General features: G+C 39.5%; 12 protein-coding genes across 20 annotated transcripts in view; 7 read left to right on the top strand and 5 right to left on the bottom strand.

Moving 5' to 3' along the window:
- The window catches only part of rps6 (ribosomal protein S6), a 2,575-nt gene extending 1,374 nt beyond the window's left edge, over nt 1-1,201 (top strand). Inside the window, exons 4-6 of the mRNA XM_079463411.1 lie at nt 198-344; nt 717-874; nt 1,061-1,201. Of these exons, the coding sequence (XP_079319537.1) occupies nt 198-344; nt 717-874; nt 1,061-1,156 (401 nt within the window). The 3' untranslated portion in view covers nt 1,157-1,201. The remainder of the gene's footprint in view (nt 1-197; nt 345-716; nt 875-1,060) is intronic.
- Nucleotides 1,202-2,012: 811 nt separating this feature from the next.
- On the top strand, nt 2,013-12,057 carry smu1b (SMU1 DNA replication regulator and spliceosomal factor b). 2 transcript variants are annotated; one of them, XM_079462218.1, is made up of 13 exons: nt 2,013-2,264; nt 2,944-3,154; nt 3,227-3,379; nt 4,280-4,390; nt 4,528-4,605; nt 4,718-4,846; nt 5,182-5,301; nt 5,967-6,083; nt 7,011-7,138; nt 8,798-8,924; nt 9,324-9,491; nt 9,900-10,052; nt 10,865-12,057. In XM_079462218.1, the coding sequence occupies exons 1-13, from the start codon at nt 2,239-2,241 to the stop codon at nt 10,961-10,963; spliced, it is 1,620 nt and encodes a 539-aa protein (XP_079318344.1). In that variant the 5' UTR covers nt 2,013-2,238; the 3' UTR covers nt 10,964-12,057. The 2 variants fall into 2 exon arrangements, 1 of the variants encoding a protein (XP_079318344.1); XR_013787010.1 differs by having other exon boundaries at nt 2,090-2,264; nt 9,844-10,052; nt 10,865-11,986.
- Nucleotides 12,043-17,921, bottom strand: dnaja1 (DnaJ heat shock protein family (Hsp40) member A1). Its single transcript, XM_079462219.1, has 9 exons — nt 17,770-17,921; nt 17,337-17,490; nt 16,941-17,121; nt 16,734-16,838; nt 16,419-16,646; nt 16,228-16,342; nt 15,444-15,559; nt 14,428-14,528; nt 12,043-14,229 (listed from the first exon to the last, which is right to left on the bottom strand). Exons 2-9 carry the CDS (start codon nt 17,466-17,468, stop codon nt 14,005-14,007), a joined length of 1,203 nt encoding a protein of 400 aa, XP_079318345.1. The 5' UTR covers nt 17,469-17,490; nt 17,770-17,921; the 3' UTR covers nt 12,043-14,004.
- Nucleotides 17,922-20,648: 2,727 nt separating this feature from the next.
- Nucleotides 20,649-23,760, bottom strand: LOC306898115 (uncharacterized protein). Of its 2 annotated transcripts, XM_079463369.1 has the most exons (8): nt 23,710-23,760; nt 22,960-23,149; nt 22,676-22,841; nt 22,368-22,584; nt 21,960-22,272; nt 21,725-21,785; nt 21,597-21,647; nt 20,649-21,511 (listed from the first exon to the last, which is right to left on the bottom strand). In XM_079463369.1, exons 2-8 carry the CDS (start codon nt 23,129-23,131, stop codon nt 21,424-21,426), a joined length of 1,068 nt encoding a protein of 355 aa, XP_079319495.1. In that variant the 5' UTR covers nt 23,132-23,149; nt 23,710-23,760; the 3' UTR covers nt 20,649-21,423. The 2 variants fall into 2 exon arrangements, with proteins under 2 accessions (XP_079319495.1, XP_079319494.1); XM_079463368.1 differs by having other exon boundaries at nt 21,960-22,841.
- Nucleotides 23,761-24,202: 442 nt separating this feature from the next.
- LOC306898198 (uncharacterized protein) lies at nt 24,203-27,121 on the bottom strand. Its single transcript, XM_079463486.1, has 6 exons — nt 27,078-27,121; nt 26,502-26,776; nt 25,899-26,417; nt 25,506-25,575; nt 25,161-25,199; nt 24,203-24,947 (listed from the first exon to the last, which is right to left on the bottom strand). The coding sequence occupies exons 2-6, from the start codon at nt 26,761-26,763 to the stop codon at nt 24,878-24,880; spliced, it is 960 nt and encodes a 319-aa protein (XP_079319612.1). The 5' UTR covers nt 26,764-26,776; nt 27,078-27,121; the 3' UTR covers nt 24,203-24,877.
- Nucleotides 27,122-33,263: 6,142 nt separating this feature from the next.
- akt3b (v-akt murine thymoma viral oncogene homolog 3b) lies at nt 33,264-44,439 on the top strand. Of its 2 annotated transcripts, none has more exons than XM_079462993.1 (15): nt 33,264-33,654; nt 36,545-36,788; nt 36,986-37,111; nt 38,471-38,582; nt 38,771-38,915; nt 38,991-39,122; nt 39,212-39,277; nt 39,392-39,460; nt 39,554-39,676; nt 39,773-39,901; nt 40,840-40,938; nt 41,046-41,161; nt 41,351-41,438; nt 41,672-41,774; nt 42,000-44,439. In XM_079462993.1, exons 2-15 carry the CDS (start codon nt 36,743-36,745, stop codon nt 42,077-42,079), a joined length of 1,434 nt encoding a protein of 477 aa, XP_079319119.1. In that variant the 5' UTR covers nt 33,264-33,654; nt 36,545-36,742; the 3' UTR covers nt 42,080-44,439. The 2 variants fall into 2 exon arrangements, with proteins under 2 accessions (XP_079319119.1, XP_079319118.1); XM_079462992.1 differs by lacking the exon at nt 33,264-33,654 and adding an exon at nt 33,817-34,168.
- A 23-nt stretch (nt 44,440-44,462) lies between these two features.
- On the bottom strand, nt 44,463-49,487 carry pus10 (pseudouridine synthase 10). Of its 2 annotated transcripts, none has more exons than XM_079462458.1 (18): nt 48,960-49,487; nt 48,549-48,675; nt 48,233-48,448; nt 48,052-48,138; nt 47,929-47,963; nt 47,719-47,830; nt 47,531-47,592; nt 46,639-46,684; nt 46,472-46,536; nt 46,311-46,396; nt 46,109-46,234; nt 45,961-46,017; nt 45,803-45,879; nt 45,670-45,725; nt 45,466-45,583; nt 45,250-45,392; nt 45,047-45,146; nt 44,463-44,960 (listed from the first exon to the last, which is right to left on the bottom strand). In XM_079462458.1, the coding sequence occupies exons 2-18, from the start codon at nt 48,672-48,674 to the stop codon at nt 44,922-44,924; spliced, it is 1,551 nt and encodes a 516-aa protein (XP_079318584.1). In that variant the 5' UTR covers nt 48,675; nt 48,960-49,487; the 3' UTR covers nt 44,463-44,921. The 2 variants fall into 2 exon arrangements, with proteins under 2 accessions (XP_079318584.1, XP_079318585.1); XM_079462459.1 differs by having other exon boundaries at nt 44,700-44,960; nt 47,929-47,960; nt 48,960-49,163.
- cct4 (chaperonin containing TCP1, subunit 4 (delta)) lies at nt 49,148-53,352 on the top strand. The gene is made up of 13 exons (XM_079462457.1): nt 49,148-49,495; nt 50,057-50,109; nt 50,216-50,305; nt 50,398-50,506; nt 50,648-50,912; nt 51,343-51,475; nt 51,584-51,723; nt 51,837-51,933; nt 52,139-52,249; nt 52,364-52,494; nt 52,639-52,873; nt 52,970-53,083; nt 53,222-53,352. The coding sequence occupies exons 1-13, from the start codon at nt 49,393-49,395 to the stop codon at nt 53,234-53,236; spliced, it is 1,596 nt and encodes a 531-aa protein (XP_079318583.1). The 5' UTR covers nt 49,148-49,392; the 3' UTR covers nt 53,237-53,352.
- A 1,989-nt stretch (nt 53,353-55,341) lies between these two features.
- On the top strand, nt 55,342-60,662 carry fam161a (FAM161 centrosomal protein A). Its single transcript, XM_079462411.1, has 7 exons — nt 55,342-55,595; nt 56,649-56,890; nt 56,983-58,239; nt 58,814-58,981; nt 59,251-59,350; nt 59,521-59,681; nt 59,916-60,662. Exons 1-7 carry the CDS (start codon nt 55,440-55,442, stop codon nt 60,262-60,264), a joined length of 2,433 nt encoding a protein of 810 aa, XP_079318537.1. The 5' UTR covers nt 55,342-55,439; the 3' UTR covers nt 60,265-60,662.
- Nucleotides 60,663-61,012: 350 nt separating this feature from the next.
- Nucleotides 61,013-70,096, top strand: xpo1a (exportin 1 a). The gene is made up of 24 exons (XM_079463390.1): nt 61,013-61,628; nt 62,144-62,273; nt 62,350-62,451; nt 62,572-62,644; nt 62,776-62,837; nt 63,290-63,334; nt 63,425-63,606; nt 63,721-63,769; nt 63,849-63,968; nt 64,307-64,435; nt 64,624-64,782; nt 64,872-65,069; nt 65,158-65,296; nt 65,377-65,558; nt 65,794-65,950; nt 66,203-66,501; nt 66,692-66,875; nt 66,961-67,067; nt 67,160-67,354; nt 67,482-67,650; nt 67,845-67,979; nt 68,265-68,424; nt 68,509-68,605; nt 68,820-70,096. Exons 2-24 carry the CDS (start codon nt 62,148-62,150, stop codon nt 68,964-68,966), a joined length of 3,216 nt encoding a protein of 1,071 aa, XP_079319516.1. The 5' UTR covers nt 61,013-61,628; nt 62,144-62,147; the 3' UTR covers nt 68,967-70,096.
- Nucleotides 70,097-70,398: 302 nt separating this feature from the next.
- usp34 (ubiquitin specific peptidase 34) lies at nt 70,399-117,190 on the top strand. Of its 2 annotated transcripts, XM_079463236.1 has the most exons (76): nt 70,399-70,751; nt 79,703-79,790; nt 80,987-81,452; nt 82,780-82,830; nt 83,316-83,465; nt 83,582-83,649; nt 84,634-84,826; nt 84,911-84,972; nt 85,075-85,156; nt 85,350-85,442; nt 86,564-86,689; nt 86,852-86,981; nt 88,554-88,684; nt 88,776-89,536; nt 89,618-89,832; nt 90,984-91,099; nt 91,204-91,331; nt 91,447-91,536; nt 91,794-91,889; nt 91,972-92,054; nt 92,162-92,316; nt 92,399-92,512; nt 92,643-92,742; nt 93,234-93,393; nt 93,519-93,645; nt 93,778-93,925; nt 94,007-94,107; nt 94,221-94,430; nt 94,545-94,670; nt 95,560-95,682; nt 95,769-95,852; nt 95,936-96,022; nt 96,203-96,403; nt 96,485-96,608; nt 96,714-96,838; nt 96,969-97,121; nt 97,431-97,591; nt 97,684-97,988; nt 98,075-98,238; nt 98,335-98,400; nt 98,542-98,688; nt 98,775-98,831; nt 99,016-99,093; nt 99,988-100,082; nt 101,758-101,930; nt 102,014-102,164; nt 102,286-102,364; nt 102,770-102,823; nt 102,902-102,997; nt 103,098-103,162; nt 103,778-103,853; nt 103,988-104,035; nt 104,206-104,271; nt 104,386-104,466; nt 104,579-104,664; nt 105,256-105,424; nt 105,547-105,621; nt 105,717-105,868; nt 105,985-106,138; nt 106,544-106,588; nt 106,667-106,771; nt 107,083-107,230; nt 107,703-108,007; nt 108,135-108,464; nt 108,575-108,732; nt 108,846-108,924; nt 109,004-109,130; nt 109,335-109,442; nt 111,331-111,435; nt 111,664-111,788; nt 111,878-112,001; nt 112,132-112,211; nt 114,434-114,574; nt 114,676-114,822; nt 114,908-115,064; nt 115,146-117,190. In XM_079463236.1, exons 1-76 carry the CDS (start codon nt 70,709-70,711, stop codon nt 115,847-115,849), a joined length of 10,896 nt encoding a protein of 3,631 aa, XP_079319362.1. In that variant the 5' UTR covers nt 70,399-70,708; the 3' UTR covers nt 115,850-117,190. The 2 variants fall into 2 exon arrangements, with proteins under 2 accessions (XP_079319362.1, XP_079319361.1); XM_079463235.1 differs by having other exon boundaries at nt 114,908-117,190.
- A 136-nt stretch (nt 117,191-117,326) lies between these two features.
- LOC306898027 (protocadherin Fat 4) lies at nt 117,327-132,588 on the bottom strand. Of its 4 annotated transcripts, none has more exons than XM_079463237.1 (30): nt 132,429-132,588; nt 131,702-131,770; nt 130,508-130,671; nt 130,265-130,315; nt 130,077-130,166; nt 129,917-130,006; nt 129,691-129,798; nt 129,486-129,599; nt 129,309-129,402; nt 128,632-128,744; nt 128,355-128,528; nt 128,033-128,161; nt 127,142-127,297; nt 126,846-127,026; nt 126,444-126,574; nt 125,415-126,362; nt 125,209-125,334; nt 124,883-125,134; nt 124,634-124,732; nt 123,926-124,098; nt 123,401-123,549; nt 122,799-123,103; nt 122,036-122,146; nt 121,501-121,692; nt 120,664-120,758; nt 120,387-120,542; nt 119,478-119,669; nt 117,920-118,030; nt 117,795-117,831; nt 117,327-117,670 (listed from the first exon to the last, which is right to left on the bottom strand). In XM_079463237.1, exons 1-30 carry the CDS (start codon nt 132,496-132,498, stop codon nt 117,596-117,598), a joined length of 4,755 nt encoding a protein of 1,584 aa, XP_079319363.1. In that variant the 5' UTR covers nt 132,499-132,588; the 3' UTR covers nt 117,327-117,595. The 4 variants fall into 4 exon arrangements, with proteins under 4 accessions (XP_079319363.1, XP_079319364.1, XP_079319365.1 ...); XM_079463238.1 differs by having other exon boundaries at nt 117,804-117,831; XM_079463239.1 differs by lacking the exon at nt 117,920-118,030 and having other exon boundaries at nt 132,429-132,574.
- Between the last annotated feature and the right edge of the window lie 7,894 nt (nt 132,589-140,482).

Below are 140,482 nucleotides of genomic sequence, written 5' to 3'. Positions count from 1 at the left end.
CAAAAGGGGGGACAGTGTCGTGCCATAGCAACAGTGGAGCTGCGATCGGATAACAACCTGATTATGATTACATTTGCTGGTTGTACTGCAATGCTCTGTCAAACTGTATTTTTGTAGTTAGTCTGTGTTTTAGTAGTTTTTCGGCTGTTATCCTAACATTTGACAGAGAAATGTAATCTCATCTTCGCTTCATTCAGGTGAGAAGGACATCCCTGGACTGACTGATACCACTGTCCCTCGCCGACTGGGACCCAAGAGGGCTAGCAAGATCCGCAAGCTTTTCAACCTGTCCAAGGAGGATGATGTCAGACAGTATGTGGTCAGAAGACCCCTCACTAAAGAAGGTTTGTCTGCTTTTTCTGCGACTTGCATGATTTGCTCTTGCAGGTGCTTTTATGGTTGCCAAAAGGCTTTTTTAAATCACAAAGCCTTGTTTTGAAAAGACGTCACTTTATGCGGCACTCCAGCAGACCCTTTTTTGCTGGTCAGTAGCTTCAAAGGGGGGACAGTGTAGTGCCAAAGCAACAGTGGAGCGGCTAACGGATAACAATCAGATCGTATTCCTGGTGGCTGGTTGTACTGCATTGCTCTGTCAAACTTTTTGGCAATATATTAGTAAATGTTAAATGTCGCTGAATTTAAGTGGAACTTTGTTTTGGTCAACTTTTGTCTGTTACATGTGAACTTAATGCCTTCCTAATGCTTTTTTCTGATAGGCAAGAAGCCTAGAACCAAGGCCCCTAAGATTCAGCGTCTGGTTACACCACGTGTTCTGCAGCACAAGCGCAGACGCATTGCTATGAAGAAGCAGCGTACATTGAAAAACAAGGAGGAAGCATCAGAATACGCCAAGCTTCTGGCCAAGAGGATGAAGGTATACAGCCATGTTTTTTCTTTTGTGGAAAATCTGATTACCACAGTGTTGTTAAATGCAGTATGGCAGCGAGTCCAAAGCTGTGCATTTGGAGAGAATGCCTGTGGATGGAAGTCAGTAGAAGTAATAAAGCCACATGAGCTCTGTAATTCAGAGAGCTGATGGTTGTTTTTTTCTGTATTGCAGGAGGCCAAAGAGAAACGTCAAGAACAGATTGCTAAGAGACGCCGTCTCTCCTCTCTGAGAGCCTCCACATCCAAGTCAGAGTCTAGCCAGAAGTGAGACGTGTACCTCAAGAATAAAATGCAATGTTTTTGATGAACATTCTATGTGTTGTCTTCGTATTTTCATGCATTGCTGTTAAAAATTCTAATGCGGAACAGTCGAGGTGGTAGCATCTTACTTGTACTTGAATGGAAGAGATTTAAACAATTTCTGTGTTAATGCAGGTACATAACCACGGCTTTGTTTGAACATGGCAGTTCTTAAATGCGGTTTGCAATATTAAATGTAGGATTGACAATGATATATGAATTGAGCACGAAGCTACAGTTAAAAAATCTCGAATAAAAGTTGGAAAAATATACCTTTATCATTTGATATTTATGGTCTCAAGCGTAACGCTTGTTTGACCATTTAAAGTAGCTTATTTATTGGTTACTGTGGCTTGGGTAGAGGCACAAGGGAGGATACTTTGTGAGTCAACAACTCGTATCCAAATATTTTGTAAAGCCAGTCACGTTCCTGAAATGTATTTTTTCTGCGACACTATCAAAAACTATTGATGCAAATAAACTACATTTATAATCTAAACATTAGAAGGAGAATGTATTAGAACGGTTACGTTTTACTCATGCATGCTTACAAAAAGATGACGGGACGTACTAGAGCATACCAATATAACCCAATGAAAAATGCTACGTGTTTAAAAAAGAACCAGCTTGAATCCTCAATGCAACACCTCCTACAATTGTTGCTTTAAGATCGTATGTAGTGCTTCTTGGTGTCGACTGATGTATAACTTGTTATAATGAGTATCAACGCAAATGCACATTGTATTGCCTCCACACACAAACTAAATCATTTTTATTCATTTTGTGCTGCTGTTCATAAGCACCGGGCACCCATCACTGTCTCTGATGCCGTCGTTGCGGGATTTTCTAACAGTTACACCATTTATCCGAAAATCCGCAACAATTTGCCAGACGTGCCTTCACACGTCTGCGCAATAAATACAACAGCACGTGTTTTGGGCGGTTACGGCCGCACGGCGTTCACGTGGCTTCGGATGCCCACCACAACAGAACCCTGGTGAATGTGGCACATCGCATCCAGACGGTGATTTCATCGACAACCGCGCAGTCATGGACCTAGAAGTAGAATCTGCAGAGTAAGTCATTCACTGTTCAAATAACGTAAATCTTTTATACGCTTTTGTGTTTGAGACGCAACAAAAACAGGCAAGATATACATGATTTTCTGTTGCACGCGACGCAAATGGAATTATAATGGTTGTCACGAGGAGAACATTATAGTCTATGTCGGCAATTTAATGTCGTTAACTTCCTATTTTACTTCATAGCGATCAGCTGATATTGCTACAATGTATCTTTTCAATGAAAAGTCTATGGTGATTTGTTGACACCTCCATCATGGCTTCCTTTAAAACCCTACAACTCTTAAAACGTACATCCACGAACCCCCCAAATTACTGATTTATTATAGATACTATTATTGAACAAAAACACAACTACCACAATTTTCCATTGAACATCACTGGTTTTATTATAGCAAAAGCGTCGTATGCCTTTTTGCGGATTCATTTGCATTACCAGTCTACCGTAGTTTAAAACTTTAGTTACGACAAAAGTTTCAGTACAGCAGAACTGTGATGATACAAAAATCCTGAAAATATTAAAGCGTTTTTAAAACATCCCAACGGTGCGCATGCGTTGCGAATACGCGTGAAAAACACGCAACACGTTCCGGTTAATTGTGACACTTTTGACATTCACTTCAATGAGATTGATTTCGCCCTTAGTTCTCATTTGCGTCCGTCACGTTTGCAGCATCATTCGCCTGATCATGCAGTATCTGAAGGAGAATAACCTGCACCGCACGCTGGCGATGCTTCAAGAGGAGACGACCGTGTCCCTGCACACGGTGGACAGCATCGACAGCTTCATAGCGGACATCACCAACGGGCACTGGGACATGGTGCTGCTCGCGATCCAGTACCTGAAACTTCCGGACAAACTGCTCATTGATCTGTACGAACAGGTAAAACAGATCAGCGTAGTTGACTCGAAATCCATCCGTGCACCTGTTGTGACGAAGTTGCTGTGTTTGTAGATCGTACTAGAATTGATCGAGTTGGGAGAACAAGGGGCAGCCCAATGTTTACTGAAGCAAACAGATCCCATGATCATGCTGAAGCACACACAACCTGAGCGCCACTCACACATGGAGACTCTACTGAGCAAGCCTGACTTTGACTCGGAGAAGGTAACTGTCTAGACCGATAGTGTCATACAAACGATGTCAGTTATGTCATCTAATAAAACATTTTTTAAGATTTTTGTGGAAGCACGTGGAGGGCTTTAATTTAAACTTGATTACATTAAACTTGACATACAGTTTTCTCCATAATTAATAAATTTTGTTCTATTACATTCATATTTTATTTTGTATTCATGTTCATTATAATTTTACTTACATTTTAAGGCATTTTTAGTTTTGTGGTTTTGACATTTTATTATTTGTTATCATTTTTGAAATAATCCTATTTGTTTTATTTCATATTTATAATTTTAGTGTCTTAACGTCAATATCGATAAATGCTAAGAGAATATTTCAAAAAGTTTTGAAATAACATTTAGGCCTTTATTTGATTTGATTTAAATAACATGATTGTTTTTATAAACTTTGTTTAACGCCGTGTCTACACTGACGCGACGCGCGGCTTGGTCTAACGGGATTGTCGCATTGCGCCGTGACGCATCCAGTGTGTACACAATTTAACATTATAATATGGTTCTAAAGCAATCTATTGTCTTTTGTTATGTGGCATCGCACCCTCCTGTGTAGACCCGGTGTTATAGTTTGAGATATTTATAATAATCCTTGCTAGTTGAATTTTTGGTTGGACAAATAAAGACTAAATATGTAATATGTTTGTGAAATAGTCACAGAGTAACACGGAACATTCTTTAGATGTTATCCAAAACGTGGAGTAACATTTATCAACATAAGCTATATATCATTGCTAAATATTTTCTTACTTTGTAATGTTGAAAAACGCTCCGAAATAATGTGTTTATAACGTAACGGAAATGTTTGCAAAGCATATTTTTGTTAGCTGGGTATTCACATAATAAAGTCTATTCTCTCATCACTGGACGTCAGGTGTATCCAGCGGGCAGTAGCAAAGAGAAACGCAGACAGGCTATTGCTCAAGCTTTTGCAGGAGAGGTCTGTTTGGTGCCTCCCTCACGTCTCATGGCTCTGCTGGGCCAGGTTTGTTCCTTCTGATCATCTCAAATGAATCATGTTTTACCTTTGTATATGTTTAACCTGTTGCTTACAGTTTATACTTCACAAGTATTTGTATTTAAGATTGTGATTAAATATGACTTTTTGTTTACTCTGAATAGGGTCGTATATGTGAAGGGGCTATTTACAGATTACAGGAAACCAAAGTGCTAAGGCAGTTTGGCTCTTTAGCAATGCTGGTAAGAATATTCTATAGGATTTGCATAATTATACACTTCACGAATGATATTATAGTCTTAATAATTTAAGCTACCGAAAACCAACTGTCTTTAATCTGTCTCTTTCATTTAGTCTTTAAAATGGCAACAGCATCAGGGACTTTTACCTCCAGGCATGTCATTGGACCTGTTCCGTGGCAAAGGTGCTTTGAAGGAAATGGAGGAAGAACGCTTCCCGACGCAGCTGAGTCGCCTTATAAAGGTTCAGTAAACACTACATTGTGATCTTGTGAGATTTCTGTCCTAAGTAGGGGTTACTATAGTATGTCTATTTGCATTTGGATCAATAGCCATCAATGTCCTACATGAACACCTCAGCAGATGCTCATTTAATTGCTTTTGTGACCTGAGGCTTGTCTCTGTGTCTTATTCTACCTTGCACACTGTGACATTTGGAATAGTGTCAATAAACGTTTGGGGTCTAGTAGTGACTCAAAGCTAAGCTGACTTTACAAAGGTGACCCTGAGCATACTGAGGCATGTAGCGATATCGTGGGACCTGTTATCTGTTCTCACATGTGTACGTGTGTGATACAGTTTGGGCCGAAATCACACGTCGAGTGTGCACGCTTCTCCCCTGATGGACAGTACCTGATCACTGGATCTGTTGATGGTTTCATTGAGGTCTGGAACTTCACCACGGGCAAAATTCGGAAGGTGAGTCAATGATTAAAGAAATCCATAAGTATAAAGATGGACCAGAATCAGGCCGGCGCGAGAGTCTAAGCGACATGAGAATCGAATGAGAAATATAGTTTAGAGTAAATGTATCAAAATTGCATGATTATTATGGCTCATATAATAATATTATTTAATGAGGTTTTCCTTTTTATCTTTTGGAGTCAGATAAGATTACGCAATGTTAAAATAACATTAACAATAACAACCCAGAGCGCTGAAAAGACCAGTGGGTGGTTAGTGGTTCTTCTTCTCTCCCATTTTTCACCACCTTACAGTGTCGCTTCATTTCATACACTGGACCTTGAATGTTTTATGTAAAACTTCTTGAACAACTTGTCTCATAAATGTAAGGCACCTTTAAGAAGATTTTAAAATCTTTTATAACTTGTTTTGTGGAGCTATAAATAAAATGTATAAGACTGTCAATGCAAACTCACTGAGCCTATTGTGAAATCTGGTCTTTTATCTTTTTTTTGGAAAACAAATATCATTTATTTGCAGTTGACACAAAGTCTTAGACAAGTCTTAAATGAACTTTTAGAATTTTAATAATTTCAAAATGATTTTCATGATATGTATCTAACCCATAGTGTATGCTTGGTTAAAGGTGATGGTTTGCCTTTGTGTCTTTGTGCGAGTAGGATCTGAAATACCAAGCCCAAGACAATTTCATGATGATGGATGAGGCCGTTCTGTGTCTGGCAGTTAGTCACGAATCAGACATGGTTGCCTCTGGAGCTCAGGATGGAAAGATACAGGTATCCTTCGCAATCCATAGCAAATAAATCAATCTTTGTGGAAGTGCTTATAAGATAGTAGACAGCTTCAGTGAATGATAACTGTAACTATAAAGATAAAGTTAAAAAATGGTTTTCAATTAAAGAGAATAACAAAGTCCTTTAAACTTCATGATATAAACGAACGGTACAGATACTACATTTCTCTACCGATAGCCGATTATTCAGAGTGATATCTGCAGATACGGATTCTGAAGATTAGGTTCATATTTCTTAACTTTCATAATGTTATTCGTTCATATGATGACTATTGATATTGAACATCAAACTGGTAATGTTTCTTAACATTTTCTATATATACAAAATTCTTTGCATTTTCCTGTCCTCTTTTGATTGACAGGATATATCTGTTTTTAAACTATCAGTCGATAGTGTGAAAAATTGCTTTTACCGACCGATACTGATTATTGGCCGATATGTCTGCGTATCTCTATTAGACAACCAATTAAAATCTAATTCATTTGAAATATTTTATTTAAAAAATAACGTTATCAATGCTACTACAGTTATAATAATATAGTTATCTTTAAAGTAATAGTTCATTGTTTTTATTTTAGTTTATAGGTCTTGTATGTTTCCGATCATTTCGAGTATTTGTTTGTTTATTATTGTAATGATTCTCTTTAAATCGTCTCTTTTAAACAGTGAAGCTTGTCAAAAACACTATAAGAGACCTTATTCTCAAGGGGATTGAACTTAAAGCCCTCAAATCACTTAAATATTAAATCACAAAGTTGACCACAGTTCTTCATTAACATGAAGTAGGAAAATATTATAGACGGTTTCATCTGATGCACAGTCTATAGTATTAGCATCCAGGCCTTTACAGAATCACCACGGATAAAAAGAGTCTATCTCATGTGTGATATGAGCGCTTTGTTATTCCAGGTTTGGAGGATTTTGAACGGACAGTGTCTGCGAAAGTTCGAGCGTGCTCACAGGAAGGCAGTCACCTGCGTCTGCTTCAACACAAACAGCAGTCAACTGCTCAGTGCCTCCATTGACCAGATCATCAGGTTAAACACATTACATTTGTGACATATCCTTAAGCCTCAATTAGTTTGCAAATCTGACACCATTCCACTGCTTTTAAAGACAATTTATATCTATGTGCCTGCCTTTCATATTGAATTTTATCATGGCTTGTGCAGCTTGAGCATTCAAAGTTTTATTTTGTATGTCGCTCAGTCTCATGTCACTTCAAACCTGCATGACTTTCTTTTTTCTTCAGAACACAAAAGAACATTGGTAAACAAACAACATCGACTTCCATTGTATGGACACAAAACCACTGCGATGTTTCTCAAAATATCTTCTTTTTTTGTTTGCAAACGGCTATAAAACGTGTCTCGTACACACGACAGGCCCTCTAGGACAATGGTTCTCAAATGTTTTCGTTGTAAGGCCCCCTTTGTGTAAAGAGCATTGTTTTGCGACCCCTCAAATAAAGATTTATAATGTTAAACGTAGATTTTTGATTAAAGCAAAAACACAATGCTGGAACATCAATTGGTTGGTGGTCTTCTTTTTCTAATATTCGATTGCATAAAATCTATTATACATGTCTTTATTTAATAAAATGCCTGGATCCATCTTGGGGGTCCTCCAGGGCTCCGTTTCCCCTAGTTTGAGAACCACTGCTCTGGATCATAAGCGCCTCGCTGAACCGTTTTGTCGTGACTTTACTGTCGACAGCAACATCGGAGGAGGAGATTTCAATCGTGCTCTTGGTGCAAAGCATCATTAGAAATATTCCACCGCGTGCCCAGACTCTCGCTCTCTTTCTCTCACTGTCAGGCCTGACTGCAGCTCTTCTCCGGCTGGATGTCAATTTTAGGCTCTCGTGTGGGCAGAAAGAAGCATTGGCCACGTGCATGAGAGAGAAAGAACGATAACGCTTCTGTTTTGTGCTCAGCTACCCAAGCAGAAAGGAGAGGGGAAGACTGAGGCAGATGTTTTATCATTCCAGCCCCGTAGTTTAAAAGAGAAGGGAAGGGCTGAAACGGCAAGCTGCTATGCCAGTGGCTCCGTACTTATAAACATTAGCCCCTCCCCTTTTGCAATAGAATGGTAGTGTGAGGCAGACACGTGCGTGGCTTTAAAGATGATTTTTTGCATTTGCTTTATACTGCGTATTTCGGGAAAAGATGGCATAGCAAAGACTAGTATTTTGTGGAAAAAGAGAAAATTGCTTAAATTAAGCACGTCCATCACATGCCCAGACCCAAAGTCTCTCTCTCTCTCTCTCTCTCAGTCCTGACTGCAGTAGTTCTGCAGCTAGGCATCACTGCTAGGCGCATGTGCGTAGTCAGTGCGTGGTTTTACTTACCTGGGTAAAACCCAAATCGGCTTCGTGACACAGGCCAATGAAGTCATGTTTGGTCTGGTTTTTGTTTAGCCTTTAGTTTTCAGTTAACATCCATGAAATCATGTCCGGTTTTGTGTGGTTTTCAGTTATTAGTTGTCCTTATGAAATCATGTTTGGTTTGTTTTGTCTAGTTTTTAGTCGTTGTTGCTTCATGAAATCAAGGCTGGTTTAGTTCGGTTCGTGCTGTTTAGCATTTAGATGTCATTCCCTCATAAAATCATGTCAAGAAAGTCAGTTCAGGCTACATGAGGATGAGTAGATAAGATTCTCATTGAACTCCTTTCTTATTCTGAATTTGTTTGATCAGACTACATGGCTTGAAATCAGGACAAATGCTGAAGGAGTTTAGAGGCCACAAGGCTCACGTAAATGATGTCATCTTCTCAGACGACGGCCAGCATGTCATCAGTGCATCAGCAGACGGGACGGTGAAGGTAAGCGTTTTTATTCCTTTTCGCACATGCCTTTCATATCTATGAATTATCTCTAAGGTTATTTTAGTTAGCTAAAATGATAACTTCCAAAATGTTCCTGTTCATTGAAATCAAATCAAGTATTCACCCAAAAATTATTGGAAAAAATGTAAATGTTGCCTCAAAAATAAACTGAAGTAAGTTTGAAGCAGTAAAATTATAGTGATAATCTAGAACTAAAATAAAAATGAATTCATCTCATATAGCAACATTAAAAATAAACCAATAAATTCTAAAATGACAAAAGCATATACCAAAATTGCTAAAACGAAATATCTAAATATAAAAGCTAATTTAAAATATGAATACAACTAAAATCAAAACTATAATAACTCTGATCTCTACTTGCTCTTTTATCAGATCTGGAGCATGAAGTCAATGGATTGCACCCATACGATTAAAACCCCAGACACTCCCGAGGGTAAGGACATCACGGTTAACAATGTCGTCCTTATCCCGAAAACTCCGGATCACTTTGTGGTGTGTAATAGAACCAACACGGTGGTTGTTACGAACATTCATGGCCAGGTAAGGACAACACGTGACCAAAAGAAAGAAAATGTAATTAAATACGTTCAACGATTATTATACCCAATTGAAAGGCTCTTTCTATTTTAAAACCCCTAAGGGTTGTAATTCACGTCATCCATGAATCATGATTTGCTTGCTATTGATAGTAAGACATATTAATCATAATTACCACCGTGCTATTATTGGCTTTGTTAAATCCTCTAACATGCCTTGCGAGGTTCACTTAACATATAATCCAAGCACTGCAAGCATATTAAAGCTGTCTGATGATGTATTACGTCTGCCTCACCCACTCGATTCCTTACTCGCCCGATGACTCAGTCGCATGTGTTTTTTGCTCTCTCCGAAGCGTGTCTTTAACCTCTGCCGCGCGTGCTCTCGCCGCCCCCTCCCCGTCTCTCGCAGGTGATGAGGAGTTTCTCTTCGGGAGTGAGAGAGGGGGCAGAGTTTATCTGCTGCACATTGTCTCCGCGTGGCGAGTGGATCTATTGCGTGGGAGAGGACCATGTGCTGTACTGCTTTAGCACCATCACTGGAAAACTGGAGAGGACCCTCACGGTACGGTCCGCCCGCACAGCACGTGCTGCATCGACGTGAGATATACAGATAGATCCACAATATTGCAGGCTACATTTCCTTGCTTAGGATAAAGTTTTTAAACGACTCACAATTGTGAAATATATTCAAAATTATAGCTTGACTAGAACTGACTATATAGTTTATGCAGTGCTCCAATTGAAGGGGGTATCCGGGATCCCCCATAAGGCATTAGGGACCCCCATAAGAATTAAAAAAAGACTTATGGGGTCCCTCAGATATTTTTATTTGAGTAAATATGATAACGACAAATGTGATTAAATTCATGCAATAGTTATGGTTCACCTATGTCTGCATTGATTTTCTAGTTCTGTAAAAATGTACTTTTAAGTTTAATTTAGGTGTACTTAATAACACAACAAGATTTCGGAGGACACATCCCAAAAGTCTTTTCACATTTTATTTTAAGATAAAAGTATGTTTAGGGGTAAATGCAATATATAAATAAGTCTATACATACACACATTATATTAAGGACAAATCCCCCTAGACAATATAAGGTGTATATAAAGATTTTATTGGGCAAAAACTCAATTTGAGATTTTTAGTATGTTATCATGTTTTTATTTTGTTAGCTATATTTTCTGTTACTATTACTTATTCAAACCAACTGCAGTTTGACTGATATTAATTTGAATTCATAATAAAAATATGTTTTCTGAACAGAGTTTTTGCCAATGAATTCTTCATATATACCTTATTTAAGTAAATAAAATTTACATTTAATAATAAATGCCATGAATAATAAGTACATTTGTGTTCATCCCACATAGGTCCATGAAAAAGATGTGATCGGCATTACCCATCACCCTCATCAAAATCTTATCGCCACATACAGTGATGACGGTCTGCTCAAACTCTGGAAGCCCTGATTTTCTTCCTCTGAACACGTGTCTTGTGGTTCTTAATTCTGGATTTGTGGTACCTCGGCATATATTTTTGTCTCTTCCATGAAATTTGTCTTCTCTTTAAAGCTTTAATAACATGACCTGTGTTTTAGGAAAAGAAATGATACATTCACAATTTCATTGAAACTGCCCAATGTACCAAAAGGTCATCAGATTCAGATGTTAGTTTTGGAAGTGGACATCATTAAAACTGCATGAATTAACTGATCAATTATTATCATTAAGGGCTTTGTAGCATTGTCATATTGCGAGTAAGATTTAGCCCTTTTAAAGCTAACAACTGTTTTCTTTGCCGACCATTATTGGAGAGGAACATCTTCATATATGTGATTTCTTTGAGATTTTGACCAAAGGCAAATATTCAGTGTGTTCTTGTTCAGAATGTGAAAGTCATGGACACGTACACATTGTATTGAGACACATATTTGTACTTGTGTACATTTAGAATTCTGATATGTATAGAATTCACGTGGAACAACATTGTTTTTGGTTTGGTGTGTTTTAACACTTGGCCGAGTACATCTTGTACTACTTGTAGTGCATGCAAGTGATACATATGCAGTTATTGCCATATACTGTATGGAAGTAATCCGTGTGGTTTATAAATTATAAAAAGTATAGATTATTTTTATCAAGGGTTCTTTTAAAAAGATTGCTTTACAGTGTAAATCTCAGTGTCCTACAGTATTGATAAATGATGTGCAGATAGTCCTGTTGTTTAGTTACATTTCAAGCATGAATAATCCACATCAATCCTTGTGTGGTTGTGTGTCAATTGCTTGATTTCTGCAATAAATCTTCAGCTTCTTGAAGTTGTGACTCAGATCAAACACACAAGTTATTATCCTTAAGTAGAATTAAAGATATAGTTCACCCAACTGTAAAATATAAATAAAACTCCTCTTTTCTGTGGATCACAAAAGAAGATATTTTGAGAAACTTCGCTGTGTTTTTTCTGTCCATACAATGGAAGCGAAATGTTTGGTTATCGATAAACTGGCTTCTTTTGTGTTCTGCAGAAGGAAATAAATCAAGACAAGATTGAAATGACACGAGGGTAAAAAAATGACTTAATCTTTATTTTGTGATCACTGCTCAGTATATTAATCCCTCATCCAATCGCTCACCCACAAAATTGACTCAATAGTATTGTTACATTTATTTTATAAATAGAACTACAAATAATATATATCAAAGCTATATAACTGTTCTTCAACACAGATGATAAAAAGCTTTTCTGATGACAAAAGAAAACCATACAATATCATAAAAGTTCATTTGCAATCTCCAAAGAGGTCCCTGAAATGTAGACCAGGACAGAGATGAAAAAGCCGCAGACGGTTTAAAGTACCCAAAACTGGAAATTGTGACAATAGTGTAACATTTAAAAGTAAAACTTTTACTTTGAATACATTTAGTTTGAACTAAGAAAAATACGAGTTTTGTTTAGAAATTGAGCTCTGGTGGAGGGCAGGGGTTAAAATGGGCTAATAATTGTTAAAGATATATTATAATTCTTGGCAATTATGTCTCAGTCATGATTACAATTATTTTTATTCTAAAGTGAAATGTTTATGTTTGGCCAACAAAACAAAATACGTGTTGGTTAGCTAAAGTGGTTCACGTAACCAATAGCACTTTCTACAAGCAAGGCTTTTTAAACAGAAGACTTCACAATCTGCCATCTTTTGTAACTGAAGAGATTTTTCTTTTACCTTAGAAACGCTGATAGAAGCTTCCTTTACATTAAATCAGTTGAAAACATTTAGCAACTTTCTACAATTTGCAAAACAACAAGATCAATACATGTCACATACCACACAATTACTTGACAAAATACAACAAAGACCAAAATGTTTTGGTCAAACCAATGATGAGAATTTGATCTTCTAATGACATAAATCCATGATTTCTGGCATTATGGTCCAACATTCTAACATCAGAATTTCTTCATTTTATTTGCTACATACATTTCCTTGAACACGATGGCACCAGTCTGACAACTTGCATTTGCTCACCCTCTAAATCTCTTTGAAGTGCTTCACAGCCAGTTTGTATTTGTTAACATCCTTTAACAATGAGAAATAGTTTTTTTAGCATTTATTCATCATTGTACCTTCAAAATGAGCATTCTGTCAACATTTACTCAACCTGTTGTCATTATAAACCTAGGTAATTTTCTTTCTTCTGCAATACACAAAAGAGGATATTTTGAAAAACGTTGGTGACCAAAAACCGTCGGTCCCCATTGACTTTTTTCTTGTATGGACAACCAATGCAAGTGAATGTGGACCAACCATCTTCTGTTACCACCATTTTTCAATATGAATGAATGCCGTAGTGTACATCAGCTAATGGATTAACTCTTATTGTAAAATGTTACCAAAATATTTCTTTGCTCTGCAGAGAAAAATATTATACAGCTTTGAAACAATGTGAGAGAATTAATGAAATATACATTTTTGGGTCAAACTATCCATTTTATGTCCGTTTACAGAACCCCTTTGTTTGTTTAAAAGTCGCTTTGAATAAAAGCGTATGCTAAATGACTAAATGTAATGGATATGCTTTAAGTTCTTGCTCAAGGTTTGGATGAGATGATATTTCCAAACAATAACTGTGTTTACATGGACGCTAGCGGTTCATTTTCAATCAGACCAATAGCTCATTACAAATATATATGAAAAAACGATCAATCTGATCCGGCTAAAAGGGAAGGTGTAACCCTTGCAATAAACACAGAAAATTAAAATGGCATAGGTAAACAGTTGCCTATAACATCCTTCCTTGTATGTAGCATTCACGCAGCTTATTTCTAAAAGATGTCACCCGGAATTAAAAAAGGGTCCATGTAAACGTAGCTAAGAGATCGGCACTATTAGCACTTATTCTAGGCACAGAAGTAGTTGAGAGGCAATGACATTTTGATTCCTTTTGGTCCAGTTTGTCATCTTGTTGCAGAAGAGGTGGCATCTGTTGTATGTGAGAGTTAAGAAAAGTGATCTTTATGAGGTTTGACACTGTACACCTCCAGTGGGGTAAAAGTCTTCATCCTCTTTCAAGTGGTAATGGCGGCGCTGGTGGGTTAGGTCACAGTCTTCAAGGTCAGCGTAGATATAGAGGTCGTCATCCATGCTGTCAGGTTCAGCATTCACATCTTTTCCAGGCAGATACCTCTCTAACTCCTTCAGTTTGTTCATTGGGAGGAAGTTCTCTACAGGGAAGACAACCTAGAGAAGACAGTCAGTGTACGCTTAACTATTATAAATCAATATGCGTGAGAATGTGAGATTATGATTGGAAAGTTAGACACAAAGCCATATCGTGGAAGCCTAAACGTGTTTGACTATTTGAAAAACAATACGATAACTCATACGACTATTTCAGTGTAGAAAAGAAAATCATTTGAAACGAGAATAAATACTTACATTAAACAGGATGATGAGTCGGCCTTTCTCAAATGGACGGCGGTAGGTAGGCATCCCCTCGTTCAGAACGCATTTCTTGTCTCCGGGTCTGATAAGATCCCCTATTAACACGGTGAAAAGAACAATTACAATTTTGTACACGTCTGCGTTGTACGCAAACTCTGTGTGTTGTTTTCAAGAGCTTTCATTTAAAAGGTGCTAAACAAAAGCTATCAAACCACAAGCTTCAAGGTTATTTTAGTTAACTAAAATTAAAAAAAGAATTCTTTCTATTAAAAATTAAATCAAAAATACAATATTGCCCTAATAATTATTGGAAAAACTTACAATAAAGGACATTTTTTAATGTTGCTTCAGAAGTAAACTTTAATTTAAGTTTATACTAATAAACAAAAACTAAAAAAAATTCTTCAATAGCAACAAAACAATAAACAAATAAATAATAAAATGACATAAGCAAGTAACAAAATTGCAACAAATGTAACTTAACAGAAAATCTAAAAATGTAAGATAATTTTAAATATTAATAACACTAAAAAACTTAAGACTAATTCTGCAAGCTACTGGTTAAAAAACAATCATATACAGCTTGGGCTTGATACAAATCAAAGATCAATTCCTGAATATACGCCGCTATAAAGAATCATCGTGCCCCTATGAATGCTTATCAGGATCCCAGCAGGCTGAAGAAGCCAACACACCACATTTACATTTACGCTTTTATCCAAAGCGACTTACATGGCATTATACTATACATTCTTTTGTTTCTAAGTATGTGCAAATCCCCTGGGATCTAACCAGCGATCTTGGCATTGCTAGTGCCATGCTCTAACCACTGAGCTACAGGAAAACTACATGTGTGCCATCTGTCAGGGTGATGTGCTATTGTTGCCTTTCAGCCCACCAGGTGAAATAATAAAGAGTGGATCAAGACAGTGATAACACTTTCTCATGATTCACCATCCATCAATAACGTAACAGAAACCTGCTTTCACACCAGTATGTAGGAGCGTTACCTGCATGGGACGTGATAAGTAAAGTCCTGTTGTCCAGTGTCTTGAGTGGTTTTTGAAAACCGCATAATGACTCGACCAACTGTAGCTCCATGCTCATGATGAGGTCTTTTCCTTGTCTGTGTTGAAGGAATGTTAAACATTATGTTTCTTAATACCTTGTGTACGTGGTTTTGAAGTATTGAAGGGAACAGGGAAATAAATGAGAATGTGCTGCCCTCACCAGGACGCTGAGGAAGGTACAATGATGTCCCTTGAAATACTTAAAATGTTGTCAATATTCACACGCCCTCTTGTCATTTCAAACCTGTATGAGTTTCTTTCTTTTGCAGAACACAAAAAAAAATGTTTGCAACAGAAAACCGTCGGACCCCATTGACCTTGGTTTTGTGTCCATAGAATAGATGTCGATGAAAAAAAATTTCTAAATATCTTCTTTTGTGTTTTGCAGAAGAAAGAAAATGACACGGTTTTAAAATCACAAGAGGCTGAGTAAATGATGACATACTTGTCATTGTGTTCATTGTGTTAACTATTCCTTAAAACTGATGTGTTTTACTGTACAAATAATACATACAATTTCCCAAACCTCACACCACATATTCGTCATAAAGTTTTTCAAAATCTGAAATATCATACACTTCTGTTCTAAAAATGTATTTGACTTCTCTGCTTTACAAATATGATTATAATAATGCATGGCAGGTGTGCTGAAAATCATCATAACACCAAAGACCAGAAAATGAAATAACATATAGCTACATTTACCAATCTAAACTGATCTCACCTGGTGAACACGGGGTGTTCTTTCTGATCTAAGACAATGATGATGTCACCAGGATCAAGGCCAGGCTCTTGATCTCCCTCCCCATTAAAGACTATCTTCTGTCCATCTTTCATACCTGCGATGAAACATCACGTGCAAATCACAAACGGCTACAGACACAAAAAATATTTTGATTTTATTCTCTTTTTTACCTTTATCAATGTGCACCTCCAGAATCTTCTTCTGTCGCAGTATCTTGCGACCGGCGCACGCTTTACAGCGATCGCGGTGACTGAGACGCTGGCCTTGCCCCTGACAGCCTGCGCAGACGGTCGATATCTGCTGTACCATCCCAGGTGCCAATTGACGTAATCTGACCTGTACGCCCACCCCCTGACATAAGGGGCACACTTCAATCACTCCTTTACGCCCACCACGACCTACAAAAACATACCCGGTAAAAACAGTAAACGAAAGAAAACATTTAAGATATGCATGTTAATGTTTCATTTATTCTGACTCGATACCTTCACATTTGTCACAGATTACATTCTTCTGGACGGCAAGTTTCCTGCTGGCTCCGTTATAAAGGTCCTCCAAAGATACAGTCAACTGATGCACCACATCTTTGCCTGTAAAACATCAAGACACGTAGATTCACTAATGTGTGCGTGTGTGATTCATTCTTAATGCAAAGCTTTCCACCTGAAGCTTGCAAACAGACGTTGACATACCTCTCCGCTCCCTGTGGATACGTCCTCCTCCTCCAAAGAAAATGTCAAAAATGTCCAAGGGCGAGCCGAAACTCGGCCCTCCGTTTCCTCCCTCCTTAATGCCTTTCTCGCCCCCTCGGTCGTACACTTCCCTCTTCTTGGCATCGGACAAAACCTCGTACGCCTGGGAGATCTGCTTGAACTGGGAATAGAGAATAAGACGGGTTAAATACAGCCGTGATGAACGTTATGCATTTGGCAAACGCTTGAATCCAAAGTGACTTACAGCGCATTCATTTTGTGTGGGTGCGCGTGTTCCCTGAGGTTCAAACCCATGACCTTTGTGTTGCTGACACAATGACCAGGTGAGGAATGAAGATAGACTTAAGAAGATTGGAATGGAAATGAGAGTCTTACCCGCTCTCCCTCTGTTGGATTTTTATCTGGGTGATATTTCAATGCCAGTTTGCGATAAGCCTTCTTCAACTCTTCAGGGCTGGCATTGGGCTTTACACCCAGCATGTCGTAAAAGCCTGTCTCCTTCACCATAGTTGCCCCGAAGCAGGTCAATCTAGGCAGATAATCGATACACTGCGATTTAATAAATCGTTTCAATCAACAACGTTAGATACATAAACCAGCACACGTCATCTCATAACGACGTGATATAACTACCATCACTGCTGGATTTAATTCGACCGACCGTCTTTTCTGAATCAATTTGGCTAGAAGAAAAACTCTTGGTCGTATGCTAAATCAAATTTAGAGCTGTGTTGTATTTTTCTAATGAATAAAAGGCAAAAGGAGGAAGAACATCACGTCATATTATTTTTACGAAGTGCTCAATTACCGTGAGATATTGTGAATTAGGTCCGCGCTCGTCTAACAGGAATCTTCCAGAATCTTCCACCTCCACTAGCCCCGTTGCATCTTCTTCTGGCACTGCCAGACTTTGATGGCAGCGCGGCTTACTTCTGCCACCTACTGTACGTAGTAAAGTATGACAGGCGGTGACGGACAGCTGTTTTATAAACAAGTTGCGCTTGTCAATCACAAATAAAAAAGGTGCAGAGATGAAATAATTTGTTCACCCATCATCACTTATTTACTACATTTGCTCGTTTATTATTTATTATGTTTAACGGTTTAACCGCGAGACACACCGACTCACCGTGGCTCGGGCGTCAATCGTTTCCATGTTCCCTTGCGTTATACGCATTTAAATGGCAGTTAGTGGCGTGTTTTTCCCTCACCGAGCTAACTCTTCTTGAATAGTGTGCTGGTGGTGCTTGATTTATGGAAAAAAATTCAACCGCCCGAACAGGGACTTGAACCCTGGACCCTCAGATTAAAAGTCTGATGCTCTACCGACTGAGCTATCCGGGCTTCGAACATGACACTCGGACATGTATTCCAAGTCTGTGCAGATAATTCATTAAATATTCTGTGTATTGTGGTGTATTGTTTTGTTTCTGTTAAAGATTTGACTTGGTTATACCACTGTAAACTTGTGCTTCTACGGGGTTACTTCAAGAATGTGCAGGATTACTGATTCACAAAAAAAGGCTTTTCAATTGTCATTCAATTAGATTTTTCCCCTACGCTTTCCAACAGATAGAGTATAACTTTTACATCTTTGCTGTTATCTTTCGCCCATACATTGGACTTTGGCGAATCAGCGATTCTCTTGGAGATTCACCCGGTTCACCAGTCCATTATCTTTAATGTGATTGACATGTCATTTACGTGACCTGTCATACGCAAGCTCAGAGCCATTAGGCTTGTTTGAGATGAGCAAAATCTGCGCAGAACCGATCACCGGTGATCACCGCGAGATGCATGACGGTTAGAAAAGTGTCCGAGTTACGTCCGCCTTGCTCTGATGTCATACTGACGTGTGCCAAAAAACTCTCGCGACGGCGAGGCGGCTGTGTCGGATTGAGCAGTCGAGCGCAGTTGCTCTCCTCCGACTGCGCTGTTCAAAAGCATGATGGGAAACGACTGACTGACGACACAGCTTCAAGCTCATTGGCTGAGAATGTCAACTGAAACATTTTCGCTTTATTCTAAGAATTAGATTACCCATCTGTTTATTTATATTTACATGCAAACTAAACAAAAACAAAACACGCCTGGTGAAGTTAAGAATTAGGACATGCGTTTATTTTATATTTCTCTTCATTAGAATTCTTCCTTGTTGTAATTTTCACTTTATTCTATTGTATGTTTGTGTGAATTAATAAATCAATCAATAAAAAATATACATGCACACATACATATCTAAATTCGATTCGATTAACATAGCGCTTTTACACTTTGCATCCAAAGCAGCTTTACAGGGGGAAAACGATGTGGTTTCATCTGAGAAGTGTCAGGGTCTTAAAACAAGGGAAGAAATTCTGAAGAATGTTTGCTACAATACAGCTTTGACTTGCATGGTATGGAAAAATACTATGGACTTGAAATGGTAGCAGAAACCTCCTTGTTTTAAAATAACATTTGTTATGGCCTCTGTCTCTCAAAAGCAACTTGCTATTTACTTCATTTGCCATTTGTTTATACAATCCTTGAAAATGTCTTACATGTTGTTGTGAAAGCTTTTTATTTGGACATTATTTGACACATTCTGTGATTATTATTGTAACCATCTTCATGTAAAAACAGTGGTATTTCGATTGCACCCACTTCGTCTGCGATAAAAAACGCTAACGCGATCTCCTCCATTGTTCACGTTTGCAGGCGAGAAAACAGCGAGATTCAGAAAGTGTCCGACTTCAAAGGTCTTTTTTGACTCCTCCCCTGACTGCAGCCGCCTACTCTCACCTACATCTCAGGCGAGGCGAGGCGCATCTCAAACAAGCCTATTGAGAGAGAGTCGCGTCAACTTTAATGTAACAGTTTTATCACAGTCTCGCGGAACTTATAACCTTTCTCACAGCGTGACGTGTACAAACCGGAAGTAGGGTAAACGCTTGTCCGGTCAATGGTTTAGCTCCGTTCTCTTCACAGAAGAGTTGGGGAAGAAGTTAGGCATGTAAGTGCTCCCTTTATGCTGATTTGTCTGACATGTATCAGACCTTGATCAATCGCTAAATCGCTCAAAAAACAATGGCTTTGTAATGTTTGTTTTCCCTAGTGTTACATCTCACAGTAAACCATGTCAAATCGGACAACACTTGCTTTATTCACTTTATAGAAATCAAGCTGAATGAATGGCTGTGGCAGGAAAACGTTTTTCCCTCTTCCAATCTCTGCCGCCATTTTGTGAAATAGGCGAATCCTCTTGCAGCCCAAGACATGAAAATGTGCACATTAACACAAAGTAAAATTTGTTTAAAGTGTACAGAAGTACACTTTTACGAATTGTATGTGCAAGTGTGTTCATATACGCTTGTGAATGTGTAGTGTATATAGTGTAAGCAAATAATATATACAGAGTATAGGCTGTGTAATGAAAATGTATAGTATGTACATGCATATAAATGAGTATCCTTTTTAACTAAAAAAAACAATTATTTGTTCCTCCGTTGATGACCATATAAAAACATTTTTAGTTATACACATTACTATTTAGTGTTTTTTTTTTACATTAGGGATAAATTTGTGTCCAATAGTGACGTCATGCTTTCCACCCACATGACGTTAAACACGTTTAGAGAACTTCCGGCATCTTCGGGGCACAAATGAAGATATTTAGGTGACATCTAAGAAAGTTAAACTCGTGAAACTGAAGTTGCAATAGTTTTTACTTCTGTATTCTGAAACATTTCCGAGGGAAAAGGTATTTCAAAAAAGAACATTTGTGGGCGTGGCTTGAATTTTTCACTGCAAATTGATTGGATGTGTAAACACAGCTGTTGCATTGATTTTTAAATAAAGGTGGCAGCAGACTGATAGTTGAAGGGGAGGAGTTAATGGATGCTCCGGCCAAGCGGTCTAGTTTATTTGATATTGATAGTCATTTCAGGGCGGAAGAACATTTTCTGATTTTAACTGAAGATTATGAGGGTAAATGAAGTTGAAAATAACCCACATTGATTACCTATTTGCTATAAATGATGCAAAACATTACATGAAAAGATAAGCATCTTCATTATTAATGTCACTGGGACTTTAAAGATTCAGAAGGTTGTAATAAAAAGCACTCGACAAATGTATGTTGTGTAACCAAAGAAACTGTTTCTTATATAGTTATTATTTATTAAAAAAGTGTAGAAGTAGGCCGATGTTTCCCACAGTTTTACACCAATGAATTCAATAGCTTAATGCGAACAGCCCATTTAGTTTATTATGAGTCTGTTTAAAAGCATCCACGTCCCACCACCATCATAATGACACTAACCATTTTAATAAAATGCAACTTGCCATCGAAATCATGAGACTGTTGGGCTTTTAAAGTGACAGTGTGAGATAGTGCTAGACAGCCTGTGTATACATCTCTGTAGTTCACAAATCAGAAAAGTAAAATTAGGACGTTAAGGACGTAACTAATCTTGTCCACCTGCTAAGACGCTGAAGGTTTTTTAGCACACTCATCAAGGTACTGAGAGGCAACAACATGTTGACACTCCTCCTCCAACAGCGTATCCAGCCTGTAACACACGTTAGTTAGTTTGTTATAAAAATTAATCTGTTCCTTATTTTATTACACGAATACCAATTAAGTTTTACACTTACTTCTGAGGCACAGGAGGACTGTCAGACAGTTGCCCTCTGGTTCCAGCAATCCTGTTAAAGGAGAAAATACAGAAATCAATGTGCCTGTGTGTGTTTGTGTACCAGTGTTTGCGTTAGTGTGTACTTACATAGTGCTGATCAAGGTCTTGAGGCAGGTGATGTCATCCCTGATGTCCTCATCAATCAAAGCTTTAAGAAAAAACAACAAACAATATTTGATTGGCTGAAGAGTTAATTCACGTTTCTAAATTTGAGAATGCAGAGATTCACAGTTAAAGAAAGAAAACATAAATGTAGTAAAACCTAAGATATCTGTAAATGAATGGAAATATCGTGTCCATCATGTATAACTTTTGAACTCACCAGAGCAGTTCATTTGGCAAAGGTTGAGGGTTGGCACAACTTCGGAATCACAGGCCAACTTGTCATTGAGCTGAAACAACCCATATTGGTGCCAGACGGTAGTAGGCTTTCGGTCCTTTTCCTGGGGGGCAAATCTCTTGGATTTTCCAATGGGACCTTTAGGTGGCCCCTGGGGTGGAGCTTGAGGCATACCCTGAGTTTGAACTGGACGCTGACCCTGGGGTGGAGCTTGAGGCATACCCTGAGTTTGAACTGGACGCTGACCCTGGGGTGGAGCTTTAGGCTGATTCTGGGATTGAACTGGACGCTGACCCTGGGGTGGAGCTTTAGGCTGATTCTGGGATTGAACTGGACGCTGACCCTGGGGTGGGGCTTGAGGCATACCCTGAGTTTGAACTGGACGCTGACCCTGGGGTGGAGCTTGAGGCATACCCTGAGTTTGAACTGGACGCTGACCCTGGAGTGGGGCTTGAGGCTGATTCTGGGATTGAACTGGACGCTGACCCTGGGGTGGGGCTTGAGGCATACCCTGAGTTTGATCTGGACGCTGACCCTGGAGTGGGGCTTGAGGCTGATTCTGGGATTGAACTGGACGCTGACCCTGGGGTGGAGCTTGAGGCATACCCTGAGTTTGAGCGGGACGCTGACCCTGGAGTGGGGCTTGAGGCTGATTCTGGGATTGAACTGGACGCTGACCCTGGGGTGGAGCTTGAGGCTGATTCTGGAGTGAACCCTGTGTACCCTGTTGTGGGGGTGGAGATAGAGCTGGAAACGGAAACGAAACTTGGGGAGAATCCTGTTTGGATGCGTGATCCTCATGTTTTTTTGTGATAAATTTAACTAAGTGGGTGTTGAAGCCTGATCTGCTGGCCCTGCAGACAACTGAAAGAAAAGCGATTGGTCTTTCATCTGCACACCGTGTGACATGAAACATGGCAATATGACAAGAGAAATAGAAAATAAGACACAGAGCTGAAGGAGTGGACGAACTGTGACTCACGTTTGGCGATGAGATCTTCCACAGTCGTATTGTCTGGCACCACCTGAAACTCAGCAGCTTCCAGCTGAGCCTTCACATCACATTTACTCAGAATCTTTCCCTCATTCATACTGGACACCAGCAGAACCAGAGCAAACACTCCCAACATCTTAAGTGGGAGAACACTCTCCATCTTTCTCAGATCTGATTTCTGGAGATGAAACAAAAAATTGATAGCACCCATATCGACATCTTACTACTGTGGTCCTGAATGGTTACCAAGCAAAGAAAGATGGAGTTTAGTTCAAAAGTGACAAATTGTTGTGTTCAAAGAAAGCAGGATTGAAAGGGTAACGAGAATCATTTTCTAGTTTAAATCACTTTGAATGTGACACGAAAATGTTTAAACAACAATAAAGTAAATCACTATTTGCTCATATTATGGAAAAAGATGCCATTAAAGTGAATGTGACTAAAGCACTATATACCTAACATGCATTAAAAATGTAAAAATAAAATGTGGTTAACCCTTTTCACAATAAAAAAGGAACTAATAACTAGATTTGTTTGAATTATGATCATTAAAAAAGACATGCAATTCTATAATTTAAAATGCAATTCTAAATAATACAAACAAATATGAGTAAGTATTAACATAAACAGTAAAAACACACAATTTATTAATAGCAGATGCATTGCTTTATGACCGTGCAGCACAGTTAAATGAAAAATATATATATGCGTAAAAAAGCAAATAATACGACGTCATACCAAAGTTTCTGTTGAGAAGATGCTTGTTTGTCAGTCTTCTAACGCGCCTCTGTCTTTCTGTTCTCTGACGTGTCTTATATATGTTGGAGTCACCTCCACCTTTGGTCCAACCCATCATCATCATTGGGAAGATGAATTACATCATAGGAATAGATTAGAAATTACTATTCACCTTCAGGGTTTTTGCACTTTTCTGAAAAGTTCTCCAGCTGTAAATGGAACGATGTATTTTCATTTGGAACGTTAATAAATTTGATGCATGAGCTTTGAAAGACGATCCAGAATCACAAACGGCACATTGACAACATTTCCAATTCAAATAGATAAATAAATACTGAAATCAGGTTGAACTCATCTTGTACTGGACAGGGTGGAATAAATCTGATCAAAACATTACGTAAGTGCTTTCTGCACAACACAAAGTCATTTGAATAGCAACAGGATTTGGTTTTAGTATATCATTACATTTCAAACAAAAATTTAAGATGTGTTTAGATGTTCAATGTAAACAGCATTTTTTATTAAACAGTTTCTCAAAGCATGCAGAATGACAATTTCACAATTTTGGTGCAGAGAATCGCTGTGTCACTGTACATTTGAGTTTATTCAAAGAACACACAAATCTATGTAAAACAATTGGCCTGACCTGCTTCTGGCATTTTTTTACATTTACACGTGACGGGACGGGACAAACAAACACATAATAACAGGGAAAAGAGAAAGGTTTTCCTGCATAGCTGACGTTAAATCAGATGTTAGTGCTAAGTATTTCACATTAAATCCGCTCTTCACAATTCTTTACATATTTCACTGAAAATGAACATGTTTCGTATTTGTCCATATCCAGCAGTGTCTATTTGTGCATCACATCTGAGATTTTTCCGAATGTTTAAAATATTGTAAATACCCTCACATTTCAGATGTTTTATTTTGCTATAGCCTGTAGCAAACATTGTCTAAATTTCATACAGTTAACCTTTAACAGAACAAGGTAAATCTGAAAGGATGCATAAGTCAAGTAACTCAGACTCCTCAATCTTTTATTGATGTTCTTTCAGGTTGAGGTTTGTCATTGTATATGAGAAGTGTAATTGTGTATTAAAAGTAAAATCAACTACTGATGAACGGATCACAGAATGGAATCATTGGAGGCAACGCTGTGAATATTTTAGACGCACACAGCAAAGTACTGCGAGGGAACCACGGAGCGACACTCCTCCACAAACGTCCCGTCCATTCTGTAAGACACAAAACACAGTCAGCGTCTCATGACGTTTAGCATGTTTTACAGCTTTGAATGAAAAAACTGTTAAAAACAACCTAGATGTTCACATTTACTTTGTCATAAAGCCTCGTACGCTTTTTTTTGTCTCATAGGCTGAAAACTATGTAGCCTAAATGTATAATTGTAATTTGTTGCATCTTGATTTGTTTTTTATTTTCTCACTTACTTCCAGACACCAGGAGTTGAGGGAGGAGGAGTGATTGTGCTGTAAGAAAAATCATAGTACATTACAGAACAGTCCAGACATCATTATGCCTAAACAATTCCTGAGTCATTCTGCCATTTGTCTGTCAAACAAGCCTTGAAGCAAACCCAACCGATGACGTGACACAACCAAACTATGTGTACATGTTGTCATTTTGCAGCTGCTTTTATCTTAAACAACTTCAAATTGAGATACATTGCTCGAAATTTACCAAAACTAGTTATACTTTCAAGATATAATCAACGAAACTAAGTTGCACGATTATCGACAGACTTGCTGATTACAATAGAAGCTTTGGAAACTTACACATTACTCATGAATCCCATCAAGGTCTTCAGACAGGCAATGTCGTCCCTGATGTCATCATCAATGAGAGCTTTTGACAAAAAGAGAAGTTGTTTTTATTTGGTGGCATTTCGCCTTGTTGCTCTACATTAGCCCTAAATGAACCACCTGCTCTACAGAGAGTGATTCGTAAATACATTATATCCTTCGGCAAAGAAGCAAAAACATGACGTCATCTTAGTCCTGTGTCAGCCACCATAGTGCCTCAGTAGGGAGGGGTGGAGTGAGCCATTGGTTGCAATTCGCGACCTCACCACTAGATGTCGCTACATTTCCCAAACTGGACCTTTATTAAGAACCTGTCCATCTCTACATATTCATGCAATTGTCTTTACTTTAATTCGAGTTACTTACCGCTGCAGTTCATGCGGCAGATGTTCACCGCCTGGTTCGATCCAGAATCGCACGCCACACGATCACACAGCTGAAAGATGCCGTACAGGTTCATGGTGGTACCAGGTGAAACCCCTGAACTACTAGCAGGGGGCCTGTCTCGACCAGCTCCTGGTGCCCGAGGAGGGGATCGTTTTCCTCTCGGCTTACTACCTGGACGACTCCCATGTGAGTCACCTGGTTTTCCACCCGGACGTCTCTCATGTGAGTCCCCTGGTTTTCCACCCGGACGTCCCTCATGTGAGTCCCCTGGTTTTCCACCCGGACGTCCCTCATGTGAGTCCCCTGGTTTTCCACCCGGACGTCCCTCATGTGAGTCCCCTGGTTTTCCACCTGTATTTTGATGTGGGCGATCTGGTTTTTCTTCTGGTTTTTGATGTGGGCCATTTGGTTTTTGTGGGTTTTGGGTAGGGGGTGGTAACTGGATGGTGGTGACAAGGCTGGTTTTAAACCTTGATGTGCGTTCTACCGCACAGACAACTGAAATACAGAAAAAATTTAGACTGTGAGACTTCACTTACATTTGTACAATGTTCAGTACGCAATTAGCAACATGACACTCACGTCTGGCGATGAGCTCTCCAGTCATGTTTACAGTCATATTTCTAGGCATTCTTTGTGTCAGGTTTCCGGTCATATTTGCAGGTGTGTTATGGGTCATGTTTCCGGTCATATTTGCAGCAGTGTCTTGAGTCATGTTTCCTGTCATTTCTGCTCCAAAAGCCGCATCCAGCTGAGCTTTCAGCTCACATTTACTCACAATCCGTCCCTCGTTCATACTGGACACCAGCAGAACCAGAGCCAACACGCCCAACATCTTCAGCATCTTTCTCTCTGATCTGTAAATTAAATACAGTAAGTAAATCCACAATTAATAAATCTAGAGAAACAAACCAGATGAATAATTTAACCCACGTTTCATAAAAAGATTTCTTTGCGAGAAACCTGATGTTCACTACATTAACCTCTATTGGTAATGCTTTTCTAGATAGACGCTCTATTGGTAATACTTCTCTAGATCAGGAACCTTGAATTTACTTGCAAAGTACTAAATCACACATACCAAACGAGCAGTTCATTGAAACAAAGCATAATTGGCACGTAAAGTCATAGTTCACACAAATTACAAATGTTGTATACCGGTAACTTTTGGTGTTATCTGCAGATATCGTCTTCCACACCCGTTGTGTGTTGAATGGGTGACCGAGGGGTTTATATAGTTATGAACAACATCATGATGTCATCAAAAACTCACTAAACCTGTTCATTAATTGCTGCATGACTGAAACGCGGCACAGAGAGAACATGCATTTCCTCACTCTTTCCATACAATGCAATAAATGGTGTGTTATGTGTGATGTAATATCGTTCAGACACTAGCTCATGAATAAGGCTTTTGTTGTAAGGTCTTTGCTCTGTTTATGCCTCATTTAAGTAGCTTACAGTATATGTTTAACCCAAGTACACTACAAGATGACAAAAATCTACATACTAAAAAGCTTACAATGTTCTATGAACAAACATTAAGCAATATTGAGCATTGTTGCTCATTTGCAGTCAGGTTTCCAGCATGCACTGCAGCTTTAACACACATATGTGGTTAGTTTTGTAAGTACATTTTCTCGTCTTGTAACTTCATGCAATTATGTTGTCATTGTTATTTCTTCATTTTTATCTTTGTTGTTGCCCATATGAAAAGAAAATCATAAATTACATCTCCTTAGTCAGTTATTTATCCAAGACATCAGTGATATTAAATGGAGAGCTCAAGGAAATGTAATATTTGCCTTAACATTTTCATCTCCTTAATGTCAGATGTGTCTCCTGAGACCAAGACATCTCATACGCTGTATATCTCCATGAGCGTTTCAGAAGACATCTCAACAATGAGCTTCGATTTGTCAAGTATGCAATTCAAAAAAGTTCATATTATTAAAGTCCTCAATATGAACTCAAACATTTCTAAATCAAATGTAACCAAATGCGGATTATTTTGCATCTACGTTATACATCTACATTAGTTTTACACCTCCATACGGTTCACGTATTTAAAATGTTTTGCTATTTTTATTATTCCTTAGCAATTTTAGGAGAAACATTTGAGAGTAAAAATAACAAATGCACTAAGAATGTATGACTTTAGTAAAGATAAATAAACAACAAACTTCTTAATGGGGTAACAGAACAACAAGGTAGCATTTGCTTAGACAATGCATGATTTTGTAACCTTCAAATGACTTCAGATTTGAATTAAAAACCTATGAGAAAACTAATTTAATTGAAATATATAAATATATTCTATAGTGTATTTCCAAAATGAGAGAACTCCGATTTTTTCAAAAATAATTTTTTAATTCTGCATTCCAACTAATATCAATCAAACTGCAATTGGTTTGTTTTTATTTAAGCCATAACAAAATACAACTGTTATTGTTTTCTAGAAACTAATCCTTTGATTCACATTGCAGAATGAATTCACATCTCTGTGGAAACTCCAGACTCTCTGATGCATACAGACAAACATGATGATTTTGTTCACCTGTGATCCGATTCGTCAAGGATGACATTTTAGCCGGACACACCTTCAACAGTAATTGAACACTAATGTGTTTGTGCTGTTAACAGAGTTATTCAGGAAAGAGGCTCGACTGAAACTGTCTGTGCGAGACAGCCAGAAACTGTTCAGAACAATAGAAAAACATTTGTCACTCTTTACAATAAGATGACATTAGTTAACATTAGTAAATACATAAGCTAACATTAGCTAACAATGAATAATTTAGTTTTAATCCTCATTAATGTTAGTTCATGACGATACAGTTATCAATGTAAATTAACGGTGCATTAACTAATGTTGACAGTGAAAACATTTGATTTGAATAATGTATTAGGAAATACTGAAATTAACATGTATTATAAATGCTGTATTAGTATTGCTAATTAAAGTTGAGCTAATGCATCAACTCATTTGTTATCAAATAGCACCTTATCGTAAAGTGTTACAAAAAATGATTTACATTTCATTGATGCTTATTGTTAAATTACGTTTATTTCCGTTTTTGAACTGCTTATTAATAAATATAATTCAATTAATAAATAAACATGTCATAGTCAATGCAACAGAGTTTCAATTATAACATTTCTCAACCGAACCACTGTTCCAGGATTAAAGGTGCCAAACTGAATTCTTCAAATCTAATCTCAGCCAAATAATTCACATGGTTTGTGTTTTATCTGTGGATTGTTGCTTAAAGATGACAGATGATAACACGGCTGCTGGTAGATGTTCAGTTTTTATTCATTAAAGGTGGACTCAAGCTGACTTTAAGATATCTATTTTTAGAGATACTGTATATTAAGTCCATGAAATATCAGTCTGGAGCCTTATCTAATAGGGTTATTGTAACACTTTTACTTTTGGTTTAAATTTGGGGCCCTATATTTTTATATTCGCCCAATATACAGTATCTGGTCAAATGGCAAACATTGTGCACATGTGTCTAGGTTAAGAGACCACACACACAAACACACACACACACAATGGTAAATCATGGCAGACGACACAAATGAAGTCCAGAAGCATGACACAATGGCTTCTTATGACAGAGACATTGTTATCAGAACATTGGAGCCCTCTGGCAACATGGCTTGGAAAAAAACTTCTGTTCAGACGTGTCAAATAACAGGATGTAAAAAGAGGTCAAAAGAGTCAGAGATATTTTTAACAGTTTTGACAAATCATCATGACTCAGGCATTTAGACATCACATGTATCCCTTTTTTAACTTTCGTTAATGTTCTTTCTTTAACAGACGGTCACCACAACAATGTCTGTTTAGTTCACTACCAAGAACTTCAATTGCATTTCAATGCATTTTCACCTTATGACTTCTGTTTTTTATTGAATTATGATTAAAAAAAGTTCATCCAAATACAATGGACCATGTAATAGTACTCACATCTGATTTAAATTTATTATAGGAATCTTATATGTCTGATTGGCCTATTTCTTAAATAATGACTAAGAAAATAATTGGATGAATTTATATTAGGGCTGTCAAATCGATTAATCGTGTCCAGAATAAAAGTTTACCTAATATATGTCTGTGTACTGTTCATATGAATGTTTTATTTATAAACACATACACATACATGCATATATTTAAGAAAATATATATTTTAAAATTAATAAACATTATCTATATAATTGAAATTACCGGTAAATTTTCATAAATACATGTAAATGTTTCCTAAATATGTATACATATGCGTGTGTGTTTATAAAAACAAAATGAATATGCACAGTACACAGACTTATACAGTAATACTAACATAAAATTCTTATTCTGGATTAATCATTTGACAGCCCTGATTTATTTAAAATTTTTAATAATATATTTTAAACTGCAAAAAAAAGATTGTCTTTATTTGGTCTACAGTTCCTGCTTGTGTAAAAGTGGAAAGTTACCTGGCTTGATAGCCAGATGATCTCATGTTTTACAAATCAGCTGTGATTGATCTGCTGTCACCGTGATCTTGCATTTGTTCACATTTTGGCTGAACAAAGACGTATTTGGAATGTGATTGCACACCTTTACTAGTCATCGTTTACATAAAAGATTCACAAAAAATTAATTTAAAAACTAATTTTGTGCGTTAAGGTTGTATTCTGGAAATGACTGTAGCTAGACCGATTCATTTTTGTTTGTTTGATGTAATCGGTTCTCGTGTGTTTCATACTTCAGTGTTTCTTTTCTTATATGCTTTGCCACCTGTTGTCTTCAGAATGTGCACACCAACAGGTAAAGTGATCCTGTGGCATGTAAAACGTAATCTGTCAGATATGAGCACACGATTCTACGAGAACACCACCAGATTATGGAAAAAACATGCCTAAACCATTAGACCGTAGACCTTTTTTTGCGCATTTCTTTCAGCTCCACGCGTGTCTAACAAACATTCATCAGAGAATGTTTGTGATGGTGTGAAATTCCATCTGCTGAACTCCACCTGATAAGAGCTCAGTGGCGTCTGGGTTTTGTTGAGCGTCATTTGTGCTGATCTGTGGTCAGAAGTAAAGACTGCAGGGTGAGCAGATCAAAACTCCTCTTGTAACTCTCTTCTGCACTCGATTCCTTCAGCCATGTGTGAGACTCCAAATGTCTCTCCGTTGATCTGAGAAATGGATAACTTTGATAAATATTTGGATACCTTTGGTACCTTGTGCATTGAACTATAGCCATGCAAAATGAAATTGATCCCTTCCTCTGGGTCCTAAATATGTATCTCACAGTTAAAGGTGCAGATACTTGTATTAATCTCATTATGTGAATGTGTGTGTCTTTCATTCTTCCACCTGCACATCCGAGAGCTGAAGGTGTGAACTCTTGCAATCTGACCTGGATACAGTCCTTGTGCGTCTCTACCCTGACGCCGAACACTAGACACAGAGCAAAAAACACATTGACCAATTGACCAACACACGATCTGACGGGACAAAATGCACATTAGGATCTTGAGGTTTTAAAAAGTGCAAAAGTCACACATACATATGGTTGGGTAGATACAATTTGGTGTTCTGCGTTTCTTTAAATTCATGCAACCTCAAGGCAACGCCCAAACCAGCCATTTTTCACCGAACTTCTGCAACAGAACATGGTTCACATGTGTTGGAAAATACACAAATGCAAGGTTGCTTAAAAATGTTACTACAAATAGCAACACAATGTTGGTTGCAGGTTCCTGGTAGCATATGTTTCTCCTTGGTGTGTCACACTGAGGTCACTTACAACCAAATCAAATGCAAAGCCTTTATCGGAACGTATTTGAAAGACAAAACACGCTGTCCTACCTGTTTGCTTTCGTTCAGCACGTATTCATTTGCTTTATGAGTGGCTAAAACTCATACAGACATTAGTCTGAGTGTGTTACCTGAGCAGGTAATGTGAAACAGGACGGAGGACAGGAAGTACCACATGCAGTGACACTGATACTTCCTGCAATCTATGCTGCAAACTATTTAAACTAATGCAACACAAACACAACTTTCAAACGAAACTTGAAATGTTATATATTGTTGTCTAATGACAAGGAATACATTTTGTTTGTTTGTGTCATATCCAAAAACAAGGGGGAAATGTGTTTTTTTAAGAAACGCCCTATTACTTCCCTGCTATCTCAAAAAGATCTGTTCCACACACACCTGCCCTCTGTCTGGGCTTGGGTCTAATTTCTCAATGTCTTGACTCTTTGGCTTATGGTATCAGACTGAACCGCAGTCTACTTCAAGTACAAAGATGATATAATTACTTCAACCACCAGTCTGTTTCTTATCATGAGCCGACCCTGTCTGATATTTGACCCGTGTTTTGACTTGCATAACCTTATATGTTTTGCTTATAGTCAATATGTTTTCTTGTACAGCATATAAAGTAAAAGCGCTATATAAATAAAGTAAAATATATAAAGTCATATAAAGTAAAAGCGCTATATAAATAAAGTAAAATATATAAAGTCATATAAAGTAAAAGCGCTATATAAATAAAGTAAAATATATAAAGTCATATAAAGTAAAAGCGCTATATAAATAAAGTAAAATATCCATCCATCCATTTTCTACCGCTTATCCGGGGCCGGGTCGCGGGGGCAGCAGTCTAAGCAGAGATGCCCAGACATCCCTCACCCTAGACACTTCCTCCAGCTCTTCCGGGGGGGACACCGAGGCGTTCCCAGGCCAGCCGGGAGACATAGTCCCACCAGCGTGTCCTAGGTCTTCCCCGGGGTCTCCTCCCGGTCGGACAGGCCCGGAACACCTTCCGGGGAAGGCGTCCAGTAGGCATCCGTAACAGATGCCCAAGCCACCTCAGCTGACCCCTCTCGATGTGGAGGAGCAGCGGCTCTACTCCAAGCTCCTCCCGGGTGACCGAGCTTCTCACCCTATCTCTAAGGGATCTCTCTCGACTCATTGACCTCACTTGTCTATTCCTGGGGCCATATTACAGAAACATTCATCTTATTTAGTTTATGTCCAACATTTCCTTTTCTTTTCTGTGCATGCATTTCTTATATTTGAATAAAATCCATATTCCCAGATAACTATTTTATAAATAAATAGTTTGAGCAACTGAGAAAAGTTTAATGTTCAGCTAAACAGATAAAAAGGAATATGAATTCTGCAATACAGCACCTATAGTCCATGTTTACTGTTCTTGACTCTTATATTTGGTCGCGTGACCGTCCGTATTAAGTGTCGGACACAAGAGGGAGACAACTGGCAACTTTCTCAGAGAAATCCCTATAAACTGCACACCACGTGCACATGATGAGGATGAGGATGATGATGCTGCTCAAGTGTATGTGTTTATGAAAAACAGCGACTGATCATTTGAGTCTATCACAGTGGTTTAACAATGGCGTATTTGATTCATTTCTTTCGTGTCTTTTGTCCAGCTTCTATTGTCTGGGTCGGGACGCATTCTGCGGTCATTTTAAGACAGCCGTGTGTTAACTAACCCTTTCGTTTTTGCTCGTGAAGAAGATTATACATCGTTTTCTTCACACATGCTTGTGTTGCGAGTCCGACTTGAACAAAAGCGACAAAGCCAGGAAGAGCCGAAGAAGGGGGAGCGTCCGGTTAAAACGGGCTCCGGTGTGACGTCGAGAGGTTTCCTCCTCTGAATGGCCGGAGACGAATTTACACCCATCCTACTATAGCGAAGGTACATTTATTTAAAATCGATGAACCAAACTAACGCTGCGTGCCAATCGTCCAATAGACGCAACGACTGCGTCATGAATATTAATAAGCTCCCTCGACGTCCTGGAAAGTTTGAATGGAAAAGCGGTCTCGTTTTATAAATATTAATCAGCTCCCGGCCGACGTCGTGCCGCAACCGTCCATTGGAGAAGTTCGCCTCATGAATATTAACAAGCGAGCCTTGGCGGTAGTGGGATTCGGCTAAATTCATGTGTTGGAGACGGGGTGCGCCGTCACCGCGCTTTCTGCATCGGGTTACACCATTCATTCAGGGTCATTCGGTTCACCGGGGTAACGCAGCAGTAACGGCGAGCGGACGAACACGATGGCCACATCGCGGGCGCGCGTGCCTCCGTTTTCCTCATGAACCGACCGGCGGCGGCGGAAGCAACGGCAGCATCTGCGTGCGGGTTTGAGTTGGTCCCAAACCGGGCTGGCGTGGAACCGAGCCCACCGTCTGGCGGATCGTCTGCCAGGTTCGTGTTGTTTATTTATGCTCCGTCGCGGTGTCGTTTCTGCTCGGCAGCATCACGGGCAAGGCCGAGCATCCGCGCTGGAGCATCACTGGCGGGCGGGGATGCTGCCACTCGGCCTTGCTACTGATGCTGCTGGATATTTGAGGCTTCGACCGCGAGCTTGTTACATTATTTACAGCATAATACACGCATTCGCAGCGCACGTTATTGATGCGCGTCCACCATTTTACGCATTCCGTGCGCGAATGGAAAGCGCACGCAACTCGCATCCTCCAGCCATAATGCATGTGTTTGTATTGTCACAGTACAGCCGTGTTTTGCATGCACGCCCTCCGTGTATGCACGTTTGTTGTTTTTGCACGAGCCTCTGGTGAGCTTTCAGTCTGCTGTGGTGTATGATCGCGATTAATTATATAACAGCGGCTGGATGTGACACCGCGCGCACTTGGACACAAAAGCCGCCGTTTCATTGTGTGTTTATTGTGAACTGACTGGTCCTGTTAATTGCGGACAGATCCTTGTGTGTGTGTGTGCGTGCGTGCGCGTGTGATCGTGGAGATGTCGGGGCCCAGGGATGCCCAACCGTGTCCGCCATTGTTTTTGTTGACATTAGCTAAGATGGCTTGTATTTTTGTAGACATCTCGTCATTTGAACCTCGGTGGTTCTTGTAATCCAATGCATAAAACAAGCATGTAACTGATGCGTCTCGCAGGATATCCCAAGCGTGCGCGCGTGTTACTTGTGTATTGAGGTTGTTTACACAGACACGCACTTCATTTTGGGGGTGCAACAATGACAATAGCAACATCTGACAGTGACCGTTTCTCACCCCCAAAACAATTTCACAATATGTAAAGACTACACGGTTTTATTTTCCTGATAAGCTAATCGTGTGTTCGGATGGTGTGCAGTGTGTGATGATGCTGAGAATGATTTTATCCCTCGTATTTATTTCTTTTTTATGATTTTGTGAATCTGACTTTAAAATTATACACTTTAAATGGTAAATTCGTTATTTTAAATTGTAAATGAACAAGGAAAATTATTTTTTAGGCTGGTATTCTTCCAAGGCTGATTCAGATATTATTCAAAAGATGTTTATATGATTCTTTTGTTTGTACTATTAGTTCTGAAATGACTCGTGATATTGAACTCTTGGCTGGTGGATTCTAAGGTGATTTGAAACCTGTTTATCTTCATATATAATTTATTACATAATGATTAAGAAATTGAAAAGACTCAAAAGTTGATTGTATGATTCTTTTGTTAATTCTACATTGATTCCAGAGTTTAACTATAAAATGATTTAAAAGTTGATTCTGTTGTTTACACGCCGGTGATTCCTGAACGTAATTCAAACCTTTTCAAGATTTGCCTCTCGGGTGTTTTTTTGTAATATGATTAAAAATGTGAAAATATGATTCGCTTGTTAAGTTTACAATCAATGAATCTGTAGCTTGATACTGAGATGATTCAAAAGTAGTCTACTGTATATGATGCTGAATGAAGCAATTTGTGATTTTAAGATGAATTGTAAATTGTTTATATGATAAATTGATTCCTGAACTTGATTCTAAGATTATTCGGTATTTGACTCTTGGGTGGTTGGTTGTGATTTGAAATTTCATTACATGATTATTTTGTTGATTCTTCGATGATCTTATCAACCACCAGACTCATTCTAAAGGGAATTGTATGACCCTGTTGTGGATTCTGCAAGGATTCCTGAGCTTGATTCTAAGATGAATCCCAACTTGATTCTTCAACGGTTGATTCAAATATGATTTCAAAGCATGATTTTATGGTTCTATTGTTTCTTCAAAAATGAGTTTTTAAAAAGCTGATTCATTTGAAGGTGATTCAAATGATGCCTCTGAGGTTCCAGTGCTAATTTCTAAAATGCTAAAATTGTCGAGTTCTAATATTGGGATATATATTTATTCTCGTTCTAGTATTTCTCATGGTGTTCTGTGATTGAGTCTAAAATGTCAAGGCTGATTCTTTTAAGCTTCTAGGATTGCTTCTGGGATAATACGATTGATGTTGAAACGTTGAGATCGATTCTAGCATTCAAGGGTTGACTCTGAGATGCGTCTCTATTTGATTATACGGTTCTGAGCTCAATTCCAAAGATGGAATGCCTTAGATTCCGGAGAAGAGGCCCAGCGAAACGGCTTGCGCGTCTTTGTTGTCTCCGGGCCGTGCTGTCACATGCAGCATCCAGTGTGAGGGAGGAAGAGAAGGGCCACCGGAAGGGGTGGGAAATGTTTTCCCACTCCAAACAATGACTTTATTTCTCATGGAAGTGTGTGTGTGTGGCAGAGGGGGGAAGCGGAAGGGAATGATCCATGTGTGTGTTTGTTGTTTTCTTCCAGGCTGACTCACCACTGGAGTGTTTGAAAGGTCCCGAGAGAGTGAAAGTAAAGAGAGGGCTGAGACATTACATCACAACGTAGCAGAGAAAGTGAGAGGCAAAGAGAACGGAGCGAGACGAGCTAAAGACGAGGACAGAACAACAAGCAGGAAGTAGGACTCTTTCACCCCGACCTTTGAACTCTGACCTTCGAGCCAACATGAATGACCAGAACGTAGTGAAAGAGGGTTGGGTTCAGAAAAGAGGTGAGAAACAACAATCGAATTAAATAAGAATTCAATAAAAAAATCAACCTTTTACTATTATTCTGTTGCGGAAGAAAAAACTGCTGACTTTCTTTGAACGAGGGACCTGAGCCATATCTCAAATTTGATCATCATATTGAATAAACGTTCATGCTTTCCTATGCATGTTCTGATTTCTGCATGTCTGATCACTTCAGGTGAATACATTAAGAACTGGAGGCCGCGGTACTTCCTGTTAAAGACGGATGGATCGTTTATCGGATATAAAGAAAAGCCCCAGGATGCTGATTTGGCGTATCCTCTCAACAACTTCTCTGTGGCCAGTAAGTTTTTTTTTTACATTATCCCACACCTTTGATACATTTGTAATTTCTTGACTGTTTATGTGGGTGTCACATTCTCAGTAAGTAAGTGCATCTTCTGTTATCCAGTTTAGACTAAGTTCAGAAGAAACAGATTTTAGAATAACATCACTGTGCTGCTGATGTCATCAACATGAGTCAGACTAAATCATTTACAATGACATCATGAAGACAACAGACATGCATCTCTATGGAAATGTTCAAAATATAGAAAATCATATATTGCATACCGGACCACACATATTATATATATTTTTAAACAATCTCAAACTACCTATTTTGTTCAATGATAAATGCCGCCAAGTCAAGCTGAAAGTGAACGAGTAACAAAGTAATTGGCATGGGAAAAAGGAGTCGACTCTGAAATATGCGAACAAGTTGTCCGTCGTTCTTATATCAGTTCCGGTTCAGATTTGCATAATTCGATGTAATGCATGCCTACGTTCCATTTGTGACACTGCAAGGCTGTATGTGGTAGACCAATCACAGCAGACTAGGCCATCGGACCAATCAGAGCAGAGTAGGCTGACAGAAAGGAGGGGATTAGACAGATGAATCGCAGAACGATTGCCTGTTATTAGAAAATTAAAGTGTTTTGACACCTTGTATGTACGTAAACTTGCTGTTTGACACTCCAAAAACCAAATTAGGACCAAAAAAATCACCGAATATTTCCTCTTTAAAGCTGAAATTTGAAATTTAGTCTCTCTATCGCCATCTCTGTTTGAACTTCAAAGTTGCAGGTTATAACATAATTTCTGGTCAAATCGGATCAAATGGTTGAACTTTTAAATCATTATCTTATAAATATATGTTTTATATTGTTGATACTATGGTGGGCTTTTTTTATGTACTTGCTCGATAGCTTTATTTTTGTTCATTTTAAAGTAAAAAAAGTTACAAGTTGCAGCCTAAACAAGAGCAGTGAATATTACGTCTATTATATTATCTCATTGTGTGATTGAGTGTTCCATTAACTGTGCTGTGTATGGCACATTTAAAGAGACAGTTCACCCAAAAGTGAATATTCTGTCATTTATTAACCTTCAAGCTGTTCCAAAACGAAGTACAGTTTGTTTTTCTTCTGAACACAAAGACAGACATTTGGAAGAATGCAACCAAACAGTTCTGGGGCACTATTGACTACCATAGTAGAAAAAATGGTAGTCCACAGAGGCCCAAAACGGATTGGTTTCACACATTCTTGAAAATATCCTCTTTTACTTACATTTATTGAGCCAAACATTTTGATTCCGTCATATTTTACTTACTGTCTAATTTTTCTCACTGTTTTCCTTCCATTGTCTTCATCTCTCTCAGAGTGTCAGCTGATGAAGACCGAGAGACCGAAGCCCAACACCTTTATCATCAGGTGCCTGCAGTGGACCACTGTGATCGAGCGCACGTTCCATGTAGACACACCTGACGAGAGGTGGGGGGATCTTAAATGCAAAATTAGTTCGTAACGGTTTGAGCATGCAACCCATACAGAGGACATTTTTGTGGTGTTGTTTTTCAGGTGTTGTTTTTTCAGTATTGATTATATATAGAAAAATCGAAAATATTTTGATATAGATTTAACAGTGGTTCTGACTGTGCTTTTGTTGTCTCTGTATCAAGGGACGAGTGGGTCGAGGCCATTCAGATGGTGGCGGACAAGCTCGCCAAACAGGAAGAGGAGGGAATCTTGTGTAGCCCCATCTCACAGATTGAAAACGTCAACGAGGAAGAGATGGACACGTCAACAAGTCATCACAAACGAAAGGTAGCTGTGTCGTAACATAGAGAAGTAGATGCTGTTTCATAAACCTTCTGCTCATTGCGATATTGCCATCAACAGACAATGAGTGACTTTGACTATCTGAAGTTACTGGGTAAAGGAACGTTCGGGAAGGTCATTCTGGTGCGGGAGAAAGCGAGCGGAACGTATTATGCGATGAAGATTCTGAAAAAGGAGGTCATTATTGCTAAGGTGCGATACCTGCCGCTTAATATAACAGACTTCACTGAGATGTCAAAGCTTTTTTTATACCTTAAACCGTCTTTTTTCTTCTCTTTCAGGACGAAGTGGCTCACACGCTCACAGAGAGTCGAGTTCTGAAAAACACTAGACATCCATTTTTAACTGTGAGTGATATCTTTGATCACACGCTTTAGATTTCAAGTCGTACATAATCTTTGGATTTGTTTTAGTAGTAAAACAGAGAAAGTAATATTCATTATTTATTCTGTTTTTCACAGTCACTGAAGTATTCGTTTCAGACGAAGGATCGATTATGTTTTGTTATGGAATATGTGAATGGAGGAGAGGTAAAAATATGCTTATAATGAACTTTTGTAGTTTTGCCTTTACAGCTTGCAGAACAAACTTTTTCTTCATTTCCTTTGAACTTGTTCTTGCAGCTATTTTTTCATCTGTCAAGAGAGCGTGTGTTTTCGGAGGATAGAACTCGGTTCTACGGCGCTGAGATCGTTTCTGCGTTAGATTACTTGCACTCCGCAAAAATAGTTTACCGTGACCTGAAGGTAAACAAAACACACATGCTAATATTGAACATTTTCAGTCTGAAAACTCATTAGCCATATAATGTGTTCATAACACACAAAAACTGTGTTTTTCAGCTGGAGAACCTCATGCTGGATAAGGACGGCCATATAAAGATCACAGATTTTGGTTTGTGTAAGGAAGGCATCACGGACGCCGCCACTATGAAAACTTTCTGTGGGACCCCGGAGTATCTGGCACCCGAGGTACAGAAGAACACAGCGCTCCTACAGTCTGGTGTCTGGGATAGTGATGTGTTGTAAATATATATGGATAACATTGAATTTCGGTCTGATATCGGATTATAATATGACTGATGAATTATTGAATAGATATGGAGAATTGAGAAATATGAAACATTTGATCAGATTTTAATTAAGATTGTGCATGTTTGTTAAAGTATTAGGTATTAAAAGAACAATATGGCTACTTATTGATCAGCTTTAAAGGAATAGTGTTACCGACTGAATATTTATCAGGTATTAAAAAATTGTATGACTGCTTATTGATTTGATATTGGTAAATAATATGTATAATAATATAAGTTATTGATCAGGTTTTGAAGGTTGATTGTTGATCAGGTTTTTAGAGAGGAACTGCTTATTGATTTGATATTAGAAAAATAATTTTAATATTATTATTCATATTAAGGATTTGAAAAATAATTTGATTTATTGATGAGGTATTGAAAAATAATACATTTTGAAAATATAATACAAACACTTAGTCACATTATTTTCTAATATCAAATGAATAAGTGATCATTATTTTTCTAATCATAATTAATAGTCTATTATTGATCCGGTAATAAAAGTTATTATTGATCAGATGTCGAAGAATAGTGTGACTGATCTGGTACTGAAAAAATAAAATGACTTAATTATTTTTAATTATCAGGATTAGAAAAATCTGATTATTGATCAGGTTTTGAGAGCGTAATATGACTGATTGTTTATCATATTTTGAAGAGTAATGTGACTTTTTGAATATTGATAGGTATTGAAAAAGTAATATGACTGATTATTGATCAGATTTTGAGGAGTAATGTGACATTTGTTATTGTTCAGGTGTTGAAGAATAACGTGACTTCTGGTAGATTTGCTATTGGAAAAGAATGTGACTTATGTGATTGCTCATTGATCAGGTGTTGGAGGACAATGATTATGGGAGAGCAGTGGACTGGTGGGGTCTGGGTGTTGTTATGTATGAGATGATGTGTGGACGCCTTCCCTTTTATAATCAGGTATGACACAGTAGTATTGTATCTGTGTGTGTTGCATCTGTGTGTGTTGCATAGAGAAGATTTGTTTTGTTTTGATGAGCTGTTTATGCTCGTATCTCTTTCATCAGGACCATGAAAAGCTCTTCGAGTTGATTTTAATGGAGGAGATCAAATTTCCCAGAACCCTCTCTGCGGATGCCAAGTCATTACTCTCCGGATTACTCATCAAAGACCCCAATAAGAGGTCAGTGCACGTGTGTTTGTGTCATCCACTATGAGAGGTTTTGTGTTTTTTGGGGGGGTGTTAGTAATAACTTCAGAGTAATTATTACAATGTGGATGAGTAAACTTCAGAATTAAAACGAACTACATGAAATCCTTTTGTTTGTATTGTGAGACCTGATGAATAGTAAACTGTCTTTGTTCTCGGAAGACTCGGAGGCGGCCCCGATGATGCTAAAGAAATCATGAGACACAGTTTCTTCACCTCGCTGGACTGGCAGGATGTCTATGACAAAAAGGTAAAAACCAAAGAAAGCAGCTAATCTTTAAAGTGCCCATGAAATCATTTTATTTCTAATATAACATACCTATACAGGTATGAAATTACATGAGGGTGAGTAAATGATGACAGAGTTTTCATCCTTTAATAACAATGTTTCTATAATTGTAACATTTATTTGTATATTCATGTTCATGTGCTAAAAATGGAATGTGATTATGTAATGTTCTCTGTTTTTCTCTCTCTGTTCAGCTGGTTCCTCCCTTTATGCCCCAGGTGTCATCCGAAACGGACACCAGATATTTTGACGAGGAGTTCACGGCACAGACCATCACCATCACTCCACCAGAGAAGTGTGAGTACGCCGTTTCCTCTTCCTCTCTCTTTTCCTGGAGACCATTTCCCTGTGGCACAGGAAGAGGAAGTTCCATTCAGCTCCCAACCAAACACAATGCAATAGACGCTCGTTTCCTCACTGTATGGTTGCGAAACTCTGTCTGCCGCAAAAAGTACTTTTTATCTGTGCCAATGGAAAAATCAGTCAGCGGATAATATAACGTGTTTACCTCTTCTTCTGCAGATGATGAGGACGGAATGGACTCGGAGGAACGGAGACCACATTTCCCGCAGTTCTCTTATTCAGCCAGCGGACGGGAGTGATGTCATGAAATCTGTTTGAGGAAACCCGCGTAGCCATTCTAGAAAGAGCCTCCCCCTTCATTCCCCCTCCGATCAATTACTGATAGACATAGGGAATCAATTTTTGTTGCTTTCTGTTTGTTTCTTTGTTGATGTGGGACTTTAGGGGTTTTGCACAGTTGGGCGAGACTTACACTAGTCAACCCGCGAGTCTTGTACACTTTCTGCTTGTTGTTTACAGACCATGGACAGTGTTTTGGGGGGAACATGATCAGTATTGTCGATGACCTTTTACTTTAAATTTCTTGCACTTGTTTAAAAAGAGCCGTTATGGGGAACAAACCAAAAATGTTGCCTTATGTGTGTGGATCTCATCTGTCTGACGGATGGACATGTTGTTAGAAGCAGGGCTAGTTCTGCTCCGGCGAGGCTCACAAATGTTGTTTTCTATTTAACACGCACACACTCGTTCCTTTTCCGTGCTTTCGGTAAAAGCGTGAAAAAGTGTTTCGCAGGATGCCAGTGTTAATATTTGCGTTTGTTTTATCCTCGCGCTCTGATTTGAAGGTTTACGTTGGAGATACACAATATTACAAACAGCTGCCGTTACTGTATAATCTCTCAGGCAATTCACAACATGAGGGAATCTCAAAAAAATGTGGTGAACATGCCCGACTCATATTTCACCCCAGAATTACAAGTATATTTAGCACAAACTATACAATTGTGTATGGCAATGATGTATTTTTCTTAACAAACTAAGCGTATTTCTTCAAATGTCGCGAAAATAAATAGATGAATTAAAATGGCAAGGTAGCCTATTTACGCATCATGTAATGACTTATACAGAGTTAAATAACTCCTATATCAATATTTATTGTGATACAGTAGAAACTATATAAATACAATAAGTATTGTAATACAAAAATATAACTAAATGTTTCAAAGGCGTACTATAATTGAATAAAAAAAGTCATAAAATGTTTAAAAAAATGATTGATGCTAGAATATTATTTTCATTCTTTTTAATATCGGGGTGAAATGTGATACGGAAACATTTTGGTGAGATTCACTCAAATCAACTCACCGCTGGGTGACGTCCACCCAAAAATTAGCTTGAAAATATTGTCCTTAAAGGGACAGTTCACCCCAAAATGAAAAGTCATTCATTTGCTCACCCTCATGTGACGAGAAGCCTGTAAGACTTTGTTTCACGAAGAGAAGACTGTTGTTAACCCAACAACATTGACTTCCATTGTATAGATAGAAAATTCTTAAAATAGTCACACGTGAGGGTGAATAAATTGATTTTTTTATTTATTTTTGCGTTTACTGTCTCTTTAACTGATTACCTCTGATAAGCTTAAACAGCTAGAGAACTCTCCAAACCCGAGAATCGCCTCTAGGGACAATGTGTCAGTCATTTTTTGGGTGACGTTTCACCTTTACTGTACAGAGCAACAGGTATGTTATCTCTCTCACCAGCACAGAGAGAGATGAATCAACCACTGACCCTCACTTCTCACCACAAAGAGTTAAGATTCACGTTGGACTATTCCAGAAGATGTAAATACAAACCTCTCGATCTCCTTTACCATTATTCTTAAGTTTATGTTTGCTTTGACGCCGTCTCCATAGCTGTGGAAATCGTATGCGTGACGTGTGCGTTTGAAATCAGATCACAAACTCATGATATGTGAAACTGAGCCATGCAATATCCGTGTGAAAGACCCCGGGCCCCCCGTGTGATGTACATATGCAGCGTCTGTTGGTTAGGCGCCACAGCCCGAGACAAAAGCCGCGTGACCGTTATTGTGTGTGACTGTGCAGATGTGAATTATCGGATGGCTAAAATAAAATAAAAAACAGCGAATTGAAACACAAATTACTTGGAGGACGTTTATTCTACGGATGTTTGTTTCCATGGCGATGAGTTGCTATAGATCCCATCCTGCGTGTTCCTGGTCCAGTGAGCGTTTCGGAAACTGGCGGTATTTGTTGCGGTTGGTCATTGCGAGTGCGCGTGTGTGATTGTACGTTAACGTTTCAATTGTTATTTTTACGCTGTGACGTATTTGGTCTGGCTAACAGCAACTCCTCAGTTTTTTAGTGTTGTTCGAATGGCCGAGTTTTCTTTTTCTTTCAGCGTATTTTTGTACTATAGATGTAATTGAGTTGTATTTATTTTCGTATGTTGAGATGAAGGACGGTGTTGGCCGTGTTTATCTCATTCTCTCTCTCCCCTCATTATTTTTTATAACTTTCTTTAGTCGTTGGCGGTTTTGTTTTCATACCAAAACATTAGAGCAAGTGGCCCGTAGAGGACTTGCATTGCCATTTGGTAGTATTTATTTTAAGTTAAATTAAAATGTTGAAATTTCCTGACGTCTCTGTGTTTTTTTTTACATTCGCACTTTATGTACTTTTGATATCAAGTCACCAAGCGTAACAAATAACCAACCTTTAGTTACTGGTTTAATTTACATTGTTAAATGTTTCATACAAATAGCATAATAGCGATACCACTTTTATATTGCATTTTGTGAAATATAATATTTTGGGGTGTCAGAATTCCTTCATCTGAATAATTATGTGAAACACAAGTCCGCTTATTTATAAAAGAGAAGAACGAACAATAACAAACTACAAAAACATTTTTGTTTTATTATCAAAGCATATTAGGCAAAAGTCTAATATGATGTGCTATAGTTAATGCAACAAAATTAATTTATAAACTGAACTATGACAAATAATATAATCCTGACATACAATAACAAATTAAACCTAACTACAACTTCTACAAATAGGTTTTAAGGTCAATGATCATTTTCTTCATCAACCTCGGTTAAAGATGTCCCAGATGTCAATCTGGAATTGCAGGAGGCCAGTCAATATCTACAGACTGCAACAAAAGAGAGAGGATTTTAAAAAGATATTGTAGAAAGTATAGATAACATGCCACAACTTCTTCAAAAACCATGAACACACCTCCACATCCAGCTCGAGAATATCAGCATCAGTCTTCATGAGGTCACAGAGATTAGGTTTAGTGCGACCAAAGTCTCCGTGCACGAACTCTTTTATGTAACTGCATTTGGTTAAGGTAAATAACGTATTTTTGTAATAATTCATAATGACCGTTTGAACCATTGTAAAAACCAAACCGATCAAAGCATCATATTTAAGGATACGTCCCGGCCTGTGTACACAGCTTTAAGGTGAAGTGGTGTGTGTCCAGGTAAGTGGTGCTGATGGAATGTATCACTCTTTGTCGGACCGCCAGCGGCCGGCGATGAAGAACTCTCAATGGTGTCTTTTGAGCGATCTTCAGATTCTACACAAAAAGCAGATGATCATAACCTGGAGTCTCTCACTTAACAAACATCCAAGGGTGTAGAAAGTGAGACCTTTATGTTTTCAAGAAATTCCAGGTCGGTGTTGGAAACAGCTTTCTCTGTCCAGATGAGGGCGCTGTAGGACTTTGTCTTTTCTTCCTCGCCCTCTTTCATGCGACTGGTTGCTTCCCTACCAAACACCCACCCACAGAAAGTCCAGTTTGTTGCATATCTTTGACCCTCAACTTTATGTGTATAAACCGAAAACACACTCACCTCGTGACGATCTGCAGGTCTCTTATTTTGATTTTATCAGATGATTGATTGATCGTCTGCAAAACAGGGAATAAAAATTATTAAGTGATGAAATGTATTGGAAATGTAAGTCTGTTAACACAAATGTTTTTACCTCCTGAAGTTGCTTGATCTCAGTTCTGTTAAACTTCACTCGATGAGGGTTCAGCAACTCCACGGCGAAGGGCCGACCTGAAAATCAATTAAAAACCTCAGTAAAATCGATTTTTAAGAAATAACGTAGATATGCATGTGACCATGAGAACGTTTTACCGGTTCCCAGAGTTCTCACATCCACATCCTCTCGTCCTGATGATGAGAAGTTAAAACCTGAATAGAAGAGAGATGTACAAGAATAACATTTAAATCAAATCAAATGATGAGATCAGACCGGATACGACAACAGAATCTTCCGACACACCATCGGCTCTGAATGAGGACAACAGAGGAGCAGCAATGAGTTCCTCCACAGATCCATCCATTCGTCTCTCTCCGTCGATCACCCACGGCGTCTGAGGAAGCTCCCGAGAGTACTTATTGTACCGACCTGCAGACCAAACAAAAGATCTGCTGTCATCTTTGTTGGTGTTGCAAATCTAAAAGAAGTGTAAAACTGTTGTTACCTGCTGTAAAGACGGATGTGTGTAGACATGTGGTGTCCAGGGCTGTACATTTAGAGCTTGGTTTCTTCGGTGGACATGGGTAATGCCTGCAGATGAAGAACAACTTATTTAGAGGCAAGACTCAAAACAGAGCATCTGGCTCGTGTGTGTTCAATACTCGCCTTTTGAAGTTCTCATCAGAAATCTTCTCCAAAGCCTTGACCACCGCCATCCTGGTGAAGATGGACTGAGGGAATAGGAGAAAGAGGAAAGTTCTTTTACCTCCAAAATTCCCAAAAAGCCAAAATGAAACATGGAAATAACTGTTCGTCCATTGAACAGTTCATACCGCTTTGTTTTTAGTGGGTTTAAAACAGTCCGGACAAGTGGTCCCCCTGCAAAATAGAGAGAAATACAACTTTTACAAGTTTAGTTTAGCAAGAAACTACAGCATAACAATGCACGTGTAACCAAAAAGATCTGTTTTGGGATTCTTGTTTGTTTATTTATTTAAAATAAATGAAAATTATTTTATCATTTGGTGTCATTCTAAAACTAAATTACTTTCTTTCTTGTGCATTCATTCAGAACCAGGAACACTCCCCATAACAACTGATGTACTTGCTGCATCAAAGAGTGTAGAACAGTACTCTACTCTCAGCTGTCTATTCTCATTGTTCTGAGGCTACCGCAGCGAGCAGGATGCAGTCCATGCCCAGACTTGGTGGTAGAGCTGAGAAAAGGAAGCGGCGACCTGACAAGGACGGAGATGGAAGTGCCGAAAGAGGGAAATTCTTATTTATTTTAAAATGTAACATTCGGTTTTATTTATTTACTATTACATATAGGAATTTATAGTCTGTATAATATTTTATCTTAAATGTGTGCTTCTCTGAGATAACCACGCTGTGTGTTAGCGTGTGTATATTCTGCTCTGTGCGTGTGGAGTTGTGTTTTAAGCAATGTGGGAGTGTATGAACCTGTGTGCGTGTCTGTATTCTGTGTGTGTTTGTTTTAACAAAAATAACTTCTAGTCAATATGTTTCATGTACAGCTGCTTTGTAACAATGAAAGATATAAATAAAGCGGACTTGACAAAACCCACAAAGACATTTCTCAAAATATCTTCTTTTGTGTTCACAGAAGAAAGACTCTTTTTAAATAAATGATGACAGATATTTTTAAGTCGAACAATTCCTTCGGCAAGATCTATCTTTTGATCTGGTTTCTAAAATACTTACAAGAAATGACAGTCCTTTTCACTTTGTGGGTGTGCAAACCCAACACTCACTTCAAACGGACTCTATAGATCAGAAGATGAGACAATTCATGAAACAACAAACAAAAATGTGTCTGTAAACAAGGGATAGAATTGTGGAAAAGAAAGTGAATTTTTCTTAGCTTGACCTTCAGAAAGGCGGAAACTTACATTGGCAAGCACAGCAACTCCCAGTTCCTGACCAATCTTTCCCTGTATGGCCCACTTGAATGCATCTTTCACCTGAATGACATCATCTTTCCCCAAACACATGCTCTTATCCCTGAGAACACAACATATCAGAATATTGCTAGACCTCACACTCAAGTTTCCAGATTTCCGCTGATATGGGAATTGCACAATGTTCTTAAACTCACATACCTGACTTCCTGCTTGACATGCAACCAGCAAGACTGCTGCAGAAAGACAGCGAGAGTTCTTCCTTAAGATGTTTCTTTATTTAAATCATTTTATTCACCGGGTAGATGTGGACGTTGTGCTCACCTCTCTGACAGACAGCTGCGCAGGCAGAGAAACGGTCAGCACGAGACTTTCAAACACGTACTGTTCTTTTTTCACAGCGTCTGATACCTGCGAACAAAATGTGAACACATCGAAGCAGACGAGATGTTGTACAGCGTTCGCCTTCAAAGTGGAGATTAATACATAAAGCATCAACACGTACCTGCTTGACAAAAGTTTGATCGCAGAAGTCCTGCAGTACCCCAAGACAGACCGGGCAAATATCCAAGTCTGTTTTAGGGTCTTCTGATGTGACCGAATCGTCCGTGCTGATAGCGTCTTCCATCTTCATGCGCTTGTTTGGAGGGTCATCTGAGGCATCATGGGATTGCTGGCTGTTTTCTTCACCGATGAACACGAGAAGTTCTTTGTGTATATCCTAGAATGAAAAATGCACAATAACGCGAAACATTCACAATATTTAACATTTATAACAGGCGAATGATCTGTCAGTATCTGAATTTGAGGTGGACACTGACCTCATGGGATTGTTTGTACGAGGAGCTGGTTCCCATACAGCAGAACCGCAACACGCATCTCGCACAGCAGCCGGCAGCCAACAGCTTTCTTATGATGGGCCGATCTTTCTCTTTAAGGGGAAGCATACTGCAAAATAAGAGAGAATGATTATATTTTATAGAGGATTCATCACATTGTTGCTATGGGGTTTAGGGAGGCTGTTCGGACGTTGATAGTTAGGTGGCTGCTAGGGGGTTCTGGGTGTAGAGATCCAGGTCCATGTTTAAAGAACCACTGCAGAACTTTAAAAGAAAACCATGAAACATGTATGTCCATACAGAAAATGCTACATGTTTCCTTAGCGTGCTAATGTTTAAGAAAGTAATTTACACACATTTCGCTAGTCTATTAAATTCCATAACGCATCCTACCTTTACTGGATCACATGAAATCCTCAATAGAAACGCAGTCTTTCGCCAATGCACTGGCACGTGTTTATAAACAGAGCTCACAATTCCTCTTTAAAAAAAGATTTACATGTATCAGTGATTCTAAGGCACGCGAGCAAATATATTGTAAGCAACGTAACACTGCACACAACTCAACTCAAGCAGAATTTGTCGCATCTGTCAAGCAGGCATATTTTGAGACGCCGCCTGACGTCATCAGGACGCGCCATCGCAGCCCTCGTGGTCCTGTTTCTCTACCGTCGCGACCGGTGGATTCTAGAAGGTTCTGTCCGACATCGCAGAGCCGAACTTCATCTGAGCCCATCCGAACCCCAGAGGCGGTTCAGAGAGTCCGGGGAACGTTCGTCCCCTTTCTTGATTTCCCGATAATACAACATTAGAAGTATTTTGAAACATGCCTGAGGTGACTAGAAATGTATCTAAAAACAAAGGAGGCGCGTATGTGGACCGGGACAAACCCGCCCAGATTCGCTTCAGCAACATCAGTGCGGGGAAAGGTGAGCCACGGATTTATTTCAGTCATGAGATTTGAGAAAAACTGACGTTCGTGTGGCTGCATTGTTCTGTCATGTAGTGGAGGCTTTCTATATGAATGCTAATATAGAGGCAATATCCACCAATAAGTGTTGACAAATCCTGCATATTTTGCTTGAAATTATGCACTAGCCGTATTTTAAATAAATAGTATTATTGTGCTATGTCATGCTCACTTCATAATGTTAGACTGATTTGTCGCCTTATAAGGTGTCATGTCATTTATCCTTTTTCCCCTAGTGCACACTGAATTACATCATATAAAAACAGTAAAATAATACACAGGAAATTAAGCAAAAATGTACTTAAAATATGAGTCGTATCGATAGGAAATTACTTAATCGTGTGTTTAATTAAAAGAATGCACCTATATTCAATTTCTGGCTAGTATTGTCTATTGTCAAAAATCCATACTTTATAAAAGATGACGTCTAGTATTGACCAATGCAAATAAATAGTGTGCATCATAATGTTATGGGCGTGGCACCCGATGTGATTTCTTAACCTTGTCTTTTGATTGACAGCTGTCGCTGATGCCATCAGAACGAGTCTGGGCCCTAAAGGCATGGATAAAATGGTAGCGTTTTCTTCACACACCCAGATTTAAAGCTCAGCTTCTGACATTGAAGTTGTGAGTCAGTGATGTGTGCGGATCTTTGAATGGACGTTTGTTGTCTTTGCAGATTCAGGATGGGAAGGGAGATGTTACGATCACTAATGATGGAGCCACGATCCTTAAACAGATGCAGGTGCTGCATCCTGCGGCCAAGATGGTGAGTCGTGGACAAGAGAACAATATACAGGCTGGTGGAGATGACGGTTGAAGGCGTTCGTTTGACATTGGTTATGTTTCTCTGTTTTGTAGATGGTGGAGCTGTCTAAAGCTCAGGACATAGAGGCTGGTGATGGCACCACATCGGTGGTCGTCATTGCTGGAGCTCTTCTCGATGCCTGTGCTAAACTGCTGCAGAAAGGTAACGTTTACTTAAAATCTGTTGTTAATAAACACGGGTGTGATTGAATAGCATGGGAAATGTTTTTCCCCACATGTGTCTTTAAGTAAAAGTACCATAAGTCTCTTGTGTTGAAATGAGCGGGTGTGTCTTTGTCGACAGGAATCCATCCCACCATTATTTCCGAGTCGTTCCAGAAGGCAGTTGATAAAGGGGTGGAGATCCTGACGTCCATCAGTCAGCCGGTGCAGCTGAGTGACAGGGAGACTCTTCTGAACAGTGCCACCACTTCTCTGTGCTCTAAGGTTGTGTCGCAGAACTCCGGCCTGCTCGCTCCCATGAGCGTGGACGCGGTCATGAGGGTCATTGACCCCACCACCGCCACCGGCGTTGACCTTCACGACATCAGAGTTGTGAAGAAGCTTGGGTGAGATACACTGCCTCTGCATTGATAATATAAGCACAGCGAAACTATAGTCAACCTTGTTCAATTTAAAATGCACATAAATGACTTGACAGAACCATCAACAGTGGAGTTCTCCATCTTTCATGTTGTTAAAAACCTGTTGGGACACAAAAGATGATATTTTGAGATGTGTCTGTGATTTTGTGTCCATGCAATGGAAGTCAGTGTTGTTTGGTTACCAACGTTCTACAAAATTTCTTATTTGGTGTTCTGCAAAAGAAAATAAAGTCATATAGGTTTGAAATGACACAAGGGTGACTAAATGATGAAAGATTAAAAAAAATTTTACTACATGCATCTGATATTGTTAATTATTTAACCGGAGTCAAAACAAGTAAAACAATTCTTATCGCTGAATCTTTAAATTGAACACGTGTGTATGTATTTGCAGAGGGACCATTGATGACTGTGAGCTGGTGGATGGTCTGGTGTTGACTCAGAGAGTTGTGAACACCGGAGTGTCCCGTGTGGAGAAAGCCAAGATCGGCCTCATTCAGTTCTGTCTCTCCCCTCCCAAAACTGATGTATGTATTTTTTGTCATCAAAATTTCTAAAGAGAAAGATTTGTGTTTGCTCGAATGGTTTCTGGTCTGTTCTGATGTTATGCTCATAATCATTGTTATATTGGACAGATGGACAACCAGATTGTGGTGTCCGACTACGCTCAGATGGACCGTGTGCTGCGTGAGGAGAGAGCTTACATCCTCAACCTGGTCAAACAGATTAAGAAAGCCGGCTGCAATGTGCTTCTCATCCAAAAATCCATCCTGAGGTATGATATCAACAGACCTCCATCGGTCACAGATTGGAAACACAACATACAGTGATCTCAAAGAGATGTGATGTTTGAGATGTTCTCATGATGGTTGTGAATGTGTTTGACAGAGATGCTCTGAGTGATCTGGCCATTCACTTCCTCAATAAAATGAAGATCATGGTGGTGAAAGACATCGAGAGGGAGGACATTGAATTCATCTGCAAGGTTCACAAAAGACAATTACAAGATTTATACGTTACATCACCAGTCCTAAATCCAGTCAATAATGCTTTTTGTCTGCATGTGTGTAGTAAAATATAAAGCAACTTCATATGGCTATTAGAGCTTGGTGATATTGCCATAAAAAGAAAGCTAGCTACATATATCTACATTTTAAATAAATTAATGAATTTTTGTTTTCTGCTGTCAGACTATTGGCACCAAACCGATCGCTCATATTGACCACTTCCTCCCAGAGATGCTGGGTACAGCTGAGCTGGCGGAAGAGGTCAGCCTCGATGGCTCGGGCAAACTGGTGAAGGTATGAGCAAAGATCCGAGAACATCTTTAATCTTTTAATTGTTTTTAGTAGACCTTTTTTAATCCTAATTCAATCATGAAACGGATTTATGATGTTGTCTTTTTTTGCCTGCAGATCACAGGTTGTTCTAATCCCGGAAAGACCGTCAGCATTGTGGTCCGCGGATCCAACAAGCTGGTGATCGAAGAGGCTGAGCGATCCATCCACGATGCGCTCTGTGTCATCCGCTGTCTTGTCAAGAAGAGGTATAAATTAAGCTTTTCAGCATGGATGTTAGTAGCTCTTGTGAGAACACTGACACTTTTAACAGTGGTTCTGTTGCCGTAAATTTTTTTTGATTTTTGCTTGAGTAGATTGATATGCTAACTGATCCCCTTGTCCACCTGCAGAGCTCTGATCGCTGGCGGTGGAGCACCAGAGATCGAGATGGCGCTGAGGTTGGCAGAATACTCCCGTTCTCTGGCTGGCATGGAGGCGTACTGCGTACGTGCATACGCCGATGCCCTCGAGGTCATCCCCTCTACGCTGGCAGAGAACGCTGGTCTTAATCCCATCTCCACAGTAACAGAACTGCGTAACAGGCACGCACAAGGAGAGAAAACAGCCGGGATTAACGTCCGCAAGGTGATGCATTAAGCCAGCTCAGTAGTGCCAATCACTAAAAGAAGTCCCATTGCAGGCACGTATTTTCAGTGAGTGTCTAACATGTATTTCATACAGGGTGGGATCTCTAACATCCTTGAAGAGCTGGTCGTTCAGCCTCTGCTGGTCTCCATCAGTGCCCTCACCCTCGCCACAGAAACGGTCCGCAGCATCCTCAAGATTGATGATCTTGTAAGTGATCCGAAATCTCTGAAAAGAATCAGAAAACTCAATTTGAGTTTTATCGATTTTAGTTCACGTTTTTTGCTTAATATAATAATGCATTTATACTTCTTGTCGTCATTAATGACCTTTTTTGTTTGTTTACAGGTGAATACCCGATAAAGTATGCATGAATGTTATTACTGAAGGACGTCCTGATAGCACCCCACTAAGAAAAACTTGATCTGTCGCTTTCTTTAGCTGTTACCTTGAGTAATTTAATAAAACATGGTTTTGACACGATAACCTTTGCTTTTTTGTAGTTTGATTTGTAAAGATACTGTACAAGGTTTATTAAAAGATTAAACCGAGGTTAGTCATGGCTTGACAATAATGTGGGTCAGTAGCTGTAATCTTACTTGTTGATCACCTTTATCCAATCAGAAACTGCAGTACTTACCGGGAAATGAACATCAGGGCTGGTATTCTTAAAGCGAAGAATCCTCTAGGAAAGCTCTTAATTTAGCTTAAGAACTTCTATGTAGGAGTTTTAGCTTTAAAACAATTCTGGACCAATCTGAGAGCCACTCTGAGCAAGGAAAAGACGACAACTTTTATCTTAGTGCCATGACTGTGATTGGTTGTTTGGCCAAGAAGGGGAAAAAAAAGAGCGCTTTTAAGTATAGGGTCATTAGTTTGTTAGTATGTATTTTTTTTCCTGTTTTGCTGTACTGATGCGCACGCACTATATAATTTTATTTTTTATTTACTATGCTGTTAATGTCAACTTATTGACCCAATAAGTTTCTGTAAGTGCTGTGATTGTTTGTGTGATCACTGTATAGAAGGCTGTGACCGAACCAAATCATCTCTGATGCATAGCTGCATTTCTCCAGTTGCTAAATATGTTACTGTATTGATTTCTTCTATTTCTGGCGCTATAGCATATCTGCGCTATCTTGGAGGTGTTATCCTGTCTCTAATAGGATCGGTCACAAACATAAACCGTTCACGATCTAATGTGTTGTGTCTTATTCACTCACTGTCATTCAATGTAATTTTATTTTATAGCGCTTTTACAATTTGCATTGCATCAAAGCAGCTATACAAGAAAACAAACACAAAAAAACAAGAAAACCTGAAAAGTAAAGTGGAAATTGTCATGCATTTATGCCCTTCATTTTCAGTTAAATTCTTAGATGACGTATGTTAGACGGCTTGGGCGTGGCATGTTAAGTCAATGCAAAAACGCGCTTGCGGCGCGAATTGAGCGTTCGTGTATTCGCGCGAGTTGAAAAATCTGAATTTCGGCGAAAATTCGCGTCGCGTTAACCAATCAGGAGCCTGCTCTAGTAGTGACGTAGCGAGCGGAGACCGAAATACCAGATGGAGGACAAACCCATAATCTCTGTTTGTGGACACCCGGAGCTTTACGATACTTGTTCCTACTTTTATAAAAACAGGAATAAAAAGGATCTTGCTTGGAAGAAAGTGAGTGAGGAGGTCGGGGAATCTGGTAAGTTGTAAAAACACTCAACTCAATTTGAGTTATATATACATATTGAAACTACAAGAGAGCTAAAGGCGGTAGATTGAGTTTATTTGCCTTATTTTACAACTACGTTCCCGCTAAAGCCCAAAAACACAAACACAAAATGTTCAAGCGTCCAACTACTCGCGAATAGCGCGTTTTTTACGCCTCATTCGCCCTCGTTCTGAACACACAGTTAGTCTTTTGCTAGTTTCATTTCAAAATGCTTTTTTAATACATCAAAACGGAGAGAAAGAGACACGCCCACTCTTTTTCATTCATACTGAAACGTCTGTTTTACACATCCAATCAAATTCGCAGATAAAGAGCCACGCCCACTATTGTTCTAATTAGAAATTCAATTTCACTCGGAAATGTGTCAAAATACGGATGTAAAAACGATAGCAACATCCGGTTTACGGTGACTTTATAGCTGTGTCTTAATTCGCCCATATTTCCTATATAGTTCACTATATCGTGTTTTCGCCATTTTCTCCGAATTCTGAGTAAACCACTCATTCCCTACATTTGTTCACTTCTTTTTACCCACAATGCAATTCTGATTTTGCGTGTACATCCAACTAACTACAAATTTGTTCATTTTATGAAGGTGCCATTTCCCAAAAGCGGAGGGACCAATTTATGTTGTGAAATTAAGAGATTTTTTACACATTCCCCATTCTTGCCAATATTTTCACCTTACTGTGGTGGTGATTTTTATAGATAGGCGCGCGCCCATATTTGCAACGTCACTTCAGCGTTTGGACGCCACGCGGTCGTCAAGGAGACTCGCACCTGGCGGGCGTTTTTATTCATTGCTCCGAGAGAGAGAGAAAGAAAGAAAGAAAAGCAGATATGGAAAAGTGCCACCGCGCTAATGTGCTGGTAACGTCCTGTCTGAAGACGCCGGTAGACCCGCACACTAAAGTCCCGTTAGCTCTTTATGAAAGAGAGAGATCACTGCCGTGCGCCGCCGCCGGATTCACAGACAACCGCGACAATGATAAAGAGGTAACGTTATGTCAATGCGGATAAAAGTTTATAAACTCCATTTGTACTTGATTTTTAAGATTATTTTAAATTTTGCACTATAACAACTTCAGAAAGCGTGCAAATGAACATTTACTAAATGAACTGTGTTGTAGCTTTGCATAAAATTTTCTGCCAAATGCATGTGAAACATAATGTGAAAAGATTCAAACGTATATGGAGAGTCAGGTTCCTTTAAATGTATGCATTTGTTGTTTTGTCTGGTTTACAAGAAAATGAAAATAACACAGACGTGGAGCCTTAGCATTGTTCATACAATTTTACACAAGTGAATTATTTTATTTTGAAGTATTAACCACAAGCATAATAATCACATTTTGGAATATAGCTTCTACATTGAAAGCTTTGTAAAATTGGTTGTCTGGGGCTACAGTTATTAGAACCATACAATTCATAATTTAATATATAATAGTTATATATAATAATTGTTCGATGTAGCCCTTATGGGTATAGTTGTGTAACTTGTGTTTAGCTGTACTTAGGCCAACAAAATTGAAGTTAGTTTTTCCCAAAGTCAGTATAACCTTTTTTCAGGGAAATAAAAATGTAAAAAATAAATAGTTTGTCATTATGGTGTGTCCTCCTTAGATAAGGAAATATATGTGTAAAGTGGTGTCGCTTTGAAAACGGTAAGAATCTAAGTCTGATTGAAAACACAATCTGCCATCTGCTCCTAAAGCTCTCAAACCTGCAGATTAACGCGCACGCACGCAGACACACACCTCATATTACACAGCTACTGTGTGTAAGCAGAATTATACAAGAGAATAATATAGATGTCAAACAATATCCTAGTGCCTACAGTCATGTGGCGTTAGACAAATATTTAGTATAAAATATTTGGGTCCTTAGGTTAAATAGGACTCTAAAAAGACATTTCTGTGCATCCCAAAAATAAAGGACCCAAGATATTTGCATTGTTGTTTATATCATATCAATATTTTAGACACATGTCCTTGAAAAATATCAAACTACTTAATCCTGTTTACATTTCCTATTGTTTATTTTTAATAGATGGAATATGACTCAGGATCTGATCTGGTGGATCATGACTCTCCCACCAAACACAGCAACCGTCTGACGGGCGATAGCATTGACATCAGGCAGTTTTACTTCTCTAACCAAGAGTACTATTATAAACTAGAGAAGCTGAAGAGAGCTCATCTTCACACGATGGCTGAACTCGAACAAATATATCGCAAGAAACTGGAGCTCAACGAGGTGAACCCCTTAAAGAACAATGATCAAACCAACTGGTGAGTTTATGTACAGTGATTTTGTTTCCATCATACTATGTTTATTATAAACGTTTAACTGTAGATTGCTTGATTTTGGTGCTTTTATACAGTTCACAACGAGGAATGGTAGCAGGTAGTCTGAAAAAAGCCCAGTCTGCTCTGGAGCTGCGGCGCAATTCAGACCTATCTGATGCATATGTTGAGGAGCACATAGCTGACGATGGCCAAGCAGACCGAAGCAACTACAACACGGAGAAAGGGCTACTCTTTTCCCCCAGAGAGCACATCAAGAACATGTGGCAGGACTTCAGAGTGAAAAAACGTTCTCCACCCCAGCAGCACCTGTTTTCATCCTCACTGCAGAGCCTGCCTGATGACGCCCAGGCTAACACCAAGGTCAGGGCTCCACATAAAAAGCGCCCGCAAGCCAGAGATGTCGGCTGGCAACCGAGAGTCACGGTTCCCAAACCTTTCCAGGTGACCCTTCGTGAGGTAGAACGGCGAAAAAAAGGCATAAAGTCACGCTCTGAGATCGAACGTGAGAATGCAGACCTCAGGCGCCAGCTGGAAGAGCTTACAGAATGCCAGCGCAAGTTCCGTGCCAGCCCAGTGCCCGCACACGTGCGCCTTCCGCTTTACGAGGAGCTGCATGAACGGGACGAGGAGCGCAGACGACTTTATCATGCGACGGAGCAGCAACGTCTCCATGCCTCTCGAAGACCTTTCAGCTTCTTGGAGCGTGAGCGGCTGAAAAAGGAGCAGAAAGAGGCCAAGCTTCGTGAACAAATGCTCATGCAGGATAAGGAGGAAGAGGATAGGAGGAAATGCCCCTTTAAGGCCAAACCTGTCCCACGAGCGGTGAAGGAGGCAGCGTTGGGTGATCAGCAAAAAGAAGAGGAGCTCTATCGAGCTATAAAGATGCAGATGCGGGCGAGGGAGCTACTTCACAGTGCATCCATGCCCCCTGGCATGCTTGCTCAGCGCATTAGTGAGAGACAAGCACAGAAATCTGCCCAGAACGACAAGCCAGTTCACCGACCAAAGATCAACACAAATGTTCCAGACTTTGATGCCAGTTACAGAAAATTTCAGAAGCAGCTGGAGAACCGGAGAGACGTACGACCCTTGACTGCTTGCCAACCCTTTAAATTGCGTACATCGACTATCGCCTCACACAAGGAACGCATTATGGCTGATATCGAGGCAGAGAAGCAAAGCCAGAGACAGACACGTTGGCCGTTTGTGAGCACAACCGCCTTGTCCCCCATGACTCCCTCGTCATCGCTTTGCTCTTCGGTATCTGGAAGTCAGGAATATCTGCCAGCTAAGATCACTGATGCAGCCAAGAAACGGCAAGAAGCTGTGAGGTAACCGTGAGGCATAAAGCCCTGATTCATATTGTCCCCCAATCTTGCTTTACAGCTTTACCCTGCCAGACATTTCCAAGTGAAGTCCTGTGTCTGCACATTATTTTGGATTGCAAAGTTTGTGCAACTAGAACTTAACTCTCCAGTCACCACCTCGTGAATGCAACATAAAAAATCCTACTGTGTGGGAACCCTGATGTCTTGTAGTAGTTGTGCTTGTGTTAGATTGCAGATGATCTTTGTGCTGCCTTCATGTCCATGCAAAGTTCATATCAGCAACTTTTTCAACAAATTTTCCGAACAGAGAAGTTTTAAAGCATACTGTAAGTAAACCACAAACAATGGTCATGTGGTCAATACCAAGTTGAACCTTCCAGTTTCCGACTGGTGGCATTGAAGTAGTGTTTATGCCCTTTAGCTTTGTTTAAAACACTAATTTAAGAAAGATTTGAAGGCAGTACACTGTGCAATCCCAGAAGCCCAAACCCTGTCCCTGCTTGGCTTACCATAATGTCACCCTACTGTCATCGCTTTTTGAAACATTCAGACAACAGCTCTTTACCCCTATGGGTAGAAAAGTTATAGAAAAGAGAAATAAGGCGGAGGAAGAGGAAGAAAAATGGAAGGAGAGGCAAAAACAGAGGGAGAAGAAACTACAAAAAGTGATCTCAAAGCGGGCCCAGGCAAATGACCCACATGTCGCCCTGGCCCAGACATGCCAGTCTAAACTCAATGAGTTCAGGTAACCTTTGCAGCACTCAAAATTATAAAATGCATCCATGTGTGTGTGTGTTGATGATAACAATATACTTAGTTAGCCTTTGATGGACTAATATAGAGTCTATATGAAGAATGAAACACAAATTATTTGGAATTTCAGTTCCAATTACAACTTAGGACAACTAACCAAATGTTCAAGAATAGAGTAGACCCAATGAAAAAGGAGTTAAATACATAAAAATAATAAACCATGTCAGATGTAATACGATGTATATCTTAACATGGAAACAGAAAACATGAAATCCAGAGACTTCGAGAGTACCAGGAAGAGATGAGAGGTATTCAAGAGCGAGTTAAAGGAAGACCTTTGCTGCTGGAGCAGGTGGCCCAGGTGACCTGTCTCTTTCATTCAGCCTTTATCATTTATTCTGTTTGCTCTGTAATGTTACCATTATGAAACTTTTTGTGAATACCGAGCAGCTATCTACAGAAAGGGCTTACATCATAAAGAACTCCACTACGTGATGATGAAGATGCTAGCTTTCTCTTTCTGTATCCCAGATGAATGCTAAGAGGGCAGCAGAAAAGCTTTATTCTGACACTTTGCATGGGTGTGGTCTGAATGAGTCGTTTGTCAGCAGAAAAGTTCCCAAAGGGTTGAAAAACGGACAGGAAACTCCAAGCACCACTTTTTCAGACGGCCAGGCTCCGCCCACAATCAGGTATTTAATCAAATTAAAACTTCTCACCAAGTTATTGATTCATTGCGGAGGTCTACCGGAAGTTAAGTTTGGGCCACATAACGTTTGTTTATGTTGTTGCCGCCGAAACCCTTTATGCATTATATTAGCATGATATCAATATAAAAAATAAACGTGTTCCATAAATTGTGTATGAGACTATATCTGCGAGTCTCCGTACTGGTTTTAAACTGCTTTCATCCATAATGAAAACAGAAACGGCGAATACGGGGAATATGAAAGCCTACAGCATTGTCTCCTCGACGATTACCCTGATGATTACGAGGAATATGACCATAAAATGGAGGAAGACCCTATGGACCAACATGCAGATTATAAACCAAATGAATATCAGGACAGTGATAAGGAAAAGGACGATGAACGACATTCCTTTGATGATGAGTTGGATTTTGAGGAAGATGACATCATCAGGAAGCGCAGCCTGAGCAGCAGGGGCAGTGGGAGTGACAACAGTCACCATAGCAACAGAAGCAGAGCCGGACGTATTAGCCTGTTAGTTGATGAAGAGAAACGTGAGGATCAGAAAATTGAGTGTGAGAAATGAATTAATGAATGTTGTTAGTCCTGTTAGTGCCCCCTGTGGAGAGGGATGGTATTTTTTCTGAAATGTGTAATTTGTTTAAACCAAATATGTTTAATGTATTTTAAATTGAACAAACTGTCACTAAATCTGTCAAAATCCGATCAAGGTCACATGTCAACAGACTAAATGTATTTATTTAGCACAAAAAAGTGATATTCTTGTAGAATTATTTTCGTGACAAATAAGATAATGTTTTATTATTTGGTGTTACACTGCATTACAGTAATTATTATTCTTTTATTGTTAACAATATCATTAATAATAATAAGTTGTATATCATTATTATTATTATTATTTCAATGTCTGCGTTGTATAAAAGTAACAAAATAACGTAATGAATAAACTTAATATTAAATTTCCCATGCCTTAAGTATTTAGTCATTAATGGAAACATATTATAAAACGTTTTAAACGTGCCAGAACCTAAAAATACACACCACGGTCAGTTACTGTTCGTACATCACAGGCAACATCTCAGTAATTTTCCATGCTCCACGCGGTCCAGCCCACATCATGCTGTGAAGAAAAAACCCGCCTCGTACATGAAACCGAGGGCGAACGACGCGCTGGGAGGGGTCAACCCTGACTGACGGCACCTCCATCCAATCGCGTACGAGAGAAACGCACGCGTCGCGCTCTCCAGCCAACCAGCTGACACAAAGGGCGTTTCCGCAGTCCGAATTTTACGCGGCGCTACGGCCTGAAAACTAAACCGAGATGGAATATGCCAGTCTGAACCGGTTTCAACCGGTCCTGCGTGTGATGCATGAGACTGGAGAAGAGCTGGGTCACAGAGCTCTCGCAGATATCTGCTTTATAAACAACGTTTTTCTGCACGAGACGAACGATTAACTGATAATAAACTAAAGATTGGCTTAGAAGGTGCTCTTATGAAACGGACGGAGCAGTAAAAAGCGAGTTGTGGACGGTTATATAGACATATGAGCAGCACGGGGCCATTGACCGAAAAAGGACTCGGATTGAATGACTGCAGGGAATAATTAAAATAACGACACAAATCCTGAATGCGAGGGTGTTTTCATACATTGCGTGCTCTCCTGTTTAGTGTGCGTTAGGTAGTGAGCTAACACGCTAGTTAGCTGGTAAAGTGAACTTGCTAGATACGTATTTGGCTTTGAATAGTTTTGCACACGTGTGCTGTGTGAAATGAATTAAATCCGATCTGTTTAGTCATCTTTGTCTACCTTATCGTGTTTGATGCGGCGAGCGTTTCCAGGACATTACACCATTAACGCTACACCAATTCCCAAACCCGCTTAGTTTCGCTTTTGTTTCGGCGAAATAAGGAGAATTGCTTAAAACAGGTAAGTCGAAGGGGTGGGCATTCAGAATGAGCGTAACGCTTATCTCGTATAATTATTATTCAGTGAGATAAGTGAGTTGAATGAAGTGCTAGTTTGCTGACACACTGCTGCTGGCGACCAGAAACGAAAACGCGTTTGGTCCCGCACGGTTCGCCGTAACTGTAACTGCCACACTCATCTTCATGTGAATCGATTGCTAAACAAGTTTGATATGAGTGTAGTTCATATTTATTGATTAAAATATTTTTACTTTGATTTAAAAAAAAAATACGTGTTAAATGTGTTATGTTTAATATCATATCACAGGAAAAGCTATTTAATAATGTACAGTGAGCTCAGCAAGTAAGTACTCGTTGTGAGTCACTTTGTGTAGCCCATTAGTGAAGTATGCATACAGTGTTTAACTTTCTTACTAGTGGTCACGTGGTTAAAAAATGATGTGAAAAATGAAGTGTCATTGTTAATATTGGAGTTTGTGTTATTAATGGTTTTCTCCCATCAACCCCCTTCTACAGCTCTATGCCGGCAGACATGACCATGTTGGCAGATCACACAGCACGACAGCTGCTAGATTTTAGTCAGAAGTTGGACATCAACCTACTGGACAATGTCGTTAACTCCATGTACTATGATGTCGGATCTCAGGTAAGGGTTTGCTTGTGTTCAAACAAATAAAAAATCTCATTCATAAACGGGTGCATCAAAACTTTTTTGTTTTCAGCAACGACTGGCACAAGAAGTCCTCACCAATCTGAAGGATCACCCAGATGCCTGGACCAGAGTTGACACCATATTGGAGTTCTCCCAGAACATGAAAACAAAGGTATGTCAACGTTGGTGTGTTATTTTCTAAACAGACTAAATGTGAATGGTAAATGTATTTTGCCACATTAAGCTGGTGTTTAATCTTGTGATTTCAATGTAATTGCTGCTTGCGTTGCAGTATTACGCTCTTCAGATTCTGGAAACCGTGATCAAAACACGCTGGAAAGTTCTTCCACGGAATCAGTGTGATGGTGAGGGACAAGTTGCATGATTTTAAGAATTATTCAAGGGAAACTAATCCAACAAATGTGCAACTTTTACAACTATTAGAAACTAAGTTTTAAAGTAATTGTGCAAAAATATCACATTTCTCTATCCACAGGTATTAAGAAGTATGTTGTGGGACTGATTATTAAAACATCCTCCGATCCTAACAGTGTAGAGGTAAGTTAAAATCATAAACCAGACAATTTTCTGTCTTGTGAACACTTAGGGGCGGTTTCCCGGACAGTGATTAGCCAAAGCCAGGACTAGGCCTTGGTTAAATTGATTACATTTTAGTCGTTTTAAAAACATACTTTGCAAAAAACATTACTGATGTGCATCTTGAGACAAAACAATCACACTGATATATGTTAAGATATGTTAGTGCAAGTTGTTTTCGATCAAAACACCACAAACATTTAGGTTAGTCTGGGGTTAGGCTTAAACCCTGTCCAGGAAACCACCCCTTAATGTTTAAAATTCATAAATATGTTTTGCATTATTCTGTCAAAATAAACTATGCATCAAACAACATTCTGGAATCTGATTGCGGCTCCCTGATGATATCATACATAGTTGACATGTTGTTTTAACATAAATGGATCAATACTGAATTGCATGTTCACTTGCAGAAGGAAGGCGTTTACATAGCAAAGCTGAACATGATCCTGGTACAGGTGAGCATCAGATTACTTTTGCCACTTCCTTTTACTTGTAGATAAGAGGTTGTTGGCCTGAATAGTCAACAAATACGTACGCTTGTCCAGATCCTGAAGCAGGAATGGCCGAAGCACTGGCCCACGTTCATCAGTGACATTGTGGGAGCGAGTCGCACCAGTGAGAGTCTGTGTCAGAACAATATGATCATCCTTAAACTCCTCAGCGAGGAGGTGTTCGACTTTTCCAGCGGACAGATGACTCAGGTCAAAGCCAAACACCTGAAGGACAGGTACACATGACCCCTTAAAAGACATCTGTTTGGAATGGAAGGACTACCTTTTAACATTAAAACATTTGTGTTGGCCTCAGATTTTATATTAAATTCTCTCTCTTTCTCTCTCAGTATGTGCAGTGAATTTTCCCAAATATTTCAGCTCTGCCAGTTTGTCATGGTATGTTACAAACAGACACCCTTATCAGCCCAAATCTGCCGCCCTTTGTACAGTTGTAACTTAATGTTGTGTTCACCAGGAAAATTCCCAGAATGCCCCTCTTGTCCATGCCACGTTGGAGACTCTTCTTCGTTTCCTAAACTGGATTCCGTTAGGCTACATATTTGAGACCAAACTCATCAGCACCCTAGTGTACAAGGTAATAAAAATAACAAAGTTGACAAGTAGAAGTGTCCTGTCATGCTGGAGCCTTCCCACACATAGAGCCAAGTATTAAGAATAATATCTATCATTAGTCTAGTGCCATAGCGACCTGACCTTAAGGCCTTTTTGTTTCTCAAATTGTTGTGTACTTAAACTCATGCTTCATGTTTAAAGACCAGATTTTACTTGCATTGGTTCAGCTTTCTTTTGCATGAAAGAAAAATGTTATTGATTATTTGGACTGCCGGATGTTTTTTTGTACTGCGCAAAGCTTTGCATTCAAGCTGGTGCTCCTACAAATGTAATTAATTGAAACTTTTCTCTCTCCTGCAGTTTTTGAATGTCCCGATGTTCAGGAATGTGACTTTGAAATGTCTGACAGAGATTGCAGGGGTTAGCGTCAGTCAGTACGAGGAGCAGTTTGTCAACCTGTTTACTCTCACCATGACGCAACTCAAACAGGTGCGTGCATGAACACTGTGATTGGAGGACTTTTTGAATCATTTGTTTTAAAAATAGAATCATTAGTTTCTCTCTTTATCTCTGTATCTTAGGAAGACATTGATACTGAAAAACCTTAGCGTGTATTTAAAAGAATAATTGATTGGTCTTGGGAAAGCTGTTTATTTAGCCTTAATTGTAACCAACAGATGCTGCCACTAAACACAAATATCCGTCTGGCGTACGCCAATGGGAAAGACGATGAGCAAAACTTCATCCAAAACCTCAGTCTGTTCCTCTGCACCTTCCTCAAAGAGCACGGACAACTGATAGAGAAGAGGCTGAACCTCAGAGAGTCGCTCATGGAGGTACAAACAATTTCAAAAACATTTATTTAGCACGCAGTGAGTTGTAGAAAGATGTTGACACGCTTGATAATGTATGTCTGTATGTACAGTCTCTACATTACATGTTGCTGGTGTCAGAGGTCGAAGAGACTGAGATCTTCAAGATCTGTCTGGAGTATTGGAACCACCTGGCCGCTGAGCTCTACAGAGAGAGCCCCTTCTCCACATCAACCTCTCCACTCCTCTCCACCAGTCAACACTTCGACGTGCCGCCCCGCAGACACCTGTACCTGCCTGTGCTCTCCAAGGTCATTTGTGTTGAGATATCTGTGGGCACAGATTTTACGTGTGTCCATCTATCTGATTGTGGGTGGGTGTGTGTTTGATGTGTCTCAGGTACGTCTGCTTATGGTGAGTCGCATGGCCAAACCCGAGGAGGTTTTGGTGGTGGAGAACGACCAGGGCGAGGTGGTGAGAGAGTTCATGAAAGACACAGACTCTATCAACCTCTACAAGAACATGAGAGAGACTCTGGGTAATTACCATGGGCTTCAATTCAACACATTTGTTGTCCTGAGATATTTTAGAAGTTTAATATTTCTGTTTTTTTTTCAGTCTATTTGACTCATCTGGACTATGCTGATACGGAGAGGATCATGACAGAGAAACTTCATAATCAGGTGAACGGAACCGAGTGGTCCTGGAGGAACCTGAACATGCTGTGCTGGGCCATTGGCTCCATCAGTGGTGCCATGCATGAGGAAGATGAGAAGAGATTCCTCGTCACAGTCATTAAGGTCTTTACTCACTGTTTACAGATGAACTATGATAAATACAAGTATATTTAGATCGTTTCAAGAGTCTATTGGTCAAATGTTTGTGCTCGATGTGAATCTATTGTTTCTCTTGTAAAAAATGTGTAAAAATGCCTTAACTTGTCTTTTGTTTTTCTGGTGGTTGACCTTAACTACAATTTTCCTTCCTCCGTTTCAACTCTTGAGCATCTAATCATCATGTTTGTCTCTGCCTCAGGATCTGCTGGGTCTGTGCGAACAGAAAAGAGGAAAAGACAACAAGGCCATCATTGCCTCCAACATCATGTACATTGTTGGCCAGTACCCACGATTCCTCAGGGCTCACTGGAAATTCCTCAAAACTGTTGTTAACAAGCTCTTTGAATTCATGCACGGTGAGGAAATATTGGGATTTTGTCCTGTCACGTGTGCGTTTAAGGGACGTGCACAGGATGGGCGTTCACTCCCGTGGCCTGATATTTAAAATTCATTAAATAAGCGGTTAAATAAAAAAAATTACAGATTCGTGTTATGTGGGTGATGATTTTTAGTGCTTGTTGGCCATAATGAATGTGTGTTCATGTTTAAGGGACCAAATTTAGTTTTTGGTGCATGCTATTCTAAATGGAAAGTGTCTCCTGTCTCAGAGACCCATGATGGTGTGCAAGACATGGCATGTGACACGTTCATCAAGATCGCCCAGAAGTGCAGAAGGCATTTTGTGCAGGTCCAGGTGGGCGAGGTGATGCCCTTCATCGATGAGATCCTCAACAACATCAACACCATCATCTGCGACCTGCAGCCGCAGCAGGTACACACGTTCTACGAGGCCGTGGGTTACATGATCGGAGCGCAGACAGACCAGACCGTGCAGGAGCAACTGATCGAGAAATACATGCTCCTCCCCAACCAGGTGTGGGACAGCATCATTCAGCAGGCCACCAAGGTAAGCACTAGAAGTTTTTTTTGTGATCCTTAATGTACTTTGTAGGCCGAGAGGGATAGGGTCACCAAAAACAGTTGATAGGTATGATGTCATCAACCAAAACAGTTGGACTGTTGTTCTTAGTATTAAATAAGACTGTTAAGATTGATAACATCTGAACCCAAAGCACATGATGGCATTTTTCTCTCAGAACGTGGACATTCTGAAGGACGCAGAGACTGTGCGCCAGCTGGGCAGCATCCTGAAGACCAACGTGCGAGCATGTAAGGCTGTGGGTCACCCTTTTGTCCTGCAGCTGGGCCGCATTTATCTGGACATGCTCAACGTCTACAAGTGCCTGAGCGAGAACATATCATCTGCTGTCCAGACCAATGGTGATATACACATAACATGACACATGTTACTCTACGTCCGGCAAAATAATGCTTCAACCATTTCTATTTGGCTTTTCGTCCACAGGTGAAATGGTGACCAAGCAGCCCCTCATCAGAAGTATGCGAACTGTGAAGAGAGAAACTCTGAAACTTATCTCAGGATGGGTCAGCCGTTCCAATGATCCACAGATGGTTAGTTGTGCTGATCCTAGAACAGGTTCTGCCAAGTGCTAAAGATTTGACAGCAGTGTATTGGAATACTAAGCTTTACCTTGTGTTCTCAGGTGGGAGAGAACTTTGTTCCACCTTTGCTGGAGGCAGTTCTCATTGACTACCAAAGGAACGTTCCAGCTGCCAGGGAACCAGAGGTGCTGAGCACCATGGCAACCATCGTCAACAAGCTCGGAAGTCATATAACAGCAGAGATTCCAAAGATCTTCGATGCTGTGTTTGAGTGCACCCTTGACATGATCAACAAGGTTAGACATTAGGCCTGTTTCACTGATTAAAGTTGCAAAAGAAAGGTGTCAATCATCTGATATGGGTCACTGTGACTGGTTTGTGGTATTCATGGTGTATTTGAATGTGTTTTTTTCACTCTCTCAGAACTTTGAGGAGTACCCTGAACACAGGACACATTTCTTCTACCTGCTCCAGGCCGTCACTTCCCAGTGCTTCCCTGCGTACCTGTCTATCCCACCTGCACAGTTCAAACTGGTGCTGGATTCCATTATCTGGGCCTTCAAACACACGATGAGAAATGTGGCCGACACAGGTGGGCCGAGAGATCAGAGTTTGGTTCTAAACAGTGCCTATACCAATACACCATGGTTAAAATGGGACTGCATTGGCTAAGAGTTTTTGTTTGCATTTGCTTTGCGTAGACTGTGTTTCTGGCCTTACATTTTAACCTTGATTCATGTACAGCATGAATGAAAATGCTCATTGTGTTTATGTTTGTGTGTCTAGGGCTTCAGATTCTGTTCACTCTGCTGCAGAACATTACACAGGAAGAAACGGCCGCTCAAAGCTTCTATCAGACGTACTTCTGCGACATCCTGCAGCACATCCTGTCTGTTGTCACGGATACATCTCACACGGCTGGTCAGTTGCTATGCAGAGTGACACATTCACAGAGCAATTTGGACAATTTGAAAACGTAAAATAAAAGGCGCCCATCCGTTAGATAGGGGCCTGGATAAATCTCACAAGTGTTTTGACGTATGTCAATAAATGTCTGTGTCTCGCCCTGAAATTAGCCAGGGGTAAAATTTGTATTATGATGATTAAGATGTGTGCGTAACCAGCTCGTGTTCTGGAGAAATTCACACATAAGCATCCATTAGTTTGTTGAATGTGGAAGTAATGTGTATGGTTTGTGATGGACAGGTTTGACGATGCATGCCTCCATCCTCGCCTACATGTTCAACCTGGTGGAGGAGGGTAAAATCAGTGTAGCGCTGAACGCCAGCACCAACGTCAACAACCAAATTTATGTGCAGGAGTATGTGGCCAACCTTCTCAAGACGGCCTTCCCACATCTACAAGAGTAAGCTCCTGTAGAACAGCACATTAATATTTTGCTGGTACAACACCGGTGTGGCTGTCGTGTTGATGTGTGGTTTATTTTCAGCGCTCAGGTGAAGGTGTTTGTCACGGGTCTCTTCAGCTTAAATCAGGACATTCCTGCGTTTAAAGAACATCTCCGGGACTTCCTAGTGCAGATCAAGGTATGTGACTTCCTTCCACCTAGATTTTCACTTCCTCCTGTAACGAAAGACTAACACATAACCAGCTACAGATATAATAAGCTCATTGAAATTATTTATCTAGACTACATTTCATGTCTGATCTATTCAGACTGACACTACAGACAACAGTAAACGTAATTTTTCATGGTGTGAAAAAGCCACCGTCGCTCACCTCCACTTTGTTTGATTTCAGGAGTTTGCGGGTGAGGACTCCGCAGATCTCTTTCTGGAGGAGAGGGAGACGGCTCTGCGTCAAGCCCAGGAGGAGAAGCACAAACTCCAGATGTCTGTTCCTGGAATCCTCAATCCCCACGAGCTTCCGGAGGAGATGTGCGAATGAGCACTTGTACAGTTTTACACTCTTGAAAGAAATGCTTGTGTATCGAGGTTCAATGAGGAAAACAAAGATGAAGAACCCAAATGGATGGATGTTTGTCGAACAAATCAATGCCAATGTTGTCGCTAATTAGCCCTTCCCCTCGCCATGACTCCTCCCACTCAGTCTCCACCCCTTGGTTTTACATAACCGTGTTTTATATAGAAGGAACCCTTACTGTGTATCTCTTGTATATCAATTATTCCTTTTTCTGTTTGGTGTTTGGTTCAGGCAAATCAAATGTTTTAATGTTTTCGCCATTGCTCTTGACTTTTTCCATCTATCTGTGAATATGTAATATACATGAAGACAGACAATTGTTGCACAGGTAGAGAGAGATGTTTTCAGACAGGGCCTTGCTAAGCTGTGCGGCCACATGGTATGTATGTACTACCACAGCAAATGAATGTGATGCTTTAGGACGAGTGGTGATACTGCTCTTCTGTTCTGTTCTGTTCGGGGGAGTTTGTAGTGTGTATGTATATTTTCTTTTTTCTTCGGTTTGCAGTATTTGTGAGAGTTTGTGCTATAAAGTATTTTTTGCCTAACAACAGAAGGGTCTGTTCAAATCCTATTTGTAAAGCTGTGTACTAGTACTACGGAAACAAAGTTGGTTATTTTTACAAAGCGTTGTTGTTTTTTTAATCTGTCATATAGGACTCGTTTAACTTAAGAACCTTGTCAATTGTGCACATTCTAAGGACTGTATATTTCTGTAAATATACAATTGAACCTTTTTGCATTAATTTTGTGGTTTTCGTTATTCAATTAGAATTTGCAGCTATGACTTAATGTTTAATTCGGGTTCTCACAGTCATGGAAAACATGAATTTGTCAGGGAATTTAAGCAAAATGTCTGGATAATGAAAGGAATTAAGTCTGATGAATAAGCAGATGTTATATTTGTTCTGTTAAGGGTCTAATTTAAGAACCTTTAAATTTACAACATTTTTTTCATATACCTGTCCATAAATGCACTGGTATAAAGATGTGTTAATAATATCAAAGGGAAGGCTATATAAGGATATTGCTTCTTGCCTCAACTCTGCCTACATATTTTGGGAATAAAGTGAAATGTTTTTTCTGTGTATTACATGTCTTGGATCATAATCTTTGTCCAAGCGCTTAGGTACAACAGTTGAACTGATTTAAATCCGTGCAAATGTAAAAAGTTAAACGCATCAAGCCTCCACGTGCTTGCCTTCGAAAGACCGCGATATTTCCGACAGAAAGCCGAATGGGCTTGAAGAAGCGCTGACGGAAACAGCCGATGCTTAGCAAACGACAGCTCCTCCCACTCTCCCCCAGAGGTGTCCGGAAAAAGCCGAACGTGTCAACGAAAAGACAGCGGTAAGCGAGAATATCCGAAAATGTACGAATGTTTCCGAAACCCCCCGACGGAAATGACCGAAGTGTAACTCCCGTCCTAGTTCATCATGGCTGCCGTATGTGCTAGTCTGCACAGTAACGCTCTGCTCGGAGATTGAGTCTCCGTTTCTTTCAGTGCCTCACATTTACTGTCTTCACCCTCGACATTTCGGCAAACAGTCCCGCTCGCACGAGCCTAAACCACCCTGGTTGTGTTGTCTCATCAAAACGAGCCGTCATCAAGCATTTCGTCGGGCCTTAAACCCCCCTAAAAAGGGAAAACAGGCAACATTTTTATTTCTCCCATGATCTGATCCCACTTTCCGCCTTTATGAGCCATGTGTGAGAACTGCGCCGAGCTGCTGGAGGTGCTCAATGAGAGTAAGTCGTCTGCATTTAGTTGTTTGTTTGCTTGCTTTTTGTGTGTGTTTTGTTGTGTTGTTAGAGTTGTTTGCAGCTCAAGTTGTTAGCATGACTGTCCGAGCATGCGGCTCTCTGCCTCGCATCAGCGCTGATGGTTACGTGTAACGTTAATATTATTCATCATTTCGCACTTACAGTCAACATAACGTTACGTGTTTGAAAGAGACGTTTAACTCCCTACGAGTGTCATCGAATCCGTGTTTATCGTGTTAAAATGAATTCAAAGCTAACGTTAGTTAAACGTGTTAGCCGCGTCCCTGCATCACATCGTTCAATATGATACACGATCTGCTTTTTGTTTTGCACGAGACACCCAAAACACCTACGATTGTGTGTCGAACAGCAGTTTGGTTCGGTCTCTGTGGAGGCTGGTGGGAAGTTCACCTGACATTAGCATTAGCATTAGCCTGAGGAGAAGTGTTGTGACATTGTCATCCTTCAAAATACAGTCGGATCGACATTCGAGCACACAACACGAGCCATACGTGGGATTTATTTCTCTTTTCTGAGCTCTACGGTGATCCGAGTGTGATATCTTGAGTGTTTTTTATGTTTTTGGCCTGGTGATGTCTGGCTGCAGCCTGTATTTGTGTACGTGTGTGTTTGTGCTTTGTTGGTTGGAGTGTGTGTCGTGTTGTCTCATGCGGATTGATGATATTGCTTTGAATACAGTCAGTTGTGTTGTTGTAAACTGTTGGATCAGTGCATTGATGGTTACTGCTTGCAAAACTGAGGTTCTTTATATGTCGGTTTGGAAAAAACACAATTATCAATGTTAATTTCCCCAAAAACATTTGTATTGTAATACTCCATGATACACAGTTCTTGTCATGGCAAATCGTGTTAAAAATGTCTCTTTCCTTACCATGACTCTCAACACTAAGCTTATAATAATGGTTTTACAATTGAGCTTTGTGGTCAGATTTAGCAGGAAATGGTGGTTTAAAGCAACGATAAGTAAAGTAACCTGCAATTTTTGGTTTTGAGCTTAGATGGCAATAGAGAGTCAAAAGCTACGAATTACATCTTTTGATGAATATTTCGTTGTATATTAATAGCATTTTATTAAATTACAACTACTCAACGGTTACGGATTCTTTGAGGTGGTCTACCGAAAGTTAAGTTTGGCCCTCATAGCATTTGTTTGTTGTTTCTGCTGAAACCGTTGTTAAAGTCACCATGAAACAGAAGTTCGTGGCATTTATTCGTGTGAAACGGCTTCTAAAATTAGATAAAAATGTAAGGCGAGGCTTTATTTTGTCTTTGCGTTTTTTATTGGTTTGTTGCAAGTTGGGCCTGGAGGGGAAGGCAAAGAACGCCTGGCCATTGGACAGTCGGTATAGTCCTTCATCTTTTCTGTTGCTGACGTCATGTGGTGAAGAGTTGTTGTTGAGAGGAGCTTAACGTTTTTGATTAAAGATTACAAGTGCACATTAATTTAGAAAGTATAATGGCGTGCACGGATAAATTCACGGGCAAGTTCAGAAGATGTGCACAGGAGCGCTAATGAATGGATGTCTATTCACAACCGCTGCAAAACCTACGCACGCACGCGCCAATACCAAGCAAGCGGGTCATAGCCAGATTAGAATTGATGTATCTGTTCATTTCACAACAAGATCCATTGTAGAACCCGCAGAATAACTTGGGTTTTGCCGTTCAGTTCTACGCTCGAACGCACCAATAGAAACGTATGTCAATCATTTCTGTGTTAATGGAAAATGTTTAAAATAAAACTATCCACAACAGAATTGCTACAAACAGCAATCCTTATCGCAACTTTCAATTTTATTACACTTATATTTGGCACAGTGATGACATGCAGTACCGCCGTGGCAGTTCACCAGTATTGAGTAGGTTTTTGTCTACTTGTACTTTAAGTAGCTTTTAAAATCTGTCATTTTACTTTTACTTATGTATGATTTGTGTGATGTGTTGTACTTCATTATATTTTAAATCACATCCGTTACTGAGTAAAATAAAGTAATGAAAACATTGCAAGGAAAAAGACTCTACCGGAAATTCCTCCCGTGATGTATGATACTCCACCCAAAAATGAAAATTCTGTCATGAATTACTCACCCTCTAGTTCTTCCAAACATGTATACATTTATTTGTTCAGTTGAACACAAAATAAGATATTTTGAGGAATGTAGGAAAACAAACCGTTCTTGGGCACTTTTAACTACCATTTAAATATTTCCTACTATGGCAGTCAATGATGTTTCAGAACTGTTTGTTGCTAACGTTATTCCAAAATCTCTCTCTTTGTCTTAAACCGATCAAAGAAATGTAAAAAAGTTTGGAACAACTAGAGGGTGAGTAATTCATGACAGAATTTAAATTTTTGGGTGGTTAAACATGGCCAGGGGTTTACTTCATTGTCTTCAGCAGTCAGAGTTCGATGGGGTTTCTCCTTTAGGACAGGTGCACTACCGAAGTCTAACTTCTCCGTCTCCATCGCTCTTCTGGTGTTTGCGCAAACTCATACATCACTGGAGTAATTTCCGGTAGCGTCTTTTTCCTTGCAATGTTTTCATTACTTTATTTTACTCCGTAACGGATGTGATTTAAAATATAATAAAGTACAATACATCACACAAATCATACATAAGTAAAAGTAAAATGACAGATTTTAAAAGCTACTTAAAGTACAAGTACACAAAAACCTACTCAATACAGTAACGCGAGGAAATTTAATTTGTTACTTTCCACCTCTTGTCATATTCTATCGCTGTTCTTCAAACGTTTTCATAATAATAAAGTACATTTATAATGATGATGTTTGACGAGTGTTGCTTTTTCAAATGCAAGTTAAAACGACAAAATCTCATAGTGATTTTAGATCGAGCAGTACTTCCTACTAGTGTTGTAGTCGAGACCAACAAAACCGAGACAGAGACCAGCACTCAAAAAATTATTTCAAACGTTCCACAAAACACTAAAAAGTCATAATAAAATTATAATAGAAGTGTGGTGAGGAAGGCGGGACGAGAGCCGTGATGCGGGACCGGTGCGCTCACAGCTGATTCCAACTATCACTCACGCCACCGGCCCCGCCTCACGGCTCTCGTCCCGCCTTCCTCACCACAAGAAGTAACTTGGGTTATTTACTGTGCAGAAATGTATGTGTAGGATGTTTTATGTTCCATGTTTTATCACCCAACTACTGTAACATATAAAAAATGTTGTGCATGCTAAAATTCCAACATTTTAACATAAAAAAATGTACACACCCAAGATTAATTTAGGTCTGTGACCTTCAACAAAACATTCAGAAACTGAATTAGTTTCATAGCTTTTTTATCTAGTCTGTGTTGTTCAGAAATGCACAAAAGTTCAGATTTGTTTGGGACTAGCCAAAATAGAACAAAACTTAAGTCACGTATTAACTCGAGGTTTATTGAATAATAATACAAAATCAATATCACATCAGATGTTATCAAATGAAAAAACAAGCACGTTTTTTGCAATCACTTCTCGGATATTGTGGGCCGTTGTGCGTGTTCATTTTGTTGACAGGTTTCTTTAAGACAATCCCCCATTCTTCTCTTACCAGCAGTAAGAGTAACAATTTTAACCGAAGAATCAAATAAGGAACAAGTGGTGAAATCTTTTAAAGCCAGAAGTTTTACATCCAATCACATGAAGGATGTAAACACATAAATCAGACAATGCACCAGCAATTTAGTGTAATTCCCACAGTTGTGGTCTTGACCGGTCTTGAAATAAAATCCAGAGACCACTAAGTATAATTCGTGTGAATCGCAATATATATATCGCCCAGCCATGGTAACAACCACTAACGTGTCCCTACATGACTGTCAACTTTTACGAGCTTTTGAATGTGTTCTGTATTTACTTGGGTCATTCCCATTGTGATACCCTAGCAACCATTTTGTCTTTTCATGGCTGTGAATAAAAAACAAATACCTGATATATAAGGATGTCTGATGTAGTTAGTGACCGTTTGTATATTATATATAAATAAGACATATTTGAACATCCTAACAAATACACATTGCTTTGGTTTATAAAATAAAATCTTTGTTTAGATTATAAACGTGACCTAGATTTGATAAAAATGACTAATCCAGAATACTTGACGTCTAGCCATATGATTTCTTCTGGTTCCTGTGAATGGTTTTATATTGTATTTGTGTGTGTTTGTCCCGTAGTGAGTGGCAGCCCCATATGTGCAAATTCAGCTTTACCTTTGACCCCTCCCAACAGCTGTGCTCCGTACTTGTGTATGGCGATAGTTGGAAAAAAAAAGCCTTAACCTTTCATTTTGCTGTGTGTTTGTGTGAAGTATTAAGTGTTAATCTAACAATGTGTGCCGTGTGTTCTGGATAGGACTAAATATTGTGAAGTGTTTGTAAACCTGTACGCTCTGTGAGACATCGTCTGTTTATTCCTACAGTCTTAATTTGATGAATTTTCTGTTGGCAAAACACAGCCAGAAAGTCACTAAACCAGTTTTTGTCCCAGACATAAAAAAACATGAATCATAATGAAATGCTTTAAGCTCTACACTTATTATTTGAACTATTTTAGTTTTTGGTTTGAATATGCTCATGTGTAAATAGTATATCAGACCTGTGAAAAATGTGAAGATTTGTTTTATAAATATTTACATTTCGTACAGCTTTGCGTACTGCACTTATTGTGAGCTCATTGACAAAAAAAGTTAAACGTTGATTTGAATATATTCATATATTCAAATGTATGAAACTTGCATTTTTTACTTTTGTTTGAAATCAAATAAACTTAACGTTTTTAGCCATCGTGTGCAGTTTGGAAAACTAGTATTGTAACGTAAAACGTTGAGGATTTATGGGCTTTAACGGTGTCAAGTTTGGAGTTTAACAGCCTTGATAACAGATCCTCTTATCATAGCGCCATCAAACTTCGCTTCAGTCTGGTCTGAGCACAATGCCAGGGGTTGTTACCGTACAACTGTGTGGAAACAAGAGAAAAAGACAGGAAAGCACCATGAAAGAAAGGCAGGGAGTGAAGAAAGAGAAGAAAATCTCATGTAGGTCAAGGCTAGCCAGCTGCTCGATTGAACTTTACAACCCCAAGGTAGTTTTCCCGAGTTTTGTAACTCCCCTGTTGCCGTGGAAACGGTTAACCGTGCTCTGTGGGTAGGAGGGGGTTGTTCATGTGGACATTTTGGATGTCTGAATGCTGCAAAGATTCATTTGATCATTTCATAATGATCTCTCTTGGTCTGAGATCTCCCGCGGTGTGGACTTACTGGATTCCTTGGAGACTAAGAAATGTGAGAAATGAAAATCTGTGTTATTTACCCCCCAATGGTGGTTAAATGTTTATGTTTTACAGATTCGCGGTGGCATTTGCTAGAGATAACATCACACGACTTGTTTTTTGAGGATTGAACTAACACTTGCAAGAATTACTCACCCAAAGAATGATCTTGTTATATACTCATCCTCATGCCAGATCTATAGACTTTCTCCGGTTGAACAGTTTATTTATAATAAAATCGATGTCACGGACCGTTCTCAAATCCAATATTTTGAGCTTATTTACCTAAACAAACCCCTCCGAATGCTACATCTTGTGACATTGATTTTGTGCGTGTTTTGCTGAAACATCATTTGACAAGTAGTCACATGTTTTGGTTTTGTGCTTGTTTTGGCTCCGATCCCCATTTTTTCATCTAGTGGCGTCGTTACAATACCATTAATATATTTTTCAATACCATACCAAGAAGTAGCACGGTTGCTGTGCCATGTTCATTGCAAACTATCAAATTTAAAACTCAAATGATTAAAATTCAATATTTTGTGTTTACTGTAGTAAACTGTATTTTAATGTACACTACATTAATTTGCTAACCTATATAACACTAGTGTGGCATTTTTCTACAATATTCACTCACCATATGACCGTATAAAAGGGCATTTTGAATCAGTCAACTGCAGGATTTGCTCTCTCAAGCAGTATTAAATGTGGTAAAGAAACCGTCATGTACCGGAAAACAGTATAAATCTGAAAAATACAGTTATGTACATTTATGGTCATACCGCTCAGCACTAGGAAGACAGAAGCGAACGTTTACAGCATAGTTGCCATGTCCGCTTATACGCAACTTCGGGCTTCTTTTTCTGTCAAGTCGCGTTAAAAAGTCACAAGTCGCAGGGTTTTGGTGCTTATTAAAAAAAATCTGACAAGCAACCTCGTTTCGTATCATCCACGGTCACTGTTTTCTTCAATGCATTGACTAACACCCTCTGCTCACAGTTAGGCTTTTTGAACTTCATGCGCAGACCAATTGGCCCGCAGGAGGTCAAACACATTTATAGCGCATATTTTCCTCAAACATCCCGCCTCCATTTCCCCTACCACTTGTATTTTGGAGAAGTATCGCAGGTATTTTGAAGCTTAAGCTTTTTTGCGATGCTACCGTAGCACCTGTACATCGTGACTTGCTTTAAAGCAACACTATAGAACTTTTGATCGCGGCTCCCCCATGTGTTGATAAGCGCAATTGTCTGTTACCAGTGCTGTACAAATTTTTGCTGTATAAGCTTCCCCATGGGCAGCGCAATAAACGTGAATTTGTTTACTAAGCTAATGGAACCGCCCAGAAATGTCGTTTGGTTGCCATATCCCACTCTTCCGCAGGCAGGGGATGGGCATACTGATCCGAAGACAGAACTTACAGTTAGGGATGCTCCGATCCACCTTTTTTGCTTCCGATACCGATTCCGATACCTGAGATTCAGTATCGGCCGATACCGAGTACCGATCCGATACTAAGGTAAAAATTTTAAAGTGCACAATTACTTAATAAACTATGTGCATTGCTGTGCAAGACATCAGGCTCGACTTAACATAAATTTCCTGACCCCGTAAAACAAAATAACAAACTAATGATTCACAAATTTAGTAAATAGTTTATTAAACCAGCACCGGTGCAAAACAAATGAAAAATGAAACAAAAGTGTTCACTATCTTTGGACAAAAGACATTCAAAATTAAAGTGCAAATTAAGCAGCTGAATATAACAACAGCTTCACTAGCTTGATAAACGGGTATAAATAAATGGAAACAAAATCTCTTAATAATTTTTAAGAAAGTGCAAAAATAATAAAAAAATCAATTCGCAAAAAAAAGCTGCTGAAATTGAGCAAAAAAGTAATAGCTTTACTGCTTCAGATATATTTAAAATAACATGAATCAGATCTTTTTAATGCTTTAGTCACTAAAGCAAAGTCCACTTAACTAAACTAAAGTTTAGTGAAAATAAAATTTAACATCCAACACAGAAACAGATGAATAAAACACTAGCTTCCCTAGCTGAGTAAAACTGCACATGTTTGTTGCATTTAACGTGGCATTTTGTGGCACAAAATTCTCATCCAACCAGTGTGCGGTTAAACTTAAAAGCGACACGGGGGACACGTCGCAGCTGCAGATATCTGTTGTAAAACTCACCGCATTGACATCTTTAATTTTTTCGGATATGTGTTTGCTTTTTGACTTTTCGGTACAGTTCAAGGTAGAGTTAAATATTTACGCTTCGGCGTGTCATACTGCGGCTCCAGGTGGTTTATAAGGAGTCTGAAGCCATTATTCGCAACGACGGACAGCGGTTGCCCATCCATAACAATGAAAGCGGTGGAACTTATTGGCGTAGCTGTTGTAAAATAACTCCAAATGACAGATATTTTGGCTCGCTCCATGCTGTTCGCTGCTATATGTTCACTTGTTCACGTGCACTACGTACAGAGCACGTTGCTAGCGTATGATGTCGCACGTTGCTAGCGTATGATGTCACACGTTGCTAGCGTATGATGTCGCACGTTGCGCAATGCGCAGCCGCCCACGAGAGAGTTTAAGCGCCGGTGTCTCCATGAACTTTTACATCGTCTAGCACAAATTTTATGTCAGATCGGGTATCGGTGACAAATTGCACCGATACCCGATCTAGAATTTTATTACGTATCGACGCCGATACCCGATACGAATATCGGATCGGAGCATCCCTACTTACAGTGTGCTTGTAGCCTCTTGGAGGCTGCTCAGGTAGCAGCGACAGTATAATTCCCTGTGAAACTACTGAAATAATTTTTAGACATTATTTTAAGGTTGAAAAAATACACAGTGTTGCTTTAAGGATTTATGCATGTGCATACACATTTTGGGACCTATATGGGAATTAAGTGATGTGTAAAAACCTATACGTGTAAAAAGTTGGTATTTAGCTAAAGAAATTAAGTCATATACATTTAGGATGGCATGAGATTTTCGGATAATTTTCATTTTACAGAGAACTATAGCTTTTATGCTAGGTATTTGCTATTACTGGCCATGAGCCCAGACGTCAAAAATGCTTTAATGCATCCTAGTTTTGTGCTGTTTTGGATTAGGGCTCATGATTTTCACCTGATCAATGATAAAACTAGCAAAAATATCCTGCAGACTCACATTGGGGTGGAGACCAGGGCAATGCACAGGGGGGTGACCCAGTGGCTCCTCTAAGTTGCCCCTCTCAGCCCCACATCCAGGCAGGTTTACGATTTTGTGAAATGGTGAAAATTTCGATTTGCGATGCAATGGTTACAAAGTCAAGTTTCAGCTCAGTATTCTCTATAGTGTGCAATCTGTAGACACTCTAAACTCCATAGCAACTGCATAGCAACACACTGTGTTTTGCTTTGCTCAGTCAAGCCGTCAGTCACATGTTCTTCACATAATTTCACTCTTCTGCATAATAATAAACTGTTTTGTTGTTTAGTGTGTGTTTCAGATGTCTAACAGTTAGTGTACAGCGTGATCTCAGTCTCTCAACTCTGGTTCTTTAAAAAGGCATACTGACCTCCCTCTCTTTTAGTAGGTTTATTAACAGTCTCTCTCTCTTTCTCTCCCTTTCTCAGTCTCGGATTCAGACAGCTCAGATGGCCTGCAGCTGAAGAAAGAACATGCTTTAAGAGTATTCACCTACATCAGCACATGGACTCAGAGGTCATTTGATTTGATATTTATTTACTCTCTTCATTCATTCGTTTGTTCGTTTTTTTAAAAGTCATTCCACACATGCATCCCTCCTTTCATCTTTTAACCCAATCACCCCCCCATGCATCTCTTAACCAATACATCTCTTAACCCATGCATCCATCCATCCATGCATCTCTTAACCCATGCATCCATCCATCCATGCATCTCTTAACCCATGCATCCATCCATCCATCCATGCATCTCTTAACCCATGCATCCATCCATCCATGCATCTCTTAACCCATGCATCCATCCATCCATGCATCTCTTAACCCATGCATCTCTTAACCCATGCATCCATCCATCCATGCATCTCTTAACCCATGCATCCATCCATCCATGCATCTCTTAACCCATGCATCCATCCATCCATGCATCTCTTAACCCATGCATCTCTTAACCCATGCATCCATCCATCCATGCATCTCTTAACCCATGCATCCATCCATCCATGCATCTCTTAACCCATGCATCCATCCATCCATGCATCTCTTAACCCATGCATCCATCCATCCATGCATCTCATTACCCATGCATCCTTCCAGGCATGTATTAAACCATGCATCTCTTAACCATGCATCTCTTAACCCATGCATCCACCCATGCATCTATTAATCCATGCATCCCTCCAGGCACGTATTAACCCATGCATCCCTCCAGGCACGTATTAACCCATGCATCCCTCCAGGCACGTATTAACCCATGCATCCCACCAGGCACGTATTAACCCATGCATCCCTCCAGGCACGTATTAACCCATGCATCCCTCCAGGCACGTATTAACCCATGCATCCCTCCAGGCACGTATTAACCCATGCATCCCTCCAGGCACGTATTAACCCATGCATCTCTCTAGGCACGTATTAACCCATGCACCTGTATCTTTTAACCCATGCTTCCCTCCATTCGTACACCCATGCATGGGTGCAAGCAAGTTTCCATTTTGCTCATGCATCCATGCATTCATTCAAATGCTGTCCACTCCATTCTGCCATGTTTTTTTGTCTTTTCACAGTTCTTTTAGACTTTGCTGTTCTCTGACATTCATTTGTTAATGCATTATGACATGGTTTATGTGTAGGCTGACCCCTCAGCAACTCTTCACATGTGCATGCTTCAATCCGATAAGCCCGCCCATTGATTCTCTGTGTGTTTACTTGCAGGCAATGTCTGTGCTGTTTCAAAGAATACAAACACCTCGAGGTATTCAACCAGCTCGTCTATGCCCTCATCCACCTGGTTATTGCCCAAGTGACTAACCTTAGGGACCGTCTACGTAGTGGCCATGGCAACAGTAAGACTGAAGGAGCAGGGTCCGTATGGAGCACCGCCCAACCACAGCCGTCGCCTGGCGAGGACGAGCCTTTGAATGTGGAAAGGGACTCCGCTGAGGAGGACGGTGGAACGGAGGAGGGAGAACAGAACCAAAAGCAGGGAGTGAAACCAGACCCCCTACCCAGGCTTGGTGAGCCCACATCGGACGAGAGTGGGAACGAGAGCAGCATGGACCTTTTTCTGTCCTGGAGCACGGAAGACCAGGAGAAACTGCTGCTGTGTGCTGCCAAGATCTTTCAGATTCAGTTCCCCCTGTACACGGCCTACAAACACAACACACACCCCACTATAGAGGTAAAACACACAAAACTTTGGAAAACCATGACGGGAAATATCTTATTTAGTAGATCATTGCATGCATTCATTTTCGTCTCTTTATGAATCGACAAGCTTGTATGACAAAACAAATATTTTCTCTGGTTGTGTGGGAATGTTTTGTTGCATTAGTAGTGAAAATGTTGGTCAGCGAGTCTATTTTATTGAGACTAAGCATTCTTTTGTACATTATACAGTTATTCTAACTTCCGAATTTGTAAGTAGGAATTTTCCTTGAATGTAGTAAAAGTCTACATACTTGGGGTCTTTCTTCAGGATTGTAGACAATATACTACAGACTTTGCAGGGATGGTAATATAGTACATACTTGACATGAATTGTGGGTAATGTTGTACAGACTTCACAGGGATTGTTGCAATAAACAAGGGATCGTGTATCACAGGCAGTTTTTGCCAATCTCATATTAATCTTGAGTGCCTATAGAGTAGTATTGCATAGGTCGTATCTCGAAGAGTATTTAGTTTGATCAAATTTATAAAAGAGAGATACAGCTGCACGATTATTTCTGGAAAAAACACAAGCTCCAGATTTATCACATTTAGTCATTTTTTATCATTTAGTCATTTTAGCAGACGCTTTTATCAAAAACTTTCTGAAACAAGTTGGAGTGCTGGTGGAGTGTATCAACACAGAAATACTACGTCAGCAAGGTTGTCGTTTTAACACGTTGACCATGCTAAGCTTTAGAAGCCAGCACATTTAACAGTGGAAAGAAGTCAGAATGCATGACATAGCATGATACCCAATCTTTAAAAAAACATGAAATTTAAATCTCGCCAACTCATGCCGTGTGTAGACGTATATTCAGTAAATATGCATTAAGGCTGTCCAATGTTTAATCGCATCTAGAATTAATGTTTTTGTTTACATAATATATTAATGATCACATACATGCATATATTTAGTAAATATTTCTATTCATTTTAATATTTTCCCTAATTTTAAACATGTATGTGTAAGTATTTTTATGCACAGTGCACAGACATATGTTTACACAAACTTTTATTCTGGATGCTATTAATCGTTGAACAGCCCTATTATGCATGCATCATTATCCATGGTGCATTCTTCAAAGTTTTTATGTTTTACTTTAAAAATCTAACTTTCATCTCTATAAAAGTAAATGTACACCCCAAAATAGACAAAGAGAGTGTAACGTTATGAGGCCTTAAGGCTTCATTATTTTTCAATTATTTCAGTATTTTCTCATGTAGTTGTCACTGCTGGTTGTGCGGTTGTATTTGGGTCACTGTTTTTAATATGCGTTGATTTATTTTGTCTCCAGGATATCTCCGCACAAGAGAGCAATATCCTCGGCTCTTTCTGTGATATGAATGTAAGAACTCTTTCTTTCTTTCTCTCTCAAATTCATGGCGATTAACTGTATTATTCAGTTCAGATGTAGTTTATATAGAGTATAGACGTTCTTTATGTTTACGCAGTGCTCGACTAGCTTAGACTCTGCAATACATGTTTGGTATTAAATTAATTTAAATACACTTATATCATTCTGTAGATCAAATATAAGCTATATTTTGCCATCGCCCATGATGAATAATTGGCTGCATGTTGTGACGCAATATCTAAAAGTCCAGAAAACATCATAAGAAAAAGTTCTGTTGGTCCATCAACCGACTTGTCGACAGTTTTGACACAACATTATATAATGGTTTAAACTCGTTGGTAAACAAAATGAGTAGCAGAAGACACTTCATCTCGTCTGTTCATGAAACTCTGTTATGCGACCATGCATTTGACATCAAGAGAACATGTCCTTTGGATGTATTTTGTTATGGAAATGTTACGCTGTGTGTGTTTCAGGATGTGGAGGTCCCTCTGCACCTGCTGCGATATGTGTGTATGTTTTGTGGAAAGCATGGCCTCTCTCTGATGAAAGACTGTTTCGAGTTTGGTGCTCCCGATACTCTCCCGTTCCCCATCGCACATGCCTTCATCACCATCGTCTCTAACGTGAGTCACAGCAGCAATAACATCTACGCCAGCCAATCAGAGTTCACCATGTCCATGTTAGACCCGTGGCACATATCGAGACACTCAAGTAAATGTGTTTTTGTGTTTCGTTACAGATCAGAATATGGTTGCACATTCCCGCTGTGATGCAGCACATCATCCCTTTTCGCACTTATGTTATCAGGTAACATAACACACACATTTTACTCGTCTTAGGTGTCCTGAAGTGTTTTCCTTTTTTACTATGGTAAATTCTGATGGATGAAGTCCGAGCATATATTTATGATGAGCACAGAAAAGAATGCATCATCGTCCTTGATCAGATATCAGCTGTGTGAGATCGAAGCAGTGATCTTTGTCCTAGCATTTCAACCCTGTTCATTCATGACAATTTTAAACCACGTCTTATCGGTCTGTTCAGTCGAATCTATCGTCTGACTGCCCCACTGAGATTAGTAAACCAACGACGGTCAGTACATAAATGAGCTGCTCTCAGAAATCTTCTCAGCGCTGAGTTGCTAGGTAGAGCATCCCTCACCATAGCAACAAAGACCACGGCTCTCCTCACATGACCTTGGGGGGAAGCAAGACGGCCAGAGGGGGAGTGCTGAGAACACGGGTCACGTGACTCAAGCCAGACAGGATTTGAGCAGCCAGCAGTGTGCTTTTATGTATACAGACAGCACCATGAAGTATTTTCCTTTAGCTCTTTTTGATCATTTTCATAATTTATTCATCGTCATGTCATTCCAAACCTGTATGACGTTCTTTCTACTGCAGAACACAAACGAAGATATTTTGTAAAGCGATGATAACCTACAATTCTTGTTGAACGAACACACAACCACATTTCTCAAAATATCTTCTTTCGTGTTCCACAAAACAATGGTTATTTTTAAGGGGCTATCTTTGGGTGTATTGACGTCTTTCTTACACCTGTAAACCTTCAGAAGTAAACATTGGATGGCAAACATTCCAACATATTATTGTTAGTCATCTGGTGTTTTTAATGTGTGTGTTTCAGACCTGGCCGAACGCTCCAGCTGTGACTCTATATATGAGTCACATCACGCAGGATTTCGGTCAGGTGAAACAAAACCCAGTAAGGAGAAAGTAAGATTGACATTATTCTTTCTCTCTCTCTCTCTCTCTCTCTCTCTCTCTGTAGATATCTGTGTAAGTTGTCGGATCAGGAGTTGCGTCAGAGCGCTGCGAGGAACATGGCCGATCTGATGTGGAGCACGGTGAAGGAACCGTTGGACAGCGCGCTGTGTTTCGACAGGGAGAGTTTGGATCTGGCCTTCAAATACTTCATGAGTCCGACGCTCACCATGAGACTCGCCGGTCTCAGCCAGATCACGGTTCGAGACACTCGTGCACACACAGGATGACTTACTCTCAGTGTTTCTCCAGTGTCTTCAATGTATGTTATATGTTTTCTGCAGAATCAGCTGCACACCTTCAACGACGTGTGTAACAACGAGTCGCTGGTGTCTGACACTGAGACGTAAGTGTGTTCTCTTGCTTTTGGGCCTTTTGAGGGACCCCTAAGTGATAATATACTTGTTTAGAGGACTGAATCTAACCAACAAAGTGCTTGTTTTCTCAGGTCAATAGCAAAGGAACTTGCCGATTGGCTTATCAACAACAATGTTGTCGAGCACATATTTGGACCAAATTTGCACATCGAGGTAAGTTTGTTCTTGTACTTGTTTCTAAGCATGTGGCTTGTTTAGACTTAATAGGACAGATTTACATCTCAACCTTGTGGCTGTGAGTTTTGCCTCATGCTGTGAGCATCAAGTTTCTTTGGTTGAACATTTATTTCTGTGTACTGACTGAGCAGATATTTATTAGTTGTGTGCGTGTTGTTTTTCTCTGTAGATCATTAAACAGTGCCAAGTTATCCTGAACTTCCTGGCCGCAGAGGGCCGGTTAAGCACTCAACATGTGGACTGTATATGGGCGGCCGCTCAGGTACACATGCTCACGCCCGATCTGTTTAGATTACTATACCGTCACATGACTTTTTTAAGAAATGCAAATGAAGAATTTTATTTTTGGGATGACACTGAAATAATGTGAATGTGATACACAGCCGTGGCACAAATTAAGAATTAAATTTCATTTAATCAGCATTTCTATAGATGTGTTGTGGCTCTTCCAGTCACAATTTGAATTTCAACAAAATCAAACCTCAGGAGTGACACTAAGTCATCCAACGGCAATGTGAAAGACTGACAGCATGACAACAAACAATAAAAATCTTGGGTATCAGACTTTTTTTATTTTACATGAACAAATATTACTGTTGTATTGCTTAGATGTGAATATTAACTTGTTTTCCTCGCAGTATTTGAGGTCTGAAAAAACGGAGACAAATATTTTCTGTTATTTTTATCTGTTTGACTTTTCTGTAAACAAAATGTTAACGAAATTTGGGAGAAGTATTCTCAGTAGTTCACAGAATGAGACAAACATTTTCTTTTTGCGTAAACACATACCTATAAATCAGGGGTCTTCAACCGGGGGTCCTCTGTGGAACTGCAAGGGGTCTGCTAATTACTGTTAAATACTTATACCCTTACTCACGGTTTACTCATAGGTTCTCTAAGCATCCAAAAACATCCATTCAGGTGGCAGAAGCAATAGAAGAAACGTCCATCTCGCAGTAAAATGAAAATGTATGATGCTGCAAATCCCTTAAAATAATCAAACGATCTATATTAATAATACAAAAATAAAGTTTGTTTCTGCAACAATAACATGCATAATCGTGCTAATGTAATGTTTTAACATAATAGCTGTGACAATAAAAGAAAATAATACATTTCTTTTTAAATAGCTCTGTTAACACATTTAGGATAAGGGTCTCCATACATCTCTCATCTAAGGGGGGCTTTCCCCGAAAAACGTTGAAGACCTCTGCTATAAATAGTACATTCAGAAAAATGTAACATACTTTTAAAATGGTCTGTTTATTTTTTCCGCGGCTGTATTTATTTTCTCCATTGTCCAGTGCCACACTGAATTGTCTCTCTCTCTCTCTCTCTCCCTCTCTCTCTTTCTTTGTGGTTATCTTGTCTCTGTTTCTTCAGCTGAAGCACTGCAGTCGCTACATACATGATCTCTTCCCCTCGCTGATAAAAAATCTGGACCCGGTTCCCCTGCGACACGTGCTGAGTCTGGTGTCCAGCTTACACCCCAGTGCGCACACAGAACAGGTATGATTCGCTGTCATTCACAGTTTTCATCATAAAACGCAGCAACCGTAAAGCAAAACAGCCAAATTATACTTAATGGCCAAATAAAAAACTTCTTAAAGTAAAATGACAAGTTTCTTTGTTATTAAACTATATTGTGTTTCATTGGTCGTGCGTGTGCAGACGCTGTATTTGGCATCCATGTTGATCAAGGCCTTGTGGAATAACGCCCTGGCAGCCAAAACTCAGCTGTCCAAACAAAGCTCCTTCGCCTCCCTGCTAAACACCAACATTCCCATGGGCAACAAGAAAGGTGAGTGCAAATGTTTTTTTTTTTTTTTTTACAGTTTTCCCAAATATTTTGACATCTATGCATTTAGCTGATTATAGCCAGAGTGACTTTAGATGCATACATCAAACCCTTGACTTCAGTACTCTATGCCCGGTTTAAGACTTGTCCCAGACTAAAATAAAAGTCTTGACTATAAATAAATTGCTCTGACATGTCTCTAAATATTGAACTGCCATTGTTTTGTCTCAAGAGGCACATTAGTAATGTTTTTTTCAATGGTGTTTTAATAAATGCGAATTCAATACCCTAATTGGTTAAAATATCCTTATTTAACTCCTTTAACTGGCTTAAGCTAAGCCTTGTCTATGAAACCGGACCTTAATGTACTGCTTTACAAATAAAGCTACAGAAATATTGTCTGCCACTAAGATATATTCACAGAATAAATGAAGTAAGGACTTCAAGTAAGTAGTGAAGATGTCAACACTAATGTTGCGTATTGTTTCATAATCTCATAATGATCAGAATTTGTGTTTCATATGTGATTGCATTCTCAACATTATTGATGTCGCAAAGAGCAAAAAGATTATTTAAACGTAATGCTAAAAACCTATTTAAAGTAACATTGCTTGAAAATGCTAATGCTCCTTTAGTTTTAAAAAAGTTGGGTGTACGCCCAATGTCGGACCTGACTACGTCCAGACTTGTGATAAATATTTACACCCGTTGCACCATCTAAAACTACGACCAGGCGCAGCGACGCTCAGCTTAAAGGGATAGTTCACGCAAAAGAAAAATGTTGTCATCCCTTGCTCACTCAATGTCATTTCATACCTGTATAAATATCTTTTTTATGATTAACACAAAGAAAGATATTTGGAAGAATGTTAGCAATTTTCACTTCTGTGACATCTACTACCATAGTAGGAAAAATTAAATGGTAGTCAACAGTGCCCCAGAACGGTTTGTGTTCTTAAATTCTTCAAAATATCTCACTATAGTTAGTTCTATATGGCAAATATTTGACTAGTAGGTGTAGTAGAGTAATAGTAAACCAACAGACCCAAGAGTCATGATGTGAATGCTGCTAATTCTGGGTGATTGAATCATTAATTGAAAAGGGCGTGTTCAAAATAATAGCAGTGTAAATAGAGTAAATCATTATGTGAAACAACTGGTCGCCAAAAACAACAACATGTGCTAAAGAGGTTACAATTTGCCAAAGAACACATTGACTGGCCTAAAGAGAAATGGCGCAATATTCTGTGGACTGGTGAAAGAAGGAAGATTGTTCTTTTTGGGTCTAGGGGTCGCAGTTTCTTCCATTTTTTGCTGACAAATCTCTTTGAAAAAGAAAATCTCTACCGATAAAAGTCAATAATTTTCACTTATGCCTCTAACTAGGCATAAGATTTAGTCTCAGACGCACGCTGCACCTTGGTGGTGCAACATGTATAAATTCCACACTGGACTTAAGACGTTTTTTACGTTCAGACTAGCTTTACGACCGGGTGTATTCCAGCTGGTGCAACCGGCCCCTGGTGTGCATTTTACTAATGGTTAAAATATAATTCTATGACATTTTTGATTCAGGTTCTCCTGCTGGAAGCCCAGAGAGCAGTGACAACAGCGACACGCATCACAGCGGAGGAAGTGACATGGAGATGGACGAGCCAATCATGAGCAGCGGTACACGAGGACAGCAAAGGCTGTCAGACACTGAGGTAAAGCCGAGCAGAAAAGCCAAGTGTAAAAAGAAAAGTGTCAGCAATGTCTTTTATTTGATGTGGTGTTGTGCCATCTGCCGTTTTGCAGGAGTCCCTACAGGGCAGCTCGGACGAGACGGTCAACAGCGGAGAGGAGGGCAGCAGCAGCGGCCGCAGCGAAGCGTCCAGTAACGAGGCCGGATCCAGCAGAGCCAGCCAATCAGCAGGCAGCCCTGGGAGCGAGCTGCACTCCGACGACATGGCTGACAGTGAGGCACTGAAAGAGGAGGAAGAGGAAGAAGAGGAAGATGATGATGAGGATGATGAAGACGATGATGAGGAGGAGGATGATGATGACGACAGACCCGTCGTAGCTTCTGAAGGCAGCCCTCAGAAAGAAACGCGAGATTCAAGAGAGGCTCCCACGTCAGAGCTACGCAAACGCAAAGCTGGAGAAGCACTCGGAGAGGTCCAGGGTCCTCCGGAACGACCTGGAATTCCGCCAGGCATGGGGTCGGGTCCCGGACTTTCCAAACCCAAGTCTATCCCATTTACCCCAGATGTAGGTGCTGCCATGGTAGCCTCGTCGTCCTCTTCTCTTCGAATTCTAGAACCGTGCTCCTCTTCGTCCCTGTGCCTAGAGGGGACTTCCGGAGAGCAGGCTGATCCTTCTTCACATTCCCAATCCCAGAATCCTCAGCAGCCACAGCAGGAGATGGGCGTCTCCCAGGAGCCTCCCTGTTTGCCTCGGGCGTCAGACTTCCTTACAGAGGCCATGAGCAACGAACTCTTCAACTGCCGACGTTTCATCAGCCCACAGCATCATCACCAGCATCATCAACACCACCACCATCACCACCACCATGACGGGTGAGACCGGCTCTCTAATACGACATACGTGTTTTTTTACATCGTGCTCACAAAAACAACATTGTCACTCTCTCCCTGCAGTCATATGGTAGAGGACATGCTGAGCGCAGATGACGTAAGCTGCAGCAGTTCCCAGATCAGCGCCAAGTCAGAGAAGAACATGGCAGATTTTGACGGTGAGGAATCTGGGTGCGAGGAAGAGCTGGTTCAGATCAATTCACACGCCGAGCTCAGCTCACACCTGCAGCAGCACCTGCCCAACCTAGCCTCCATATACCACGAACACCTGGTTCAAGGTAAATACACACTTGGTTGCTAGGGTGGTTTCAGGCTGTAAACATTTAAAGGCTATCATATCTGTAATTTGGAACTAAAGCATGTGCGCACACATTGCCAACAAAACACAGACAGTTTCACTTACCGCCGCTCCATCTATCAGTTTCAAACGATCTCCAAATCCAGCGTTATATCCACCGTTTATATAACATTCATCACCCAAATGCCATGAACAAACAACTCAGCTGAACTTCGTTCTTAGTTCTCTCTCTCTCTCTCTCTCTCTCTCCTGCACACAAGTGAAATTGACTTGTGCGCATGCTACTCCTCTCACTTTCCTTGGTTGAAACGTGTGAGTGCCGCGTGTTTATCTGGGAGAATTGTCCAATAAGGGACTAAGAAAAGTTGTTACGTAACAATGTTTTATGTTAGAAAAAAACTTTCAGAAACATGTACGAACGCTGTGTATCGAGCACAGAAATACTATGCCATACGTCCATTTTTTGACAAGTTGACATGTCAAGCATGAGAAGACAACATGTTTATAACATATTTAAGATGTCGTCATGTCCCGTTGGGACTTTGGCTTCTACCCTTAGAACTGTCACATGTTGTATTTTAATACAACTGAGTGCCCAGTTAAGCCCTTCTTTGCTTGCAACCTCATTTATGTGGTAGGTTTTCAACTTGTTTCATTTTTGTTTTGACTTGATTTCAACTGTTTTAATGTACTGGTTCAACTTATTTTCTCCAACTTCATCGTTTGTCCGCTTCAATGTGCGGTTCTTTCAGCTTTCTTTTTAGCTTTGTTCATAACCTCCTTGTTTCAACTTTCAGCTATCTAGTTTCAGCTTTCTAGATTTTTATCTCATAGCTTCTACTTCCTATTTGTTTACTTCTTTTTAAGTTATTCAACTTCAATATTTGTCAGCTCTGTGTTTAACGTTTTTGTTTGAGGTTCCTAGTTTCAACTTCCAACTTTAATTTGTTACTTTTTCAGCTTCTGTGTTTTAACTTTTTGAATTAACTTTTTTGTTTCATCCTTTTTTTTACTTCTTATAAATTAACTCTTTGGTTTCAATTTGTTTGAAGATCACCATGAATCTTGCAAGTTCATCACAGGCACTTTTTCTTGCATATTGTTGATTGCGTTTTTGTGCGTTTTCATCAGGTCCAGCGGTGCACAAGCATCAGTATTCCACCCACTCAGTCACCGACATCAACTTGGACAATGTCTGCAAAAAAGGAAACACTCTCCTGTGGGACCTGGTCCAGGACGACAATGCGGTATGTTAAACTCTTAAAATGCAGACAGCGTTATTAAATGCGTTTTTATGTTTGCCATAGTTTCATTAGTAAATTTGTCTCTGGTTCATAACTGTGGCAATTAGATCCACCTATCAGAGGGGTTGATCAACGAAGCCGAAAAGCTGCTGTGTTCTCTGGTCTGCTGGTTTACTGACCGTCAGATCCGCATGCGTTTCATCGAGGGCTGTCTGGAGAACCTTGCCAACCACCGGTGAGTCATCACTGGGGTCACGCGTGAAGTCACAGGATGGCAGATGGGCTAGGTTTGGGTGTCTCGTCCATCTCTCGGGTCCTGTAGTTTGATCATGTTTGTGTGTGGTCCTCAGGTCGGTGGTGGTGTCCCTGCGTTTGCTGCCGAAGCTCTTCGGAACCTTTCAGCAGTTTGGCTCCAGCTACGACACTCATTGGATAACCATGTTAGTAAACTCCGCCCACATCTGTGACATCAAAAGGATTCTTTTGGACTGATTGTTTGGCCTCTAGGCCTTTTGTTGGATTTTATAAACCACATAGGGATCTTGTTAAATTTAATCCTTAATGTCACAATCACAGACTATGGTAGCGAAAATGTTAGGCCCTGTAGAGCCGTTGGGGAAATGAACTGCAGTATTAACTGATGTTGCGAAAGGATGATGATGATGATGATGGTTTTGTTGATGATGATGTGCTCTAGGTGGGCTGAGAAGGAACTTCACATGATGAAGCTTTTCTTTGATGATCTGTTACACTATATCCAGGAAGTGAGAGAGCAACACCACAAATTCGCTCTGTAAGTGTGTTCAATGTCTGTAAGTGTGTGTGCACGTGTGTCCGCATCGAGTGTTGACATCAGTCTTACGTGTGTGTCACAGGTACAGTCACAGTGCAGAGGTGCAGGTGCGTCTTCAGTTTCTTACCTGTGTGTTCTCAACGCTTGGATCACCTGACCACTTCAGTGAGTCGCAACATTCGGTTTTATGGAAGGAAAATTCAACTTAAGCTATAACTGGTGAATGTTTTGGATCCTTGTCTTTACACCCCCTATTTTTGTGTGTGTGTTAGGGTTGAGTCTGGAGCAGGTGGATATCCTCTGGCACTGTTTAGTTGAGGACTCGGAGTGTTACGACGACGCCTTGCACTGGTTTTTAAACCAGGTCCGCAGTAAAGACCAGCACGCCATGGGCATGGAGACTTACAAACATCTGTTCCTGGAGAAGGTCTGAACTCTTCTGCACCTCTTCTGCTGTGTGTCGTGAGAATGAATCTCTCATCACCTCCCTCCCTCTCTCTCTGTCTCAGATGCCTCAGCTGAAGCCCGAGACCATCAGCATGACGGGACTCAATTTGTTTCAGCATCTTTGTAATCTGGCTCGACTGGCCACCAGCGCTTACGACAGCAGCTCCAACTGCGAGGTTGGATTCATTTAGCCCATCTTTCACAGCGTTTTTTTGTTTTCTAAATGTTGGATGAACACTTTTCACCGTTATATCTGACTTTTGATTGTTCTCACTGAATGTTCTCTTACTCTCCGTGTGTCTGCAGTTGTGTGGTATGGATCAGCTCTGGGGAATCGCATTGAGGGCTCAGTCCGCCGACATCAGCCGAGCTGCCATCCAATATATCAATTCTTATTACATCAGCGGTTAGGAAACATCTTACTCTATTCTTAATCGGTCATTCTCACGAAACAACTGAAAACATCAGTAAAGATTTTAATTATGAAACATAATTTGGTAACACAAAAACATAATAAACATAACTCTAGCACAATTTTAATGTGGGAATGAATTATTCAAGTATTTTTTGACTTTTTTGGTACTCATTACCGCTACATGTAGTTTTCCATAAAAAATTCCACAATTTTCTATTAAAATACACTTCATTAATGTCTTATGTATGTTTCATAAAAACTTGCTTAGACATGGCTTTGCTATTTTTGTCAAAACATGCTGTGGGATTTTTTTTGTAGAAAATGTTGAAAATTGTGTTAAACTGTCAGTAAAGGTTTGGGAATCCAATGGTTCTAAACACATCATAACTTGTTTTTGTATCGATAGACAAGAAACATTTAAAGTTATACAACCAGATTGCTCTCCGTCAAGACATGTGATTTGTTTATTTTTGTGCGTGTAGGGAAAACGGGTCTAGAAAAGGAGCAGGAGTTTATCAGTAAGTGTATGGAGAGTTTGATGATGGCATCTGCTAACCTGGAGAAAGACGCTCACTCCAGCCTCACTATCATTGAGAGAGGACTACTGCTCCTCAAAACACACCTGGAGGCCTTCAGACGCAGGTATGAACACACACAGTGTCGGTTTCTTTAACTCCGAATCAGTAAAGGTCCAGAAACGCAAAAATACTGATTTGTGAAAAAAGGAAGTGTCGGTCTGCTCAGATCTGGTGCACGTGTGTCCGCAGGTTTGCTTATCATTTGAGGCAGTGGCAGATCGAGGGGACGGGCATCAGCAGTCATTTGAAAGCGCTCAGCGATAAACAGTCTCTCCCGCTTCGAATTGTCTGTCAGCCCGCGGGACTGCCGGACAAGGTGAAAATGAAATCAACGGCACAAGCGATTACAAATCACGTTATTGCTCTGAACTTTGTAGCACTCCGTTAACTTCTGTAATGAGATATTATGTTTACTTCACCCATGATGATGAGTCTGTTGTGCGTGCAGATGACAATCGAGATGTACCCGAGCGATCAAGTGGCTGATCTGAGGGCAGAGGTCACTCACTGGTACGAGAACCTTCAGAAGGATCAGCTCAGCCAACAGGCGCAGCTGCAGGAGTTCGGCCAAACCAGCCGTCAACAGGATTTCCCAGGTCTGATCTGATTGGTCTGCTCGCCTGTTGTGATTGGTCAAGCCGAAACAGCTCTTGACGTTTGCGTGTGTTTACGTACAGGTGGGCTGATGGGTCCGGTGCGCATGATCTCATCTGGACACGAGCTGACCACCGACTACGATGAGAAGACTCTTCATGAGCTCGGCTTTAAAGACATGCAGGTAACCTGTAAACGACTCTAGTTCAAACCATAACATGTTTGCAACACAGTGTAATGTGAAAAAATTAGGCCCTAAAACAACATTCAAGATGTTGATGCTTTTTGTTGGATCAGATGGTGTTCGTATCGCTGGGCGCTCCTCGGAGAGAGAGGAAGGGAGAGGGGGTTCAGCTGCCGGCTTCGTGTTTGCCACCGCCTCAGAAAGAGCACATCCCCATGTTGCTTCTCCTGCAGGAACCACATCTTACCACGCTCTTTGACTTGCTGGAGATGTTGGCCTGCTTCAAGCCGCCCAGTCCGGACAGACCCCAGCACAGCACTGAGGTACAGCTTAACCGGCCTGATCCAGAGCATACCACACTCGATTCAGATGTAGAACAGAGCCTGCGTTCTCCACCAGGAATGTGTCGTATAGTCACTGTGTTTGTTCTTTTGCAGAGCGTTCGCTGCGAGGAGCTTCACCTCCATGCTGAGAACCTATCTCGTCGCGTTTGGGAGCTACTCATGCTGCTGCCCACGTGTCCCAGCATGCTCCAGGCCTTCCAGAACATCTCGGATGAAGCGGTCAGTCACGTGACATCAACATCATCTTAATACAAAATTTTACATGCAGTGTATGTTAAAGGGCTGTCAAATCGATTTATCGCGATTAATTTATTCCAAAAGAAATGTTTGTGTTATATATAATATATATGAGTGTTTAATGTGTGTATATATATATATATATATATACACACACACACAAACATACATATAAATATATAATACTTGTATAATACTAATAGTTTCTTAAATATACATGCACACAAAATTTAATCTATTTAAAAATGAATGCATGTAAATATTTGTTATATATACACATGTATGTGTGTGTATTTATATATACATATCAATATACACGCATATTATATAAATACAAACAAGCAACTACCTATTTACTTAATTTGTAATATTTTGAAATCGTTTAATAATATTATAAAAAATAATAAATTATATTTAATGGCGCCTTACTTGGCACTAAAGGACACTGTAAAAGCAATAAAAACAAAAAACAAGTTACATACCACTTAAAAAACACATAAAACGTCATATAAATGCCTGCCTAAAAGATATGTTCGCCCCGGAAGTGAACAGAGGTATAGCTTTAGGAAGTTAAAAATATGTTTTAATCTCGATTAATCAATTCCAATATAAATGTTTGTGTTTATGGAACATATATGTGTGTGTGTTTGGCATGTATATTTATTTAAAAACACAAAAAAGCATATGCATATATAATGCACATATTTCTTTAATATTTATTTAAATTATTTATATTTTCTGTATATATTTAAGTATATGAATTCATGAACATATTTGTTTATATACATGTGTGTTCACGATTAATCGAGAATTCATACTTATTTGACAGGCCCGTTATGTTTACTTAAGAATATTATGTTTTGAATTGTAGGGATCTGACGGTTTGTGCTGGAAGGATCTTCTGAGAATCAAGAGTGCCCATAAGCTGCTGTACGCTCTAGAAATAATAGAGGCTCTCGGCAAACCAAACCGCAGGATTCACCGCGAGTCCACGGTACTTATACACTCACACCTTCATCCAGCATCCCGATCGCAATGTAAACCTGTTAAAATCAGAATGTTTGTGCGTGTGTGTTTCAGGGAAGTTACAGTGATCTGTATCCAGACTCGGATGACTCCAGCGAGGAACAGATAGAGAACAGCAAGAACACGTGGAGCTGCAAGGTACAAACGCCTCCCGTCTGACCAGGTGTCACTTGATGCTTCTTACCGATATCTGAATGATTCCTTCTGTGTTTCTTTACTAGTTTGTGTCATCTGGAGGTCTTCAGCTTCTGCTGGAGATTTTTAGCTCTGGGATCTTAGAGCCGAAAGAACAGGAATCCTGGACTGTTGTAAGTGTTTCCGGCAGAAGATTTAACCAATGGTCAATGTTATAAAATCCACATGTTTAAATTATAAAGTACAATTACGTTGTAAATACATAAAATACTATAAAACAATTCCATTACAGTAAAAAAACACTTATATTGTGAATAAACACTTAATATTGGATAACTTTTCTTTCTCTGTAGTGGTTGTTGGACTGTCTTGCCTGTCTGCTGAAGCTGATCAGTCAGTTTGCTGTGGACCCCGCCGATCTGGACTTGGCGTATCACGACGTCTTCGCCTGGTCCGGTCTCACGGACACACAGAGGAAGAGGGCGTGGCCCGGAAAGGCTCGCAAATCCGCCGTGGATCATGGGAAGAACCTGCACATACCCCGTCTTACAGAGGTATGCGACAAAAGCATATCAATCTTTTCTTTTTGCGTGTGTATATATATATATATATATTTATTTTGTGATTTCTCTCAGGTGTTTCTAAGTCTTGTTCAAGGAACCAACCTCATCCAGAGGCTTATTAACATGGCGTACACGTACGACAATCTGGCACAAAGGGTTCTCAAGGCCCAATCGGATCACAGGTCCAGACATGAGGGTAAGCATCTCATTGGTCGTATTTACGTGAGGTTTTTTGATGAAAAGACAAACCTGTTGGATCTTTAGTAAGGGTATTGATGAGTGTGTTTGTGTGTTTCTGCAGTGACTCATTATTCAATGTGGCTGCTGGTTAGTTGGGCTCACTGCAGCTCTCTGGTGAAGTCTAGCCTGGCTGACAGTGAGCATCTACACGACTGGCTAAAGAAACTCACGCTTCTCATACCTGAGGTACGACACTGTTACGTTTCTTCTGCTAAAGGTACGAGACACATTCAGATTGTGGGTATCGTGAAGCACCTCTGCTGGTTCCGTCTACTCTCCGTAGCGTCCTCATGAAGTGTGTTCTGTGTGTTTGTAGACGGCGGTACGTCAGGAGGCGTGCAGCGGTCTATATAAGCTCTCTTTGTCCGGACTCGAGGGGGGAGAAACTATCAACAGATCCTTCCTGCTGCTCGCTGCATCCACGCTGCTGAAATTCTTACCAGACGCTCAAGCCCTTAAACCTCTTAGAGTGAGTAGATCAATTCCATTAAAATGACAAGATAAAGATTGATGGTTGTCAAAAGTGAACTTGTGAAAACTTGTAGACTGATACTTTTAATGTCTAGACTCTATAATCAGGAGTTTAGTAAAATATAAACCGATGGTTCGATATGTTGGTAAGCAATACATTCTCTGAGACTTCATATTTCAAGTTTTGACTAAAAATGTCACATCCGTAACTGGAATTTCCCAGAATATTTACATATATGAGCCACAGGAAAGCCAGAACACAAACACATTACGGAAATGTGTATTTATGTGTGTGTTTCGGGTGTAGGTGGAGGACTTTGAAGAGGAGGCGATGTTCCACATGGGATGTAAGGAATACTTCTGGCTGCTCTGTAAACTGATCGACAACATCCACGTGAAGGACGCCAGTCAGACAACCTTGCTGGACCTGGACGCGCTGGCTAGACATCTCGCCGACTGCATCCGCAGGTAACAAACCCGCACATTGATATGACTGACCAATCAGAATAAATTAGTCCAGAGAGGTTTGTCTTCTAACTGATGTATGTTTTCCACCGCAGTCGTGAGATTTTGGACCAGCAGGACGGGGCCATCGAGGACGACGGTCTCACGGGTCTCCTGCGGCTGGCCACCAGCGTCCTGAAGCACAAGCCTCCGTTTAAGTTCTCGCGGGAGGGGCAGGAGTTCCTGAGGGACACGTATGACCTGCTCTTCCTCTTGCCCAGCCTGAAGGACCGACAGCAGCCCAAATGCAAGAGTCCGGCGGCCCGTGCCGCAGCGTACGACCTGCTCGTGGAGGTGGTGAAGGGCTCGGTGGAGAACTACAGGCTGCTACATAACTGGGTCATGTCTCAACACATGCAGGGTGAGCGACGGGACGTCATACACGAATCGATAACCTAATAAACATCCCATTTTTCAGTCTGGTTGAGCTACTTGCTTGTTTTGTAGCATCTCACGCTCCGTATAAGTGGGACTACTGGCCCCACGATGATGTCAGAGCCGAGTGTCGCTTTGTGGGACTGACCAACCTGGGCGCCACCTGTTACCTGGCGTCTACCATCCAACAACTCTATATGATCCCAGAAGCCAGACAGGCGGTCTTTACAGCCAAAGTCAGTACAGCACTCGTGTTTTTGTGTCTCACATCAATTGATTTGAGATTTGGTAGGATTTGTGATGTTTTTGTGTATGTCTGTGTTTGATTTTAGTATTCAGAGGATATAAAGCATAAGACCACGCTGCTGGAGCTGCAGAAAATGTTTACCTATCTCATGGTACGTGCTGCCTGCTCCTATATAAACTATGTTTATAGACCTCGATGTATTTCAGTGAAACAAGCTAAATAAAACGCTCTAAAAATATATGTTTGACACTAACACACAACTCTAAACTCATGCGTATGTGTGTGTGCACAGGAAAGCGAGAGGAAAGCGTACAACCCTCGTCCGTTCTGTAAGACCTACACCATGGATAAACAGCCGCTGAACACAGGAGAACAGAAAGACATGACAGAGTTCTTCACAGATCTCATCACCAAGATAGAAGAGATGTCTCAGGACCTGGTACGACACCCGTCTGTCTCGAGCAGCTTTGTGTATCAGTGATATCTAGCAGTCAAACCAGACTAATGGTTGTATGTTTGTTTCAGAAAAACACAGTCAAAACACTGTTTGGAGGCGTCATCACCAACAACGTGGTTTCACTGGTAAAACCGGATGTATTAAACACGCTTATTTAAAAGGAAAAGGATTGAAATAACCTTACAAACACAAATTGTGACGTTTACATCCTCCTCAGGACTATGTTCTGCCTGCTTAATATCAAAAGACAGGAGCCTTTAATAAACAGATTTGAAGCGGATTGATTTGTTTTTGTCCGTGTGTTCGCAGGACTGTGATCATGTGAGTCAGACAGCCGAGGAGTTTTACACCGTGAGATGTCAAGTGGCCGATATGAAGAACATCTATGTGAGTTTTTTGTCTGCTGAGCTTTAGTGTGTGTGCAAGGTACCGGGGCTAGTTGTCACACTCTTTTTCTCTAGCAAACATTTCTCTGAATAGGCTTATTTGTGAAATTGCGATTTATTTAACCAACAGTTTTCACAAAATATATAAGAATTTTGGTTTTGAGGACTAAAGTGATGGCTAATCTCTGGCTCAGACTACACAATATTTGTTAAAATATTCAGCGACGTCAGAGCCGATAGTCTTGCGGTAACACGCTCCGACATATAACGCTGTTGCGCTCCGGGCGATCCGAGTTCGAATCCCTGCGAAAAAATATTCAACGACATAAATTCTTATTAAAATAATTTCTAGACTTAAAATATATTAGTCTCGTGTTGATGATAAAAAAAGAGAAGGTGATACTAGCGTTTGACTTCTGGAAGCAAGACCAAGAAATGGCTCCTGAAGCGCCATAATTTGTGTTGGATGTTGTGTCATCCAAAATGAATGTTTGTTCACAAAATTGTGTAATTGGGCTTTTGATTCACCTGACTCACCGGTTATACAGTAAAGCAGTCTGTGTGACTCGTGCATTCTTCATAGAAAAAAAATACTTTTAACTACGTCTTGGCTGTAGTGCTATAATCTTTTTAAAAGTATGAGTTAATGGTGAACATGTCATGATGTAGTGCTCCTTGAAACTCAAGTATAATTCATGAAACTTTACATCTAAACTGCTCAGTTTGTTGTGTTTTCTTGCCTTGTGTCTGCAGATATGCAACGGTAAACATAGTTGTTTTAGGACCGGTTTTTTGTGCCCCCAATTTGAGTTATTTTTCCTCCTTTACATGTTTGGGCTCGGTACATCCCTAGTATTTGATTTGATTCCACACCTTCAACTCTCTTTCTCTTTAGGAGTCTCTGGATGAGGTCACCATTAAAGACACTTTGGAGGGTGATAACATGTACACCTGCTCTCAGTGTGGAAAGAAAGTACGTGCTGAGAAAAGGTATGAGTCTTTGCTTTGGATGCCTCACACCTGTAACAACCGTTTGTTGTACTACTTGAATTTAGTTGTTTGAGCTGCTTTTACCATCCATTTCCCATTTAAAGTGCAAATTCTGTCCTTTTAAAAATCATCCATTTCACCCAGGTGCACATTCACATTGAGTCATTTAGCAGACACTTTAATATCCAAAGCAACTTACAATAGTACAATAGGTGCTAATACAAAGTTACTAGTTTCAACAAAAGCTAGACCACTACCTGTTGAGAGAAGAGGGTTAGTGTACTTTTTTTTTACACTTCAATCGGCTGTTAAACGATTAATCGCATCCAGAATAAAAATTTGCGATTGCCTAATATACAGCGGGTAAAATAAATAGTGAACACATGCTTTTTTCTCAGTAAATATATTTCTCAAGGTGCTGTTGACGTGAAACGTTCACCAGATGTCATTAACATCCCAAGAAAACAAAACTAATAAGTGCAAAAATGAAGTTGTGTGTAATACAATAGAATGACACGCTTACTGAAATGTATTTAATGCTTTGTACAAAAGCCTTTGTTGGTAGTGACAGCTTCAAGATGTATGGAGAAATGAATCGCTTGCATTGCACAGGTGTGATTTTGGCCCATTCTGTTTACTCCTTTGTCAGAAATCTTACGACAAGCACCTGGTCGTGGTTGGTTAATGGTGAAATTATGTTCTTTCCACCCTTTTATATGCCATCAGTTGGGGCTGAACCAGCTGATGTTCATTTCCATGGACAAGGGGCAGGATTGCTTTGCACCTGCCGTTCTTCATGTGTTCAATACTTTATCATTTGTCTCATTTTATTATACATAACTTAATTTGTGAACTTATCATTTTTTTGTATGTATCGATTGGATCGGTTTCAACAGCGCCTTGAGAAATATATTTACTGAGAAAAATGGTGACATGTTCAATACTTATTTTACCCACTGTACGTCTGTGCATATTTGTTTTGTATTTATTAACACACACACAAGTGCGCACACATGCAATATTTCCTAAATATATACATGTATATATTTACATTTATATATAATGAAAATTATTTATATAAACATTTATTGACATACAAAATTAATGTATTACACAAACACAAACTTTTATTCTGGATGTGGTTGGCCTGGGCCTCAGACAACACTGCTACGGACCGCTGGCTGGACGTCTGATGAATAAGGCACACTTTTCTGGAAAGGCTTCAGCATGTGCAAAGTCGTCTTCTGATTGGTTGAATTCAGGACACAGGATTTCTAGGAGACATGCGTGTCGCGTTTAACAGTCCGCCTGGAAACAACACAAAGCAGTCTGATCGAAGTAGTAAGCTGTTGAGTTTACATCGATTGCAATTAGAATTCATGACAATCGATTCAACTCTAAATTCTTAAAAGTATGCGAGGTTCACGGCATGAACTCAAAAACGTTGTTGCTGTTAACTTCTGAGACATTCGTGAATGCACACCGATCTGTTACTGTGGGGACATTTCAACGCCTCTAAACATGGCGCGGCATACAACAAAACGTGACTGGTCGCTTTACCTGTCAGTCATATGGCCTCTTGGGCGGGCCTTGACCCAAAGGCCTTTTCTAACACAACAGTTCTCAATGTCCTTTACATAGCTTTTCAACAATCATTTCATTCTTTTTCTCACAGGGCGTGTTTTAAAAAGCTTCCCCGGATCTTGAGCTTCAACACCATGCGTTACACGTTCAACATGGTCACCATGATGAAAGAAAAAGTCAACACACACTTTTCGTTCCCTCTGAGACTTGACATGACGCTCTACACAGAGGACTTCCTCATGGCCAAGGGCGACAGGAAAGAAGGTACTCCAGGGATCGAGTCTTTGTGTTGTCGCAGTCCTGTCACATTGTCTACTTTATTCAACTAATCATGAGCAAATTGTCAGGTTTCCGTGACGACAGCGACGCGAAGCCAGCTGAGAGCTATGAGTATGACCTTATTGGAGTGACTGTGCACACGGGAACGGCGGATGGCGGCCATTATTACAGTTTCATCAGGGACATAGTGAACCCGCATGCTTACCGCAATAACAAATGGTGATTATTTACCCTCTTCTGCATACACACAAGGATGCATAAGTTACGTTGTTAATTATTAAGAAATTGACTTTTAGATGTATTTGATGCAGTCAAGTGATGATGCCACTATCTGTTGCAGGTACCTGTTTAATGATGCTGAGGTGAAACCGTTCGATTCAGCGCAGTTGGCCTCAGAGTGTTTCGGTGGAGAAATGACAGTATGTACTTAAATATATCTTCTACTAGGGCTGTCAAACGATTAATCGTGATTAATCGCATCCAGACGCTTACATAATATATGTCTGTGTACTGTGCATATTCATTTTGTATTTATAAACGCATACGTGTATACATATTTTAGATATATTTACATATATATTATTTATTTACATATAGAAATAAATGTATATATTTTCAATTATTGGTAAATATAAATAAATATATGTATGTGTATGTGTTTATAAATACAAAAATAACATGCGCAGTACACAGACATATGACATATTTTATAACCTTTTATTCTGGATGCGATTCATCGTTTGACAGCCCTACACACGAGTCCATCCAAAATACTTTTTCTGTAGTTGTCTTTGATATTGAAATATGTGTCATTTGTGTTTCAGACAAAAACGTATGACTCTGTCACCGATAAATTTATGGATTTCTCCTTTGAAAAGGTTGGTGATATTTTTTTTTCACATTTCCCCTCAGAATAATCTCAGAATGTCATAACGTGTGATTCTTGCTGTCTGTAGACCCACAGTGCCTACATGCTGTTCTATAAGAGAGTGGAGGTGGAGGAGGAAAACGGGAAAGACTTTAACTTTGACATCTCTCCTGACCTTCTGGAGGTACAAATGCACCGTTTCTGTGTAATATCACCTTTAAAATACACAGCGCGTGTCTGTAAGTATGACACTGTAATGGTTGGCATCTCTCTTTCTCTCGTAGTGGATCTGGCATGACAACATGCAGTTTCTTCAAGACAAGAACATCTTCGAACACACATACTTTGGGTAAGAGAACATTGAACTGTGATTGTGCAGCCGCGTAAAAAATGAAGAGACCAAATGTTCATTGAATCAACATTTCTAGATAGTATCGTTGTCATTCCAGTACAATGTCGGTTGAATTTCAACAAAATCAACTCTCAGGAATGACATAAAGTCATCCAACTGTATTGTGAAAGAGTAACAGCATGACAAGACGCATGACTACAAACAATAAAAGTCGAGGTTTTCTCATCATTTAGTTTTTTCCTAAATACTTGTCTTATTGCTTAAGTGATTATGAACTTGTTATCTTGGTATTATTAAAGGTCTGAAAAACTACCGAGCATCTTTTCTGTTATTTTTACCCTTTTTCTCCAGTTTTCATTTTCTGCAAACAAATGCAACTAGAAATGATATTTTATTTGAAATTTGGTACAAATGTTGTTAGTAGGTCACAGAATGACACAAAAATTTAAATTTTACCTAAACACATACCTATCCATTATAAAACGGTTTCTGGAACGGTCTCGTATGTTTTTCGGCAGTTGTGTTTAAATAACATTACAGCCAATTTTCAAGAATATATTTGGTATCTTTGACAACATTTGTTTATTTTGTGTTCATTTGTTCGGCCTGTAGTTTCATGTGGCAGCTGTGCAGCAGTATTCCCAGCACTTTACCGGACCCTAAATCCATTTCCCTCATGACTGCTAAGGTGAGTCTGCTTCATTCATTTCATCTCTGAAGATCGCCACGACAAACATCATTACCTGAAAGGCTTTCAGAACGACCATGTGACCGTCTATTGGAAACACAGAGCTTGACATTATTTTTCTCTTTGTCTCACAGCTGAGCACATCATTTGTTCTGGAAACTTTTATTCACTCCAAAGAAAAGGTGAGACAATTTTGTTCTTGCTTACAAATGCCACTCAATGGGGATACAGAGAGATTATTTGCTTAATTCCTTCATTTCATTTAAATCATAACATTGTATGATGATCAAAAACATGATGAATAATATCGATGAAATCAAATGAAAATGTCAATCATCCTTTTTTCTTTCAGCCCACAATGCTGCAGTGGATCGAACTTTTGACCAAACAGTTCAACAACAGTCAAGCTGCTTGCGAGGTAAAACGCTTAACATCCAGCTTCCCGTTTCACCGACCTCTTAAATAATTTACACATCTGAAATACAAAGAGCTCTTCTGTAATATGTCTGTGTGTGTATGATGATGTCTGCAGTGGTTTTTGGATCAGATGGCAGATGACAACTGGTGGCCCATGCAGATTCTCATCAAGTGCCCCAATCAGATCGTCCGGCAGGTGAGCGTTTCCAAATCAAGAGTACTTTCCAGTTTTGTGTTTCTATAACCTTGATCAGATCTGCTGTTAAACAGAGACACAATGAATGATGTTGTCTGCTGTAATGTTTTAGATGTTCCAGAGGTTGTGTATCCATGTGATCCAGAGACTGAGACCAGTCCACGCACACCTGTACCTGCAGCCAGGCATGGAGGACGGGTGTGTGATGCACGCTTTCTATTTATTACAAAGCAAACATGATTAATAGTGACCCAAGAATAAAAAAGTTGCAACCACATTGTGCATTCAGTTAGTTAAAGTGCTTTTGTCATTTTGTATTCATTAAAACAAATATTTTGCTTTATTGATTTCCGTGTTAGTTTATTTTTTATTTTCAGCTAATAATCTTAGTGCCTTTAAAACTCATTTAATTTATAATGATCTATAGGTGAACAATCCACCCAAAAACATAATTTTCTCACCTTCACATTGTTCAGAACATATATGCATTTCTTTGTTCTTCTAGGGGAAATATTTGGAAAAATGTCAGGTAACCGAAGAGATCTGTTTGGTATCTGACATTCTTCCAAATATCTTCCTTTGTGTTGAGCAGAAAAAATACATTTATACATGTTTGGAACAATCTGAAGGTGAGTAAATGATGACAGGATTTTGAGCTATGGCTAAAAAGCAGCACTTTATTTTCGCTCCATCTTCAGTTTTTATTCGATTTCAACATACAGAATTTTTATGTATTTATTTTTCTTATATACATGTTTCTATTCTTATGTCTGTTGCTTTGGTCTTTAGCTCTGATGACATGGACGGGCCGGTGGAGGACATCGGCAGTCGTTCATGCGTGACAAGATTCGTCAAAACGCTGCTGTCGATCATGGAACACGGAGTGAAGCCTCACAGCAAACATCTCACCGAGTACTTCGCCTTCCTCTACGAGTTCGCCAAAATGGGCGAAGAGGAGGTAGCCATCATTTCATATATGTATCAGTAGCCAGCGTAAAAAAAAGTTTTACCATGATTTGTGAGTGCATAAATTATTTCCAGTGAATTTTAAATCAATACAGTGTTTCTTTATTCACGCAGAGCCAGTTCCTGTTGTCTTTGCAAGCCATTTCTATAATGGTGCATTTCTACATGGGCACTAAAGGACCTGAAAACGTGAGTAATTTGCCAGCGAAGATCTACCCTCATCTGCAGCAATGACATCATCAGTGACATCATTCTCTCTCTCTCTCTCTCTCTCTCTCTCTCAGCCTCAGGTGGAGGTGTTATCTGAAGAAGAGGAGGGTGAGGAAGACGAAGAGGAGGACATCCTCTCGCTGGCAGAGGAAAAGTACCGCCCCGCCGCTTTGGAGAAGATGATCGCTCTCATAGCTCTGCTGGTGGAGCAGTCCAGATCTGAGAGGTGAACTTTTTTCTTCGTGATTCATAAATTGTTATTTTATTTGCCTGTCTGTATTCATTCTGAGGCGTTTATCGCGTGATATCCGCATCAACGCTCATGTCTTTGTTTATCTACAGACACTTGACCTTGTCTCAGAGTGACATGGCTGCCCTGACTGGAGGAAAGGGTTTTCCCTTCCTGTTTCAGCACATCAGGGACAGTATCAACATCAGACAGACATGCAACCTCATATTCAGCCTCTGCAGATACAACAACCGCCTGGCAGAACACGTGAGAAACTCGCACTTGAATAGATGCGTTCACAGGCTACTGACACAACAATGTCACGTTGTGAATTTAAGGGAAAGTTCACCCAAAAATAAAAACTGTGCCATCATTTATTCACCCTCATGTCGTTCAAAACCTGCATATGATTCTTTATTCTGTAGAAACCAGAAGACGAGATTTTGAGGAATGTCTCAGCGGTTTTGTGTTCATATAGTGGAAGTCAATGGTGTTCTGCTGAAGAAAGAAAGTCACACAGGTTTGAAATGACATGAGGATGAATAATGATGAATTAATTTTCATTTTTAGGTGAACTATCCCTTTAAGCTCACGGTGTGTAGGAATTGCATTTTTATACATTTCTACATCGAGATAAATTATTCTCACGGTTTGTGTTTTCCTCTGGTGTAGATCGTGTCGATGCTGTTCACCTCCATAGCCAAACTGACACCAGAAGTGAGTACAACACTCATGCACACATTATACTTTCATCAACAAACACAATTTCATATCATATTTGTGTTCGTCTCTCAGGCAGCGAATCCCTTCTTCAAACTGTTGACGATGTTGATGGAGTTTGCGGCCGGCCCTCCTGGAATGCCTTCGTTTGCCTCCTACATCCTGCAGAGGATCTGGGAGGTAAATCGACCAAAATGCATTTTAAATAAATCTACAGTCACGTGAAATTAAAAGAAAGCGATTAACTCCCGGTAAAAACACACAGTAAAATTGTATTCAAAATGAACCGGGAAGTATTTTGTCAACATTACGTACAGCTCTTGTCTTTTTCAATGGGAGTGATCTAGTATTCATTGTCACTAGTTTTGGTTTCTGGTCCTACAGGTTTAACAGTTGCTTTTTCTTTCTTCGCTTTGATTGAAACATGTGGACCATTTGCAGCACAGGTTGAGTCTGTATGCAGCCGTTTCTGATCTCTTTCTCTGTCTCAGGTTATAGAGTATAACCCATCTCAGTGTCTGGACTGGTTGGCGGTTCAGACTCCCCGTAATAAGCTGGCTCACAGCTGGGTTCTGCAAAACATGGAGAACTGGGTGGAGAGATTTCTGCTGGCGCACAACTACCCGCGTGTCCGAACCTGTGAGAACACGCTTTTACACACCATATGAAAAAAATAATGCATGGTGCCAAAAGTTTTGGGATGCCCTATAAGTCGAATTAAAATGTCAGAATGTCATGACATTTCTGAAAATCACATTAAGTAAAAAAAGGTTTATGTTCACTATCTTCTGACGATCACAAAGTGTCGCTTATGTTTGTATTTTAACACTTAAAAGCAGCATAAAGTGTTGCATACAATATGTTTATTATTGTATAATTCAGTCGAACAAACAGGATTTTATTAAATGTTATGCTTGATTGACACGTGAATAAACACTTTTTGTTATGTAATGCAATGACATTGAAAGATGATTGAAAGACAATGAAAGTGACCTTTAAATGTGCTTAACACAAAACCTTTATTTGAACCACTTCTTTTAAAAGCCGTATTGATTTACTTTGTCAGGTTCTTCTGTATTGTAGGATATCTTTTCATATCTGTTTCTCTCAGCTGCGGCGTATCTTCTGGTGTCCCTCATCCCGAGTAACTCCTTCCGTCAGATGTTCCGCTCCACGCGTTCTCTTCACATCCCGACCCGTGACCTTCCACTGAGTCCCGACACGACGGTCGTTCTGCATCAAGTGTACAACCTTCTGCTGGGTCTGCTCGCCCGGGCAAAACTCTATGTGGATGTGCCAGTGCACGGCACCACCAAACTGGTCCAGTATTTCAGCTTCATGACCTACTGTCTCATCTCCAAGACAGAGAAGCTCATGTTCTCCAGTTACTTCATGGACCTGTGGAACCTCTTCCAGGTATCTCAGAACAGACTAAGAGACATTTTGAAAAATCTAAAAGTAAACTATTTGTGTATTGTATAGGAATTATTTTTATCTTGACATTTTATTCTCGCTTTTCTCATTTTATTCGTTCACACCAAAGCCCAAGTTGTCAGAGCCGGCGATCGCCACGAACCACAACAAACAGGCCCTTCTGTCCTTCTGGTATAACGTCTGCATGGACTGCAGCGAGAACGTACGGCTTATCGTCCAGAACCCAGTCGTCACCAAAAACATCGCCTTCAACTACATCCTGGCCGATCATGACGATCAGGAGGTGGTGCTATTCAACCGCGGCATGCTGCCGGCATACTACGCCATCTTGCGCATGTGCTGCGAGCAGTCGCCCGCATTCACCCGCCAACTGGCGTCCCACCAGAACATCCAATGGGCCTTTAAAAACCTCACGCCTCACGCAAGCCAGTACCCCGGGGTAAGCACATCCTTTGGTCCTGTCACCAAAAACACAACAAATCTTACAATTAATTGAGAAACGAACAGGTCTTCTGAGGGTGAAGGTAAAGGTTATATGTCTTTGTGCAGGCGGTGGAGGAGCTGTTTAACCTCATGCAGCTGTTTGTGGCTCAAAGGCCTGACATGAGAGAGGAAGAGCTTGAGGATGTCAAGCAGTTTAAGAAGACCACCATCAGCTGTTACCTGCGGTGTCTGGACGGCCGTTCCTGTTGGACTACGCTCATCAGGTACTCGCACAGCCATGCTTGGTGATGCTCGATTCATCTGTGAATCTTATTCTCCCAAAAAAAGGACATGATTTTCATTACATGATTTCTGAAACTGATTCTTGCTCTCACAGTGCCTTTCGTATATTGTTGGAGAACGATGAGGACCGGTTACTGGTGGTTTTTAACAGAGGACTGATTCTCATGACAGAGGTATTCATATCGGCTGTTTGTTTCTACTTTAATCTTTGATTGAAGTAGATTGCAAGTTTAAATATGTCTTTGCCCGCAGTCGTTCAACACTCTGCACATGATGTACCATGAGGCCACAGCTTGTCATGTGACGGGTGACCTTGTGGAGCTGCTCTCCATATTCCTGTCTGTTTTAAAGGCCACGCGACCCTACCTCCAGCGTAAAGGTACCACCCATAATCCACTGCACACTCCAAACTAAAAAATAGCTTTTTTGCACACTGGTGACCATTTTAGTCTGAAATTGTTGTATCCACCCTGTTTGATCAGCATGGATTAGTTATAAAGATGTCACCATTATTCAGCGGCATACGGCAATATAACTGTTTTTTTAATTTTGTTATTCGACTAAGCATTATTTCCCTTTATAGATGTGAAGCAGGCTTTGATCCAGTGGCAGGAGAGAATAGATTTTGCTCATAAACTGCTAACGCTGCTGAACTCCTACAGTCCTCCAGAACTTCGCAACGCCTGTCTGGGTGAGTATCCTTCAGTCACAATGAAAAATTACAATAGCTGTAACTAATAAATAAATATATAGTTACATCCATAGTAATACTATTCATATTTAGCTGTGCCAATTGATGGATCGAATTTATTGCAATTAACTTTGTAATACTGAGAAAGAAACAAATTAGATCATTCCAAGATCAAATATATTGTTAAATATTGAATAAGTGTTACAGAAAGTGGCTTTAGTAGTCAATGTAATATGTTTTACCCAAACCAATGCAGAACCAAGAAATATCATAAATGTACAACCCAAAACGGACCCGAATATTATTTTAAAACTGGACCCGATTCCGACTGGTCTCGACTCGACCCACTCGGCAAATATTCCACAGCAAATTCAGTCTGTAAATAAGTTGCTAAAATAATGTTGTCATGCTACCACTTGCGATGCAATCCTCCTTTGTTTCATTTATTCTTCTCTCACCAATTGAACGAACATGTTTCATTTCATTAATTCTTCCAGCTTCATAAGTCCTATCACGGTGACGTATGATGGCGACTTTGCACGTTTGTGTTGTTTTTCTTTCTCGAATGACGTAAAATAAAACTTCAGTTATTTGCCCTGTTTAACTACAATTATGATTGCTTGTTTAGTGCCATCCATGACCGCTGAAATTAGCAGCACTTGTATGCTATCATCTCTGTGTTATCTGAGAAGAGTCTGACCAGTTCTTTTGGAATAACAAGAAGGTTCATTCATATTATAAACATGAGGGAAAAAGAATACGCACTTTTCCACACATCTCTCATCCATGATCACAGACTGCGTGTAGTAATTCTGCGGCGGAGTTTTGCTGCTGGTAGCTGAGGATGTTTGTGTTTTTTCCCATATTTCTAGACTCACACTTTTCTTATCCTAATTTTACGAGATGCACCTTACTAAACACACGCACAGTGCTGACTGTCACTGATCGCGGCTGCGGCTGTGTTCTCCGATAGCATCGGTTATTAGACACAATGTTAATCAGGGCGGGTCCAGGGTCCTCCCTGAAGACCTCTAATATGTTTTATTTGTGGGTTTAATAGTGTCATTGGCCGCCAATTTTTTATCCATTTACGGTACAATCAAGTTTGCTTATCCTATCAGAGTATGAGAACCTGTCCGGTATATCTATCCTGCATGTTCTTTGTTATTGCAAGTTAACATTATTCTTATCAGGAGAATGTTTAGTTTTGGTGTGTGGCGTATAGTGTTATATTTTAGATGCATCATTCTATTTTATTTATAATTAAAAATGTACATTAAATATTAAGAACCATGATATAAACAGATTTATATGATACGAATCACGGATTCATTTTTCATTACACTCGAAGGTTGGCGTTCATCTCTTGGCACTTATGCAATGTTAATAAATGCATTCCTTACTTAATCACACAGGGAGTGCTTTTTTGTGTTCTTGTGATACATTGTTTGATTCTAAGAACAAGAACAGATGAAGTCCTTTTTAGTCCTGTGATTCATAAACAACTGTAAAGGGCTGTCAAGTGTGTTTTTTTCGTTGGGTGTAAGCTTACACGCCTTTTCAGGTTCTAACTCTAGGTTGTGCTAACTTACAGCCTACGTAGTTTGTCTTAGCAGGCATTCACCAACAAGTCATTGAAAACCTGTTTATGACAAGATCACAAAATACATTTTGAGAAATTCCTTCTGGTTTTGCGTATATACAATCAAAGTCAGTGGGGGGGTCAGTGTTGTTTGGTTACCAGGGTTTTCTGTAGAAGAAACAAAGTCATACAGGTTTGGAATGACACGAAAAGGAGTAAATGGTGACAGCATTTCTGCTTGTGTGTATCTATAAATAAAGGCATTAAGTGAATGTGATTTTGAGGTGTGACTGTTCTCGTCCTCAGATGTTCTGAAGGAGCTGGTCCTCTTGAGTCCTCATGATTTCCTGCACACCCTCGTACCCTTCCTGCAGCACAACCACTGCACCTATCACCACAGCAACATTCCCAGTGAGTAGAACCAGTACACATGCACAATATCAGGCCTTCAGGTACATCCAGGCATTCGAAGTGTATTGTTGTTCTAGTTTTGGGTCAACCACTCAGAACACCATAGCATTTCCCTGGCAACCACTCCTAGCGACCTATAGCATGATCGTGACAGGTTTTCTATTTTCTTGCTGTACTGTGTATTTTTCTGTTGTGTAACACTTTGTTTGTGTATTTGTGTGTGTATAGTGTCATTTGGGCCGTATCTGCCCTGTAGAGAAAACATCAAACTGATGGGAGGAAAGAACAACATCAGACCTCCTCGACCTGAGCTCAACATGTGCCTGCTGCCCTCCATGGTGGAAACCAGCAAGGTGTGTGTGAGACAGAGAACCGAGGTCAATACAAGCTTTAGTTCGTGTGTGTGTGATAACAGATCTAAGTGTCTTTGTGTTTCCTTTAGGGTAAGGACGAGGTGTACGACAGGATGTTGTTGGACTACTTCCTGTCATACCATCAGTTTATTCACCTGCTCTGTAGAGTCGCAATCAACAGCGAGAAATTCACAGAGACGCTGATCAAACTCAGTAAGAATTCTTAAGTTAAAACCTGATAAACTATAAAAACCAAAAAACTTTATGCAAACGCAAATGCAAATTTATGCTGTACGTATCCCTTATGTTTGTTTTGTGTTGATTCTTCTGTACTTGTCTACAGGTGTGTTGATAGCTTATGAAGGACTTCCTCTGCACCTGGCTCTCTTTCCAAAACTGTGGACAGAACTTGCACAATCTCAGGTAAAAAAATATATACCTTAAATAGCATAAATATAATATTATATGCTAGCTAACATTTCAGCTAATGTGCGATAGTGAATATCGCTTAACACAAAAAATTCTTCGTCTCAGAAAATTAAATATTACATGAGATCAATAAATTAATATTTTAAACAGAAATGGTCCTGCTGGTAAATGAAATCAGCATCTCCATAAAGCTTATCAGCGGAAGGAAGCAGGAGGTGCTCTAAAATTCCGGGTAGATGGCTGCGTTGACTGTTATCTGAAAAGAGGACTTTGGCCTATTGTCCACAGTACATTTTGCATTTCATTTGGAAATCAGTGTCCCAGAGTCTGGAGGAAGAGTAGAGAGGCACAGAATCCATGTTGCTTAAAGTCCAGTGTAGAGGTCTTCAGGGGTCCTTAGTTGCGGACTCGAACCCGAAGAGACCTGTGATTGTGCTACACAGACCCGAAAGTTGAACCCATACCAGTTAAGACCCGAGAAATGCCAGAAATGTACTACCCAGCCCCGGCGCAGACTCGACTATTATTTGAAAGTTAGACCCGAACCCGGCCGGAAAGCCGGTCTTTGGACACGATCAGCACAAATTCTAATGTGACCATGAGTATGGTGTTGCTGTGCTTGACTGGCACGCAAACTCGCCTGACCGAAATATACTTTATATATTATTGTATGATCAACATTATATAATGTAAATGTGTATCAGTCTCCTGTCGCGCTGTTTACGGCTTCAAACTGCACCTTGACGGCCTCACTCGTCACTAATAACCATGTTTCAGGACTTCATGAGATGATTTTATTCATTGGTGGACAGAAAAAACACAAATCGCCTTAAACTTAAATGTTCAACGCAGTGTTATGTGTGTGCGTGCCAGCTGCATCTGAGCCAGCTGCATCATTTCCTTAATGCGAGTGTATGCTTTATTTCACTTGTTCTTGTTTAGAAAATTATGTTAATATGATAACCATATGTAGAGTCGAGCGTTTATTTTCATTTTGTATTTTCGCTTGATTAGGAAAACCTGTTTATGTAGTGGGTTTATTTTGAGTAAAATAAATACTAACGTACCTGCTCTCACGCAGCACCTGATGTGTTCTCATGTACCAAAATTTGGCACCATTGATTTTTTGTGAATCGATACCCTATTGTACCCACATCATTCGGATGGTGCCCTTAAAAGTACCGAGTCCGGTACCCAACCCTAGCTGTATGACACACTGTGCCTTGTGCTTTGTGTAAGTGAATGCATTGAGCAGCAGATTTAGAATTTTCTTGAGATTGATTTGTCACAATAGGTACAATAGGGATAGTGGATTGGCAGTACATTTACTACTGATAAAGGGCGTGAAATACACACCCGATCAAATGTCACCTTCATTGTTTCTGTGTTAGCAAGTTAGATACCGTTTACATGGTGACATTGGCAAAACAACAATGTTGAGAACATCAGAGAAAAGCCACTACATAATCAAATTAAGATCTAGTAACTGTTGTATGTTCTATAAAGAGCCAGACCTTCTCCAGTTGTTGGTTGTGTTTGCGTGTGGTTCATACATTGTAATTCACAGAAGTCCTACCAAAGAAAACGTATGTCCTTGTTTGTCACATGCGCAACGCATCAATTTTTCTGATGTCTGGACTCTATCATCAGGGGTTTAGTAATATATAAACCGTTGATTCAATATGTTTGGGTTAAATACATTCTCTAAGAATTTATATTTCAAGTTTGGACTGGAAATGATGCACCCATAACGCTGGATTTCCCCTGATATGGTTTTAGCCTTCTAAATAACCAATTTAGTTTTAATTCTATTGCATGCGGAAGCTGTAATTGAACCTTCTATAATGAAATGTTGGAACTTAAGCGATCTAGAAATAGATTTGTTATTTCAATTTTGTTCAAATAGTATCGAATCATAAGCTGACTGTATTGTTGCACCTCTAAAACTAACTGTTGGGCTTACTTTTGCACCAAAAAAATATTAAAAGAACTTCTGTGACAATAGCTGTCAGTCTTACCTTAATAGTCATAACAGCGGAAAATATTTGAAGCATTAAACCGATGACAGTATTTCGATAATTGTAAGAGCGCTGTAATGCCGCGGTGATTCCAGTTTGACTGCCTATTAATTAAACAGTTTAATAAACCAAACAAAATATGCTTTCCTGTACATCCTGAATGTTTTAAAGTCTTCACTTTTGTCTCTTGTTTGTCAGTGTGCGATGGCGCAGTCGTGTGTGAAGCTGTTGTGTGAAGATCCAGCGTTCGGAGAGTACATGAAATGCATCCTTATGGACGAGAGGTCTTTCCTCAACAACAATGTCGCCTACTCTTTCCTCACTTGCTTCTTACACAAGGTAAACTCACACGCACTGTACGTGTCAAACAAACCCAACATTAACAACATTAACATTGACACATGTACTATGAAAAATAAACCTCACGTTTTGGTGCGCAGGTGCAGGTCCAAGTATTATCGGGCCAAAGCTGTTCCAACCTTATCAACGTCTTGGTGACCAACCTTCTGAACGAATACCACAGCCTGCAGCCTGAACTGACCAATCAGAGAGCAGAACTCTGCAAAACCAGTTGCCTCCTCAATGCAGTCAGTACTGTGACCTCTTTAGTTCTCGTATGAGCCTTTGAACTCAACTTATCTGTGTTCGTCTCTCTGTATCTGTCTGTTACAGGACCTGCGGGCACTGGTGTTGATTCTCTCGGTTTACACACCTCAGCAGTTAGACCCGGCTTTGGATCCGGCGTTGCAGGAGCTGCTGTCCAAATGCAAGCTGTGTCTGCAGCATCGGGCCACGTTAGAGGTCGAGGCAAAGGAACGAAAAGTCAAAGGTGAATTCGTCTTGTGTTGTTCAAGCCGTCTTAAAATCACAGCTTGTCGCTTACTGCTGTGTGACGTTTTCTCTCTCTCAGCGGAGGAAGAAGGTGTCACCCCCGTTAAGCGCAGAAGGGTCAGCAGCAGCGTGGACGATCGTCCAGCAGATGGCGGCGGCAGTGGCTCCGTGTGCCCTCCCTCGACCTCTTCTTCATTGGTTCCCTGCTCGGAGCAGAAGGCGGAGACGGGCGAGGCGCTAACGCCGACCAGCACTTCAGACACGGAGACCCGAGACTCCTCCCTCATCGACCCGGGAACGGAAAACGAGCCACCCTCTCCTGACAGCGTGTCCCTGGAGGAGAAAAAAATGGACGTTTCCTCGTCTTCGTCATCGTCGTCCTCTTCGTCGTCTTCGTCATCCTCACTTCCCGAAGCGTTTAGTCGGACAGGTGAATCTCAGCCACAACAAAGAGAGGAAGAGGAGGAGGAGGAGGAGGAAGTTAGAAGGAAGGAGACGCAAGAGCATGAAGCAGAACTGGACAGAGAGGAAGTCCCCTCCTCTTCCGCTGAATCTGCGCTCCTGCTCTCCAGCCTTCCGGATGCCGCTGAGGGGCTAGGCTGTTCACACCAGGAGGCGGAGTCAGGAGGATCCGGACACGCCCTCTCACAGGGAACATTAAATTCTGCAGCGCAACAGCAGGATGCTTTGGAAACACTTTGTCGCACTGTCGAGGCCACTATCGCTGTGGTTGCCAAACTGTCGAACGGTGGGAAAGGAGGGGCACGCCCCTCGGCATTGTGATGACGTTTTCTTCGTTTTCAGAATAACTTGAGTCGGGTTATCTTTGCCCAAACTCATCAGCTGTTTTTCCATCACCATGTTGCTCTGAATATTAGCGGTTACCGCGGTAACTTATCTCAAATAGCGCAAAGGGCATTTTTTTCTTTTAAACAGTTTTTTCCGTTTTTGAAGTGGTTTGTTTTTGAAGCTGCAGTGAAAACAGGGAAAAGGTTTACAATGTTTTAGTCCCGTCAGTGCATAATTTAATTTGCGTTTTTATTCACGTGTATTACTGATCGTCTTCTGTGCCAGTTTTGTACTTGCAGATGTTTTTTTCTCTGTGGTTAATATCAAAAACTATGTTTACTTGTGCATTGAAACGAAGAAAGAACCACAAAAACATTGATTCTGTAAAGAATCTTCTAATTGTTGCCTGGCTTTGTAAATGACATGGTTATATATATATCTGTAAGATATATGTATACAGTATATATCCAATGGAGCGCAGTATACTGTATATGTAAATCTCTTGTATATATACCTACGTTGTGTATATAGAAACTTAAGGTGCTTTTTTGTTCAGGCAGAGAACATTTGTTGCCTGAATATTGCACATTTGCTGGAACAGTTGGAGCTCTATTTTATTTACCAAAAACATTCCATAATCTATTGGATGTCATTCTTGCGTTCTATGTATTTGAGTTTCTTTCTGTTTTGATTTATTTTAATATAGGATATAACTTAATAAAATTTTAATATGATTTAATTATGAACAGAGTCAAAAGCAGGCTGTTGGCTGATTTCTTCTGTGGCAGTATTGTGTGTGTAACTGATTCCTAATGAGCTTCACAGCGGTGTTTGAAGTTGTGTAATAGCTTACATTCTTTTTTTTAGGTACAACACTACATCTTTTTGTACTATTGCGCAGTGCACGGTTATCGTGAAAATTAATTTTGTATTCATTTGATTATAGGAGCTGATCAAATATTGTCTTTGGAAAAGAAAGGAGAAATAATTATTTGAGAAGGCTTTTACTTTGCGTTTTTAGATTTCTTGATCTGTTTATTTTTAGCGTATTTATTTTAATATTGCTAAATGGTTGTTTTTTTCTTTTCTTAGTGCCTCAACTTTAACTCGTATTTATGTTTCAGGCAACATTTCTAATTTAGTTTGTTTCCAAATAATATTTAAGCATACATTTTATTTTTATAATGTTTTAATAGTTTAAGTTGACGTTAAAAGCCCTTGAATTGTGGGGTACACTGTCTTTTGTTATATACTTCCACACATTTTTACTTCGCATTGGTCATCCAGATATGAATTGCTTCTTGCTAAACTAAATTTGCATACTGCATCATTTGTCTAGCGTACTACCATACTACTAAATCATTTGATCCTATTCCAAACACACTGCCGCTCCACTGGTTTTAATAAATACTGTATGGAAACTTGAAAGCCGCGGTCTGACCTATGGGAAATGCAAAGTTGCATACAAAGATGTTTATTTTACATTTAATTATTCTCATGACCATTTACGTCTTCAAAAACACAAATTTAACGTACGTTTCGCCGCACAAGAACAGTTGATTCAGTTAAAGTGCATAATATTTCTGTTGTTGTAAAATGCTTTTCAGGCAGCAAAAGGAACAATGCAACTGAATTACACACAGGTTAGAAAAATGTTGATGGAAGATCTGATGCATGTTAAAGACAAACAAGCTCATGACATCTATTGTGTTAATGGCAGATGTTGACAAGGTGAAGTTTTTAGAGGGCGGAGACGTTGCTTTCACATCTATCATCACTGTCATTCTCAGAATCCCGCTGGTGACGATTCTGCTCCTTGCAAAACAAAATATACAGACATTGAAAGATACATTTTGCAAAACAAGTTATTACTAATATTAATATTATTATTTAACATAGAAAAAGTATTCGTTTTAGTGATTAAAGCAAGCTCATTTACTTTTTCTACCTCTTTTGTTTTGACATCTTTTGGGTTTCTGTATTTAAAAAGGAACATGTTTAAACACATTTGTAAAACAAATTGGACAAAATGAACTGTTTACATGTAATAACTCTGGCACTCACTTATAGTAGTTACAGTTTTCAGCTATGCTGGATCTCTCTTTGAATGGGTCATGTTTGTCAATTTTGAAGCTCTCTTTGTCTGAATCCGTATCCTTGTTCATTTTTCTAACCCTGAAGCAAGAGGTTAATTTTGTGCATTATTTAACCGTTTCTCTAAAACATTATTTAAAACGTAGTTTAAAAAAGCAGTAACACTTCGTTATAACTCTGCAATATTGAAAATAATCGTGACACTAATAACAGTAATTGTGATGATAATTATACGTGAAATCGCAAATAATTTAGCGCCAATATCTGGTTTACCCAAGAGCCACAACAATTACAAACCGAGTCTCTGCTCGTTTTTTCTCCGAGCAATAATTGGACTCATTTGGCTGACTGCATAATTTACTTCAATAGATATCATCATTACCATTGTGTAGTGGAAATACGATTTTTTTGACAGCTTAATTGCGGTTGTCAATTGCTATTATTGATGAATGCAAAATAGCATATGTGTTCAAGGTGCGGTAAGCAATTTCTGAGAAATGCTTTTGAACACCCAAACATACCATATTTTCTACATGTTCTGTGTGTTTTGCCAAATAAAGATACTGTTTGCACATCCTCCTTGATGAGGAGACCAAACAAAGTGGAGCGGACCTATGGACGTATTGCCATAACACTGTTGTAGCCAGTCAGCAGTAGATGGCGCGTACGCCCATGAAGGTGCAGGAGAGAGGGAGAAAGGGGTCAATATTTTGACGGCAGGTGTTTCTTTTGGGTATCGACTTCAAATATCAAATGTTTCTCTGAAGTCGCTTACCGTACCTTTAAGTAATAAGTTACTGTATTAAAGGAGCAGTTTGTAAAATCGACTGCTAGAGAGCACACATTAAAAACAGATATGTGCAAAACGACGACAATGGCGTAGCTTGATGACTCCGTGAAGGAGCGTGGAATAATGGGGACTGTCGTCTTTAACTCCACCATTTTTATAATAAATCAGACGTGAATTAGAAACCACATTTATGGATTATGTAATTAAGTTTTATAAATGCTGCATTAGATGACATGACTTTATTTCATTAGAATGAATTAGATGCATTTGATGTCATTCATAAAATTAATTTATTACTATACAGTCGGATGAAATAAAAAAAATGCTTGTTCATATATACATGACACTTGTTCTAAATTAAAATTAAGATACAATTAACAAATAGTTGAGATATTGTAAGTACTCAACTGAACAGAATATAACACTGGCGATTGGTTTTTGGATATTTTACTGGAAAAAAGTTACAAACTGCACCTTTAACTTCAGATTTTGGAAAGACCTTAAGGTTGTTGGACTGGCATGTACAATATGACCACAAACATAAGTTATGAAAGTTAATAAGGTCCATTGGGATTTCATGAGTGTTTCTTTTTTTTAAAGTACGTTTTAAATGTATAATGTCTGAGAAACATAACCGGGTGCTTTTCTGAATACAGGGCTTCCCAAATCTTTTCATTTCAGGGCCCACCTAGACTGTTGAGTAAAATGCGTTCAGTTACACGGCCAGTAATAACTTACTTAATCACATAGACGGTCACCAGCGTTGCAAAAGCCACGACAAAGACTGCCAGGATAACACCAAGGGCAATGACGGCTGCTTGACCCGAATCTCCCGAGTTTCCAGATCCTTCCTCCAGCTTGATGTCCAAGCCAGAACCAAACACCTTCTCCAGTTCTGCTGTAACAGCGGCCTGTTCCTTGCGTAACCTCCTGCAGAAGTCAACACAACATGTCTGAGGAACCCGACTTCGGAAGCCCAAGTATTAAAATGTTTCTTTTGAGTTGGGTGCATTAGGATAATAATCATAACTTCTGTGGGTGGAATTCTCAAAACGTCTATAAAAAAGTTTGGTTATTCGTATGTTTTACATGACATCCCTTCCTGGTCTCCTTGTAAAATATTAAGCGAAAATGACCAGGTTTATGTTTTAGAACAGTTACAGTATAATGTCACTATTGTAACCACAAACAATAGTTATATTCACAAACTGGCCTTTTTCTACATGTTATACTTTCGCAGAATGTTCCCTACATTATGCTGGATGATTTGACGAAACAGACAAACAACAAACAATCACCCCCCCAAAACATCAAAGAGTCATATCTCAGGTCTAAACACTTGCTGCAAGGTATTCTCAGATAGCGGAGGTACGTCTGTAAGAGGTTTTTGTCAAATTTGTCTCTGAGACATTAGCTGTCAGGCGTCCATCTAGATGTCTGTCGGATGTTTATGATTTAGAACGTATCTAAAACTGGTCTTTCTCAGACGTTTATTGGATCTAGATCTTTAGCAGACATTGTACAGATGCACCGGTGTTATCTAGTTTAACTGTAAATGTAAAACTGTAACTGTTACACGTTCATTTACATCCAGTATAGGCTCAAGCTTAATTTATTTTTGCTGATACTGATACAATTTCGTCTTACTCTTTGACCTCCTCGGCAGGAACGACGGAGCCACTGCTGTCCACGGCGATAAAGTTGACGTATGTTTTGGTGGTAGATTCTCTGAGAATCAGATTTTGTCTCTCGGCTGCTACACTGAGGATCTTCACAGTCCAGCCTAGAGCTTTCTTCAGAGATCTGAGCCGAAACACGGTGTAATGTTTATCAGGTACAAAAGACAACATTACAAGCGCATCCAGAAGAGCAGACACTGAACAGAAATATGTTTTTGTATTGTATGTTGAACAGATAGGCTCACTCTTGAATCTCAAGTCGTTTTTTCTCCACAGTAAAGACAGGCTGGTTAAGAGAAATCACCACGACGCTGATAGTTGCCGTCTCTTTAATATTGACCTGAGGATGTCAAGCACATTTAATGCGAGTTAAATACAATTCAAGTCATTTTTTATTCAAATCGTGCAAATGCATGTTGGCAGACCCCAAAGTAAGAACTTTGTAATATGAGCATAGTAGAAGCATTCATTCTATCATTGTAAAACTTGATAAATCGTACACGGATGAATCAAACGCAAATAAGGTTAGTAAACAATTTGACCTCTCTAGTAGGTAAAATAATTCACTCCATGTCTGTGACACTCAATGCCATGTCCGTGTGTTTATTTCTTTGGTCGATAACAAATTGAGGCTTATGAGGAGGCACTCGGAGGCAGTTAACGCCTTATATTTATGTTGAAAAAGTATATCATTTTTAGTTTTCTTGGAAAATGACCAATCGTTTCGCTAGACAACAGCCTTATTCATCGGCTCGTGTCGTTTAGAATCTGAGATGAAACTGAACTCTGGACATTAACCAACAGCCCCCCCTTTAAGTCCATTATACTGTATGGATAAGAACCCTGGAAAGCATTCTTCATGAGCCTTGATTTGTTTTCGATAGAATAAAAACCACACGGATGACTTATAGGCTTCCACTGTAAGTGGGTTACTTTAATATTTGTTGTCTCGAAATGAACATTTCAATTGAAATTTGCTCAAGTTATTGACAGATTTTGATGGTAGTATGCGTGTGTGGTTTCTATACTTTGTAGTGATGTGTTTTGTCATTTTTTAAACATTTGACTATTTCTCTGCTCACCTGTACAGTTGTAGTCGTGGACAGTCCGTGTTTATCTGTGGCTTTAACTTCACAGGTGACCTGAGAGCCTCCGAAACTAGATGCATCCAATACATAGAGTTGACCAGTCAGATGGTCCACATCCAGAAGTGTGGTGGGCTTCAACAGGGCGTACTGCAGCTCTGAACTCTCTCCTATATCAGGGTCAGATGCCTGATGAACATACAACCACAATTATTCCAGGTGTTTTAACCTTCACTATCTCTCACTGATATATCTCTCCTTAAAGGGACAGTTCAGCCCAAAATAAAAATTCTCTCATCGGTTATTTCCCTTCGTGCCACTTCAAACCTGCATGACTTTTTTCTTCTGCATACCACAAAAGATGTTTTGACTTCCATTGTATGGGCACAAATCCACTGAGACGTTTCTCATAATTTCTTCTTTTCCACAGAAGAAAGTCAGTCATACAGGTTTGAAAAGAGACGAGGGTGAATATTTTTGGATAAACTATTCCTTAAACAGGACATGTTAGAAAGACGATTTATTTCCATACCTGAACTTTCACTATGGGGAATTTGTAGGGGGAGATGCTGAATATTTCTGCTTCATATTTCTCAGCAGTGTAAACAGGTGCTTCATTCACGTTCTCCACCTGAACACGGACCTGAATATAGAAAGTGAAATCTTACTTCAGATGAGCACAGGTCTCTTCTTTATGCACATATGTTTCTACCTGTGCTTCAAGCTATGTGATTCACATTATTGCGTTTCCGAATGACTCAAAAATCCTCACAACCTTAGAATTACGTAAAAAAGACTGCAATTTATTGCCAGATAGCACAGGTACATCTGCAAGACATCTGGAGATCTGGAATACAACTGCTGAGTAAAAACATCTAATATATGTCTTTACATACGTTCTAAATAATAAACCTCTTCTATCTGTAGGACATCTGATAGGGGACGTCTCACAGACGTATTGCAGATAAGCAAACAATCCCAAAAATACATCAAATAGACGTCTTCCAGATGTATGTGTGCTATCAGGGAAAGGACCAAAGCTGAATAGCGCTGGTGTAAAGTGTTGTGATAAATGGCAAGTTTTGTATTCAGATCAAATGCTTTTGTGACAGATCACTTAGTTATTATATTTTGCCGAGTGAGTTTCGTTGACATGTTTATAGCTGCCGTTTTCACTAATCATGTGTTGTTTAAAAACCTAAAACATCTTACGTGTGTCTTTATTTCTTTTATTTCTGGCCTTTGAACGCCTAAAATTCAATCTTTGATGACAGATTTGTATTTGGGAATAATACCGTGGTCTCAGCTGTATTCGGGGGAGTTCTGGAGTCTGTAGCTTCCACAGTGAGAATGTACCACTCTTCTTTCTCTTTGTCCAGCAGTCGGAGAGCTTTGATGGTTCCATCGGCATCCACGGAGAAGACGTGCTCGTGTGAACTCATGCTGTAGCTTACCGTAACCTGTGGGCTTCCTGTCGATGCTTTGACCACACCCACTTTTGTGCCCGCAGGTTCATTCTCTTTAATGGAGAAGTTGTAGGAGCTTGCAAAGGCCACGCCCTCGGTGAGTGACACCGTTTTGAAGTAGATTAAAACTTCCACTGAAGTGAAAAATGTAAGGAATGAAAATAAAAGGTTTTTTTCTTAATGTCAGATGCCAAAGTAAATAAGAGTATTATTAGGCATACAGGTTCTTCTACCTACAGTATGCAAATGCAAAGTTATAGTAATCTAATTACACAGAACGTGTTTGCCTAGAACAAACTGACTGTGACCTCATGTAAATTCAAAGCGCCTGGTTATGAAAGCTGACATCTGCAGCTTACAAAAGGCTTGCATCATTAGTCAAGTCAATCTGCAGATAAATCCCTGAGGCTGTATGTGCAAGTGAATTAAACCTGTGGCAGATTTCGGTGGCGTTCCGTGATCCATCGCCTTAGCTGTCAGGTTGAGCAGCGTGTCTTCTGTGAGGTCACTGAGGTCAGACGTCAAAGTGATGTCTCCCGTCTCAGCATCCAGAGAGACCACGGAGGTGTCTTCGGAGAAACTACGAAACATGAGTTTACCCTTATTTTGTGTATTATGAAGTTCCGTGATGAGAGGCAGAGACCGAAGCATAGAAATGCAGTATACTGTATACATTGATGCCTTATTTTAACTTTCCAGATGCGTACGCCATTTTGGAACGGCATCACATTAAGGTAGCTGATGTCACTCACAGTTTTTCAAAATGCCAATAAGATCTAACCAACCGGATGTAACATTTCATAGTCAGAAAATACCTATAAACATGGTTGCAGACGCAAAGTCAGCTTGCTCTTGAGTGTTCATGGACTGGCTTGGAGGGTTCCAATATGGTGGATGACCTACCTAGAGTGGCCTGCATCTTATCAGGCATCTTTTTACATATATCTGGTGTATACCTGTATGTCATGAGCGAGTTATTTCCAGCATCTCTATCTGTAGCGTACAGCTTCAACAGCAGATCTCCAATTTTGGTGTCCTTAACTAGAATACTTCTGCTGTAGGTTTTAGAGCTGAAGACAGGAGCGTTGTCATTGATATCTGTGATACTGACCCTCAGCGTGGTGATGTTCTGATTAACCAAAAAAAAAACATTTAGTATAGACCTTGACTACACATTCACATCCTTTCACACACAGTGAGGTTAGCTGGTCTTAAAAGAGCCAAATTACATCATTTCTGAGTATTTTGTGAGGAATCAATATACATTTACTTGAGAATCAGAATGTCCTAAAATATTAAGTCTTGTTTTCTGGAAAATAAGTAATTAATTAATCAAAATTAATTGGGTTTATAATTAATAGCCTACAAACTTTTTAAAAAATCAGCCAGTGGTGTAAGAAAAATGACCCCATTGGCTGATCTTTTTTTCTTGTTTTACGGATTAATAATGTCTTAATAATGTCTTAATATCTAGGTCGTTTTTATTTCAGAAGTAAATGTATCTTGATTTAAGAATTTTTAAATATTTGTATTAGAAAACACGAGAGAAGTACTTATACAACATGCACAGTAGTGAAAAATGTACAGCTTTCAGTAAAAATGTATCTAGAGTACACACATTAACATCATGACATGTACTAGTACACAGAAAAGGAAATCAATACATTTCTCTGTGGTATTCCATGATCCATAGCAACGATGACCAAATCATAAACATCCTGTTTCTCTCGATCAAGTTCTTTGACAGCCAGCAGCGTCCCATCCTGGAGGAGAACATTTTTCACAAATTGTAGGGCAAGTAATGCATTTATGCTATGTTGTGTATTTCAGTTATTGTACCATTTACCACTAAATACATGCCAATGTCATGTTTTTAAAAGAAATTGCCTGATTGTAACCAAATGTTATCCCACCTCTCTAAATTGAAACAGGTTGCTGTGAGAGGAAGTAGATATGGTGACCCGCCCGTTGTCTCCAATGTCCGAGTCTGCTGCTGAGATCACGCAAACCTCTCCCGTTGAAGAGGACGTGTACACACCCTCCCGGATCTCAGTGTACCCTGGGAGAGCCAAGAATTCTGGGTTGTTGTCATTGACGTCGAGAACAGTGATATTGATCTGAGCTGAGGCGCTCTGACCGTCCACAGGCTGGTCTACTGCTATTACCTAAAAGAGACAATTCAGAGTTTTAAAAAAGTTTTTTGAATGTTTTTCACATGTTTTTGAATGTTGTTTTGTACCTGAAGCATGTAATTGTCCTTAGTTTCTCTATCTAGGGTGGCATTAGTCCTGAGCAGTATTACACCTTGACCGTTGATAGAAAAGGTATCACTATCCAGGATAAAGTAACCTTTCGAAAACCCCCCCTGAGTGGAAAGAAAATAGAACCAAATGGTACAAGATTTTGGTGGACTTTAATGCTTTCTGTGATTCAAATGCATCTTACCTCATCCACATCTGTAACCTCCAGAGACACAAGAGCGGCTCCGCTTGGCAGATTTTCATAGACTGCCACATTGTACTGCTTCATACTAAACTCTGGGGCCTTATCATTCACGTCTTCCACCCACACGATGACAACGGCACTTCCTGTAAGAACGTGACTTCCTCCATCTCGTCCCTCCACTTGTAGCGTAAACCTCTTCACTTTGCTGTAATCAAGATTTTCAGCAAGATGAATGGAACCGGTCACAGCGTCTATGCTAAAGACGGGTGGTGTGGAAGGCGGCTCCTGTCTGACGATGTGATAGGTCACCACTGCGTTGGAACCCTCATCTTTGTCAACCGCTGTTACGTTGAGCGCTTCTGTTCCTACCGTTGCATCCTCCGACACCGTGACCTCGTATTGTTGCTTGGAAAATATGGGAGCATTGTCGTTGATGTCGCTTATCGTGATGTCCAAAGTGGCGGTGGTGGAACGTGATGGGCGACCCTGGTCTCGTGCGGTGATCTCCAAGATGTACTCATCCTTGTCCTCTCTGTCGAGAGGAGTCACCACAGTTATCACCCCTGTTACCTCGTCGATATGAAACCTCCCGCCTCCCCCCAGAAGAGTGTACCGCACTTCACCATTCAGATCTGAATCGGCATCCGTGGCCTGGACGGATGTAACATTATCTCCCACCTTAAGATCTTCTGGTATTGTAACCTGTGCAGGGTTAAGTACAAATGTTGGACTGTTGTCGTTGATGTCCAGGACGGTGACCTGAACAGATGCCTCATCCCGGTTGGTTCCATCCGTTATGGACAGCTGAACAGTGTAGCTGCTCTTCAGTTCATAGTCGAGTTTGATTTTGGTTGACAGAACACCTGTATTCTGGTCTATGGAGAACTTGTCGGTTTCGCTTTCGACCGTTAATGTCACGGGAATCAGGTTGATGGATAGGAAGTCAATCTGTAGATGATAAAGTGCAGGTTGAATTAGTCTAATTTTAAAATCATCTGAGGCAAAACTTTGAACTGTAAGGCCACGTACCTTCACAATGTCCGCTTCCGACTGCTCTTCCTCGACCTGACCCTGGTACGTCTTCTGAAGGAACTGTGGACGGGAATCTCCAGGTGCCTTGATGTCCACCAGAACAGAAGTTGATCTGCTTACTACGCCACCTGAAGGTGTGAAATTCAACCATAAATAAATATTCTATCATAATTCATCACTCTCATGTCAATACAACCTGTATGACTTTCTTCTGAAGAACAAAAAAAGAGACATTTTTAAGAACGTTGGAAACAAAAAACCCTGGACCCCATAGACTTCTATTGTATAAACACGATTTCTCAAAATATCTTCTTTTGTGTTTCACAGAAGAAAAAGTCACAGACATCACAGAGTTGACATACATCTATTTTCATCTACCATGAAAAAACAACAACGTACCATCTTTTGCAGTCACATAGAGCGCAAACTGAAGGATTTTGTTTTCCATCAGTGGAATTTTATGAAGCAGCGTAATCTCCCCAGTGTTCCCATCAATGGCAAAATAACCTTCTTCATTTCCAAACTCAATCGCATAACTGATTTCCCCATTTGGACCTTCATCGAGGTCTGTTGCCTCCACCTGTGAATAATATGATATAATTTTAAGTTGTAAAAAAGTAATAATAGTTCATCAATCTTCAGAGATGTACTCAAGTGTCGATAAGATGACTCAGAAGAAAACAGTCCCGCGTCACCTTGACAACAAGCATTCCAGTGGTCTGATTGCTGTAAACTTTGCCCTCATACTTGGGCGTTGTAAACTGTGGACTGTTGTCATTCTCATCCAGGAGAATAACGTTCATTTCGGCTGTTGCTGTGTTGCTGGACGGAGGATCGTCTTGTGCTTCAACCTTTAATTTTGAGAAGAAAAATTATAATTTTTTATTATGGTAGTCTTCAAATTATCATATGGCTAATGCGATTGAACTCTTCTTGTTAAACCAAAGTTATTTTAGGGATGTTTTCCCATTCAATGGCCATATTTTCAACGCATTTGAGCTGCTATTTCAGTCATTCAAGTCCTATCTACGTAAAATGGGTGAAGATTGATAGCTCTCAAAGGATAGTTCACACAAAAATTCTGTCATCATTTAAGGCCAAAATTCATTACAAGACTTTTGCTTAGATTTTGCCCAGATTTTCAGTCTGGACATGTTGCAGAAAGTCGATCAGTTAGTGTGTTTCTATCTGAAACGTGCTGGGGCTCCTTTGACTACCATTTAATTTGTTCTTCTGTGGTAGTCAATGATGTCCTGAAACTGAAAATTAAAAGCATTCTTCCAAATATCTTTCTCTGTGTTCATCAGGACTATGTAATTTATACACTCATGAGGATGAGTAAATGATGATAGAGTTTTCACTTTTGGGTGGACTATCCCTTTAAATCTCTTTATGCTTTGCTTATAGTCAGTGTTTTCTTGTACAGCTGCTTTGTAACAATGAAAATTGTATAAAATAAATAAAGCTGACTTGACTTGACTAGACTTAAATCGCTGGCTAAGACCACAATAAGACAACTTTCCAACAACAATTAAACCTTATTTCAACTGTACCATAAATCCTGTTTTGATTTTGGTTTCACTTACTTGAAAACGAAAATTGGTTGTGGTCTCTCTGTCTAGCTCCACAGATTTATTCACCCGAACAATTCCATCAGGACCGACTGAAAAAGGGACGGAGGCCGGAATAATCCGGAATGTTCCTACAAATCCTCCCTGGTGTGATATAAACCTTTTTAGATTTGTTGTTGATAGTGTTATGGATATCGTTTAGTCTGATTTCACAAAAGAATTATTTGCTTAGCCTGAAATCTGCCCCCAAAGGTATTTAAAATAATGCATCATTAAAATAGGCATAATTTTTATTTCTGCGTGTATCTGTATGTCTGTTTACATGATGTAACCGTACCATGTCTAAATCTGTGACTCTAGTCTGAAGCACAACTTGGTCGTGTGGAGAATTTTCTGGAATAGTGGCCTGGTACTGGTCCAGCTCAAATTTTGGTGGGTTATCATCCACATCAACTATAGTGACAGATAGCACAGTGTTAGCCGTCTTACTTGTATCGTCTTGCTGAGTTGCCTGTTTAAAAAGAGAATAATAAGGATTGGAGAACAAAATTATTTTCTTTCATTAAAGATGAATTAACTTAATTTCATTAAATGGCATTAATAACGCCTGATACCTGTATGTAGACAGTTATCTGATCAATTTCCTCTCTGTCCAGTGCTGTTGTCACGGAGATGACCCCAGTGTTTTGGTCGATTGCGAAGTGGGCCTGATATTGATTTGGAAGGACTGAAACAGAAGTGTGAAAATATTTGTTTGTTTTTAAAACAGAGCCTCAATCATTCTATAACATCTCCCCTGTCTTCGTCAACCACGCCCCCCGCACCAGAGCCACCTCTCAGATACACTCGCTCACAATAACCTCACTTTTAACCCCTGGACTACATTTCCCATCATGCACTGCACCCCTCTGACCTCATTGATTACCCTGCTCCTGACGCTGAACCCCATCCCATGGACTCTATTTAATCCCAGTGTTTTGTCATGTTTAGTGTCCAGTCTAGTTGTAGTCTTTGAGGCAAAATTGTAAGTCGTTGCTGAGTTATGATCTTTGATTACAATAATTGTTGATATTATCATGTGTAGTTAGTATTAACAAAGTTTTGATAATTATTGTAGTTCCCGGTATATATGGTGACAGCAATGAATATTTTGATGTTAATAAAGTATTGCTTAATATTTTATATTTTGATGTAAGATTTAGGTCGGACTAGCATCTATCCCAAATCTGTATTCGGAAACAAGGAAAGTTGTCATGGTGAATAACATCATTACATTTTATATGAAGGGTACCTGCTGTTATGCTGTAGACTACAGGCTCATCGATGCCTTTATCTCCATCTTGTGCTTTTATGGACTCAGGAGTGACCACTGAGAAGTGCCCTACCTATTTGTGGACAGAATCTTTTTGTATTTGTTTGGGCAGAAATGCATTTTTAAGTATTAATTTTGTACTTGAAAGTTTCTGACCTGATTCTCCTCTATGGATGCTTTATAAAGGCTGTGATGGAAATATGGGTTTAGGTTGTCGTAATCTATAACTGTTATTGTAACTGTCGCGGTGTCCTTGAGTCCCTCTTGATCCTGCAAACAAACATTTTAAGCAGACTGGAGAACCATTTTCAGAAATGAGAGAATGATAAGATAGAAAAGCAGCCGAGCTGTGGATCTTTACTTTGGCTTCCACGGTGAAAATGTGGCTTTCAGCGACGTTGTAGTCCAAACGTTTTTTTAACTTGATGTTCCCGTCGTTTCCCAACTCAAACTCATCTGGCGCTGGAGGCTGAGTGAAGAAGTGTTGTGGAATAAAATGACGAAATTTATCCAGTTTTCCTTAATGTTTCATTACATCGTTTTTTTGTCAAAGAAAGAAATGTATAGTTCTATCAGACTTGACTCACCACTATAGAATATGTCAGTATGTAGTTACTCGGAGATACGTCTGCATCTTCAGCTTTTACAAGGAGCACATATGAGTCCACAGACTGGGTCTATAACACAAATATAACTAATAAATAGTGATGAGAACTCTAGCGTAAGATCCTGAGACACTGAGCTCACCTCTGAAAGCGTTGCACTGTATGTTTTGCTTTGGAAGATGGGAGCGTTGTCATTAACATCCAAAACGTTTAGTTTCCGTGTGTTTTTCATCTGAAATGCAAAAGTTGACTTTATAGGGAAGGTTTTTAAGTATATGTTTTACTTATTTGTTATTGGTCAGATATTACTAAATGATTATTATATATTACCGCTGGGTTTGTGTTTGTGCAGGTGACAGAATAAAACAGATTTCCTCCTGACTGAAAGAACAAGCAGTGGAAACATGATATGAGGAACAGAATATTTGGACTTTATTACTTTCTTTACCAGAATCGCCAGAAATGTCAGTTTAATTTTCAGTTGTTATTTTCTGGCAATATGCATATCGATGAAATTAAACTGATCAAGGTTCATTAAACTGTACAAGGTTATTTATAACATGGAAAACAAACCTCTGATAGCACTTCAGCATCCAATGGTTTGTTGGTGCGTACAATAGCATTATTGTCTCCATCGGAGTAAACCAGTGTCAGGAATGTCACACCAATGGGGAAGTAATGAGACTCCAGAACTACACGATCATCAGGTCGGATATTGCTAATAATCTCTATGTCTCCTGTAGGGCAGATAGACAAATGTTTGCATTCTGGATCCTTCATTTACGGAAGAAATATAGAGATATGAATTGCTACAAATACGGAGTCTCTAAAAGTGTTTTAAGCAAACATGTTGTTAAAAAAATATTTAAAATGATACAAATATGTTTTCAATATTTTTATTAATAATTAATAATAATAATCCATTAATTATTATTATTATTACATATGATATTATAAAATAATATCTTTGTTAATTCAATTATATTAAATCATTATTATCAATAAAAGTAACAATAGAATTATTATTATAACATCGAGACTAATCTGGTGTCTTACAAAGGTAATTCATGTAATTGTATTTTTCGGTCACACTTCAGTAAATACTTCATTTGTTGATTATTAATAGTTTGTAAGGTAGTAGATAGGTTTAGGTATTGGGTAGGATTAGGAATGTAGAATATGGTCATGTAGAATATGTGCTTTCTAAGTAAGGGATAATGTACAGGCTGAGCGTTGTTATCGCAGTAATAAGCCCCGACAGTGTGATCAGGAGCTGACGTGAAGCGGAGGGTCTTGCATCACACTGAAGGGGCTTATTTCAAGATTACTTGCCATGTGAGAAAAAAATTGATGTAAAATGTGAATTTGAAATATTTTATTAGCTCATTTTTACCCAATGCAGACATTCCGCGAGGAAAAGCCGTTTAGTTTTGGTTTTAAAATAAGAAACAACATTCAAACGTCACGAACAGGCAAATTGGTTTAATCATTTGTAAATATAATGTCATATATGTATATATTACATATATGTGTAATATTAAACTGCCCCTCTCAAAATGATTTGCAGCATCCATTATTTGATAAAAACAACCCTTGGAATATCATGACTAGCCATTTAGAATCAAGCATTCAAATAAGCTGTGTAATAAATACTAATAAACAGCCAATATGCCAATAATAGGCATGTTGATAACAACTAGGTAATAGTGAGAATTGTCCCCTATACTGAAGTGTTAACAATTTTTCTTCCCTTTGACGTTATCTCACCTTCGTATCCCTCCTGGACACTCCCTATAGTGATGTCACTTCCACGTTGACAATTGATCTCTGTTGTGCCTATAAAACACATAATTGGTTTCAGGACAACAGATAAAGTCCTAAACTTTTATACACAAATTTCAATATATTAAAATCGTTTTTTCATATGTATAATAGTTCTACTCATTTGAAATGTACATTTTTGGATTCCCTTTACTATGCTATGTATACGAGGACTAAAAGGAGGTCACTTCACAGTAGTTCACATTTAGGAAGTCAGCTTCCTGTCAGCAGAGTGACATGGCGACTGTTTGTAGATGTGATTTAACACTATTGTTATGTATTCTTCATCAGAACCCTGTGAAAATTACAAGCTTTGCATCAAAATTCCAAGAAATTACTTAACAATAACTCTGGTTCTTAGAAAAAGCAATTAATGCTTTAAATGAAGTGAAGACAACTCCCTCTTAAATGAACACACAGGAATGCATGTGTGACACAGGAGTCTCCGCTTCTTCTAAACAGAGACTTTAATCCAGACCCAGCCTGTTTCTCGCATAGCGTTGATCAGCAATTAACATGCTTGTTCTGGTTTAGTCTTTGTTCTTAATGTTTCATGTGACATTCATATCATTCTGATAGAAACACATAGATACTTGTTTTGATAAACAAGGCAACATTTATATCACAAAAAGAATTAGGTCTCTTTCACCTTTTTAAATGAAATTGAACTTACCGATAGCACTCCATATGCTGTGAACATGCAGGCAGACTAAGCTAAATACGATGAAGGTCGAGTTTTTCATATTTCACTTGCTGTTACTAACAAAGCGGCCTGTGTTATGAAACCTGGAAGCAAAAGAACTATTCCTTGTGTATTTACGTGTTCGCTCTGTGTCGTGTTTTATTGCGTGCAATAAACAGTTATGGCCTGTTGAATAGATGTGAGCAAGAGTCAAAGGTTCTTACAGAAGCCAATAATGGGGATGTGATTTGTAGCCACACAGCATGGGGTATTATTTGCAGAAATTAATCTTAATCGCTTGTTTGATGTTTTATTCGCTTAATCGCTTGTTTGATGCCCTCCAAACGTATTCTTTCGCAGCTCGGAAAATCCAGTTCAGTGGGTTTTTTGTGGTCTCTCGCATGTATCTATTAAATAAAAATATACATGTATGAGCGTGCTGACATGCAGTGTAGAGCTTTATATACACTTTTCTCAAATCTTAAAGATACATTTTCTTAAAATAATCACATTGAGAGCTTTATACATTGAGAGCACTGTATCGTCACCTTGTATTTTGACGTTTAGTTGGAACACCCACAATAACAATCCGTTGCCATAAAATAAAAGTCCTTTATGCTGGATCTTGGCCTGCAATTCAACAGGTTATAAAGATACAGTACATCACACCAACGGGTAATAAACCATTGCTGTGAAACTGGGTAGCGTTTTAACTCCATATTTCCTTGTTACCTCATTTCGTCAATCATCAAATGATGTTGCTTGTTGAGATGTGACCATAATAAGCTTTACTAAGCCAGGGCTGCTGTAGGAGTTTCTAAAACATTTGGCAAAAAAAAAAAAATTGACATTCAACATTAATTTAACATTGAAATTCAACATCGATTTAACATTGAAATTCAACATAGATTCAACATTGAAAAACCCACAAAAACGTTTTTCATATTTTCATATTCTTTGTGGTAAACGTGTACAAACGTTGTAGTTTGGTGGCTGGATACTTGGTCACTGTGTCATTCACTTTTAAAGAGAAGACGCGCAAGTTTTGCCCAAAAGCTAAGGAGGAGTCTGTTCAATGTTCATCAGATCCTGTCAATCAAGTTTATATTCTACTTGCCCCGCTCCTGTCAGCATAATTGCTACTGTTTCGCAACCACCCCCACCCCAACCCTACCTACATTTCTATTCATTCTCGTAATTATATATATTTTAAATGCACGTCACTGTTTTTTTCTAAGATAGATTTTGAAACATTGACACCAAAATGAAAGTGAAAAGTTATGGAGACTAGTATGAACATTTCAGTTGAATTTGATATTTATTTAATAATAAGCGATTTGAAATGAGTTGTGCGTTCATGTACTTCATTTATCCACTTGTAAATAGTTATAGTTTACTATTTGTCTTTACATATAATGTGCATCGGTATTTTGAATATTTTGGCTTACAAAATTCAGACGCATTTAAAGCCGTATATATAACAATTTCTATCTTCTGTTATACGAGTGATGCAGATCCGACCTGACTCTTTGAATTTGTATTGTCAATGTGTGGAAGCCTCTTTTGAAATGATCGTGCAAACAGGGTTCAGTGTAACTAATGCAACAAAACCTGTTATGCAATTTTAAAAATCTAGCTTCATAATTGCTGTACAGAAATAACTGCCTTACATCCTAAGACTATAAGGGAGGGCGATCAAAAACTATTGGGAGGGACCAAAATTTTACAGGGAGAGTGTATTCTCCTCTGACTGGTACAGAAAATTGATAATTGTGGGTTGTCCCAATAGCACAGGTGCATCAGCAGGTGGTGAATGTAAGGAGTATAAAGCTTACAGGTCGCAGGATACAGGACAGTAAAGTGCATTTGTTTCTCCAATAACAGCACATCTGGTAAGACTCTTCATTCATTTTTTCTGCCATCTGATTGAATTGAATTAGATAGGCCTTGTTCATCATTGTTGTACAATAAATATTTATATTTCTGTAAATTGTTATTTTGTAATTTAGACACATTTTCGAATGCACATATTAAGAATGTTATTATTGGTTGTGTTATATTGGGAATATAGTGATGATTGATGTGGTCGTGGCTGCGCGATATTGCAAATATTGTCACTGTTGGACTGAAACCTTGTATCTCCAAAACCACAAGGAAAGGAAAAACGTAGCTTTTTTTAAGAAGTTTCAGTCCGACACCGACAATAAACTGATGGTAGATGTGATTCAATCTGTTGTACATTCACTATATAGATATAATAATTTGTTGCTATCCTTCTGAAACCTTGTTTGTCCAAAATTGCTATTTTTCAGTAAATGGAAAAGTCACAGTGCTAAATGATTAAATACTGTATTGTCAAAGTTTTAATACTTTTTATTGATCAGATATTAGCAAAACCCAGTGACAAGCATTAAGTATGACTAACAATAATGAAGAAAATGTATCTCGAAATATGGAGACGTGATTTCCGAAGAAGAGCAGCGATATACAGTGCCTGACCCAAAATAAAGTCGCCGGTCTTTGCAGAGTGGCCGACTATCCCATCATTAAGAGAACCAAAATCAGGCTATGACATAGTATAAACCTGAAGAAAAGTAGAAACCTGTAGGAAACTAAACCTGAAGAAACAAAATATTAGTGTGACTTTGTTTATGTCAATTGCATATTAGATGCTTGAACAAGAAAATAATACTTTTTTAAGATAATATGCATGCTGAAAAATAAACAATGGAATCCTGTTCAAAACTCAATAGAAAATGTATTATTATTATTTCAATGGGATTTAATGGTTATAATAGGACTTGTATTGTTTTTAATCGAAACTATAATGTGAACCATTAAATGCTATTGGAATAATAATGGAAAGCTGATTGATCATTACAGTATAAATGGAAATCGTTAGAATTTCTGTGATGGTTTCAAGTGTTTTTTTTCAATGTACATTGGCAAACAGTCTTTGCCATTTACTGTAGAAAAGTTAGGTGACTTATAACACACTATATGGACAACACAGAGATCTGGGGGCCTGTGTATATAAACTTTGCATAGATTTCATCGTCAAAGTGTGTTTCTGCAGTGTTCACATATTTACGCTAAGTTCAGTTTCATATTTTTTTTTAATCTCAGTATGTGCATGGAAAATTGTGAAAACACATTTCCATTTCACTAATCTGATTGTCCTACCCATCTGATTGTAACAAACTTGTAGCGACATGCTTCGATTTTAGATGGCAAAGGTTTTGTGAAAATGAAAGAATCTTAATTTTTGACTGAATTATTTCTTTGTTCATTTTAAGTTTACTGTGTCTTCTTTTTCAATTTTTCCCAATCTCAGTAGCTAGATATACACAAAAACAAAGATAAATGAGGAAAGTCCTCTCAGTGAAGATGTTACTAGTTTTAAATCTAGTTCTACTGGTGGCCAGTGTGAGTGAGGGACGGACCATTCAGTCCCAAAAGCCCTCGGCAATAGACAAAATAATTGAAGTTAACACTGGTAAGTTACAGAGCTCAGCATTTCTTTCATATATTCCTTTCTCTGTCTGTGTGAATGCGGGGTGCCAAGTTACCATATGAATCATGATATATGTCACATGAAATGCAGATTCAAGTTTAATCACAGTAATCTTTTTACCAAGGTGAATCTCTGAAAAATGTATCCGTTGCTGATTCCAGAGCTAGTGACAGCAGTGAGTATTAGACCTCAAACGATTCTCTCTGTTTCCTCATGTTTCCCTCTGTGTCTTCAAGATGCCACATTGCCATTTTATATTCAACATAATATAATGAATTACAATAATAATTTTCACCAAGGTCAATCCAGTGAAGACGAATCGACTGCTTCTGATAACACTGACAGTGGTGAGTAACAGAACTCAAGCTTTATGTTCATAGTCCCTCATGTTTCTTTGTGCATTTTAAGGATGCCATGTTGCCATGTTATATATCACATGAAATACAGATTTAATGACCAAGACCCATCTCAAAAGTATTTGTCAAATGAAAATCCAAACAAACTTTAAAGGTTCTATTGTCAAAACCTTTTCTATTCATGTCACATGAAATGCAGATTCAAGTTTAATCACAGTAATCTTTTTACCAAGGTGAATCTCTGAAAGATGTATCCGTTGCTGATTCCAGAGCTAGTGACAGCAGTGAGTATTAGACCTCAGACGACTCTCTCTGTTTCCTCATGTTTCCCTCTGTGTCTTCAAGATGCCACATTGCCATTTTATATTCAACATAATATAATGAATTACAATAATAATTTTCACCAAGGTCAATCCAGTGAAGATGAATCGACTGCTTCTGATAACACTAACAGTGGTGAGTGACAGAGCTCAGGCTTTTTGTTCATAGTCCCTCATGTTTCTTTGTGCATTTTAAGGATGCCATGTTGCCATGTTATATATCACATGAAATACAGATTTAATGACCAAGACCCATCTCAAAAGTATTTGTCAAATGAAAATCCAAACAAACTTTAAAGGTTCTATTGTCAAAACCTTTTCTATTCATGTCACATGAAATGCAGATTCAAGTTTAATCACAGTAATCTTTTTACCAAGGTGAATCTCTGAAAGATGTATCCGTTGCTGATTCCAGAGCTAGTGACAGCAGTGAGTATTAGACCTCAAACGATTCTCTCTGTTTCCTCATGTTTCCCTCTGTGTCTTCAAGATGCCACATTGCCATTTTATATTCAACATAATATAATGAATTACAATAATATTTTTCATCAAGGTCAATCCAGTGAAGACGAATCGACTGCTTCTGATAACACTAACAGTGGTGAGTGACAGAGCTCAGGCTTTTTGTTCATAGTCCCTCATGTTTCTTTGTGCATTTTAAGGATGCCATGTTGCCATGTTATATATCACATGAAATACAGATTTAATGACCAAGACCCATCTTGAAAGTATTTGTCAAATGAAAATCCAAACAAACTTTAAAGGTTCTATTGTCAAAACCTTTTCTATTCATGTCACATGAAATGCAGATTCAAGTTTAATCACAGTAATCTTTTTACCAAGGTGAATCTCTGAAAGATGTATCCGTTGCTGATTCCAGAGCTAGTGACAGCAGTGAGTATTAGACCTCAGACGACTCTCTCTGTTTCCTCATGTTTCTCTCTGTGTCTTCAAGATGCCACATTGCCATTTAATATTCAACATAATATAATGAATTACAATAATATTTTTCACTAAGGTCAATCCAGTGAAGACGAATCGACTGCTTCTGATAACACTAACAGTGGTGAGTGACAGAGCTCAGGCTTTTTGTTCATAGTCCCTCATGTTTCTTTGTGCATTTTAAGGATGCCATGTTGCCATGTTATATATCACATGAAATACAGATTTAATGACCAAGACCCATCTTGAAAGTATTTGTCAAATGAAAATCCAAACAAACTTTAAAGGTTCTATTGTCAAAACCTTTTCTATTCATGTCACATGAAATGCAGATTCAAGTTTAATCACAGTAATCTTTTTACCAAGGTGAATCTCTGAAAGATGTATCCGTTGCTGATTCCAGAGCTAGTGACAGCAGTGAGTATTAGACCTCAGACGACTCTCTCTGTTTCCTCATGTTTCTCTCTGTGTCTTCAAGATGCCACATTGCCATTTAATATTCAACATAATATAATGAATTACAATAATATTTTTCACTAAGGTCAATCCAGTGAAGACGAATCGACTGCTTCTGATAACACTAACAGTGGTGAGTGACAGAGCTCAGGCTTTTTGTTCATAGTCCCTCATGTTTCTTTGTGCATTTTAAGGATGCCATGTTGCCATGTTATATATCACATGAAATACAGATTTAATGACCAAGACCCATCTTGAAAGTATTTGTCAAATGAAAATCCAAACAAACTTTAAAGGTTCTATTGTCAAAACCTTTTCTATTCATGTCACATGAAATGCAGATTCAAGTTTAATCACAGTAATCTTTTTACCAAGGTGAATCTCGGAAAGATGTATCCGTTGCTGATTCCAGAGCTAGTGACAGCAGTGAGTATTAGACCTCAGACGACTCTCTCTGTTTCCTCATGTTTCTCTCTGTGTCTTCAAGATGCCACTTTGCCATTTAATATTCAACATAAAATGCAGAAAAAAGTTGAACTACAGTAATATTTTTCACCAAGGTCAATCCAGTGAAGACGAATCGACTGCTTCTGATAACACTGACAGTGGTGAGTAACAGAGCTCAGGCTTTTTGATCATAGTCCCTCATGTTTCTTTGTGCATTTTGAGGATGCCATGTTGCCATGTTATATATCACATGAAATACAGATTTTATGACCAAGGCCCATCTTGAAAGTATTTGTCAACGAAAATCCAAACAATCTTTTTAGGTCCTATTGCCAGAAGTGAATCGAAATTGGTCTACATCCTTTTCCATTAATTTCACATGAAATGCAGAATAAAGTTTAATTCAAACAATCTGTTTCGCACAGATCGCTATTATAAGAATTTAAAACAAGAAAGACAAATTAGGTGCCAATGATGACACGGGTCGTGATGAGTAACAGAGCTCATTGTTTTTATTTTACATTCCTTTCTGTTACCCTCTTAAGTTTCCCATGATGTATTTCTCCTGAAAAACCTTTTTATCATGCCAGACGTGTGTTTTATTTTCTTATCTGTGGCTCTCTTTGTCTTCATGTTTCAATGTTGTGTTTCATTTAAAAATGCATTATACATTTAAATCACAAGATCTGTTTTATCAAGGTCAAACTCATAAGCATCCATCCAGGAAACACAAAGCGAATGCTAAAGACAATGCCAAACGTGAGTAAAATAGAATTTTTCCTCCTCTGTTCCTTTTGGTGTTGTGAGGATGCCATATTGCCATACTATATTTGACATGGGATACAGAATAGACTTTAACTACAGCAATCTCTTTAAATCAAGGTCATACTATGAAGTGTTCCTTAAGTAAAGACAAAACAAGTTCTGGTGGTAACAGTGGTGAGTAACAGAGCTTCTTTTATTTTGTTCACATTAAATTGATGTTTCTCTGTGTGACTTGAAGATGTCATGTTATATTTCAAATTATAAGAAAATCTAATAAAATAATACTAATTCATTTTACCAAGATCAATCTCATAAGAACTCAAAGTCACGTCAAGAAAAAATGAGTGCAGATGAAAACCAATTCAAATGTGAGTTGAAACGTGTACCCCTTTCTTTCATATATTTTGCTCTCTTATGTCTGTTTGTCTCTAGATGATGCCATGTTACCATATTTTACTTAACATGCTATTCAGTTAATCATGTTAGTTCCCACCTCTATTTCACCAAGGTCAATGTGCTAAGGATTTATTCACTCCAACAAAAACTCCTACCATTACCTCAAGCCCCACCACCACAGCAAGCCCCACCACCACATCAAGCTCCACCGCAGCCTCTAGTCCCATCACCACAGCAAGCCCCACCACAACCTCAAGTCCAACCACACCGTCAGGCCCCACCACAACCTCAGAAACAACCACCACGTCAGGCCCCAGCACAACCTTAAGTCCCACCACAATGTCAGAAACAACCACAACTTCAAGCCCCACCACCACATCCAGCTCCACCGCAGCCTCTAGTCCCATCACCACAGCAAGCCCCACCACAACCTCAAGTCCAACCACACCGTCAGGCCCCACCACAACCTCAGAAACAACCACCACGTCAGGCCCCAGCACAACCTTAAGTCCCACCACAATGTCAGAAACAACCACAACTTCAAGCCCCACCACCACATCCAGCTCCACCGCAGCCTCTAGTCCTATCACCACAGCAAGCCCCACCACAACCTCAAGTCCAACCACACCGTCAGGCCCCACCACAACCTCAGAAACAACCACCACGTCAGGCCCCAGCACAACCTTAAGTCCCACCACAATGTCAGAAACAACCACAACTTCAAGGCCCACCACCACATCAAGCTCCACCACAATCTCAAGTCCCATCACCACAACAAGCCCCATTATAACCTCAAGTACAACCACCACGTCAGAAACAACCACCACGTCAGAAACAACCACCACATCA

The sequence above is a fragment of the Barbatula barbatula genome (assembly GCF_947034865.1).
Source record: "Barbatula barbatula genome assembly, chromosome: 8".
Taxonomy (NCBI): domain Eukaryota; kingdom Metazoa; phylum Chordata; class Actinopteri; order Cypriniformes; family Nemacheilidae; genus Barbatula; species Barbatula barbatula.
This window is presented reverse-complemented; position numbering and strand designations above follow the sequence as displayed.

Coding starts and splice junctions, on each gene's coding strand:
- smu1b (XM_079462218.1), top strand. CDS start 2,239: ATGGACCTAGAAGTAGAATCTGCAGA. Junction 4,391..4,527: donor TCATGGCTCTGCTGGGCCAG/GTTTGTTCCTTC, acceptor TACTCTGAATAG/GGTCGTATATGTGAAGGGGC. Junction 6,084..7,010: donor CTCAGGATGGAAAGATACAG/GTATCCTTCGCA, acceptor TTGTTATTCCAG/GTTTGGAGGATTTTGAACGG.
- dnaja1 (XM_079462219.1), bottom strand. CDS start 17,468: ATGGTGAAGGAGACAGGCTTTTACGACATGCTGGGTGTAAAGCCCAAT. Junction 17,122..17,336: donor ATCCAACAGAGGGAGAGCGG/GTAAGACTCTCA, acceptor CTCTATTCCCAG/TTCAAGCAGATCTCCCAGGC. Junction 16,647..16,733: donor AATCTGTGACAAATGTGAAG/GTATCGAGTCAG, acceptor ATGTTTTTGTAG/GTCGTGGTGGGCGTAAAGGA.
- fam161a (XM_079462411.1), top strand. CDS start 55,440: ATGGAAAAGTGCCACCGCGCTAATGTGCTGGTAACGTCCTGTCTGAAG. Junction 55,596..56,648: donor ACCGCGACAATGATAAAGAG/GTAACGTTATGT, acceptor TATTTTTAATAG/ATGGAATATGACTCAGGATC. Junction 58,240..58,813: donor AAACGGCAAGAAGCTGTGAG/GTAACCGTGAGG, acceptor CCCTATGGGTAG/AAAAGTTATAGAAAAGAGAA.
- pus10 (XM_079462458.1), bottom strand. CDS start 48,674: ATGCTTCCCCTTAAAGAGAAAGATCGGCCCATCATAAGAAAGCTGTTG. Junction 47,593..47,718: donor GAGTTGCTGTGCTTGCCAAT/GTAAGTTTCCGC, acceptor TCTGATCTATAG/AGTCCGTTTGAAGTGAGTGT. Junction 46,018..46,108: donor GTCCTCATTCAGAGCCGATG/GTGTGTCGGAAG, acceptor TCTTCTATTCAG/GTTTTAACTTCTCATCATCA.
- xpo1a (XM_079463390.1), top strand. CDS start 62,148: ATGCCGGCAGACATGACCATGTTGGCAGATCACACAGCACGACAGCTG. Junction 65,559..65,793: donor TCCTCGTCACAGTCATTAAG/GTCTTTACTCAC, acceptor TCTCTGCCTCAG/GATCTGCTGGGTCTGTGCGA. Junction 68,606..68,819: donor ACTTCCTAGTGCAGATCAAG/GTATGTGACTTC, acceptor GTTTGATTTCAG/GAGTTTGCGGGTGAGGACTC.
- usp34 (XM_079463235.1), top strand. CDS start 70,709: ATGTGTGAGAACTGCGCCGAGCTGCTGGAGGTGCTCAATGAGA. Junction 88,685..88,775: donor AAAGGCTGTCAGACACTGAG/GTAAAGCCGAGC, acceptor GCCGTTTTGCAG/GAGTCCCTACAGGGCAGCTC. Junction 97,122..97,430: donor AAGCCCTTAAACCTCTTAGA/GTGAGTAGATCA, acceptor TTTCGGGTGTAG/GTGGAGGACTTTGAAGAGGA.
- akt3b (XM_079462993.1), top strand. CDS start 36,743: ATGAATGACCAGAACGTAGTGAAAGAGGGTTGGGTTCAGAAAAGAG. Junction 39,461..39,553: donor AATATGTGAATGGAGGAGAG/GTAAAAATATGC, acceptor TTGTTCTTGCAG/CTATTTTTTCATCTGTCAAG. Junction 39,677..39,772: donor TAGTTTACCGTGACCTGAAG/GTAAACAAAACA, acceptor TGTGTTTTTCAG/CTGGAGAACCTCATGCTGGA.
- LOC306898115 (XM_079463368.1), bottom strand. CDS start 23,131: ATGGAGAGTGTTCTCCCACTTAAGATGTTGGGAGTGTTTGCTCTGGTT. Junction 21,786..21,959: donor TTGCCAAATGAACTGCTCTG/GTGAGTTCAAAA, acceptor TTTTTCTTAAAG/CTTTGATTGATGAGGACATC. Junction 21,648..21,724: donor AAGACCTTGATCAGCACTAT/GTAAGTACACAC, acceptor CTCCTTTAACAG/GATTGCTGGAACCAGAGGGC.
- LOC306898198 (XM_079463486.1), bottom strand. CDS start 26,763: ATGCTGAAGATGTTGGGCGTGTTGGCTCTGGTTCTGCTGGTGTCCAGT. Junction 25,200..25,505: donor ATGGGATTCATGAGTAATGT/GTAAGTTTCCAA, acceptor TTTTTCTTACAG/CACAATCACTCCTCCTCCCT. Junction 24,948..25,160: donor TCAACTCCTGGTGTCTGGAA/GTAAGTGAGAAA, acceptor TGTGTCTTACAG/AATGGACGGGACGTTTGTGG.
- LOC306898027 (XM_079463237.1), bottom strand. CDS start 132,498: ATGAAAAACTCGACCTTCATCGTATTTAGCTTAGTCTGCCTGCATGTT. Junction 127,298..128,032: donor CAACCAATTTTCGTTTTCAA/GTAAGTGAAACC, acceptor TCAAAATTAAAG/GTTGAAGCACAAGACGATCC. Junction 117,671..117,794: donor AAACAAAAGAGGTAGAAAAA/GTAAATGAGCTT, acceptor TTGTTTTGCAAG/GAGCAGAATCGTCACCAGCG.
- cct4 (XM_079462457.1), top strand. CDS start 49,393: ATGCCTGAGGTGACTAGAAATGTATCTAAAAACAAAGGAGGCGCGTAT. Junction 49,496..50,056: donor CAACATCAGTGCGGGGAAAG/GTGAGCCACGGA, acceptor TTTGATTGACAG/CTGTCGCTGATGCCATCAGA. Junction 52,495..52,638: donor CGCTGTCTTGTCAAGAAGAG/GTATAAATTAAG, acceptor GTCCACCTGCAG/AGCTCTGATCGCTGGCGGTG.